The sequence below is a fragment of the Nicotiana tomentosiformis genome, chromosome 7 (assembly GCF_000390325.3).
Source record: "Nicotiana tomentosiformis chromosome 7, ASM39032v3, whole genome shotgun sequence".
Taxonomy (NCBI): Eukaryota; Viridiplantae; Streptophyta; class Magnoliopsida; order Solanales; family Solanaceae; genus Nicotiana; species Nicotiana tomentosiformis.
In genome coordinates this window covers 113,673,757-113,817,935 of record NC_090818.1, presented here as the reverse complement: position 1 = coordinate 113,817,935, position 144,179 = coordinate 113,673,757, and the positions used below count along the sequence as shown (strand labels likewise).

The 144,179-nt window shown below is 35.5% G+C and overlaps 5 protein-coding genes, 1 long non-coding RNA gene and 1 pseudogene across 9 annotated transcripts; 3 read left to right on the top strand and 4 right to left on the bottom strand.

Annotated features, from left to right (window-relative positions):
- Positions 1 to 3,262: 3,262 nt before the first annotated feature.
- Positions 3,263 to 20,508, bottom strand: LOC104094694 (serine/threonine-protein kinase AFC1). Of its 2 annotated transcripts, none has more exons than XM_070181852.1 (13): positions 20,375 to 20,508; positions 20,101 to 20,243; positions 18,607 to 18,778; positions 17,416 to 17,442; positions 16,636 to 16,789; positions 16,504 to 16,552; positions 16,276 to 16,390; positions 15,969 to 16,060; positions 7,877 to 8,033; positions 7,734 to 7,798; positions 5,030 to 5,127; positions 4,838 to 4,943; positions 3,263 to 3,944 (listed from the first exon to the last, which is right to left on the bottom strand). In XM_070181852.1, the coding sequence occupies exons 2-13, from the start codon at positions 20,221 to 20,223 to the stop codon at positions 3,786 to 3,788; spliced, it is 1,317 nt and encodes a 438-aa protein (XP_070037953.1). In that variant the 5' UTR covers positions 20,224 to 20,243; positions 20,375 to 20,508; the 3' UTR covers positions 3,263 to 3,785. The 2 variants fall into 2 exon arrangements, with proteins under 2 accessions (XP_070037953.1, XP_070037952.1); XM_070181851.1 differs by having other exon boundaries at positions 20,433 to 20,451.
- Positions 20,509 to 36,368: 15,860 nt separating this feature from the next.
- On the top strand, positions 36,369 to 38,600 carry LOC104094693 (large ribosomal subunit protein uL23). The gene is made up of 4 exons (XM_009600667.4): positions 36,369 to 36,459; positions 36,553 to 36,614; positions 37,761 to 38,124; positions 38,361 to 38,600. The coding sequence occupies exons 2-4, from the start codon at positions 36,599 to 36,601 to the stop codon at positions 38,443 to 38,445; spliced, it is 465 nt and encodes a 154-aa protein (XP_009598962.1). The 5' UTR covers positions 36,369 to 36,459; positions 36,553 to 36,598; the 3' UTR covers positions 38,446 to 38,600.
- A 2,335-nt stretch (positions 38,601 to 40,935) lies between these two features.
- Positions 40,936 to 43,806, bottom strand: LOC104094692 (pentatricopeptide repeat-containing protein At5g42450, mitochondrial). Its single transcript, XM_033655731.1, has 2 exons — positions 41,660 to 43,806; positions 40,936 to 41,318 (listed from the first exon to the last, which is right to left on the bottom strand). The coding sequence occupies exon 1, from the start codon at positions 43,726 to 43,728 to the stop codon at positions 42,097 to 42,099; it is 1,632 nt and encodes a 543-aa protein (XP_033511622.1). The 5' UTR covers positions 43,729 to 43,806; the 3' UTR covers positions 40,936 to 41,318; positions 41,660 to 42,096.
- A 2,680-nt stretch (positions 43,807 to 46,486) lies between these two features.
- On the bottom strand, positions 46,487 to 53,620 carry LOC138896565 (uncharacterized). 2 transcript variants are annotated; one of them, XR_011409926.1, is made up of 3 exons: positions 53,462 to 53,620; positions 47,144 to 47,314; positions 46,487 to 47,010 (listed from the first exon to the last, which is right to left on the bottom strand). It is a non-coding gene; the product is annotated as an uncharacterized lncRNA (long non-coding RNA). The 2 variants fall into 2 exon arrangements; XR_011409927.1 differs by having other exon boundaries at positions 46,618 to 47,010; positions 47,105 to 47,314.
- A 219-nt stretch (positions 53,621 to 53,839) lies between these two features.
- Positions 53,840 to 67,618, top strand: LOC104094691 (diaminopimelate epimerase, chloroplastic). Its single transcript, XM_009600664.4, has 9 exons — positions 53,840 to 54,199; positions 55,058 to 55,225; positions 57,683 to 57,753; positions 65,141 to 65,198; positions 65,467 to 65,646; positions 66,150 to 66,234; positions 66,979 to 67,038; positions 67,148 to 67,221; positions 67,362 to 67,618. Exons 1-9 carry the CDS (start codon positions 53,909 to 53,911, stop codon positions 67,476 to 67,478), a joined length of 1,104 nt encoding a protein of 367 aa, XP_009598959.1. The 5' UTR covers positions 53,840 to 53,908; the 3' UTR covers positions 67,479 to 67,618.
- A 41,253-nt stretch (positions 67,619 to 108,871) lies between these two features.
- LOC104108304 (type I inositol polyphosphate 5-phosphatase 8-like) lies at positions 108,872 to 116,943 on the top strand. 2 transcript variants are annotated; one of them, XM_009617304.4, is made up of 11 exons: positions 108,872 to 109,104; positions 109,987 to 110,033; positions 110,191 to 110,275; positions 110,531 to 110,608; positions 111,571 to 111,658; positions 112,727 to 112,831; positions 113,492 to 113,990; positions 114,081 to 114,274; positions 114,441 to 114,549; positions 114,686 to 114,834; positions 116,142 to 116,943. In XM_009617304.4, the coding sequence occupies exons 2-11, from the start codon at positions 110,007 to 110,009 to the stop codon at positions 116,299 to 116,301; spliced, it is 1,494 nt and encodes a 497-aa protein (XP_009615599.1). In that variant the 5' UTR covers positions 108,872 to 109,104; positions 109,987 to 110,006; the 3' UTR covers positions 116,302 to 116,943. The 2 variants fall into 2 exon arrangements, with proteins under 2 accessions (XP_009615599.1, XP_009615598.1); XM_009617303.4 differs by having other exon boundaries at positions 108,872 to 109,108.
- A 260-nt stretch (positions 116,944 to 117,203) lies between these two features.
- LOC117279639 (photosystem II protein D1-like) lies at positions 117,204 to 125,595 on the bottom strand (annotated as a pseudogene).
- Positions 125,596 to 144,179: the final 18,584 nt, after the last annotated feature.

Here is a 144,179-nt window from a genome sequence, read left to right as displayed (position 1 = left end):
CATAATCATTTTGAGGAACTTGCACTTTTATTTTGTAATTTAAACACAACTTTTAAATAAATTCATAGTCGATAAGACAAAGTACACGCGCAACGCGCGTAGCTTGAGACTAGTTACTTATAAATATTTAAATGCTCAAGCAAATCTGGTGAATAGAAATTATTTTGCATATGAGGTTAACAAGGAAGAAGGCCCCAACTTAGCCAACTAGAAAGACAGCTAAAATTTGAATTTGTAAACTTTAATTTCAATTGTTGCCTCTTGACCACAAGATTGTACCATTTCTTTTTCCTTTTTATTTCTTGATCTCCTCTTAAGTTGATATTTTTTTAAGACAAAAGATCAAGTAATAATTGCTTTTCCATTCTCATGTTTAGCTGAAATACAAATAATGGGTATATGTCATTGCTTGATCTTAGCCACTTCATGAGCTATGTCTATCAGTTTGCTTCTTTTTGTCCAGGGATTGTCATTTTATTTTATTATTTTTATTAAAATACTTGTCATTATTTATTAATAGTACTCCAATACATTTGCCCAACACACAAATAGGGTAGTGTTTGGCTGCTTTGGAAATTGGAATCATCACCTCTTTATTTATATGAAACTGTATGATTTATTTTTTAGTTCAAAATGGACCAGATTTACACGTCGTTCCATTTTGAACAGTAAAGTAATTTTATTTGCAGAACAGTAAACTTGGAATTCAATGCATCTTTACATCAGAAAGAGATCAGTAGAAAGAAAAAGAAAATGATTCCACAAAACAAATCAGGTTAAGACTTTTTAAGATTTGGAAGGCTAAAAATTTGGCAGAAATTAGAAGTGAAAAAACTATAAATTTAGTATAATGGTTAGAGAGAGATAAATAAACTAAAAGGGATCAAAACTTATTAGGCCAAGATTCGAGATAGAAGGCGTATACCTAACCTTTACGTACTAGAAAGTAGATTAGTATTCAAAAATAGTAAGATCATTATGTCAAGAGACCTTCATATTCTTGACGTTAACATGTGCACTTTTTAATTAAATAGATAAATGGACCACTGTTACTTCCCTATCCAATAGAGTAATCATGTCCCAATCAATATTCCACTTTAATCTAACATAATGTTCCTTCAAAAACGTGAAGAAGCTAAATTTGAGAACAAGTCAAAATCTTCCTCCAAACCTTCTAACCAATATAAACCACAAAGTCCACAGCAATCTATTCAAAAAATTATTTAGACCAAGCAATTTCATTTGCAGTTTATTTACACCAAACAATTTCATTGAACGTGTCATTTTATCGCTGTCTCGTGGCATGATCTAATTATCAGCTTTAACTTCAATCTACTGTACAAAATCACTTTAAACCCACTTGTAACGACTTGCCCAAGTTTAGATTGATGACCAAAAATTGCATGCACTTAAGTATCCCTAGTTTAAACTCAGTACAAATAGAAATGAATTAATCGTTCCCATAGCTTTTGCCTCATGACTTCGAGACAGCAATAGAAACAAGACATGGAACCAGATCCAACAACAACAACAACCTAGTATAATACCACTAGTGGGGTCTGGGGAGGGTAGTGTGTACGCAGACCTTACCCCTACCTTGGGTAGAGATGTTGTTTCCGATAGACCCCCGGCTCCCTTCCTCCAAGAACTCCCCACCTTGCTCTTGGGGTGACTAAAACTCACAACCTCTTGATTGGAAAAGGTTCTGAATCACAGATTGAGAAAGCTAACATAACACGAAGTAGAGATACAAACCTTTTAAGCGAGGCGTTCAAACCAGCTTATGCGCATCTCTGCATATCCACTGGTTATTTGCTGCCTCTCACTACCACAAACGAGGTAATCAGCCCATCAAAACTTAAGCAAATGGATAAACACCGGTACGATTTGAGCCTTGGTAAGTAGAAAGCGGCTATACGAAAATACAGTAGAAAATGGTGCTTGCTGTAAAAGAGGTTTCCATGGCGAGACAAAACAAGCCAATTATTAGGCTTTTACAGAGAACAATATTTTTAAGTTTATCCAAACATTGCACTTACAAAAGATTTGCTCAATTGCTAAAATGAAAGACAACTAAAGAACCAGCCATTCAGAAACTTGCCTCTATATGCATTGAATAGGGATAACATTTCTTCCCAGGAAAATTAGTTTCAAGCCAGTTGGGTTGAGGCCAAAATGTGAAATGCTAACTAAAAGTGAGTAAAAAATAGAATATGGACCCATAACAGTAGATAAGTATTTAGTTCAGAGGTGAAAACCTTGAGAGTGGAGGCTAACCACATGGTAGATCTGGGTTTGAGTCTCATAAGCCACATCCGTTTATATAGTTTTTGGTAGCTCCAACCTTTAGTAGAATCCACGGTGTTCAGATCCAAGGATCCGCCACCATTTATAAGGCTCGACCAACCTCTATCAGTTAACAAACACGGTATTGACTTTAGTAGAACCCGTGGTGTTCAAATCCTGGATCCATTAGCGTCAATAAGGCTTGACCACATTTTAATAGAACCCACGGTCTTCAAATCATGGATCCATCACCATCGATAAGGCTTGACCAACCCCTATCAGTCAACAATATGTAGAGGCCACCCACTCTCTCCCACACCTGACACCATCTCCAGAAACAGGATTCCCCAACCATTTTGCTCCAAAAGAAAAAAACAAAAGAGAAGATTCCCAGATAGTAAAAGAGTATTTAACGGTACAGTGGCAAGGGACAAGTGCTTTTTCTTAAAAAATAAGTATAAGGAATAGGTCAGAAACGGATGCAATGTATCGGCACCGTGTTCAATTGAACCAAGTACTTTGGCGTGGAGCATAAATTTATGTATAAAAATTCATTAATATTGCAATATATAGCAATATGAACCAATAACTTTAAAATACAATGGGTTCAATGCTAAAAATCTTAAAGGTTGAACCCATAAAACTTAAGTCCTAGATCCGCCTCTGGAATAGGTGATTTACTCTTACCAATAGAGCGCACAGCCGTAGACACTGTTCATTTTAAAAGCTAAAGGAAGGAAGAAGAGAATAAGAGATACGCAATTAGAGGAAGAAAGCAACTGAACAAGCTAACAGATTAGCACATGAAACACTCCAAGTGTATTAATTTCGTTAAAGTGAACTTGCTTAAAGCTGCCAAAAGAAATGCAAATTTTAACCTTCCTAGTGGGGTACATATAACCCAAGAAAATCTCCACCTTCTTTTGCACTTTCAATCACTTTAGGGTCCAACATCTACAGAATTTATAGTGCACTGTTGGTCCAAAAACTCACAAGTATTTAACAATAAAGAGTACTACATAAATCTGGAAATGAAATTCTTGTCCCCTTTAAATCACTCACTTTTGCAAATTCAACATCTACTAAATTCATAACAGCACACTCGTCCCCCTACTCCCGACTCACGAGTATTGAGCAATACTTTACCACTTATTTAAATAATCCACCAACATTAGTTTCATATTATCACACCATGAAAGAACCAAAAAGACGTGCCAAAGAACAGAGCAACAGATGAGAGATCGGGATGATTAGTGCAACAAGGGCCAAAAAAAAAAACAGAGCTGACAAGAGAAGCAACACTATACAAGGACAGGCGTACTGGAAATATGATGCGTCCATCCCTACCTTGATCTTCCATCTTCTTCCTTGGGATTTGCTTTTTATTTAATTTTCTTCTTTTTATTCTTTTTTCCGTGCAGAAGGGGGGAGATTTCAATATAAGGACTCATTCACACATCTTTTCAACTGAAACACAGATTAAAATAAGAGGTTGTCAATTACATTGGATAACCACACCTTCTCAGGTCTCTAGTGAAGAAGGGGTGCCGTAATGCTTCTCTAGCTTTCAGCCGTTCTGTTGGGTCATAACAAAGCAGCCCTTGCAAAAGATCAATGAGATCTCCAGCAGAGTGGTCCACATGCTGCATTATTAGGTTCTGGAATATGAAAGAAAGAAAAAACAACTCAATAAATGGAAAGCAATTTAAAGAAAAAGTAGAATATTAAAGCTTCAAAACACTCAGAGATCCATTATCAATGAAGCAACTCTCAACGATATAAACCAATGGATCAGTACAGCAAACAAACGACAATATCCAATCATGCAGTTTCATTTAATCAAACTACTCAACAATGTACAGGCAGTAGGGAAACTTCTCGTTATCAAGATATATTAATACTACCCCAAAATGCATCATTTCTCACAGAGAAAAAGTAGAATATTAAAGCTTCAATAAATGGAAAGCAATTTAAAGAAAAAGTAGAATATTAAAGCTTCAAAACACTCATAGATCCATTATCAATGAAGCAACTCTCCACAATATAAACCAATGGATCAGTACAGCAAACAAACTACAATATCCAATCATGCAGTTTCATTTAGTCAAACTACTCAACAATGTACAGGCAGTAGGGAAACTTCTCGTTATCAAGATATATTAATACTACCCCAAAATGCATCATTTCCCTCGGAGAAAAGGAGAAACCTAATTAAACAACTATACAAGCGGCTGAGGGTGAGAAAGAGAACACCAGAAAACATGAAAGAGGTATTGTTCACAGCGCTTACTATAGCTTTTCAAACTTCCAACTCAAACTATAGGCAATTACATTTGTGAAAGCAGTTTCTAGAAGCTAGGGAAGACCAAAATGAAAGAAGAAAAGATAAAGGATTAAGATAAATCCTACACACTAAAAGCAAAATTCACACAACTGCACTTGTGCTCCTTGAGAAGCTTAACACTCGCAACAAGGCCTCATGAAATTATCTCACCAGATTAAAAACAAAAAGATTTTGCACCTCCGGATAGAGCTTAGATTCAGGAATTACCTGGAGACGAGGCAATTTCCAGACAGCCCTCATACTTTCACTTGAAGTTGCACGCTCTGGCCAATCCAACCTTGCACCCCTTCTAAAATATTTCTCAGCACGGCGGCTACAAAAAGTGAGGCAAATAAAACTTGTGCTATTTGATGAAATAACATAAACTATCAATAAAATCAAAAGAAAGCAAAATCTTACTCAGCTCTCACAGACATGTGCTGAGGAAGAGGCCCTAGCACCTTTTCCATCATTGCGAGATGTTCTAAGTTCTCATGTGTTTGAAAAAGAGCCTCACCCTATATGTCCATCGGGGTATTTTTTTTTAAACGAAATTTTATAAAATAATCATATCAGATGTGCAAACTTTTGACAACAAAATCAGAAAGAAATATAAGTAGCTTATAGAGCAACAAACATAAGAATGTTTGGCAAAGAAAAAGATATCTAAACCTAGATTAAACCTGAGATCACAGGAATAAAGTAATCCCAAGGAGGGAATTTAACTAGACAGCACACAAGGGATGCTGGCATGAGAAACAAGAATCTTTTTTTTCGATAATGAGAAACAAGAATCCATTTCAAGCATTGGGAGGGCAATAGCAACACTCATAAGTACCACCTAATAAAGTGGGGCAAAGTCACACAGCCAAAACTAAATGGAGGTCTGGGAGTCAGAGATCTAGCTGTCTACAACAAATGTCTGCTAATGAAATGGCTTTGGAGGTATGGGACAGGAGAGTCAAGCCTTTGGAAGCACGTGATCAATGCCAAGCATGGGAAAAGAGACAACTGGAGTTCTAATAGTTCTAATGCACCGTATGGAGTGGGTCCTTGGAAGTACATTAGTAAACTGGGGGATGAATTCTTTCAAAATATCTCTTTCAAACCAGGTAATGGGGCTCACATCAGATTCTGGAAAGACAAATGGCTAAACTATACAGCACTCATGGATGAGTATCCTAGCTTATACGAGATTGCTCTAGACAAAAATTCCTCCATATCACAGAACAGAAATGGTAGTAATTGGGATGTTCATCTTAGAAGGCCAGTGCAGGACTGGGAAGTGGATAGCCTGATGGATATGCTAGCAAAAGTGGAGGGGTTCAATATGGATGTAAGCCAACCCGACACCATATGTTGGGGGAGAATGGGCACCTTCACAGTGAAAGAATGTTACAGACAGTTTGGTACTCAGAATCAAGTGCTAGATGCATGGCCCTGGAAGTTAATATGGAAGACTAAGCTACCTATTAAAGTCGTGTCATAACTGGATTGCGCTCAATGAGGCATGTTTAACACAAAACAACATAAACAGAAGAGGTTTTCAGTTGGTCAACAGATGCTACCTCTGTATGGAGAATGAGGAAACTGTCAACCACCTATTTTTGCACTGCCCAGTGGCCACCGACCTCCGGAACATGTTCTACTGTCTTTCTGGTTTGAAGTGGGTCATGCCACAGAATTTGAGAGATGCACACATGAGCTGGAGTTTATGGAGAGTTGATAAGACCATCAAAAAGATCTGGTTGATGATCCCTGGTGCCATTTTTTGGTGTTTATGGAATGAGAGGAATAGCAGATGTTTTGATGGAATCTCAACTCCAAATCACTCTCTCAAAGCTAAATACTTACTCAAATCTTTTTTACTGGACTAAGTTAGCTACTGTAATCAGTACTGACCAATTAATGGATTTTGTTAGCTCCTTTGTCTTAGAATGACAAGATGTAGAGGGACTAACATTCAGTAGTATTTATGCCTTTCAATTTCCTTGTAACGTTGCATCTTCTAGATGCCTTTTGTTAATGAAACAACTTACTTCATCAAAAAAAAAAGAATCTATTTCAAGCATTATGTAGTCGCCCCTAATTTTTTTAATAACTTACCCACATTTTCAAATAAGGGTTGCTTATTATATTCATGGAGTTGCCCTAAAATCTTGTCAGACATTAATAGGAAAAGGAAGATAACTAATCCATTTAAATGAAAGAACCATGTGACAGATAAAGAACATTTCTTTCATTTTCTAACCGAACGGTTAAAATCATTTTCAGAAAGCACCCGTGCATCATTGAATTATGACCGCCTTTTCAAGGGAAACAAGCTGAGCCTATTGATTATCATGGAGCACATGTGTTACAGGTGAAAGTATGATTTGTCCATGGACTTTTGTTGAGTATAGCCACTGTATTCAATAGGTCAAGGGTGATTCACAGGAATCATCGTGAAACTTCAGCATAACAGCTTTTCTCCAGTCTCACCTCATAGGGTACTCACTAATGGTAAATAATCACTTCAAAGCCCTCGGTCTGGGGGTTTTATGGTTACCATGGACAAAATAGCATCAAGAGCTAATGTTGCATATTGAGTTGCCATTTACACGATTAGGCCAGATCAGAGGGCATAATAGTCCTCTAGCCTCTTCCTTCACATTACAAAGTTTGATGGGCGTGCAGAATTGTAGCATAACAATTTTTCTCCAGTATCACCTCATTGGGTACTCATTAATGGCATTTTAAAGCCCTCTGTCTGGGGGTTTTATGTGTATTATGGACAAAATAGCATCAGGAGCAAATGTTGTATATCGTGTTGCCATTTAGACAATTAGGCCAGATCCGAGGGCATAATAGTCCTCTAGCCTCTTACTTCAGGAAACTAAGTTTGATGGTAGTATAGTAACTGAAGAAGATGATCATAAAGAACCTAGCAGCCCAAAAATCATTATCTCATGACAATACGAGCAAAAAGAAAGAAACAACAACTACGCCTCAATCCCAAGCTAGTTGAGATCAGTTATAAGAATCCTCAATATCTTAAATGCTCTGTTTGGGAGGGAAAAAACAAATAAAAAAGTAACAAACAAACACGAATGTAAAATCATACACATAATTAACTCTCACTTACAGAGCAAAGCTCAACAAGTATGCAACCTATACTCCACATATCACAGGGATAGTTCCATCCAAGACCTATAAAAACAGCATAAAACAAACTAAAAGACTGGCAAGCAACTAAAAGATGCAAATCTGAAATGAGATAGTGGCTACCTAAAATAACCTCTGGAGCACGGTAATGACGTGTAGACACCACATAAGTATGATCCTGATGTTCAAACGTAGTACTGCCGAAGTCAATGAGCTTAATAGCACTTGACTTTGGTACATTCTTGAAGTAGGAACCATCTTTTGCAGGTCGCAGCAGGAACTTCATAGCAAGAGCGGGAAAGTGACATCAGTAGTAAAGACTTTTCACGTTGCAGAAAGGGGAGAAATAAGAAAACAATCACGATCTAGACGATATGCCATTTCAAAAACAAAAAACATGCTATGTTATACGTTCTCTGTGCTAGATTCTTGTTTCTACTTCCTAACCAACCAACTAGATGGAACCATTGGTAAGTTTTACAAAACATACAAATGCAGCTCATATGAAAATATTGAGAAGAAGAAAGTAGAACAAAAATGAACTTGCTCGATCTCCTGTTTCAGAGTTAAAACAAGAAAAACAGACAAAGCAGAGAATATGTTACTTCAAAATACATAAAAATAAAGTTCCACAAACATTAGTTTAGTTTCACAAACATTTTTTATACTAGGGAAATCCCTTCCCCAAAAGGATTGACAACCCCCCACCCCCGCAAATAAAGTATTTCTACTTTCTTTTGCGGGTTATCCCAAAAGAATAACACACTCTTAAAAGATCAACATTTTTTCCATACTCTTTAATACTTTTCAATGTCTCAAAAAAGGTTAAAGGCACCCACTTCTATGGCACTCACTGATTGGAATGTAATAAACCTCAAATCTTACATTAACGAGGGTGCTTATAGTAAAAATATGAAAATTGGAACGAATACTAAGTGAATGATGTCAATTTACCTCCCCACTTCATATTTAATACTATGCTTTACTTTGACAAACTGGATCGATCAAGCTGGTGCATAAAATATGTATCATTTATTCATGTCATGAAATTGGGCGACAAGGGAGAGCAATAGATTACTATTTAATCTATTTTAGACAGTGATGAGAGCAGAAAAGTCAGCGAGGCTTGATTAATTTTTCACCATTTGTTCTTTTATTTTTGATGAAGTAATATGTTTTATTAAGAAGGCATCAAGAAGATGCAAAGTTACAAGAGGCATATGAGCTAAATAAGCAAAAGATTACATGAGAATATTGTTTGCCCCAAAACAAAGTCTCAATCTAGGACAAGAGAGCTAATAAAGTCCAAAAGGTGCCCTGTACTATTTACGGGGGACAACTTTGTCCAGCAAAAAAGGTTGAGCAGGCATTTAGTTTTGAGTAAATGGTTCGGGGTTGAGGTGTCATCAAAGCATCTTCTATTCCTCTCGTTCCATAAACACCAAAAAATAGTTGCAGGGATCATAAGCCAGATCTTCTTGATGACCTTATCAACCTCCCAAAGACTCCAGCTCATGTGCCTTTCTCAGGGTCTGTGGCATTACCCAGCTTAGACCAAAAATACAAAAGAATATGTTCCATAGGTCTGTTGCTACTGGGCAGTGTAGAAGTAGGAGATTAATTGTTTCCAGGTGTCTCCTATCAGCTGAAATCCCCTTCTGCATAGGTTATCTTGTGTTAAGCAGGCTTCATGAAGGGCAATCCAGTTGAAGCATGTCACCTTCACAGGTAATTTTGTCCTCCATATCAGTTTCCAAGGCCAAGAGTGCAATACCTGACTCTGATTGTTAAGTTGCCTGTAACAATCTTTAACAGTATAAAGACCTTTACATCCCCATCTCATGCTGTCTGGAACATTCTCATCAATGTTGTAGGCCTCTAATTTTGCTAGCATTTCCATCAAGTCTTCTATCTCCCAGTCTTGAACAGATCTTCTGAGTTGCACATCCCAGTTATCATTTGCTTTGTTATAAGCAATAGAAGAATTTTTGTCCAAGGCAATGTTGAATAAGCTAGGATAGTCCTCCATGAGAGCAGTGTTGTTTAGCCATTTATCCTTCCAAAACTTAATATGACATCCACTGCCTGGTTTGAAATGAATATTCCGAAAAAATGCATTCCCCAGTTTACTAATATGCTTCCAGGGCCCTACTCCATGGGATGCACTAACAGTTTTGGTGCTCCAATTGTCTTTAATCCCATGTTTTGCATTGATCACTTCTTTCCATAGAGTTGGTTTACATGTGCCATATCTCCAGAGCCATTTCATTAGCAAACCTTTATTGTGCTTGTCTAGATCTCTGACCCCCAATCCACCTTTGCATTTAGGTTGTAAGACCTTATCCCATTTAATCAAGTGATACTTGTGAGAACTGTTGTTTCCTTCCCATAGAAAGTCCCTCCTGATCTTGTCCAGCCTTTTAAGAACCTTTTTAGGGATGGGAAACAGTGACATGACAAAAGTGGGTACACTGTCAAGCACACTACTGATGAGAGTGAGTCTTCCTCCCAAGAAAGGTATTGTTGTTGCCATGAAGCCAGTTTTTTCTCAAAATTCTTCACTACACCATTCCAGATATCACAACATTTGAATTTAGCTCCCAGTGGAAACCCCAAATAGGTGGTAGGCAATAACCCTATACTGCAACCGATGATCCCTGCCAACTCCTCAATGTTGCTCACCCGATTGACTGGATATATAATACTTTTCTGCTTGTTGATGTGAAGTCCAGATAATGCTTCGAATAGCTGGAGTGTAAGATTTAGGTACAGGATTTGGACTTTATCTGCCTCACAGAAGATCACTGTGTCATCAGCATATAATAAATGGGAGATAGTGACTGAGTTTCCAGTGTTTGTGCCTACACTGAATCCTTGGATCCATTGCATCTGTCTTGCTTTTTCCATCATTTTACTTAAACCCTCCATGGTTAGTATGAATAGGAAGGGGGGAAGAGGATCCCCTTGCCTAATTCCTTTCTGAGGTGAAAAGAAACCAACAGGACCTCTATTGATTAAGACTGAGTACTTGACCGTAGAGATATTGTATCTGATCCACTTTAACCATTTGTCTCCAAACCCCATTCTCCTCAAAATAGATAGCAAGTAAGACCAGTTTAATTGATCAAATGCCTTTTCTATATCCAGTTTACACATAACACCAGGTGTGTCAGTTTTAAGCCTCCAATCCAACACTTCATTAGCTATGAGAGCTGCATCAGTAATCTGTCTGTTTTTAATGAAAGCATTTTGATGAGAAGAGACCAGCTTCCCAATAACCTTTTTCAGTCTTTCTGCTAACACCTTGGCCACAATCTTATAAACACTACCAATAAGGCTTATTGGTCTGTAATCTCTAAGCTCAATGGCTCCCTTCTTCTTAGGTATCAAGGCAATGAATGAGGCATTGCATGATTTCTCCGTGTAACAGTGCTGGTGGAAATGATTTAGTGCTTCCATAATCTCTGGTTTGATGAAATCCCATGGCTTCTGAAAGAAGGCCATGGTAAAGCCATCTGGACCTGGGGCTTTATCTGGGGCACATAATAGAATGACAGCATAAACTTCATCTTCCTCAAAACCTTTTTCAAGCAGCTCACTTTCCTCCTCTGATATTCTGGCAACATCTTCAAAGTTGGAAGATGGTCTCCACTCTTCCTTCTCTGTGTAAAGAGCTTGGTAATAGTTTAATATCTCCCCCTTGATCAATTCTTTATCTTCTGTAATCTCATTGTTTATCTTGAGCTTGTCAATTGAGTTGCATCTCCTAAAAGAGTTGGCCAAAGTCTGAAAGTATTTAGTGTTCCTGTCCCCTTCTTTTAACCATAAGCATCTAGATTTTTGCCTCCAAGAAATTTCTTCAGCTTTAGCAATTTCTTCCAACTCCATTCTTAGAGTCAGAAACCTTTGTTTTTCTACTTGAGTTGGAGCTCTGCTTTCAGTTGCTTGTTCTAAGGCTAAGAGTTCATCAAGAGCCCTGCTTCTCTTAGTGTCTAAGATGTCGTAAACTTCTTTGTTCCATTTGGAGATGTCCTTCTTCAAGCTCCTCAACTTTTGAATTAGCACAAAGTCTGGGTTGCCACTTATTGTGTAATTTTGCCACCACCCTTTCACCATATCAATGAATCCGTCTCTTAGAAGCCACATGTTTTCAAATTTAAAGTAAAATGTTGTTGAGTCTCATTCTCCACTTTCTAGCAATAAAGGTTTGTGATCTGAGATGACTCTTGGGAGTGCTAGTTGCTTGATGGCTCTAAAACTTTCATTCCATTCTGTGGAGACCAAGAACCTGTCAATTCTTGAGGCTTGGAAAATATCCTCCCCTCTTGACCAGGTGTATTGGGCTCCATGTAATGGCAAATCCATTAGCTGCAGGTCCTCTATTGCTTCAGAGAAGCATCTCATAGCTTTGGTCCTTCTATAACAGTTCAATCTTTCAGATTCATACATACATACATTGAAATCCCCTCCAACAACCCATTGTTCCTCCCAAATACCTCTGACTGATCCCAATTCCTGCCAAAAAACTTCCGTTTCAACATTGGAGTGAGGACCATAAACACTTGTAAACCCCCATCCGAAGTCCTCTTGGAGGCTTTTAAGAAAGCAAGTATTAGTAAAGCACCCTTGGTGAGAGTCAATACACCTCCACAATCTCTTATCCCATAGAATAAGAATGTCACCCCTAGTACCACTAGCCTTCAACTCTGCCCATTCAGCCCAACTATTCCCCCAAATTTGATAAAGCATATTGGTTGAGATGTTCTCCATTTTGGTTTCGTGGAGACACAAAATGCCAGCTTTCCACTTTCTAACTAGTGATGCGATAGTGCTCCTTTTATCCCTGTCATTGAGGCCGCTAATATTCCAGCTTAGAATTTTAACCTTCATCTGGAAAGAGACTTGCCTTGCCTGCCCCTTTCCTTTTTATTCCTTCCTTCATAGTTGATGCCACAGATTAAGTTCTGAACCTCAGTTTCCCCTTTTTTCCTCCCTTTCCCCTTCTTACTAGTTGAAGAGGTTGATCCTCTTTGCTGTAATTGAACCTGTCTTTTCTGGTCCATTCTCATGATTTAGTCAAAAATTTCGTGCTCAAATCCCGCTCCATTGATCCCGAAAGCCTTGCATACTTTACCCAACACCAATTTGGTCCATTTGGAGGTTTCTACTGATATAGGTTGTTGAATTCCTTGTTGGAATCCCTGTAATTCCAGTTGTTCATCATCGTGCCATGGTAGAGAAAGTGAATCTGTTTCTGAGCGCACTAATGCAGTAGAGGCAACATCGGACCAGCCCATTTGTTGAGGTAGACCCCTTAGATTATAAAGAAAATTTTCCGATTCATCATCAGCTTCTGAGTGTGTTACAGGGGTTGCATGTGCGACTGCTTCAGAGAATGGCACTGTGGATTGGGTCTGCTGACAGATGGTTGAAGAAGAAGAAGGAATAGTAATGTTGGGATTAAGCCGTAGATCCTGTAAAGGCCCTTTAGCACGCCATACCTGATTAATAGTGTGTTTAGTTGCCTTCATCATTTGTTGGGCCTTCTTTTTTGGGGCTTTGTAATAATTAAAAGATTGGCCCACCATCTTCTCTTTAACGACTCCTGAGGTGCTCCCTTTTATTGGGCCTACTTTGGCTAATACTATTATTATTAGCCCGTGTATGGAGAAGGGATGGAAGAGGGCCCAAAAGGTTTGAATTAAAGTGACCCTTTGGCAGTTGTCCCCCCACGTGCTTTGAACTGACAGAAAACCCTTCATGTTCCCCCAAGTCCATCGCCTTAGTTTTGGCCTCTATTTTTGCATCGGCTGGCCGGAGAGGTTTTAGCGACGCTGCTACCTCCTTTAGAATTGATATTTCGAAACTCCAACACTCCACATCGAGCTCTATCTTATCTGGACATTCATTATTACCATTGTTAACACAGATTCTTTCCCAGAGATAGTGATTCTGATGCCTCGTATCTTCGTCAATGTCTATGAAGCCACCACACATGTCGCCAATGATTCTATATGTCTCGAGTTTCCAAGCATTAATGGGAATTCCGAAAGCCTTAATCCATTTTTGACCAGATCTATGCGATGCTAACTCAGTGCCCGCCACCGGCGACCACCACTCCAATGAAAGGCGTCGACCATTCCAGAACCAATCTCCAGCATGGACTCTTACTGCTTCTTTTTTTTTGATGGAAATTCAAAGAGAAATTGATTGTGGGACATTGGAGTTACTTTCAGACCCTCGCAAACTTTCCACCTATTCAAAAACCATTTTTGTATCACCTCATGGTTGGGGCCGTAGTTGAAGGGATCGTTGAAAGTGCCGACTAAGCACCTTGAGAGAAAATAGTGATTCCCGTCTTCTGCGCGTTAGTTAACTGCATTTACAGTGTTAATCATCCTGGCTGGAAGCTTCGTCACCGGCGACCGAGAAATTTTTGCTGTGTCTGCATAGGTCTGATGAGTAGGAGGAAGTCTAGATCTGCTTGTACTTTGTTTCCCCAGAAAGTGTAAAATTTTGTCGCCTATATCTTCCCATCTCAAAGTTATAATCTGCCTCAAGAATAATCACTGCTTTCTTCCTGCTCCCCAACCATGCTTCAATACGTATGAATCTACCATAACAATTGAAATTTACAAAAGCTCTGTAATAGTATGACTGTGAACTCCACCTCCAACGTCTGTAGTAATTCCCTTCCCTTTTGGTTGCTTGTCTGAGTGTTGTGCAAACTCGCCTGAGACTTTCCTCATCTATGTTAATATTACACAAAAATCTTCTTCCCCTTTCAACTATATTAAACCACCCCTCACCGGAATCGATGATCTCAAAAGATTTCTCACCTGAAATAAAAAATATCTTAGCTTCCATAAAAAGAAGGTGATTTGTTGTTATCTAGAAAGTAGTGGTATTTTAGAACTTCTATGATAAGCTCAAAAAAGCCATGTCACATATTCTAAAGAAAAGCAATCTGGTTTGTTATCTTCCGGCTTCTCCATAGCTTCTTGCTTTTCCTCACTGGCACCCTTTTTCGTCTTTTAGTAAACTATTTTTCACCCTTTGTTCTTATTCCCTCATCCTAAATGGATGACTTTTTTTAAATATGATATCTAAATGGATGACTTAGCTTACTTATGCCGTAGAAGCTGACATCAGACTGTTGGCCTTTTATCTGCATCTTCCCCCCTAATGCTATGACGTTGACACAATCTGGTTGGCGGCATTTTCTAATTCAAAACAGCTAGGCTAAGAGTAAAAGCTTTCAGTTTAGTAGACTAGATAAGAGTCAGGCCTGTAAAAAGCAAAGTGACAAAATGTAACATCAAAATCAAGACAATAGGTTGTAAAGAACTCCAAATGGGAAGGCATAGCATGCTCAAATATTCAGGATAGTGTATGCAGAGACTGTGCAGGCTATTTGGTTGGAAAGAAATCAAAGAATTTTTGAGAAGGTGAGCAGAGAGGTGGATAGCATTGCTAGAAGTGTTGCATGTATTTGCAATGTCAGAACTACTGCTGGATTCAGGACTTTGCTACAGTCATATTCTTTCTAGTTTCTTGTTTTTGAGTTTTGAGTTTATTTGTTTTCTAGTAAGACCTATGCCTTGTTACAGAAATAGGAGAAACCCTCCTTAGGCGGTGTGCTCCATAGTATCTAGACAAGGACATAGAGATTTGGTTTGCTGTTAATTCCTTTCTTTTTGAAAGTTGTCTGTGTTTGGCTAAGCTTTGCTTTGTAATTCTATACTTTGGTGATTAACGAAATTGTTTAATTACCCAAAAAAAAAAAAAAATCAAGACAATAGGATTTGAAATCTTTTTACACGAGGTGGAGTTCTTTGAGAAGGAAAAATCTCGTATTAAAGGAAATGCTCTATTCACCGAAAACAGGAGGAGTTAGAAAAATAACTTGAGATCATAGAGACGCAGTAAAATTGGTATTGCATCTTAGGAGTTTTAGCATAATTACAAAATAAAAATCATGATATCCAGTCTGAAATGGAGAAAATCATTGCTAAAATCTCTCCCTCCCTCCGTCCCTCCCTCCCTCCATTACATATGCCAATTGCATTGAGAGATAGACTAATAGAGCCAGAGAGATCAGAAGAAATGTTCCAAGAAAACTTTAGTTTGCATTCTCTATACTAGTTGACTCTAATAATCACAATGCTATTGAAAAGCAATTTCACTAAGACAGACAAACTAAATGATGCGTTACCTTGTAATCTGGAACTTTAAGATACTCTGACGAAACAAGGAGAATATTCTCTGGCTTCAGATCAGTGTGAATCAGTCGCAGATCATGCATAACTGTAACAAGAAATAGGAATGAGCAAACTGCTAGAGTTAATGGACATCAATATTCCTAGAATAAATATTTGCAAGCATATAAGTAGAGAAGCTCCCTTGCTCCAATAGTAATCATATGTGCAACATAAAATCCAACTTTAAATGGTAACACGATCTGAGCCTCACAAAACTTCTGAAAATTAAAAGAGAAGTGTGGTAAAGATTAGTTCACACACATGCTACAGACTCCAAAAGTTGTCTGCCAAACTCCCGGACAAGATCAATGGGAAATGAACGATAGCTGTTTTTGCGAAGAAAATCGTATAAGCTTGGACCAAGCTTCTCAAAAACCTGTTAAGACCAATTAAATCGATCCTCAAGTTTTTACTCCCAGAATATCATATAAGAAGGAGTTAGCTGCCCCTCCAAATCCAATCAAATCATAAGCACCAATAAGTACTTACAATACATATATGATTACGATAGTCAAACCAATTCCTTATTTGCACACAACTGCAAGGATAAAAGCAGTGGTACTAGAATCACTTCAATTTCGGCTGTCAGTAAAGGAACACAAAAAGAAAGATGATTCTTACCGTTTGCCACCAAGATCATGCCTGGCAAGTTTCTGTAGGACATCTATTTCAATCATTGCCGCTTCTCGGTATTTATGTATTGAACGAACAACTTTAATTGCCACAAGTTCCTTTGTTTCATTGTCTAGGCATTCAAGGACTTGTCCAAAAGTCCCTGCAATTAGGTATCAAATATATACAGCTAAATAAATGAACTAAAATATCTCATGGGAAGAACAAGTACAATATTAGGAAACTTCTCTAGAAGTATTTTAATATTCCTATATAATTGGGGATCCTGTCAATAGATACTACCAAAAGTACCAACCTTGATAACTGAAGAACTATTCATTTTTCTGTCAATACTCAGTGAAACTAAATTGAAAAAATACTGAGTAACATACTTCATAGGCCATTTCTTTTTTCAGCCAAAGGTTTACAACAACAACAACAACAAAAAACCAGTGTAATCCCACAAGGGAGGGTAGGATGTACGCAGCCTTACCCCTACCCTGGAAGGGCAGAGAGACAAAAGTTTATCTCAGACAAAATGGAAAATTGCAGGAATAAATCAACAAAAACATGTGAATGTTTTCAAGAAAAAAAGACTATCAAAAAAATGATTTTAAGCAGGCCTTTGAAAAAAAAAATAGCTATTCAAACATCAATAAAGATTGCTTCAATAAAAAAAAAGGTACGACATTATACTCATATAAAACCCAATAAACACCCCCTCTCAAAAAAATAACAAGCAAAGGGGGCAAAGACTCAGGAAAAGAAAAGAGAGAGGGAGTAACTAACCTTCCCCCATTTTGCTGAGTATCCTATCTGCAAATACAGAAATGAGTGGATTAGAAAAGAGAAACATATTTTACGGACATAATAATTCACAGGATAATCATGTTGGTGCATGTGATCATCACGCTAACCGTAGATGTCCGTACGCCAAATTTAGGTTAAGGTGATAATTGGGAAGAGAAATTGTGCCACCCTATTTACTCTGATAGAAGAGCATTGTTGACATGACGGTAGTTGAACAGAATATCCAAAACACGAGGATTAATATTCATCGAGCGGATAGTCAATTATTTATGGGACTATGACCAGCTCCTGAATGCACTCAGTATCACAGATGTGGAAAAGGCGCATCATGCAACTAATGGAGAGATCGATGACCTTAATCCTTTCGATAAAGATGACCAGGGAACAAAACTAGGTCCTACATGCATACCTAGAAAGCCAAGAATCTCCCTCTGCCAGAACAGAAATTGGAGATGACTTTTTTTAATCAGTAAAAATGAGAAGCAAAAAAAAGTTAACTAGTTGGTACCCTTATATCCTTGACCAAGGCTAATTCAACAATTGCCAGCTCAAATCAGAGTTTGCAGCATTATAACTCACATATAGGTGCAAATCTCCTTTCCTAAAACACTTACAGATGCACATCTAGAATGCTTAGTACTACTTGAAATACTGCTGGCTTGTGCAATTTGTCAAATACTAGATTCAAGTTGAGCACCCTCCACTTCCAACCAAGAGGTTGTGAGTTCGAGTCACCCCAAGAGCAAGGTGGGGAGTTCTTGGAGGGAGGGAGCCGAAGGTCTATCGGAAACAGCCTCTCCACCCCAGGGTAGGGGTAAGGTCTGCGTACACACTACCCTCCCCAGATCCCACTACTGGGATTTACTGGGTTGTGGTTGTTGATTAGATTCAAGTTGAAGAAACCAATGTGAAAAACATTTAGATGCTAAGGTTCTAAATCATTGGATAGAAGGGAAAGTAAGAATGTAGATCTTACGTACGAATAGTCGAAATTTAAAAGTGCAACTTTTAATATATACAAGTGAAAAAAAAAAGATAATGGAAAGGCCTTTGCCGACTAGAAGAAAGACAGAATCACCTTTTCGGACATATTGAAAATCCTGGTAGACTTATAATGTGGAGTTACCTAGAAATTAATTAATTTTAAGGGAAGAAACGGCAACAACTTACAGCGAAGAGTTAAGTTCTCCCCAATCGCAAAAACATAGTGGCCATCTTTATCATCTGGTCTCCGAGGAGGAGATCCATTATGAGGGATCCCCTTGTAATATATTGAAGAATTAGCATAGTTCAGCAATGCTCCGTTCCCAAACTCTTGCCCACAGTATATTGTTGGAAGAACCTAGATTGAATATAAATATGTTAGTACATTTTGCCTCAATGCCTTTTCCCCTGAATGACATAATTCATATAGCATATCAAAGGCTATGACATATTTATTTACTGATATGGACTACATCATGTTTTGAAATAGTACATGTAATCATATTCTGCAACAGTAGTATGCCTATAGCATATCAACACCTTACTCCTATGTGTGATAGAGGAAGTGATGTGAGTATGATACTTTGTGACAGTATGTCTAGATCATGTTTTGCAATAGTTTCCACTAACCTATGCAGCATAGACATGGATAAGAGCAGTGCTAAAAGGACTAGGACATGGTGACATTTATTTTCTCTAAACATAGGAGGTTGCATGATAAAGATTCCAGAAGCATACATTTATTCTACTGCAACTATATCGACTTATATATCCTTTCTCACCCGTTTGTGTTGACTTTATCTTCTTTCTTTCTTTCTTTTAAATGAAGTGTTTGAACTAAATAAATTAAGCTTTTCTGAATTTCAACATTCTTTCACAAAATTTGCATTGCTCAATTTAAAAGGTCACTAAGAGACACATATGAATGTCCAGCGGTCGACAATGAAATTATTCTCGAACACTGTTTAATGTGTGTCCTGTATGCTAACATGTACGTAGTGATCGTTTTGAAATTTGAACACATTTTCTTCACTCTGATTTCTTAAACAAAGTCTAAGATACACATTTGGAAATGCATACTTACCTTCGGGAAATGGAGAATCCTTTCATAACAAATAACCCTTTCAAGCAACTTTGCCTCAAAACTTAAAACTTTATGCCCGCTACTATATTATGAAGAAAAAAGAACTTTCTTTTCCCCATACAACTCCGTATTGAGTTTTTATCCTTATTCCCATTAATATTTTGACTTCGAAAACAATCTTAGTCTAAAATCTAAGTCACTCAAGAACTGTAAGTTTATATTCTTTTTAGGAGTAAGCTACTCAAGACCCATAATTTAGCACCCTTTTAATGGCGAGAAATGAAAGGCCTTACCGAAACCACCTACATCTTATCACAAGCAACCAACCACTAACCAACTTTATGCTTCTAGGCCTTACAGACTTTTATCAACATTCTTGATGTTCGCATCTAAATCGAATTTCACAAGTACCCCTACAACTTCTCTATGATTGTCACATTACAAATTTCATATTTTGCAACTAACAAAAGAACTCTTAATTCACATATTATAGCAATTTTCTTGTCATAAACAAACTTCAAATTCCACCAAATAAAGCAGAATGAAAACACAATAAAATATCAGTCAAAATTAATAATATATATTTGAATTCAAACCTTGGGAATTGGTGGAATTGGAGGCTGAATTGGAGGCCCTATGTCCCATGCCAAACGAGGCCGTTTTCGAGGTCGCTTATCTATATTTCTCCGAGGAAATTCCATTAATGGTTGGGTTTCCATATACCGATCTATAAAGTAATCTGCACGAAGAAATAAATTGAAAATTCAAGTGATTTGATGACAAAAATCAATAATTTCGCGGTTCGAAACCCTAGGGATTGAGCTGATCTGAGAATGAGAGAAAATGAGAGCTAATTGCGAAGAGAGTAACCGTGGTTAGTTCACCCTTGGTTTGTTTGTAACCTTAGTTGGAGGTTGGGTGGGCTTACGCATTTGCTTAGTTGTCTGGCACGAATAGGGCGATTTGCAGTTTTGCACCCATAGTCACTTCTTATGTTTGTTATTTTAGAACACAGTGACAATTTAAAAATTAGTGCAATTTTAGTCTTTTTTTTAGTCCGCTCACATTCTTCACTTTTTTCCATTTGTACCATAAATCAAATGTCGGATATAAATTATTTATGTAATTTTAATATAGAAAAATAGGAGTTTAAAATAAAATATGAATAATAATATTCTTTTTGATTAACATGATCATTAATCTTAAATATAATGTTCAATTAATTTCAGACTCAATCAAAAGATGTTTGGTCAAATTAGGTACCACACAAGATGATGAATTCGATGAAGCTAAAAGATTGGAAAATTTTTGAGGATGAGGAGATGCGATGTGAAGAAGTTCAACAAAAAGTTAAAACTTGAAGTCCTCCCTTCTCATTTAGAATATGTTTATCTTGATCGAATATTATTTTCAATAATAATTTCATATTCTCTAACTACATAGAAAAAAAAATAGAGCTTTCGAGCTTAGTGAAGCAGTTCAAATTTCAGACTAGTAGCTGCTGGAGTAAAGTTGGGTACAATAATTATAACTTTAGATAATGGGCTTGAAGTTGAGTTGCGTCAAAAATCGAACTACTATAAAGCAAATGGTTTTAAGTTCAAACTTACACAACTCGAATTTCAGACAAATGGTTTGAAGGAAGTCATAAGGAATGAACTTGCATAACCACGATCAAAGTTATTACAACTTGCGGCAAGTTTTTATACAGTAAAATTAACCATATGTCTATATCTATAACATGTTAGACTTTAGTTAACAAACTTTACATGACTTTTTATGCACTTTAGTTAGTTTTGATTAACCCCCCACCCCCACCCCCAAAAAAAAAGAAGTTATATGAAGTGACGTTCCATTCAAAATCTGTTTCTCGAGACATTTTCTTTGCTAAGAGATATAATGACTTGGTTCCTATAAAATAAGAACAAAAATTATCAAATATAAATACTCCAATAATTCTTTTTTAATTGTGACATAATTCAGACGAGCCTCTGTCGCACTAGCATAGTAAATAAGACAAAAAAAAATATTTTCTCCAACCTAAAACAACTCCAACTGTTCCAGCATTTGTAACCTCGATTTGTTATTCAAGTGATTAGCTCATACATACATGCTGACAAAGACAACATATGTGTTTCACTTGATTTGTTATTCAAGTGATTAGCTCACCCTGTGTTACCTGATTTTTTATTTATAAATTAGCAATTAACAAAGGTATTTACATACATTTGTGTATGCAGAATTTTTGGTAAGCGGTATTAACATTTGAAGAAATGAACGAATGAATAAATTATTAAAATAACAAGCGATGTTATTTTTTATATTTATACCTAAATATTTTTATTTTAAATATTATTTATCTATCTATCTCTTTAATAAATATTTGGATGAATTGGTATCACATGATACCGCTTGGCGTAAGATGTATCCTATGTTTACATAGTTTACAGACCTGATGAATTAAACTGTATGAGTAATAAGAAAAGAATAAAGGATGATAGCCTTATTTGTTTTTAACTTTGTAAAGAGTAGCACATTCGACTAGGTGAAGTAATGATTATAGTTATGTTACATACTTTAAAAATAATTTATATAAATAAAACTTTAATCGATTTTAAATAAATAAAGATTTAATAATTAAAGTATTACTCTCTCAGTTTCAAAAAGATTATATTAGTTTGACTTGGCACACAATCTAATAAAAAAAAATTTAAACTTTGGTCTTACATATGCTATAACATTTGTGTGCCTATAAAGCTTTTGAAACTTGTAGTTATAAATGCTTTTTACTAAAAAATATTGGAATGTGCCAATCTTTTTGGAACAGACTAATAAGAAAATATCATCAATCTTTTTGAAACGGATGGATAATTAATTTTAAGGTTCTAAATATTAGAGAAAATAATAAAATTATAATTTTATTCAATATAAGTTTATATTTAAAGGGTAGAAGGTCGATCGACATTTCGACTATAATGCTTCTTTGACAAATCTTTGAAAAACGTGATAAAAAAATTTTTGTTTTGTTTTCAGTATTATGGCACAAAAATAACAATAATTTTTATAAAATATTTTCACATAAGTCCTTATGAATCACACTAAGAGCTCGTTTGGATTAGCTGATTTGAAGTAGCTGATAAGCATTATGTGCTGAAAAATACTTTTTTAAGTGTTGAAACTGATTTAGTAAATAAGCAGTTACATGTTTGGGTACAAATGCTTAAATTGATAATAAGATGCTGCAATATTTGATAAAAAAAGTGTTGATAAGCTCTTTTTCTGTTAAAATAACTTAAATAACCTTAGAACCGTTTACACTTATAAGGGCGTAATTTCTTCAAAATTTTAGATTCCATATCGATTCAAATACAAAATACTCTATTTGTCATTTTATTTTAAATACAACTGTGCTTAGATAAGATAATTTTTATGATAAATATAATTTATTTTATGATAAGCATATAATCATAAGTTATAATAATTAATAAAATGACAAAAGTTTCTCAGTAAAAATAAACCTAAATAGGACAAAATATTTGAAGAGAAACAAACACTGTCTTATTCACCACAACACTTAGAAAGCAATACACCAATAATTTTATATGTCCTCATTTATTACATAGAGTTCAAAGATTAATACACAATCATATAGGTACAAATATGCAAAAGGAATAGAGAATTTGCTTGTCTTAAATAGTCAATGAAAATTGCAGCTTATGGCTTTTCGCTTATTTTTGACTTATAAGCACTTGGCTTACAAGCACTTTTAACTTTACTAAACGCGTAGATAAGCCGAAAAGTGCTTATAAGCTAGTTTGATCAGCTTATAAGCTTAGCCAGACACCCTCTAAGCCATCTAAAAACTTATGTGGGATAAAATTTCTTATTATTGATCTACCTAAATAAAATCAATAATTATCATTTTTTATAAAGTTATTTAATTTTTATTTTATAGTTTTATATAACTCAAACATATTGTCTAATAATATTCACATAATTTTTTTTAAATTATATACTCATTTCTATAGTTATACGTGCTTTGCACGTGTACCCTGAGACTAGTATTTTCTTAATAGTGCCAAAAGCTCTTATATAATCACCCGAAAAATCGAACTTAAGGTATAGATTCGTTGCTTTCATTTTTTATGACTATTATACATCCTTTCTTTACTTGAACATAACTTACCTAAGTGATACGAGAAATGTAGTAAATATAACGACCCGGCTGATCGTTTTGAAAATTTGCATTTCGTTCGGTGGCTTAAGGTCTCGAGTAGCTCCGTATTGAGTATTATGGCTTGCGTGTATGGTTGAGTTCGATTTTCGGATGTTCCGGGATTGGTTATGTCACGACCCAAATTCAACCGTCGTGATGGCGCCTATCGTGGAACTAGGCAAGCCAACTATTCAACCTGTTCAACCAAATAAAAGCTTTGAAAATTTTTATGGAAGCAGTTAATATTTAAGAAAAATCTTTTAAAAAAACAGAAATAAATCCACAACGTAGTACAAATCTTTCCCAAAACTGGGGTGTCACCGAGTACATGAGCATGAACGGTCTACTACAATATCTAAGGAATAAGAACTGAAATGCAAATAAAGATAATGAAGGAGAGTTAAGGCCTGCGAATGCCATGCAGCTACCTCGATAGTCTCCGGGATCAGCTGCTCAAATATCAATACCCACTATGACAGGGAACACCTGGATCTGCACACGAAGTGCAGGGTGTAGCATGAGTACAACAAACTCAATAAGTAACAATAATAAATAAGGAACTGAAAGATAGTGACGAGCTACACATTTATAGTTCGTTTTCTGTAATCTCAGTAAGAAAGTAGACATGCTTTCAAATCCATCAATTTAAGTCAAATCACTTTATACATTACCAAGTTCAAGTAAAACCTGATACAATATCTTTCAGGAGTTTCAAAACAGTAACGTATAGCAGCTAGGTGCAATAACAAATAAAAGCAAGTACAACCTCCCAGGGCAACAGTCACTCAGCCTTTATCAATAGCTCAATCACTCGACTCTCATCTCTCAATACTCACACACAATAGGTACATACGCTCACTGGAGGTGTACAGATACCGGAGGGGCTCCTTCAGCCCAAGCACTATGTTGCTGCGGTGTACAGCCTGATCCCATATAAAGAACTATAAGGCTCGTTGCGGCATGCAACCCGATCTCTCTATATATATATATCCCTTCGTTACGGCGTGCTACCCGATCCATATATACAGCCCGTTGTGGCGTGCAACCCGATCTATATATACAGCCCTAAGGCTCGTTGCGGCATACAACCCGATCCATATATACATCCCTAACTCAGTTACCAACCTCTCCAGTCTCTCGGACTCTCAGAAATCATAAATAAAATCAGCCCAAACAAATATAATATAATGTATCAGCAAGAAACAAGAAGAGACTAAGATATGATACACAAGTGAACCGTGACTGAGTACAAAACAACAATCAGCAATCAATTTAATGAGTACAGGATCTCTGCATGTCCCAACAGTGTAATCATATAGCCTAAGCATGACTCCTAACATAATTTACAGTCAAATTTCTATAACACGGGGAGAGCATATAGCTAACGACAAGTTATTCAACTTTACAGTTCCACGGAATGGACCAAGTCACAATTCCCACAGTGCACGCCAACACGCCCGTCACCTAGCATATGCGTCACCACCAGACAATTATAACAACAAAATCTAGGGCTTCATACCCTCAGGACCAGATTTAAAACTGTTACTTACCTCAATACGAGCCAAAACTCTACTCTAAAATGCCATTGCCTCGCGAATCGGCCTCTAAACATCCCGAATCTAGCCACAAGCAATACAATACAATCAATACGGCTAAAGGAATTAATTCTATAAGAAAAATACGAATTTTTTAAGCCAAAAACCAAAATTGGTCCAAACCCGCGTCTAGAAATCCGATAAAAAATATAAAACCCGAAAGCTCATTCACTCACGAGTCTAATCATACCAAACTTATCAAAATCCGACATCCAATGGCCATCCAATTCCCCAAAATTAACTCTCCAAATCCCTAACCTCAAACCCCCCAAATTTCACCTTAAAAACTCACCAACTAGGTATAAAATCAGTGGGGAAACAAGATTATTGACCAAAAAACGAGTACAAGAAGCTTACCTCAAGAATCCCCTCGAAAATCCTCTCCAAAATCGCCTAAGACCGAGTTCAAAATGTTGAAATGAAGCCAAAATAGTGAACTCTCATTTTTAAATATTCTGCCCAGGCCTTTCGCACCTGCGGTCACTTATCCGCACCTGTGGAACCGCTTCTGTGATTAAATCTCTGCTTCTGTGGAGTCCACTTAACCAGCTGCCTCCGCTTCTGCGTACTTCGCAGGTACGAAAAATGCCATCGCACTTGCAGAACCAGCCGCATATGTGCCCTTATGCGTTCTGCGACCACGTAGGTGCGGGAGAATCTTCGCACCTGCGATCTCTGCTACCTCTCCCTTGGCCGCTTCTACGACTCTTGTCCCGCTTTTGCGGACTCTCACCTACAATTCCCACTCCGCAGGTGAGATTACACCAGCAACAATAATATTTCAGTTGTTTCTCAAATCAAACTCCAAGTCCGTTAACCACCCGAAATCAACCCGAGGCCCCCAGGACCTCAACCAAACATACCAACAAGTCTTATAACCCAATACAAACTTAGTCGAACTCTCAAATCACCTCAACCAACATCAAAAACACGAATTGCACAAGGATTCAAGCCTAATGAACTTTGAAATTTCCAAATTCTACAAATAATGTCAAAACCTATCAAATCACATCCGATTGACCTCAAATTTTGCACACAAATCATAAATGACACCACGAACCTGCTACAACTTCCGAAAATCAAATCCGACCCCGGTATCAAAAAGTTCACCCCCGGTCAACTTTCTAAAATTTCAAGTTTCGCCATTTCAAGCCTAATTCTACTCCCGACCTACAAATCTCAATCCGGACACACTCTTAAGTCCAGAATCACCCAACGGATCTAAAGGAGCCATCAAAATTCCAGCCCGAGGTCATTTACACATAAGTAGACGTCCGATCGATTTTTCCAATTTAAGCTTTTAATTAAGAGACTAAGTGTCTCAATTCACTCTGAATTCTCCCTGGAACCGAACCAACTAACCCGATAAGTCATAAAACAACAGTGAAGCACAAAAATGAGCAGAAAAGGGGAACGTGGCTACATATCTCGAAATGACTGGCCGGGTTGTTATAGGTTATAAGGATGATTCTTATTTTAGAAGCTTAAGCGGTAAGAGTTGACCGAAGTTTGACTTTTATATAGACGACTCCGGAATGGTGGTTTGATGATTCCAATATCTTTGTATGGTAATTTTGGACTTAGCCGTGCGTCTGATCTTGGAGTTGGAGGTCCGTAAATTGATTTGATGCATTTTGGCAAAAAATAGAAAGTTGGAGGTTTGGAAGGTTGAGAGGTTTGACCAGGAGTTGACTTTGTTGATATCGGGTTCGGATTTTGATTTTAGGAGTTGGTATAGCTCCCTTTGACGTCATTTCGGGTTGATTTGATATATTTCAGCGCAAGTTGTAGAATTTGAAAGTGCATAAGTTCGATTTGAGGCACGATTCATAGTTTTGATATTGTTTGAAGTGATTTGAGGCCTCGAGCAGGTCCGCGTTATGTTGTGGAACTTGTTGGTATGTTTTGATGGGGTCCTAGGAGCCTCGAGTGTGTTTCGGATGGGCTACAAGCCATTTTTTCATGCTTTAGAATTGTTGGTTTCTGGTGTGACTGTTGCTCTTCGCGATCACGAAGATGAAACTGCGATCGCGAAGTGATTCTGGGAACTCAATGCTTTTGTTCATCGCGGTCGTGACTGTGTGCATGCAATCACGAAGGTCCAGTTGGTTGTGGTCCGCGTTCGCGACGTGTCTTCTGCATTCACGTAGAGATAGAGCTGGAAGGAGCATCGTGAATTGTTCTTCGCATTCGCACAAATGGGTTCGCGATCACGTAAGCGGAGGTCGTTGTGGTTTGCGTCACGTCTGTGTTTTCGCGTTTGCGTAAGGTTATTTTTGGCAGCCTTCATTTTGTTCTTCGCGATCGCGAGGAATGTTCCGCGATCGTGATGTGTTATTGATGTCTTTTCCGTAATTGTTTATCCTTAATTGAAGTTATTGGTGTCTTTTTCATAAATGCTTAACCTTAATTGAAGTTATTATTATTATCTATTCCGGAATTGCTTAACCTTAACTGAAGTTTTGTTATCCCTTTCATTGTTGACATATCCTTATTGAGAATCTTTGATTCATGTTATCTCTCTTATCATCGAGTTGTACTTAAGTGGAATCATTGTTACACATTATCTCTCCCCTTGTCGAGTTATTCTTGTTGAGACCATTATTACCTGTGGTGTATTCCATTGCGAGCTCGTTCTTCCGTTTCTTTGTGTTCTGTAGTTCCTGTGTTGATTTACTTGCCGTACTCTCGTGTTATTGTTGTTGTTGTTGATGATGTATTCAGTGTTGTTGAGCTGAGGGCTATGCGTGGTTGTGGTATTAAAATTGTTTGAGGAAAAGTGGTGGCATTTGGGCACATGTGGTGAAAGACCTTATATTGTGTTGTTATGTTTTTGGCACATATGGTATTGTTGAGAGAATTATCGTGGTGTTCGCACGTGAGTTGTTCGTGCTATTATTATTATTATTATTATTATTATTATTATTATTATTATTATTATTATTATTATTATTATTATTATTATTATTATTATTATTATTATTATTATTATTATTATTATTATTATTATTATTATTGATATTTGCACATGCGGCGTGACAAGGCGGGCTATATATGTGAGTTTGAGCATGTGGCGAGATAAGGTGAAAATATTATTATGCGCGTGTGGCGAGACAAGGTGGACATTTACTTTATTGTTGCGCACGTGGAGATGCAAGGTGGGCTATGTCCGAGATGATTTATGATGACTTGTGATGGCATGGGGCATTGCTATTGATGATATTTGGGTAGTGGTGTGCCTACCTAGCGTGAGTTATGCATTTTACGTTTTGTATGTTGTTTTCTATGTGCCATTCGTTGTCTTTACTCTTATATGTTGACTCGAGTTGTGATAGAACACTTGCACAAGCATACACATAATTAATCACTCATATCAGTTTGAGAAGATAAACCCTGATGTCTATTGATCATTTACATATATTCTCGTATACTTGCCTTCTGTGTGAAAGTTATTCTTCTAGCACATGAGTTATCCGTGCGGTCAAGGTCATTATTATTGTTGGCACGTGAGTTGTCCGTGCGGGTATGAGATATTATCAGTCCCTTGGCACGTGAATCGTCCGTGCGATTATGAATTGTAATGTGGGCACAAGATGCCAAGTGATTAGGGTTCACGAGTTGGGACCCGTGAAATGTGACTATGAGATGAAATACCTCGGGAAAGTACTTGAACAAATCTTGTGTGAAAGTGATTGCTCTTATTGAGTGTTACTTATTTTTTCTTACTTGGTTTCATCAGACTTAAACTGTATTCAACTTACTCCACGATGTTATTACCTGTTGTGTCTCGTTGCTAATTGTTGCTTTTAGCTTTCTATTACCAACACTGTTTCATTATTGTTGTCATGCTTAGCTTTATATTGATATTATTCCATATTAGTTTCACATTCATACTTGTTCAGGTTATTAAGTCTAGTAGGTGTCTTGACCGTCCCTCGTCACTAGGGGTGCTTATTGGGCAGATAAATTACGCTTGATGGTTCAACTTAACGATTATCGGATTATAAATATTGTAATCCGCTAGCCATTCAATAAGACAACGGGCGAATTGGTATCAGATTAATAATTATTATGCGGTTATCGGGCGGCTTATCGGCTAAACTAAATAGAAATTTTTTGAACAATCATTCAATCAATACCAAACAGTTTCAAATCAATACCAAATTTTTAATACGATTTAAGATCTAACCAAACAATATTTTTTAATTAAAGAGTTTTCACTCATACTGTTATACACGTATTAACTAAATTTTTAGTACCATCAAGACTACTCATACGAACATACACGTATTAATCATTGAGATTTCGATTTTTCGACTTCTCACTTTTCAGTTCAAGAGAGAGACGATACTGACGACTTCTCTGCCTCTAGTGGCTGCAGACAATTGAGAATTAGAAAATATAATTGAGGGATTTAGCCATTTAGGGTTTCAATAGTATTTTATATACATAGGGGTAAAAGTATAAATATAATAATTCTTAATGGGTTAACGATTTACCCGATAAGAAAATTGAGTAATCCGCCTCCAAACCGTTAAGCCGTTAATTATAAAATCTCAATCCGTTTACCATCCATTACCCCGATAATCCGATACCAATAAGCCAATGAGCTATTGGTTTGACTCGGTTCGGTTAATGATTTCGGTTGGGTTTTGAATAGTCCTACCCGTTACTACTCTACCGAGGTTAGTCTTGATACGTACTGGGTACTGTCGTGGTGTACTCATGCTATGCTTTCTGCATATTTTTATGCAGATCCGGGTACTTAGGAGTATGTTGATCATTAGCTAGCTGATCAGGTATTGCTGTGGAGACTCAATGTATACTTGATGTCGCGTTCGCAGGCCTCGGAGTCACCTTCTGAAATTTTACTTTGTATTGTTCATTTCTATTCTGGAACAGTTGTACTTAGTAAACTCAGTAGAGCTTATGACTTGTACTACCGGCTTTGGGATTGTAAGCTTTGTATAGAAATTTTTATTTCATTTAATAGTTGTTGGTTGAATTTTGCTATTAATCCAGTAAGTGTTAGGCTTACCTAGTCTTAAGGACTATGGGCCATCACGACATCCTACAGAGGGAAATTGGGATCGTGACAGTAAATAATATATGCTGCCAAACTTTTTAGGGAAAAGTTTCAAACATACCCCTTACTTTGGTATATTGTTCACAGGTACCCTCCGTTATACTATATGGCCACATTCACCCTCATTGTTACCCAACTTTATAAAAATACCCTTCATCAAATGGAAAGCTATCAAATTTTATAAAAGATTCGTTTTTTATATATATAAAAAATTGAACCATCGACCCATAACTAGTTTAACCAAAAAAAACTAGGGATCCCTTGTATTTACTGCACTTATTAGATATCTCCTCCGTGTGTGCTCTACTAGAGAAGAAAAAATCCATCGCTCATCCTCAAAATCAATTGATAGCTCAATAAATTTCCTTTCCCTTTCATCTTCTCTTTGGTGTGCTTCCTAAGTCGAGTGCGATTTAGTTCATCAACTAAACACAATGATTTAGGTCATCAACTATTACACATAGGTATTAGCTTCCACTCTGTTTGGATCATTGTTACCCATCGTTTTATAATGTATCATATTGTACTGTATTGTATTGTATTGTATCGTTTTATGAATACAATGTCTAGATAGATTGTATTGTTTGGTATTGTTAAATAACATTTTGCTGTTTGGTTTGACTGTATCGCATTGTACTGTAATTGATAAGTTTACTAAAATACCCTCAATTATTTTAAATATTTAATTTATCAAGAATTACACATAAAAATAATTTAAGAAAATCTTTTTCTATTAATTTATCACCAATTATGTATTATATAAAAATCAAGCAATTAAATTCATACAAATTCTATCGAAATTAGTAGAACAAGTTGATAATATTAAAAATAATAACAATACACTATATTCATAATTAGATAATACTAATGATAAAATAAAAATAAAATGTTAAGTAGACTCCATTCAGAATTTTGATCATAAGTAATATTTTCTAACAACATGACATATAATCCATAACTTAAAGTATAAAACATAAAAGTTTTCTAATGGTGTGACATATAATCCATAATGAAATACTCATATCCGATAAAATCATGAATGATTATACCATAAATAATATTACTCTAACTCAACTGTCAGATGACGACATTATGGTCAATAAAAGAAATTTACGATCTTCCAATGAACATTCAATCAGTGAGCGACACAAGTCTACGCGTTGAAAAAGAAATATATAAGCTTTTAGGTTCATAATAGGCTCCAAATCAAGCTCCTGTACCATTTGCCATATCTCACTCTCAGGAATGGGTGGCATAGTTGAGAGGCAATTAATAGCATTAGCCAAACCCTCAACATACCAGCCATGCCTTCAAGATGATCTTTTTTAGACTTTTTATTATTGTTAGAAGATGGTGCCTCTGAATAAGTATTCGAGTTAGGTGCTTCTGAAGTTGATATGTGCTCATGTTGTTCACGTTCCTCAGTATTTTCTAAGGAATTAGCATCCATAGAAACCAGTTCATCTACCTCATAAATAGTCGATGAACTATCACTTAGCTTATCATAATTTCTAATCGGTTTGTTCCTCAATTCAACAGCTTCAGGTTTAGCCTACACAAAAAGTATAATATAGTAATAAATAAAATGAGATAAATATTATAATATAAACAAATAAGAAGAAAATTACTAAAAATAAATGTCCATTTATTAATTGATCCCATACTTCAGATTCAGCATTCCACATATTTGTGATGGGATCCCATGCAAATCCATTCATCCCATTTTGAAAGGTGTCACAACACTTGCTCAATTTTGTTTTAATATTTCTCATTCGGTTGTCAACTCTCTCCTTCGTAAAAAAATTATCTGAAAGTTTTGACTGCAACTCCTTCATTATATTATCTATTGCGTGAACAGTAAAAATTCCACCAACCATGTATGCTCACGCTGGAATGCCTCAATTAAGGCATCATCCATAACATTTGACCAAATGCAAATATAAGTATTATCCATAAAATTTATATCCCTTGCGGTTGCCTTTGGCCTTTCCGGCATGTTGACAACTACATAATTAAGATATATTCATAAGACTTAGATAAAGAAAACTTCATCAGACATAAATATTTATAAGATGTGTAAAATAAAATAAATGAATTGCACATAATGTTTATAACTCAATAATAGCTGCAAAATTACTTGCAAACAATATCAAATAAATAGCCACAAAAATATTTATTGAGTTTTTATCTCTGAGAAGATTAAGTTTGATAATTAGTCCACATGTCAGCTGCTATGCCATCTCCAATCAACTCTCCCCTTCTAAACTCCTCATTACTTTCTATAGGATTTGGTAGTTCTTCATGCACATTATTATCATTCATAAGCTCCGCATTAACTTGTGCAAGTAACTCATCATTTGGATCTGCACCTCTTAAGTAGTTGTGCAAAACACAACATGCAAAAATAATAAGCTTTTGGGTTTCAATACCATATGATGGTTCACTTGAACTAGAAATGATAGGAAATCTCTTTTTAAGAATTCCAAATGCTCGTTCAATAGCAGTACGCAAAGATGCGTGTCGCGAGAATTTTGAGGTGGATTTCTTGAATACTCTTTCAAGTGATATCGTTCTCCCCTATAAGGCGTAATAAGTCCACTTCTCAACATCAGTCCATCGGGTAGTATATTCCTAAATATTAAAAAGAAAAGTTTCAATTATTTGTTCATCACATTTACCTAGATAAATATATGTAACATTTACCTTATGGAAGTTTTAGAGGGTCTTGTCTATTTAAAGTTTCTTTCATGATTCTTGTGTCACATGTTGTCCCTTCCCATCCAGCTAGCACATATGTGAATTTTAAATCAAATGTGCATGCAGACAATACATTTTGTGCTGGATAATTTTTCCTTCCACGATATCTAGGTGATTCACTTATAGAAACTTTAACACGTATATGAGTACCATAAATTGCACCAATATAATCATGACATTATAGTCGTGAATTAAAATGCAAACAATCTTAATTTACTAAAATTTAATAAAAATTATAATTGTGTTCACCTTAAAATATGGGTAGACTCTTTGGATGTTGGCAATTTTAATAGGAATTTGGGAGCCATCAGGTTGTTTAATAATTTTTTCATATAACCCCAAGATCACTCGCAGGATAATATGGAATGACGACTGTTCGACTCCCCAGATCGTCGAAAGATAAAAGCTAACTCGCGATTTATCATATTATGTGCTAACAGGTAAAGTGTTTTGGCAACTTACTCTTCAACTGTAGCTTGAAGTGTTGGTCTAAGATCACCCTCTCTAACTAACATCTTACGTATACCGGTAAAAGCCGAAGGAGTCATTCTTATAATACTACAACAAAGTTCAGTTGAAAATAAATGATTCAATAATTCATCTCTGACTTGTTCACTTTCAAGTCTTATGTCATATGTGATAGTACGTCGATAAACTACATCGTGTTGTTGTAGCAAGAGAGCTGACTATAAGTTTTAGTTTACCTATCTAGTCTTTCTTAGGGAAAAATGTTAAAACCGCCAAACTGAGAGCAGCATATGTTGGCAAATGAGACTAAAATAGTTAAGTAAAGATTTTGAGTTCGAATCATTAGTCGTTTCTCTTTAGGTACACCTGAACCTTCTTATCTTAAAATTATAAAGAAGTTTAAGAATCTGTTTTATTGCTTTTGTCCTTCTTTTATATTCTAAATCACATTTTTTTTGGAATTTTGGGATTATATTTTTTGTTAACTAATTAACAGGGAATCCAATTTTAAGGATTTTTGTTTGTAAATTTTAATAATTTGTAACTTTTCTCACAGTAGTGTTTAACAATATTGTATCCTATGAAAGAGTAATTAAATTACTTAGTTATATATATTTGGGTATATATTACTTGGTGAATCACGTTAGCAAACCATACTGATCATCAAGTACTTATGCTATACAAATAAAAATCGCCAAAATAATCATACATAATTTCAGCATAATAGGAGGTTAACTACTCAAACTACTAGATTTAGTTGCAATGCAATAGGAGAACTAGATTTACTGTTAGCAACATTAAAGGAATATAAAAAAAATTAAGTTTAATAAGAGTAAAAAAAATCAGTACAATTAACAAGTGAAAAAAATATCAACTTTATAAATGAAGTGACATACATTTGCCCTAGGACATTTATAAAATCTCCTCCCGGGTTAGAAGGAGTGCTGGAAGTAAAGTGGCCAGCAACCAAACCACAACGGCACCTTCTCTGTGACGAACAACTATTTTGCGACATTTGACAACCTAATCACACTCAACTTAGGAAGCAAACTAGAGAGAAGATGAGAGGGAAGGGAAATTTATTGAGCTATCAATTGATTTCAAGGAACCCACTCGATGAGCAATGGATTTTTTCTTCTCTAGTAGAGCACGCACGGAGGAGATATCTAATAAGTGCAGTAAATACAAGGGATCCCTAGGTTTTTTTGGTTAAAAGAGTTATGGGTCGATAGTTTTTTTTATTTAAAAAATGGTGTCTTTTATAAAATGTGATAGATTTCCATCCGGTGAAGGGTATTTTTATAAAGTTGGGTAACAATAAAGGTGGATGTGGCCCTATAGTATAACGGAAGGTTCATGTGAACAATATACCAAAGTAGATGGGTATTTTTTGATCTTTTTCCAATTTTTTTTATAATTTCAATTTTATCATTTTCTGCATTAACAGATTCAATCTTCTTCAATTGGCTTGTAACTACCATCAATGAGGATTTTGTGCATGCAAATAGCTGGACTAATCTGTTTGATATTTGCTACAATCCACCCTAAGGCTCCTTCATGTGCTCTTTATGTGTACTTGTATATTCTTGTTTTATTTATAGGAAGCCGAATTTTGGCTTGATAATGAGGAAAATAATTCTCATACAGAAATTCTTTTGATGCAAATTCACCACAAGTACGAAGAAACTAATATTCAATATAGAGTTTGAGCGGTACTCCATGCTTATGGAATAATTGATACTAACTAGCTTGAATAACTTTTATATATGGTATAATATTATTATATTATGCGTTTATCTGATGATTCTACCATATTATTAGATCGTCCCATGCTCATACTTTTTTGTTGTGTAATTTGTCTTTCTTTTATGCAATATATCAAATATTGATCACAATTATCTACTTATGATTCTCGTAAAAGCAATATTTATGCTTTTTTGTAAAAATCTCTCATTGATCCATTCATCGATACTTTTTTTTGGGACCAATACACTAATAAGAGTATCACATGTTAATAGATGTGTCTGCAAAACTTTACATACTTCAAAAAGTTTTCTACAAAGTCGAGAATAAGAAAAGAAGAAGAAGAAGAAGAAGAGGAGGAGGAGGAGGAGGAGGAGGAGGAGGAGGAGAGCAATAGTAGCAACATGGAGCATAAGAAGAAGTACCAACTTTAAGGAGTATAAAAGATGTCGCGTGTGTATAATTATCACTAAAGAAGAAAGATATTCTTTTTAATAGTAAATTTTGGTCACGTGGATCTTTTATTTCGCCAGAATTCATTGATTGCTCTGTATGAATTTGCAATTGGTCTGTGCGATATCGAGTATGCTAATGCGAATCTCAAATTGTTGTAATCAAATCTCTTAATCGTTTTCTTATTTTCCTTTTATCCTTTCATTAACGATAGAAAGACTTGCAAGGCTCTCAAATGGTCTATCTGTCGAATTTTTCATAATCAATCCAACCGATCAGTTCAGTCTGGCTTAGATTTGCAACATTTTTTTACATACTGACTTGCAGTAATATTATTTTTCAATTGAGTATAACATGTCTTTGCAAGGAAAAGAGGAACAAGAACAAGAACAAGAACCAGAACAAGAGGTCTAAAGTTTGTTCCGATATGGCTAAACTTTAAATACTTGTAAAATTGGGCATCGAGTATTTGGCTTTCTCCTACCACTATGGTATGGTTAAAAGTTAAAACCACGAGACTGGGCCTCGAGTATTTGCTTAAATTGGGCTTCAACATTTACGATAGCTGAGCCCTACTATAAATAAAGGATACTGCTTCTCTTTGCAAAACCCTAATCGGCAGAGCAGCTTCTCTCAGGTACTCACTCATCTGTATGCGTCAATGAAACCCTAATATCTATCTTCATCAAACCCTTAATCTTACACTCGTTTTCAATTCATCTCTTTGTAGGTAAGCTGGTAGATTTCTCGTAGGGTTTCAGACTGTACCTAACCAAATGGCTCCAGCTAAAGGTACACTTCTGAGTCTCTTTTCGGCCATTTGATTTCTTTTTTCGGGGATTAATTTTGTTGTAATTTGAGTTTATTTTAATAAAATGATGTGCAGGATATGTTTGTTGTGTTGTTGGAAATGTGAACAGTTGTTGCCTTTTTTTGTGCTAAAATATAACTAATTATTGGGCTTTGCTACAAATTTTTCTATTCTTTGTGATATTATTAGTGTTGGTTAGATTTTCGAAGAAGGTTTTCAGTATGTTTATTATTATTTCTGGTAAGGATATGGGTATACTGAAGATTCATTTATCTGAACCCAACTTGTTACTCGTTTGTTATTGTGTAGTAGTAAGTAGATTCGGTTGTGCGGTTAATAATAAGGTAATAACACGATGCTGGGTTGAAGTTTGTTAGAACCGCTGCAGTTGTGCTGTTGTAAAAAGGAGTTCAGTTATTTTGTTGAGTAGTCTTATTTCATCTGGTTTTGCTCCTTTTTATTGAAATCATTAAAATACCAGTCACGAGTCATTAGTTTTAGACAACTGGAGGATTATTAGTTGCAAAAAGCTTGATTAAACGGGGACAGGTTAATAGGCGGGAAGTATGGCGCCTGTATAAATTTTGGCATTTCATGAATTTCCTGAAGCTAATAGAATAAGTGCCTTTATTGTTGTCTTTGGCAACTGGAGCATTAACACGCTTCAGAGTCTTGAAAAATGGGAGAGCAGTTGCGATGTAGATAGTTTTGCAATTTTGAGAATTTCTTTTTTCTCTTGAGAGAAAAACACTTTTATTGGACATAATTATTATTTTTTGTCCTGTATAATACAATCAATTATAAAGCATTAAAATATTCTAATCAATTATATAGCGTTCACATATTCTAATTTGGAAGATCATCTAACATCCTGCTACCTAAAGGCTTGAAAATGCAGGAGGTAGATGTTAGTCTAGGATAAAGAATTGAGCATTAGAGAGGGAGTGTGGATAATTGTATGGGTTATTAAATACTTTTACCATGAGGTAAAAGAGATTGTTGTTAGTATCTTTGAAAGTGGATGCTGCTTTTGTTTCTCGCCTTACAAATAAACTTATGATATTAAAGCAGCATATTTTATGCTAGTTGAAGCTGTTGCTAACTCGAATTTCAAACTGCACTTGCAGCTGATCCGTCCAAAAAATCTGACCCCAAGGCACAGGCAGCTAAGGTTGCCAAGGCTGTCAAGTCAGGATCAACCTTGAAGAAAAAGTCACAAAAGATAAGGACAAAAGTTACATTCCACCGACCTAAGACTTTGAAGAAGGATAGAAACCCCAAGTACCCTCGTATTAGTGCACCTGGAAGGAACAAACTTGATCAGTATGGGATTCTAAAGTATCCCCTCACCACAGAGTCTGCAATGAAGAAGATTGAGGACAACAACACCCTTGTTTTCATTGTGGACATCAAGGCTGATAAAAAGAAGATTAAGGATGCCGTGAAGAAGATGTATGACATTCAGACAAAGAAAGTCAATACCTTAATTAGGTGAGTTTCCTGCCGTGCTTCTCTTCTTTCCATAGCAAGCCTAAAAAGATAAATTGCAAAGGTATATGTAAGTATGATTTCATATGAAAACTGGTTGTCCTCGTGTCAATTGATGGCGGAATGTCAGAACTGCACAAGGACATTATATTTCTTTCAGCTGTACGTTTCTGCTTTTATTCCATATGTATTGCCATGGCGATTCCTTGCTAAGGTGCTTCCTTGTGTTCCTTTTTCAGGCCTGATGGGACGAAGAAAGCATATGTGAGGTTGACTCCTGACTATGATGCTTTGGACGTTGCCAACAAAATTGGAATCATCTAAACTAGTTACCTGTCTAGAATTTTACAAGAATTTAAAATCTTGGATTTGAGTTACTAGATACACTTGAATGGAAGTGCCTTGTGTTTTTCATTCTGAATTTTGTGTTTCAGAGACAAGTTTTGTTCCGTGTAAAAGATTTCACTTTTATTCTCGCATTATTTATTTCCTGAGATTCTCTGAATCCTAAAGCTGTGTTCCTAAATCCTTAAGAGGCGGAGGGGTCAAGAATCCTAAGCTGGTAGATACTTTGAAACGAATGTGAGCCTTCTGTTAGTTTAAGTTATGAGTATTCATTATCATGTCAGGTGTTTAAGGATTGACCTTTTGGGTTGCACAATTGTCTCACTGTGTATAGCACTTAGGGGTGGTTTGGTAGGAGGTATTAGAAAAAATAATACAAGCATTAGCTCTATGCATTATTAATACATTGGTACATTTTTTCAACCTGTGTATATAACTAATACTTGTATTAGTTATACACCATACTTGGTATTATCCTATGTATAAGTAATGCATAGAAAATCATGGCATTAATAATAAAAGGCTACTAATGTATGTATTAGGTTGGAGATAAAATTATCCTTAAAGTTACTTAAAGCTTGAGAATATGGAATGTATTTTTGTAAACAAGTATTTTTCTTAAAAATTATGCAATGCACCGTAGTTTTAATGCGCCACACTAACTAGTAGATAAGAAATAATCTGTAACTAATGTTTACATTACTAACCCATGCATTACTAATACACCTTATTCCTACCAAACGACCCCTTAGTGTCATTTAACTATCCACTTGAGTGAACTTATTCCACGTGCTTTGAATTGAGAGCTAGATACTGGTTCAAGGCGTTTTGTTACCTTGGATATTCTCGCATCATAGCATATCGGAGAACTTCACTCTGCTCTTTAACTCTTTTGGCTGTTTTTGGACTTTTGGTATGCTTTGTAATTCCCTTTTGAGGCAGAGATTTGACCTTCGTTCATGTGCCGCAGTATATGAGTCTAACTGCATCATTTGAGTCTATTTGAACTGCTTCGTATCTTTACAGTACTAGATTAGTATCTCGCTTCAAGTAAATTTATGTGCAAGAATAATATATGCTTCATTTTTCTTATCAATTTAGCATTGATATATTTATGATAATTTCCATATATACTTACCTTAGCTTGTATTACATTTCAATTGTTGTAATTTCAAGGGGGCAAACATTTATAAAACAATCTGGAAAATTAGAGTTTTTGAATAAGAAAAATGAATTTAGTCATCACAAAAAGTTTAGGGTTATTCTCACCATTTCAATCCTATTTTATTCCCTTCTTTTGAGTCGTTTGCTTATTCTGATCTCAAAAAAGTTTATGCAACCAAAACTAGCATGAGAACAATATATAAATAAATATCAAATAAGTGAATAAAGTTACATACGAACATAAAAAAATACTAAACAACATGGAGTTTAAATCAATCAATAAAGCTTAGATCATAAATTAATAGGATTATGTCATCATGTCAATAAATTTTTTACAAGAACTATGAAATACATGGCACATTAAAAACAATCTAAAAGACTAAACGAATTTATTCGTCCTAATCTCGTCCTAAAATCATATGAATAATATATTCATCAGATAAATAAATATCAAATACAAAAATATAATAAAAGAAAATCGAACTTTTCTATAAAAACCTATCCGAAAGAGAACTAAATAACTTTCAAAAGCCTATCCAACCATTAACAACTAACCATGAAATCTTACGAACAAACAAAATATTGAAATAACAATATATGTGTAGAAATAATTGAAAGTTTTAAACTGAAAAAGCGGAAAAAGAGATTTCTAAACGTGAAATCAACAGGTACTTTGTCTTAGAGACTTCAGTTTGTAGTCCTACTGGAGTCAAATACGTACTTATTGTATTTTTTTTTTCTCCAATTTTCTGTCAAATAAATTTTACTACATTCGAATATTAGAAACAACAATTACACCAACATATTTTCGTAAGGAAATCAATTCAAATCATTAGTTCTTGATAAATAATGGATTGAATTTAAATTCAGTTTTCCTTCTTTGGCCATGAATTAGAACTTTATGTAGTTGCTATTTATGTATTTCCGATAAGAATATCTTTTAAAAAGATTTACCACTTTTTGAATTGTGAATGAATAGACTTACCACTGAATATTAAATATTTTGTGAAAGGATAGCCGTTCAAATACCTACCACAAATTGTTAAGAAGTTTATATCTAATGTATAAATCTAAACTTATTTTAAATAATTTAAATAAGAAAAGAATTTATATTAGTAAAATTTTAGTTGATTTTATTTTAATTAAATATTTAGAATTCGTATTAGTTCAAATAAGGAGATTTATAGCAAAAAATTTAGATGACTTAAAGTCCTAAATATTAGGGAAATAACTTAAATTACAGTTTTGTCTAGCGTGAACTCTATTCTTAAAAGGTAAAAAAGGTGAACGACATTTCCCTAAGGGTTTTCGTACTTTTAATATAGTATATAGATATATATAGATATAGATTGATACCTCTGTTTCGGTACATCAAGAATTACAAGGTGGACAAGAACTTTAGCTTTGTTTTCTCGGTATTTTGTTCGTGTGTCCCTGGAACATTGAAGTGTGGAGCTGTATATTCAAACTTTGAAGAATATCAGATTCTTGGCTCTTGATTGCATGCTCAAGAAAGTATTTCAGTAGTTCATAAATCTCAGGCTTGAGGGCGTGTCTCTTGTCTCCTGTACATGTATTTCACATTTGATTTCAATCAAACTACACCCAGGGACCCTCTGCAATCCTTCCCTCATTTCATACTCCTCTAGCTTTATATTCGAGCGAATCTGACAGCCTCCTAACAATGCCTTGTAAAAGATGAAAACAACTCAGTTTCATCTGTTTCCTTTTGGTTTTAAGTTACATGGTCATGGAACAGATACAAAATTAACACACTAAAGTTCCTGATAACTTCTGTGTTTATATGGTTCTTATTGAGTAGTTTCTGTATCATTGTGCTCATTTTCCTGACGAATCCTATTATTGTTCTGCAACAGTATGCGCATTTTCCCTGACAAATCATATTTATTGGTTCAACTAGCATATAAGTTTTTGTAAGACTACGATATAATCTGCCGAGTGGGATGAGGTATACCACTGTCAAGTGTCATTTAACCATCTATTTTGTAACGACGTTTCAGTGACAAACCTTGTACAGAGTTGCTTTAATGAGCATTGATCTCGATCCTCGTGCTTCGGAAGCAGCATAGCAGTGACGTTAAGAATATCTTTGCTCATCCGTGATTATGTACCCGGTTTGCTAGACACTGTTTAGAGGATTTCAGGTTGCTTGGATATCCTCATTCCTCACATAGTAGTAGTACCTGCAAAGCTTCACTCTAGCTCTTTTGGCTGGTTTTGGTATATTTTCATCGCATCAGCTGTCAGCACTTTGCGATTCCCTTTGAGGCAGAGTTTTGACCTTTGTTCAGATGCCACACTATATGAGTAAAATGAGTCTAACTGCACCATTTGAGCATATTAGATTGGCTACATCTAATAACAGTTTTCACAGGACTGGAGCATTGATACCAGTGCTGCAGTACATCACAAATTAGACAAGAACAGCAGTCTTCTCCGCCCTCTTCATATCTTTACAGTTAACTGATACCTGTGTGGCTGTGTATCAGATTCTTGAAGAAAATCAGTTTCTTGGCTCTTCATTGCATGCTTAAGAAAGTAATCCAGTAGTTCATAAATCTCAGGATTGTGGGCATGTCTCTTGTCTCCAGTAACAAATACATGAATTTTGCATTTAATTTCAATCCAACTACATCCAGGGACCGTCTTCAGTCTTTTTACCCTCATTTCATTCCTTACAATTGACACGCTCTGCCATCTTCCAGCAGCAGAATGTGCATTTGAAAGCATCACATATGATGACACATCTCCTGGCTCTAAAGCCAATACCTTTTGGGCAGCATATCCCCCTAGCTTTGTATTCGAGTGAATCTGGCAGCCTCCTAATAATGCCTTCCAAAAGCCTATACCTGGATCAAAGGGCAAATCATGAATAAATTTCTCAGCTTGTTGAAATCTCCCTGAACGCGACAATAGATCAACCATACATGCATAGTGCTCAGATTTCAGCAAACTAGCATCCTGATTTCTTGCGTACTCGAAATATGAATAAGCCTCATCAACAAGACCAACATGACTACATGCCAATAACAAACCAAGAAGAGTAACACTGTTTGGCTTAATGTCCATGTCTTTCATTCTCTGAAACAATTCAATTGCTACTTTCCCTCTCCCATTTTGAGCATGAGCACATATTAAAGCATTCCAAGTTACAACATTTCTTTCAGGAAGTCTATTGAAAACCCGAAAACTATCCTCTAAGCTCCCACATTTCGCATAAAAGCTAAGAAGGGCATTGCCTATAAACAAACCAAGTCCACCCAAGAACTTCACCGCACAAGCATGAAAACTCTTTCCCCTTCCCAATGCTGCAATATTGGCAGCTGCACTGAATAAAGAAGGGAATGTCGATTGATCAGGTACAACACCTTGTCTCAACATCTCAACGAAAATATTAACCGCTTCTTCGTTACGTCCTTTCTGGCTATACCCACTAATCATAGCATTCCAAGAAACAACATTTTTCTCAGGGATTATCCTAAAGATTTCCATAGCTTCATCAAACTTCTCTTCTTTGAGATACCCACATATTAAAGTGGTGTAAGAAACCACATTTGGTTTGTGGGTGTCCTGAAAAACAAGCTGAGCTTCCTCAATGCTGCTTAGCTTTACATAAAGATCCAAAAGTGCACTACCCACGTAAACATTTGAGTGAAGGCCAAGTTTGATTGAAATGGCATGAAGTTGCTTTCCTGATTTAATGTCTTTGAGTACAACGGATGAGTGAACTACAGTGCCTAAAGTGAACTCATTGGGTCTAATATTCAACTCAAACATTCTTGAGAAGATAGTTATTGCTTTCTTGTGTTGATTTAGTCTAGCAAATTGGCTAACCAAAGCTGTAGCAGATACTAGGTCACATTTAGGCAATTCATCGAACAATGAATCTGCATTTGTATCAGATTGAGAAGGGAGGAATTCGGGGTCAATGGTTAGAACTCCAGGGTTGTGCAAATGTCCACGAGCTTGTGCGGTTTGGCGAAGGCGTCTACAGGGTGAACTTTGGACTCTTATATAGACTGGCAGATACTGAAAAGTTAACCGAATAGAACGGAGCAAGTACAGATTATTATTCATATAACCAGTTCGAATTAATTGAGGATTGAAGGAAGCTTTGGATCGTGTCACAACTCACAACTTTGGTCATTTATATTTTATTCCAAATACAACATAAACATGAGGAGGGATAGCGGGTCACCAAAAATTAAGTAATTATTTAGAACAACTTTTGTGCATTAATATATTTGATTAATAACCTAAAAGATAGATTTAATCTAATAGATATTTATGCAATGATTCCATTTCATGTAAAACTTTTTCTTTTTTGGTCCTTAAAAAAAGAATGACCCATTTTTAAAGAAAATAATTTAACTTAAATTCTTAATTTTATTTTTAATAAATTTTTTTTATAGTCACACAAATACATAATTATGTTTAATACAATAAGTTTCAAAAGAATTTTAGCTATATAAATGTTATTACTTGTTTATGATTAGAAGTTTTAAAAGTATTTTTTTTTATGAAATAGAGTTACTACTATTATTTATTTACTAGATGAGCACGGGCCCAACACGTTAAGCATTCTGCTTGTTTTTTTCTTTTTCTAAGTGTTCGTGCCAATGGAATAGTGTTCCATCTATAGATAAGAAATTGGACTATCATAACCAGTAGGTTTTCGATACATCATACACAATGGTAGGATGGTACAATATCTGCTAAACAGGACATAAAAAGAATTTACAACGCTATTGCTATCCAATCAACCCTAAGTAGCGATTACAATCCGGTATTATTAATGCAATACCCATAAAATATAGAAAATGTGTATCTTCAAGCAATTTTGAGTATCAGCTACAATGCCCAGCTTAGTAATCTCTCTTATTATACCAGAAACAGAAGCAAGCAACAGACAACATAAGAGAGGTTTTATAGTACCTTCAAAGACAAGTAAATACCATAAAGTACTGTCAAATATACAATTATTTGTGGCAATTTAAAATTTTAAAATGTAATATTGAGTACTCGATTTTGAATACCCTAGGAGGTGGCAGATTTACTCCTTTGAGCATTACGCAGACACGATATTAATAGCATACTTGAAGTTTGTTTCACAAAGCACCTGAAGGCATATTAAAGAAAATGTATTTGGCCAGCAAAAATATTTGCCTCTTATTCTTTCTATTATAATGTCACAAACGATCATTGCTCGTACTTTCTATAAAAAATATATGCAACCTTTTTTATGGTTCCTGTAAAATGTAAATGCAATTGTGCACAATAAAAAGAAAAACAACAGATTTAGTTACAATAAATGATTGAGAATATTTGAAACTGTTTTATTGTTTTCACTAATTCTTTCCAAGTAAGGATATAACTATTGAGTGCAGCAAAAACCATGTCTCAAAGTTCCTTGTTTATTTTTCTAGCCTTACAACCATTAAGAAATGAATTTTAAGATATCATTAATCAATAACAATCAAGCAGACAAAACTTTTGTATGGTTATTTTTATTAGTGGGGGGAAACCACAAAAAGAACACATAAGAAAAAAAAGAACACATAACTTTTATATGTGGCTTTTAAGTTCACGTAACAAAGGAAAGTTAGTAAACGGTAGAATAACACGACATGAAAGTAGGGGTATTATCACTTTTAGCCCGCGTAAAAAACTATTTATATTTGATAGCCGGAAAAGTGTATAAAATTTGTATAATTTTTGTATATAACATACAAAATATATATATATATATACAAAAAAATATAAATTTTATATATTGTTTCGGCTATTATTTTTACAGCGGCTATACAATGCCATTTTTTCCATAAAAGTAGAGGTGTACATGGACCGGGTTGGTTCGATTTTTATCAAAACCAAACCAAACCAACTATATCGGTTTGGATTGGTTCAGTTTTGTAGGGTTTTTCGGGTTTTCAAGTTTTTTTGTTACTTAAATATTATTTCAATCTTACTTTGTTAAATATTTAATAAGTAAATATATATTTAGTAAAAATATAAAAAATTGACAAACATATTATCGATTAAAATATTCTTATGGGAGAATTCTATTAGTAACACATAATAGTTATTTTTTTAGTCGTCTGACAATAATTTTTCGTTGACGTATACACTTTCAGGTTAGCCGAATTTAGTAATTAAACATAAAAATCAATATGATACATAAATATTAATAATCACTTCACATTCGAAAAAAATATAAAAATTTAATAGATCTTAACATATGATATGAATATGGAAGAACAAAAAGATAGATGCATTTCAGTAACACTTGATAAGAAAGTGATCATACAACCAATTATTTAAGGTAAATAAATACGGAGCACTTCATATTCTATTAAAATTTATATCCCGCACGAGAATCCCAAATATTTCTAGATATTTTTTAAATAAAATTCTATATAAAAATTATATATTTATATGTCGGGTTGGTTCGGATTTTTTTACTCAATACTAAACCAAATCAAACCAAACCAAACCAAGTCGGATTTTTTAATCGGTTTGGTTTGACTTTTCGGTTTGATGCGATTTTTCGGTTCGATTTGTACACCCCACGTGAAACCATGTATACTATTTATATGTTACAATCTCTTTCAGCTGAATCACATTTTCATGAGGCAGCTGCTTTAAGATTTTAGTTTTACGTATACCAACGTTGAATAATCAGTGAGACAAGAGTTTGAAGGAATTAACCAAATGCAAATTATACTAAAATAAGCTCACCGTTCTCTTTCGTTGTCCATGTGTATCGTCTTCAAAGCCACAATTTCCCCTGTTCTAATTTCTTTAGCCATGTACACTTGATTGCAAGGTAAGAGTCTAAGAGATATGCAACATTAACAGTTGTATATATAATGTTCAAATTATTGAGCACCAGCTCAGGTAGTCATCCTGTTTCTACAGTTACAAGGTCAAACTAAAGAATGGATAACTAACTACTCCCTCTCATTAGATCTAACAACTACTTTGCCATTTGATTTGCAATTCATAAGAACTTGCAAAAGTACATCCAAATTTTGATTTCATTAGTGTGGAGACTGATTAAGGAGAAAAAACGAAACTCCATCCATCTCAACCGTGCATAGGCGGGGCATAGAGAAGAAAGAAATGAATAAACTCCTAGTTTCTACTCAACTGTACTGAACTGAAAATTAGCACACAAGTTCCAATCTGAGGGCTGTTTAATTCAACAGCAGCCCCCTGGCGCAGCAATGTAACAATATTCAAAAGCTTATCCTTCGCACCATTTCGACAGCTGTGCATCAACTCGTTTACACTTGAAAATATAACAAATCAATATCTTAGCCAGATCAGCCCCTGGAAAGCTTTAATCGAGCCGCTTATCTGCAAAGAATAGTTTACAGCAATTGAGTATCTTGTCATGCATCAATGATGCTCCAAAGTCGGATCATATCTACCAAAGACAATGCATAACAACCTCACAAATTCATCAAATTCAGCCATGTACTTCTTATACCTAAAGACTGCCCTTGGAAAGAGTACATGATTTTGCTGAGCCGAAACCAAATGCTGCATACTATGTTACAGAGGAGACAGTATTTGAAGAACAAAAGATCTGGGGCACCAGATTCATATCCCTGCCTCCCTGGGCATGCCATATCTACCAGGTGCGCAGCGATGCACACATCTGAAATAGGAAAAAATTATATTAAACGCATTACATCTGGAGAATCATCACTATTTGGAAATCAAAGTTTAGAACACACAAACCATATATTCAATTCAACAGTATTTCAATACTGATTAGCAGATAAACCAGTTCAACAAACACAAGTAGAGCAGATTCCATGTAAGTAAGAAGCAGAGAGGAAAGAAAGCTATATGAGTTAATGAATTTTGAAGATCCTTTAAGGCAATGACCGAGCAGTGAGCATCAATTACACTGCAATCGAAATGAAACTTGTTTAATGTTGATTTTGGAATTGGTTATGCAACGTTCGACGTACGGCAAAGTAACAAACTGAAATAACTTTATTAAGTGCTCACTTAAATACAAAAACGAACTGGAGATAAATCACAAATAGTCACATGGTCAAGAATGTTACATACAAACACACAAATCTATACAAGAATTTTAATTCTTACATCTTAATACTACTTTTCTTTAAATTTGAATAATTTTATTAGTCAAATTAATTTCTGTAATTGCACCATAGTGCCAATAAACTCAGACATCTAAATTTTAGAGACTGCACATATTTAGACTCATCTTGAGAATACCTAGGCAGGTATTTCACTAAATCTTTTTCACCTTCTTAATTCCAATAGATCCCCAACATGCTAGAACTTGATTTAAGTGATGTTCTTTTAGGAGCAACTTTCTTTCTAAATAGCTTAAGCCTGTCAGTTCCAAAAGTCACATGTTATTCCTGCAAACAGCATTGATCGAGTCAATAGCGCATATGACAAGTTTAGGTTCAATTCATCTTTTGGCTATATTTGGCTTGGAGTGATGTAATCATCGAACGAATTCATCTTTTAACAAAAAAGTGAAAGCAATTGCCCTTTAACACATCTTTCTCACAAAATAGCAACATAGAATATTCTAAAGCAGTAGCACATGTGTTTCGATGATGCCTCAAAAGGTAGAGATTTCAAATATTCAGCCATTAGATCAATATCAACAATGAGATGTAAAATCATCATGATATAGAGGATAGCTATTGATATACATCAAAAAGAATCATAATGCACCTTTCATGACCTATAGAACAAATATAGCAGAATTGAACCAATAGTGATGCCTAACTGTTTCCATGAACTTGTATTTGAGCTTTACAAATAGTTTTCAAAATTACTTCTATCATGTAATTTTTCCCCTAAAGTTCTATACTCTAAGCAGATGGTAGAGTGCTTTTAGTAATAACTATATAACAACACAATTATTAATTAAATAACCAAAAAAGAGCATATTAAAATTGTTGGTTTGAAATATCGAAAGCGAAGCAAAATCTACTTACTTGGTCCTGACATTCAATATTTTGTTGCAGATACTCACCCAGAAAGAAAGGCAAAAATAGTTATGCCTTCTAAGGGCTCTCGTTTTTCTTGTTTTTGTTTTTATTTACAGAATATGCACTTGTAAAGATACATTTTAAGAAATTTTATCACCTAGTCTCTTACAACTACAAAGTCATTGTACAACAACAACAAGAATATATCCGGTGTAATCCTATAAGTAGTATTTAGGGATGGCACTGTGTACGCAGACCTTACCTCCACTTTGTGAAGGTAGAGAGGCGGTTTTCCATAAACCTTCGGCTCAAGAAAAACATAATCACATCATTTGAAAAAGAAATACGATAGTGGACAGTCATTATAAACTATGTAATTTTATAGTTCACAAAGAAAGGCAGACATATTCTTCATATATTACATTTTACTGCAGTCAATACTCTACAGTAATCAGTTAAAACTTTTGGATTTACTTCATTAGGTAAGTTTTTTCTAATTCTATCAAAGTATAAAATTTTATAGAAAAAGTCAATAGTAAAGAGTAATGAAAATTTGAACAAACCTAAACACTACTACCAATTATCTATATAACACAACTCCAATGATGAAGTAACTCTTCTGGTTAATTTTTCTCTACAAAACGTGTTTGTTCTTAATTATAGAACATCGCATCTATGATATACTTTCCCCTAGTTAGATTATTGTTAGCTTTTAAATTTTCCAAGCATCAGTCAGATTAGTAACTAAATTTTATGAAGCTAAAATTACGACATCTAGAAAATAAGCAGCGATAACACAAAAAGCTCCAAATAATGAAGAACTCGTCTTTTTCATGTAAACTCAGGATAACAAAATGGAAATAAATCAGAATCAGATTAAAAATAGTGGCTGAAATCCAAGTCAGTCACAAGCTCATATATTCTAAGATCCTCAATTGTTAACTCTTGGTCAAACTGACCAAATCTTTAACTACAAACAAGAACGGAAAATGGTCAGATAATCAGCGAAAACCCGAATTTCTTTTCAAGGAATTTTTTGAGTTTCAAAAAATCAGGATAAAATTAGAAAGACATTTCGAACACAAAAGAAAATAAAACAATCACAGTACTGATAAAAGAAAATAAAATAGAACAGTAAAAACTAACCGTTCGACTACACGATCTTAATGGAGCAACTATGAAACTGTGAAAAGACGCCGTAGAAACCCCAATTTAAGTATCACTTTATATTTCAAGAATTGATGCTCAGTTCTAGACACAAAGAGTTTAAACGATGAAGAAGGAGAAGCCAAGGTAATTCTAGACAAGCGAAGAGCGAGAAAAGCAAATTATTAAGCGGTGGCCTTAAGAGATGGAGCGAAAATTACCTATTTAGAACTTCACCGAACAATACAAAAGAGTATACATAGGGGCACAACAGAAATTCTACCTAGCATAGAATTGTAAAAAGACCAAGCTGCCCCCTGTCGGCAAGCAGGGATGTCGACGGTCTCCTGCTTGCTTTATGGCTCTTCTATATGGTACTAGTAGGGAAGCCCGGGCCCAATATGATGAAAACTTATACTACATTGTTTTGTTATACATTATATTACATATTTATTCTAGCCATAAATAAGAGATACTGCATTTATAAATATAGTGACAAAGTCTAGAAGGATGCAAGGCAGGACCAAAACGCTTTTACAGTGTCCTTTGCTGCAAATCGAGGTAGAGGTAAATGTCAGATCAGTAAAATATAGAAGTTGCAGCTAAGGGAAAATATTTTTCTATTTGGCCAAGTTTCAATATTCCGAAAGGAAAGACACAGTAAGTGTTAGCTACCAGGTATAGCATACAAAAGATAGTGATTAACTCTAAAACAGCATGACAAAGACTAAAGGTATCCTTGATTTAGGGAAGAATCTGAAAAATAAAAGGCTTGAGATTCCTCAAGAGCCAAAAGATTCAGATTAAAAACATAATCTGCAAAGTAGAACTATAATACTTGGCTGCTAAGTGCAATTTTGTATTTTAGAAATCAGTTATACGGCAAATTTCAGAGCACCACACCCTAGTAGACAAATGGAAAAGGCACTGATTGAAGAATTGAAGACTCATATTTGCACAGAGTCAACTGAACATGACAGGCAATTAGAACACTGTCAAAATCTGAAAATATCTGCATTCTCAGTCTGCTCTGTGGGTCAAACTTTTTTTAATCCTAAATATAGAAATGGAACATGTTTTAGTAGTTACAAGTTATGTCCAGTGTAGTTAAAGATTCTCTCTAGGATGTTCTATTAAAGCTCGTAAGGCGGAAAGTTAAAATGAATGACTCGGTTACAAAAGAGCTTGGTTTATACATCAAGGTGAGATATAATTCCATCAAGAAGGAAATGTCAGATATATGCAAAGACATTGTTGCGTTCAATTTCAAGAGATGGACAAACCATTTCCCCCAATTGATTAAGTAAATCCTCTATATGCACACTAATGATATCAGGGAAGTAAGATTTAATGGAGCATGCAAGTATTTGCAATGATTATTCCGAGCTAACGGGTGTCCACAACGATCCTTCACCATCAGCAGCAGGTGTCTTTGCGGCTTTTATGAAGATAGCAAAGGCCCAAGGGCCAAGGCTAATTGGTTTGACATCATAGGGCAGTTCTCATTATCATTAAACAACAGAGAATATGGTTATACTTTGAGCAATCAAAATAATTACTCAATGACGGTAAACGATGAAGCATTCTCTAAAAGTGGCGGCAACAATATCAAAAGGCCTTTCTCTACTATATTCCCCCCTAAGTATCCAAGTTTCATAATTGAAGTTTTTCTAAAAATAATTACTTATGTTTGTATGTGCAAAACATCTCTCTTAGGAACAAAATATACCTTTTAAGGTAATTAAGTTGCATCATTTCATTTCTTCCCGGCAATTTACTTCCATTCTATCACCATATCATAAAAGATGTCATTCACAAAAGAAATCACAATATGGGATAACTAAGCAAAAGCAACTTATTTTCAGACAAATGAATTAGGGTATGTACAATTACGGACAAATCAGAAATTCCATGCCTAAGGAGAGGGTTTAAAGTTGTTATGACCTAAACGTGTTTCTTATTCACAATGATCTAAAGCAAGAAAAGTTCGAACACCTTCTGGACAGAAGCTCGATTCTTTGAAAATTTTTGTCGGGCATGTACAGGGCAAATGAAACATAAAGGAGTCCAGGAAAAGGCCAAAATCAAAGATAAACGGACGACGAAAATCAAACCAAAGGCAGCAAAGAAAAGATTCGTCACTTCCTTCTAACAATGTCAATAGAAAATTAATCTACTGTGTTGAGTATTAACTCTTTTGCTTCGCTTAGGATGAGAATAACTTCCGCTTGAGTCCAGTTCTTCCACATCAATACCATAATTATTATTAATCATTGCTTTTAATGGTTTCAGCAGTAAAATGTTTGGTCCTAGCATCCCACGGAAGATGAAAGCCATGATAGAAGATTTACAAGATGACAAAGATGAGTAATTACCAGAGCATCCGCCAAAGTTCAAAGATAAGAAGAAGATGACCACTGGCTCAATGAATCCTCACCTCTGCCACTCACTGGAAAAAGTAAAAACCCTACCCACATCTACCAAATTATATGAGAGCTATTTATTGTAGAAGCTCTAGGACCCATGGTACTATACCAATTCTATTTTTTTCCCTTACTTTCGTCTTCTTTCAATACTATACCTTTCTCTTTAAATATTTTAAACCCAGTTGCATTTGTTTTACATTTTTCAACGCTACAAAAAATATAGGATGCTTTTGAAATTTTTTCTGGAATTGAAATTAAACAAAATAAAGGTAGAACATTATACTGTGTATAATAACTATTCAAAACTGAGATGACTTCTTTACCAATGAATTTGTTCACCTTATCCTCAGGCATCTTACACCATCGTAGTCAAGCAAGATAGGCCTTATTGCCCTTTCTAGAATTAATTCATTTCGAGATTCCTAAGTAAGTTCAAGTGGATTAGCTTAATCCTTTCCTAGCATAATGCTAAATATTTCACACTTTGGCAGGGTCTTCCAAGTTGTTCTTCCTCTTAGAAGTCTCATTCTTTGGTTAATTTGCCCTTTCATCTGAAGCAGCTCATAACTAAATGCCTGTTACGTTACTGACAAAGCAGTCCATCCAAGGGAAGACAGGTAAACGTAATCTATAATAGTGTGAACCATTTGGAGAAGGTAGTTCAATAAGAAGATCGGAAGATAATTAAGGCTATTATCTTGGAAGAAAATAACTCTTCCCCTGGCCCTATCAGATTTGCTATTATGTTAACATGTGTCAATGTGCAATAACCAACAAAAGTGTTCATCACAGTAATCCAATTTTTTAAAGGTTTGCCCAACGCAGTGCATTACCACTAAAGTTAGAAAAAATTCTACCAAAAATTAGAGATTCAAACACACTGTTTTGATGCAAATACCAGAAAATCTTCAACACAGAGTCCTAAGAAGGTAACTAACCCCCCTCCTGGCACAAAGAATAGTAAAAACAATTTCTACATTCCAATTTTCACAATAAAATTTCCGTAAAAATCCTTAAATCCACACCAATTTTCACAATAATTCATGTAAAAGCCTAAAATTCAAAGCAAGCACCGTTGTACTTTCTTCAGTTCCAACGAAGCAGCAAAAACCCATGCATTCAGCGGTTCGGGAACTATGTAAATTCAAAATAGGGGAAGTCAAACAGATTTTTTCTCTAAATGCAAATTCCTACCAGATGAAGGCTCGTAGTACAAATCAGGGAAGTAAATTGATACTAAGTGATTACCTTGATGCGACAAAGTTAGAGCAGCGAAGAAGTCCAAACCCCAATTTATCTTGTGAAGAAGATGGTAGAGCATCCACAAATGGAAGTTGATTTAATTTAAGCTATGAATGCAAAAGTACTGCAAAAATTTCATGGAGAAACGGGTATGTAGCAGAGAATAAGTTGAAACTGAAGAGAGTGCTGGCAGTTTGTATAGTTATAAAATGACTATGTAACCCTCGCTAATTTAAGAGCGTGCGTTAACAATATAAGGACATAATAGAGAATTCAACACAAAATTAGACTGAAATGACCAAAATAGCCCTTAGTCGGCAAGCAAGGATCTCGACGGACAGACTGCTTGCTTTAGGGCTCTTCTATATAGTAGGAAAGGAATAGAATTTACATGCGTTTCCCACTCATTTTCCCACAAAACTCATTTTTCACTCTCCTCCCTCAGTAACTCTAATGGCCATCGCCGCCGCAATTACGGTGCCTCTCACAACCCCAAGCCGTCGTTTTCTTGCTTCTGCTTCCGCTAATCCCATTCGATTTTCTTCTCCTTTAACTGCACAACCAAAATATCTCAAAATCGCTGCCGGTAGAGGAACACAGTGCCCTAATTTCCGCATTTGTGCGGCATCTGCAATGAGAATCGAAGCTCCGGAGAAAGCTTCTCCAGATTCTTTCCTTGACCGTAAGGAAAGCGGCATTCTTCACTTCGTCAAGTACCACGGCCTCGGCAACGACTTCATATTGGTACTACAAAACACAATACATACAGATATATATGCAATGCTCAATTCGAATAATGCTTTTTCTAGTTTCCTAGGAATTTGGAAAAATGATGTGAATTTAAGAGATATTACTTGCTGCATTTTTTCCTCGTTATCTTGGTCAACTGCTTCTATTTTGTGATGCAAAGTTACAGTTTTTCACTGGTTTGTAGTTTTGTCCTTCCTCTGTAACTAATGTTTCAAATAATGGTCATATCACTATTTATCCTTCTTCAAATATCCGACCCAACTAATCTGGGATTGAGGCGTTGTTGGTTGCTGATTTTATGTTTTTCCTGTTGCCAAGACTGAACAGGGTGAGGTTATCTTATTCTCATTTAATATATCTCAAAGTTCTTAGTTTTCTTGTTTGTAATATCTCAAGGTGTTGATTGATTGGTCTTGGTGTTTGTTGGAAAGATGCAAAATTGCAGAAAATGACTGAGCTAGTTTCAAAACTCTCGATACAGTTGGGATTTGTAAATCCTAAATACTGGTTTGGGACTCAAAAGTTTGAGTCTTTTTGCTAGAGTTTAAATAAAAGTTGTCAGTTTAAAATGTTGAAATTTTGGTATATTACTTATTTGAATGAGCTTACATTTTAAGGTTTGGAGAAAAAAAAAGTCCTATGCTTGTGATACTTACACTTTATAAAAGGAATCCCATGTTTGTGAATCATGATTAACTGTCCATGACTGTGATGGTTTAGTGTTTGGAGAAGCACGCGTAGAAGCATGAACTTAGAGGAAAATAGTCATGATTTTGTTTAGTTCTTTGGTCTTTAATCTTTTATTTTCGGTGTTTGATTAGATGCTCTTCTTATCCATGCTTGTTTGAGCAGGTTGACAATAGAGATACAACAGAACCTAAGGTCAGTCCTGATCAAGCTGTGCAACTATGTGACAGAAACTTCGGAATTGGTGCTGATGGCGTGATATTTGCAATGCCGGGTGTCAATGGCACTGATTATACCATGAGGATCTTCAATTCAGATGGAAGCGAGCCAGAGGTAATATTGCATGTTCCTGAAATTTAAAATTGATTGCATCTCTGTCTCTGGAAGGATTAATTTGGCTTATCTTTTACCTCTAAAAGTTGCATGTTTGTGTACATTTATGCCAATCTATGATAGATATAAGGAGAGAATTGTGGTTGAAACTATCTTGCTTTTCATCCAGTCTCTATCTATCTTCTATGTTTCTTATTTTCTTTTCTTTTTTGTCCAACTTTCTGTCAGCAGTACCTTGGTTGTTGGATCTTGTTTTCTACGTAGCTACTGCGTAAAAGCTAGGAAAGTATTATGCCTCAGGTATAGTATTAGAATGCTGTGACATGTAATCAGATGACCAGTATAATTGGCTGTAAAGTTTGCATATATCTAGTAGTCCTCAAATTTATTTGTATGTTTCATACCAACTTCTGTTTCTTTCTGATTGTTCATTTCCATAGTTGAGTCCACTGGAAGATTTAAAGAATTCCTTTCTGACACCCTATATGCAATAGATTCTTGCCTGAGCTACAAATTGCTTTATCGTTTATTCCCAGTTTGCTACAGGTGCTTTTGGGGCATACTTATTTTACTTTGTTCTGTATGTGTGTGTTGTGTGCAAATGTTATATGCTTCCTGGACTCTTTAGTATGGCTGGAGTGACTGGGTGTTGACGCAACATTACACTAGAAGACTAGTGAAGTCTTCATTTTCTAGGACCCTATGCAATACATTCTTGCCCGGGCCTGCACCACATGTATAGAATTACTTTATTGTGTATGCCTAGTTTAATACTGGTGCTTTCTAGGTAAACTTATTTTATTTTGTTGTGTATACGTATGTTGTGGGTAGGAATTGTTTATGCTACCTGAACTCTTCAATGTGGCTGGAGTAACTGGGTCAATAGTAGGTACCTACTAAGGTTCACGACCCATCTTTAACCTGTTATTACACCAGTGCGGGTAATTCAACATACTTTTCCAAGGAAGCAAACAGCTAAGTCGTCTCCTCCCCATTTGTGCGAACTTTTCACTTCCTCTAAGTGAGCTGTCCCGATGAACTAGTTAAATAAATGGAAGCCAGAAAAGTAATTGCAAATCTAAACGAATATACTTGGTCAACATTCAAGCAAGGTAAGATCATTTAAATAGGACGTCTTTACACCCAGGAAGATGATTATACACCTATTTAATCACTTTCTAGTACTAATGTGTTGTCCCCGAAGAGGGACACATACCTTTTCAAGATCTAAGTCAGAGATAGGTGGTGAATGAGTACACAACTTTTTTTGTTTTATTTATTTATTTAATTTTGTTAGTGACTAGGGAGGTATAGTATTGTGGAAAGGACCCTCCACCTCCAAGGCTCCAACCATGAGATTGGGGGTTTGAGTCGCCAAAGAAAGCAAAGGACTTGAGGTATTGAAATTTTTTAAATACAAAGTAAAGGACTTGAGGTTACGATCCTCAAGTCAGAGAGAAGACATCAAATGTTCCACTTTTGGCAAAAAAGAAAAGAAAAATGAACACAGTGTGAACTTGAGCTGAAAATATTTATAGGATTGGGGATTGTCTTGAGCGAGGTCTAAACCAGTTATTTTCACATCACAATCTCCCTTTGGGACTTACTGTGAAAATTCATATTCTGAAAAAGAAAAGAGAACATAGTAAGGACATAGTTTTTTAGGGGGGAAAACACTAATGGATTATATGCTAAGGTCAATCTGGACTGACCTCTAATACCTTATGGAACTTATATATTGGGAATATAAGAGAAGCAAAACTGCAAAACACCATATATTTCACCTGTGTGAAAATATTATCCTTGATCAGATCCGAATTTCAAGGTGTAGTCATGTCTTACTTACAATTTTCTCAAAGAAAAGGTCTGCGCAAGTCTTACACCTTCCGCTCTTGCACCTGGAAACTGCTCATTTTGGAAGACAAACTTGCAATAGTGCCTTGTATGAATGCTATTGTTCAATTTTACTTTGGTTTATTCCTCAATTCTTGCCATGATTTCTAAGACATAATATAGAGATCTGTTGAATCTAGTCTTCTGTCCATTTCATTTTTCATCTTACGAGTTGGATGCAGCCTATGTTTCTTTTCCAGTGTTACTTTTCTTGTTTGGCAAGGAAAAGAAAAAGATTTTAAAAGATCAGAAGAATTGTGCTTCCAGCTAAATATGACCCTTTTCTGATGGAATAAAAAAACAGAATTGAATGACACTATTTTCATGAAACAGAAAATCACTTGAATATGTTGTTAGGCCATTCCTTCTTTGTCCATGTTTTTTCCTTTCCCTTCTCTGATATAGAATGAAAGGAAGCCTGATAGACCATTCGTATCTTCATCTATACAGCGATGAAAAGCGCCCTTTTTGTTAGAACTTTTTTTTTTTTTTTAAATTTCAACTTTCAATCTATTTGAGCTGAAATTTGTGGTTGTTAACAATATTTCCTTTGTGTAAATACAGATGTGTGGTAATGGAATTCGATGCCTTGCCAAATTTATAGCGGAGCTTGAGAACTCCCGTGGAAAGCGAAGGTCTCTACATTCTTTTTGTTTATATTTTAGAATTTACTTTCTTTTATTTGTTTCTTTGTATTGAAAACTCCTGGGAAAATTGAAGCTTCTTTAAACTTGCTTATTTGGTTCTAGAAACTGGTGTATGCCTAGCAATGTTAGCTAGACCATGAGAACTAGAAAACCAGGACCTGATAACCTCATCTACAATAATCTTGATTTTGGTGTAGATGACTCCAGGATAGCAATTGTGGGGCCTAATGGAGCTGGAAATAGCATACTACTTAAGTTGATGATATGGGATTTAATTCTCAGTGATGGCATGGTTAATCACCTTAAAATTGCTCAGTACCACCAGCACTAGGCTGAGAAGCTAGACATGGAAATGTCAGCTCTTTAGTACATGATGACGGGATGAGGGCAGCAATTGGGAAGTTTGGCCTCACAGGTAAAGCTCAAGTAATGCCCATGAAGAACTTGTCAGATGGTCAACGTTGTCCGGTGATATTTGCTTGGTTGGCTTATAGGCAACCTCACATGCTTCTGTTAGAATGAGCCAACCTACCATCTGGTTATTGAGACAATTGACTCACTTGCTGAGGCATTGAATGGAGGGTGGAGTGGTTCTAGTTTTAGTCATGGTTTTAGGCTCATTTTTTTTTTGATAAGGTAAATTGTATTAATCAAAAGGGAGAGAACTCCCGTGTACACGAAGTATACCAAAGACGTAGAGAATTTACATCAGAACATGATTCTCTATAAAAGACGCCCAATCTTCTATACAAGTAGGGGCTAAACGAGTGCACCAAAAAGCGATCAAAGATAAAAGACTATTCTTAAGATGTGAAAAATGAGACTCAATCTCCTCAAAAGCTCTCCTATTTCTCTCCCCCATGCTACCCACATGAGAGCTAACGGGGCGAACTTCCACGCCTTTTGCTTTCTTCTTCTACAGAAACTGCCCCAGCTATATAACATTTCTTTTACAGTGCTTGGCATCACCCATTGAACACCAAAAAGATTCAGGATTGACCTCCACAATGCAGAGGACACAGGGCAATGCAACATAAGGTGATCAATTTCTTCCCCAGAGCTTTTACACATGTAGCACCAACTAACAAGTGTAATTCCCCTCTTTCGGAGATTTTCAGCAGTCAAGATCACTCCCTTTGCCGCTAGCCATGCAAAAAAGCACACCTTCGTGGGCGCCCTAGGAATCCAGATCGAGGAGTATGGAAAAGTGGTCTCCTCTCTCACCAACATACTCTGGTAAAAGGACTTTACGGTGAACAAACCATCGCCACGCAAGCCCCATCTCCAAGAGTCGCAGGATGGCTGGAGCATGTCTTGCTCGTATAGCAGTGCTAACAAGACTTGAAGCTCCGCAATCTCCCAATCTTGCACGTTCCTCCTGAATGAGAGGTCCCATACTAACCCCCCCTTCATGCTCCTTGCGAATTTGTTGAAACTCTGAAGACGTGGGGGAAGGAGACCCTCAGAGTATCCTCTCCACACCACCTATGATTCCAAAAGCTGATTCTCCTTCCATCTCCCACCCTGTAAGTGATGTTGCCACTGAATACTTCCCAATTCTTCGTGATACTCCTCCACATGCCACACCCGAAAGGTGTTGTGATCGCCTTGGTCCTCCAACCCCCTCCCGTTGAATCGTACTTTTCTACTATGACCTCCCTCCATAGAGCATGCGCGTCTACCCCGAATCTCCACAGCTACTTTCCCATTAAAGCTCTATTAAATACCCTAAGATCTTTCACTCCAAGTCCACCCCACTTCTTTGGGGAAGTGACTGTCTGCCAATTCACTAGATGAAACTTTCTAGTTCCATCCGCCGCATCCCACAGAAAGTTCCTTTGAAGTCGCTTCAGTTTTTTTGTGATGCTCACCGGTGCTTGTAACAGGGATAAGTAATAGGTGGGCATACTCGATAAAGTACTTTTGATAAGCACTTCCTTACCTCCTTTTGACAAATACCGTTTCTGCCACCCTGCTAATCTTTTTTCAACCCGCTCGATCACTGGATTCCAAACCGTAGTATCCTTATATGAAGCGCCCAAAGGGAGGCCCAGGTAAGTAGTGGGAAGGGAGCCCACCTTGCATCTGAGAACACCAGACAAGGCATCAATATTAGTAAACTCACCTACCGGGAAAATCTCACACTTGCCGATGTTGATTTTGGGTCCTGATACTAACTGAAACCACTGCAGGAACTGCTTCAGGTAGGTTAACTGATCCATATCGGCATCACAGAAAACCAGTGTGTCATCCGCAAAAAGCAAATGTGAGACTCTTCGGGCACTGAGCACCCCAATCGGAGCTGAGAATCCTCTCAAGAAACCTCCGCCCGCCGCACGATCCATCATTTTGCTCAGAGCATCCATCACTAGAATGAATAACATGGGGAATAGGGGGTCACCTTGCCTAAGACCCCTGGAGCTGCCAAAGAAACCACACGGGCTACCATTAACCAAAATCTGACTGAGGAAATGCAGAACTTTATCCATCCCCTCCATCTTTCCCCAAACCCCATCCGCATCATAATGAAGTCCAGGAACTTCCAATTGACATGGTCGAAAGCCTTCTCAAGATCTAACTTGCATAGTAAGCCGGGTTCTCTATTTTTCCTTCTGGAGTCTACAAGTTCATTTGCCACCAAGGTAGCATCCAGGATCTGCCTACCTTCCACAAACGCATTCTGGGAGGACGAAACAGTCATGTCAAGAACCTTTTTAAGTCTGTTGGAAAGCACTTTAGAAATAATCTTGTAAATGCTCCCCACTAGACTAATAGGCCTGTAGTCTGTGATACAAGATGCACCTTCTTTCTTAGGCACAATAGTAATAAAGGAAGCATTGATACTTCTCTCGAAAACACCATTCGCATGGAAGTATTCAATGGCTTCCATTAACTCCCCCTTGATGGTGTCCCAAAAGAGCTGAAAGAAAGCCAAGGAGAAACCCACTCGTTGTCTCCCTCCCCTATATGGTTGAACTCTATTCCCCCCAAAGTCGGCCTCCAACTAACTTCCTCTTTAAATAAGTTCTCATAAAACCCCGCTATCGCCCCTTTTACCTCCTCCTCTCCTTCAATCCTCACCCCGTCCACAACTAAGGACTCTAAGCAACAATTCCCCTTTTATCTGAGCTATTGCTAACTCGACTATTTCCCTCTTAACCTCCCCCAATCTCTCTTTCTCAGATTCGTCTAGCTCCCTCGCCCCTTCCCCTCTTTCTAAATCCCCCAATTCATGCATAAGCTCCCTCATTTTAACCTCTACCCTCCCAAAAACCTCCTTATTCCACCTAATAATATCTCCCTTGAGCAATTTGAGTTTCTTCGAAAGACGGTATGAAGGTGTCCTTGATACCCCATAGCTTGTCCACCATTCTTTTACCTTGTCACAGAATCCTGGCACTTTCAACCACATGTTTTCGAATCGGAAGGGAGCACGCCCCCCTTCCTCTGCATCCATCTAGCAAAATAGGCAAATGATCTGAAGTCAACCTAGGTAAAGGAATCTGCAGCACATTCGGCACCAGCTCATCCCATGAGGGAGATGTCAGGAATCTATCAATTCTAGACCTTGAGTTGGAATCCTCCGCCCTGGCCCAAGTAAACCTTTCCCCTGACAGAGGAAGGTCAATGAGAAAGTGATCATTGATGAAGTCAGAAAACTCCTCCATGGCCCTCGAAATCACACTACCCCCTAATCTCTCCTCCGGGAATCTAATAGTGTTAAAGTCTCCCCCTAGAACCCATGGAATATCCCATTCCCCCATAATATTGGCCAGTTCCTCCCAGAAAGACACCTTGGACCCTTCCCCTACCGGCCCATACACTCCCCCAAATCCCCACTCCACCCCACTCACTCTATCTTTGACGAGAGCTGCCAAAGAGAAAACTCCCTTCCTAATCTCCTTTACCTCCAAGCTTCTATCATCCCACATAAGTAGATGCCCCCGGCACTTCCCACTGCTGGGACCCAGTCATATTTCACCCAGCTACCTCCCCAGACACTTCTCACGATCGCATCCGACAAAACTTCCATTTTGGTCTCCTGAAAACAAACTAGGTTGGCACCCCTCCCTAACTCCCACTTTGATGATGACCCTTTTGTTTGGGTCATTCATCCCCCTCACATTCCATGAAAGGATCTTAATTTCTATAAGCAACAATAGCCCCCATTTCCCCACCCCCCTTAGCCGAGGTCCCTTTCTCTTTGTCACACACTCGCCCCCTTCTCTGATACACCACTACATCCCCTAAGTTATTTTGCTTAACACCTTTACCCAACTCCCTCCCTGCACCATCGTAAAGAGATTGTTGCTCAATCTCCCTCAACAGTTCTAACACCCTATCTTCTTTCCCTTCAACAGAAACACCTAGAAACTTCCCAAAATTTAATAGTTTATCCTCCCTCCAAAAAGACATATCCCCTCCTTCGATCCTTGACGAAATTGGGCAGGCTTCTTCTATATGTGCCCTTTCCTTGCTACTACCAGAGGAATACAAGACCATAGCATTGCTAGCACTAGGAGTTTTAACCTCCGAAAGGGTCTCACCGTTTCCTTGGGGGTCAGCAACCTCTGAAATTAACACCCCGTTGCTATAGGAATGTCCAGAACCATCAGTAGGGTAGCATGGAGGAAGAGAGCACGCAACCCTTGGCGGCATATTAACTGAAAATATTGGTCCGACACTAACATCAATTGGGGCATGCTCAACAATCTCCCTAGAAGAAGAAGAAGCTTTAAGTGTGGCCTCAGCACAACTAAGCCCAGGAGCAGGTGAGGGGTTGATGGAATCGGGTCCATCAGAGGCGGGGGGCCGTGAATTAACAGCACCATCCTTAGCCGGTTCTGCTCCTGCAGCAGCGGCCATCGTAGAGGGGAACACGTCACTAGAGCTCGGTGAAGGAGTGCCACTGTGTGAAGCACCTTGGCCAGAGGAAGAGGAACGACTGTTCCCATATGCTTAGGAGCCTTATCATGCGCAGCTTGAAATAAATTGGGCCCCTTAGGATCAATTCTAATGGATTTGGAGAAAGTTGCTGGGCCCATGTGAGGAGGCCTAGGCCTATACTTGCTGAAAACATGCCCGGCCCTATGATAAGTAGAAGAGGACCGTCCCATTCTGCCTTTCCAGCCCGCCTCACTGACCCATTCACGTCTTCTCCTCCTTTTAAAATTTTGTCTTCCTCCCCCAATTTCAAACCTCCCGTCTCTTCTCGATCTAACGTTTGATTTCGGCTTAATCCAGTGATCCGGTGAACCCTCCCCTCCCCTCAGAGGCTGATTTTCCCTCCCCTCCCTTCTATCTGACCTTCCCTTTTCTTCCGTCGCTATCACAGGCATAAAGATAGGGCGAAATTCAGGGCTCAACCAAACCCTATAACTCAAGTAGCCATCTTCCACCACAGTGGAGACAGGGATTCTGCCCCTTTTCCTCACCACAATCCTCACTCGCGAGAGATCGTGTAAACTGCAAGTGACATCAATAAAACGATGCACCGGGAGACCCACCATGTTGACCACCAATGTTTCGCCAGTGAAGCGAGGGTCAAGACACCCATCATGCTCCACCCATCTGTCTAGATTTAAAAAGTTCCCATCGAACCACCTGTTTCCTCTGACAAGAATTTCCGAAGCTTGAGACTTGTCAACAAAACGAAAGAGATATTGAGTGTCCCCCAATTGCGATATTTTCAACCCGTCCTTGACGTTTCATGCCTCTGCTGCCCTGTTCCTAACAGCCTCCGGAGAACCAACCCATTTGGAGAAAGACCCAATGAGACTAGATTCCAAGAAACCCTTGCGCCTTAGAGTGTGCTCCTCGGACAGCGTGAAGTGCGGCTCCTGTCCTACGTCGAGCTTTCGATGGCATCTTCCCCCAAGTTCTAGGGCTGGCCAAGAGACAGCTTTCATAAAAGACATGTTTTCCAGTTTTCTAGATTCTAGAGAGAAAAGAGCTTCTCTCTGTACAATCCATCATATTCTAAATGCGGCTGTCTCGGAAAAACTGGCCGGAAAAAGCCTCAATAGTCGGAATAACAGTATTCACAGTGGGTAAAAACAGTATATATGAAGGGATGAAGGTTTTCTCGTACTGAACAAAGAAAACAATCGTCAGAAACTGGGGTTTAAAGGCCGGAAAAAGAAAAAGTCGTCGGAATTTGGTGAAACTGGCACGGGATGGCTCGGAAATGCCTCGAGAAGAGGCTGTCTGAAGAAAAATATTTGAAAAGTCGCGGGAAAAGGCCACACGCGCCGGCGCGTGGCTGAAATCTCGCCGGAAAGACAGGCGAGTTGGCGGCGCGTGAGAGCTCAGTTGCCGGAGAAATTTGCTGGGGTTTGGATGCGGGGAGCTTGGCTCTTGATGGGTGTGGTGGAAAATTAGGAAGAAGAAGAGATGGAAGAGGCTCGGCCATAGGAAGCACTGTTGCGAAGGCACTGTTGCGATGGCACTGTTATAGGAGTCTCTGAAACCTTCTTTGAAAGACTTTAGAGCTACTTCAGGGCACTCCTCCACAAGAGCCACAAAGATGAGAATAGATATACATCTCAGAGGAGAATTTCTTCTACAGCCAACAAATCCAAAATCGATAGTATTCAACAGTATTGTCAGCACGAGCACGAACGCTGAGCAAGTTCCTGGTTTAGGCTCATAAACCCGGTTGCCGATGAGATGGGTATGTGACAATCAGGCTGTGACTCGCTGGGAGGGTGACATCATGGACTTTAAGAAGCACTTCAAAACAAGAGCCAGATTGGGTGATTGAAGCAGATATTCTTTATGGGCAATAGTTATATTAGAAAGTGATGGTGTCACTTTTCTTCTTGTTTGTTGTTCACTGCCAAGGGTAACTGTGAAATATTATCAGGCCCGTTAAGTAAGCTGAAAGGGGAGAAAGTAAAGGTTTGTTGATCACCCGTAAGACCCAGTCATGTTAGCTAGACCACCAGGCCTAGAGCTGATGCTAGAGAGAGGTAGTGATTGCACCATGGTCATCATATGGATCTCTGGTTGTTGCTTAGTTCACAATTTCTACTGTCCGCTCTACTGTCTTTACATATTCTCTTCGGTTTTGGTGAGGATACATGGCAGCGTATTTCTTATGTTAACATCATATTTGTTATATATCACCATATTAAAATCATTGTTGCACCTTGTTTTTCAGTGCGCTTAATTAGATTTTGATAATTGATAGGTTTGATTAACTGTCAATATGATTGTTATGTCCCACCTATCCTGTTATATGCCTAAATTTGATAATAGCATTTGATTGCATCTGATGAAAATGGTTTCGGTAAATAGTGGATACTGATTGGCTGTCATGTCTTTTTAATCTTGTAGTTTTCTGATTGGCTGTCATGTCTTTTTAATCTTGTAGTTTCACCATACATACAGGGGCTGGACTTATTGTTCCTGAGATTCAAGAAGATGGAAAGGTAAATCCATTTTTCTCATCCATTTAAGTAGATTAAAGCGCTATTGCATTGATTGAGCAGATTGGATGTGTAATATCAAATAGCCAACCCAACTAGTTTGGATATAGTTGATTGGCTGATTGTAGGAACTATTGCACGCTATAAGCATTCAGTATTGATGTTTTATTCCTCCTTTTAAGATTTATGTCAGGTTACTTTGCATTAAATAGTAAAGCAATCACACGTGTTTGCCTTTTTGTTGAGATTTAATATTTGCTTCTAATTTCAGGTTAGGGTTGACATGGGTGAACCCATTCTGAAGGCATCAGATGTACCCACGAAACTACCCCCTAATAAAGATCAATCTGTTGTTAAAGCAAGACTAGATGTAGATGGAAGTGAATGGAATGTGACCTGTGTCAGCATGGGAAATCCTCATTGTGTCACTTTTGGTACATCACAAAGCCAGGTATCCTTCTTTGGATTAATTCTATTTGGTATCATTTATGTGGAACCAAAGGCTGATAGTGCTACATCACAAAGCCAGGTATCCTTCTTTGGATGACTTGTTATAAGTAAAATTTTATGTTATCCTTAAAGGATTCAATAAGCTATTCTATGAAATGAACAACTGAAGATTGTTGCGCTAAACATTGTACCAAGCTTTTCACTCTGTAAATCAGCTTCTTAAAAATCTCATATTTTATCTAAGAAATCAAGTCAGTTCTGTTATTTTCTTGCTGAACTGGAGTAAAATATTCTTTGGATATTAATTTCGTTTTTTCCCATGAAAACTAGTCATTTCATTTTCCTATTCTAAGAATTTAGTGGTTATCTGATATATTCTTTCGTTAATTGACAGTATGCTTCTGCTTGTACAGAAATAGAAAACAGAAACATTTGACAGTCTTGTGTCTCCCTCTCAATTTCTGGGCTTGATTGCTTTTCCTTTTTCTGCTTATCATGCAACAGGATTTGCATGTAGATGAATTGAATTTAGCAGACATTGGCCCAAAGTTTGAACATCATGTGATGTTCCCTGCTCGCACTAACACAGGTCAGTTTAAATCTATCAATTTGGGAACTTTAATCTCTTTAATGATGCACGAGTATGATCTTCACGACAGCATTATTATTTTCTCGTTATAAAAAGATTTTGAACCTCACAACAAGAATTTTTGGTATCTCTATCTCATCTCTGTCTCGATTGAATTAGCATGATTTTTCATTTGGAATCTCCTAAATCTAGGGGTTATGGTCCCTGGTTCTTTAACATTATTGTTCTTTCCTTTGGGATTTTAAAACTAAACATAGCAGAATTAGTTTCTATTATATAATGTGGCATTGTGGCTTTGGAAAGAAATGAAGATTGAATGCAAGCAAAAATACCCGAGATTCTGTTTTTGGTTAATCAGTTTGGTTCTCTGTACTCTACTTTGGCAAGCCATTCATGGTTATTGAACTCGATTATCATTTACGATCTAAAGTGACTGAGTAGTTGTCATTCAGCATGCATCATCCGTTTCTGTTAGCACTTTCTTGGGTGGGATCTGCACTTTAGGTGCACTTCCGACATCATTTTAGCTATAAGGGGAATGAACTCAAGTAATTTTCAATTTTGTCATTTATGTTCAAGATGTAGCTCCCTGATTGGGAATGCACTCGATTTCTGTAGCTTCATGCACTTTCCTGCCATGGATATAGATAGAGAAAGATTAAACTTACGTGCATGGTATGACCATTTGATCAGAATTTTTCCCTACAATTTTATTTAAATATGACATATTTGTTTGATTTGCAGAATTTGTACAAGTCTTCTCCCCAACACACCTTAAAATGCGTGTCTGGGAGCGTGGTGCAGGTTTGTTTTCTGAACACAAAAATAGACCTTTAACCAACAAATATTTGATGTGTTAGATAGACCAAGTTTCTACTAAATATAACTGTGTATTTAACCTTGACGAGTATAGGCGCGACACTAGCCTGTGGGACAGGAGCTTGTGCCGTAGTTGTTGCAGCAGTGCTCGAGGGTCGTGCTGCAAGGGTAAGAAGTTGATAAATTTTATAGGTTAATGTTGTAAAAACAATAATCATGTCAAGTATGTCTGTCTGCGTGTCCCATATATTTATTTTTGTTATTGATTACTCCTTTTTGATCATTTCCCTTTCCCATTCTGGAAACAGCGGTGTACTGTTGATTTGCCTGGTGGGCCTCTGGACATTGAGTGGAGTGAGAAAGACAACCATATATACATGACGGGGCCAGCAGAGGTAGTTTTCTATGGGTCAGTTCCTCTTTAAGCCCTTGAATGTAAGTTTATTTTAACTTCATACATTCTGTAAGCTATTTAAATCTTTTAGAATTCATAAGTAAGCTCCAAATGTTTGCCAAATTTGTTGGACAATGAAAGAAATGCAGAAGAATGGATCTTGGGTAACCAGATTACTTTGATTGTTGCCTCAATTGAGCTTTTTCTTCTTTCGATATCCTTTTGCGGTGATTTCTCAGAGATGTAAACTTTTACCCTCTCCCATTTAGTCATTTCGAGGAGGCGGAGAAAGTGCGTTAGTTTCATATTGGCTCCTTGAAATTGTATAAGTATCATTATTGATGGAGCAGGCTGTTCTTTCTCATTAGGACACTCACACTATTGTTCATAGAACTAATCGGTTGTGTGGAGCTTAGAGAAATTGCTAGGCATAGACCTGTACATACCATGTACAAGATCTACCCCGAGCCATTGACATACCTTGTTTACGCCATCAAGTGCTAACGTGTAAAGTAATTCGTCGAAATTAAAAGGTTTTTTATATGATGTAATTACTCGGGGATCGTTTGGTACGCAGACTAAATTATCCCGAGATTATAATCCCGCTAGACTAATTTATCCCACCTCCCAAGTTTGATTGGATAAGGTGTGATATCCAGTATTAAGTCTCCCAAAATAGATTTGTATCATCAACCAAACATGATATAAATTTAATCCTTTACCTTATCCCACCTTATTCCGCGTACCAAACGACCCCTCAGTGTTCCACAGAGCACAGAGATTACATGTTATATATATACGTAAGGGCTATGTGTAGATATTGAATATCTTCCTGTAATGTTTAGTTTGTGACTCTGTTGATATAATGTTCACCTTCCTAATAATGAAAATTCAGACACATTACATATGTTCTTCCCCGTACAATTTTTTCATTCTATTAGTATAAAGTGTAACTTGTGTAACCCCATAGCAGACTTGTTAAAAGTACCGATAATGAGCATATGTTCAGGGATTAAATAAGAGCTTGTAAAATTTTGGTTGTGGGTGGTTTTCATTTTTTGAGGGAAGCAATTTCATCCGTATGTCTTTTTGGAAAGTGCATTTTGCTATATCCTAAAGGCTTTGTCATCCATGATTCTTTAGAAAGGGCACTTTGCCATAGTCACTTACATTCTCCGCTTTTCAAATATTCGGCCAGACTTCTTCTGGGTGAAGAAACTCTTATTGCAACTGGTTAAGCTCCTTAAAGTTTCTTTAGTGCTGCCAGTGATCATAACTCCAATCAACTGAAAAACGAATGTAAAAGTGAAGAGAGTGAAGGTATATGTCAAATTCAAGAAGTAGCCATCATATTAACATTCTAGTAACTTACAAAGTTGTCTAAGATGTGCATCTCAAATATATAATCGGTGGAAGGACAGTAATTTAGATGATGGGTAACTTCAGAGTCGCATTCGCATTTAATCTCGACTGAACCAGTCATCAAATTTATACCAGAGCATTATTAGCCTATGACGGAAATCGAAATGGTTCAATGATCTCTTTGTTTGGAGTTTTATCTCATTCTCAAATCTCAAAGTCTTGAAGTTGAGTTCTTCAATTTTCTGTAGTGTAAGTTAAAATGTGGCTTTCTGTAAGACTTACTTGATTGTGCTACAATTGACTAAGGTTTCAATTTTGGATTGGTTGTTTAGAGCAACACCATATTGAATCTGATAAAGTTCTTATTTTGCTCATTAAAAACAAAGAACAAGAGAAAATTATTGAACCAGATTCAAGATTCCTTTCTCATCTTGTCAAATCAATTGAGAAGGCTTTTCTGGGTCCTGGATTTTTTTAGTCAAACTCTAGACTTCATTTAATTTGGAGTGTAACAAATTATCTTTGTAGGCATTTCGGTGGATGATGACAAAAAAGAGTTGTTGAAAAGAAGTTTGTGGAACTTGTTTCTAGTAGTTTGTTAAAACTGAGTTAGAGGAAACAAAATAGCCACTACATTTAACAAATGAATCACTTCCATTAAACAAGAAAATTCTAGCTTGATCATATGAAACATATTATTTTCATACTACAGTGGGGAATATAAAGGAAGTAATGAGCTCTGATCTGTGTCATTGTTTAGCTAGTTCTTTCAGTTTTCTGTTTAGAACTGTGAAGTTGACAGATCAAACAACACGAAAAGGAGAAGGAACTTTTCATGCTTATGATTTCAATTTGTAGTGGCTAAGACATACATGAAGCATTTAAATTTTGTTCTCTCTATCTCCCTCATTCTGATTATTAATGGGCAACTCAGATTAAGATGAGAATACGACTTTTATTCATAAGTAAAGACAACTCTGCCTGTTGAGCTTTGCTTATATTACCGGTTTCAATTCGAATAAAGGAAGAATGTCGTGCTAAGCTATCAATCTACATAAAACTTGTTAAATCCCCAACTTGTGAAGACAGATTTTTAAGGCCAAGATCTCTTTTCGCTGAAATATTTATGTAAAAAAAAAAAAACTCTGTAAGCCAAATAAGTACTGCAAAATTTAGTCGATAGATAAAGAGTTTAAAAGATTGAATTAGCAGTTCTGAACTCTAATATAAAATACTATAATCAGGGCATGTACGTTAATCATATTCCTTCCTTTTATATGGGGCCTAACTGTATTAAACTTGCAACACTCTTATTCACATGATTAAGGCACGTTATTCAATCATTAACGCCAATATGGCAATATATAGTTCTAATGATTTATGGACATGCAGCTACTTAAACGAGTTCTTAAGCAAACATTTATTTAAAATAGATAAATTAATGCACTTCGTGAGTGTGTGGCTGTGTGCATCCAAATGCTTGGAAGGTGGCCAACTCGAAGCATAATGACTTCTCCACACACACACACACACACACACACATATATATATATATATATATATATATATATATATATATATATATATATATATATATTTGCGTCTATCTAACCTAATGAATATAATAATATCGCATAACTAATCTCGGCTTTAAATCTCTCTAGTTCCTTTTTGGCAAAAAAACAGATAACAATATAAATAAAAAATAAAGTAAAAAAATGTCAAGCTCTTAGGGAGCTTAACTTAAGCCCCAATATTTTTATTAAAACTAAGACTTCTGAGATCTTTATAAACATATGATTATTAAATATACTGCATATAGATACGAACACGAATAACTAATAAGTACTTCCTCCGGTCCATGATCTTTTGGTTCTTTTTACAACATATTAAGAAATTCACCCATTTAGCATTAATTAATAATAAAATTGACAATATTAACCTTAATTTGCTTATTGAAAATATATAACAAACTACTCCTAACTCTTTACTCCAAGGGCAACTTTGAAAAGAACAATTTAATTCCTTCTTGGAGTATAGTATTTGTTCTTTCCACATTGGAATGTGGATATAATCTATTAATCTTTTCTTGACTTTTACTTGGAAAATGGCAGAATTATTTGATCTGCTAGGACATGCAAATGATCAAAATTAATTTCCTCATTATAAATTAAAGTCAAACGTCTCTGACTTAATGCGTTAAATCAAGATTGCCACAGTGACTCTCTCCAATAGAGGAAAGGTCAACTATTTAGAATGATCTAAGCCACATGTTTCTGTCTTTTGACTCAAACCAAAATTCATTTTAGGTAACGTTTATTAGGAATTCATAAAATGTCAGCCCATTAAAAAAGAAAGAAAAAGAAATATTAGTTGTCAGATCATTAGGAACAAGCCATTTGCTAATCTTATCCATAACTTGAAGTAACTAAAGTCTACTATTTACGACCTATATAAGCCAATTTCATTTTTATTTTCTTTTTTAAGTTACACAAGAAATCGCTAAAGAAAATATGACTTACTAGAGCGAGAGAGAGGAAACTAAAGGGATTAAGAATCAAAATCCGGAAGAATTGATTTTGTAATCCTTTACAAATTTATTTTAGTTTTATGTCTAAGAGATATGAAGTTTTACACATAAAAAATATGAAAATAACACACAAGAGATCTAAAAAGATCATTTTCTTCTATTCAAATTGTGAGCGGCCACAAGAGACCATTTCCCCCCCCATAATTTGACATATTCAACCATATATATGTGGTCTCTTCGCCATGACAATTTAGTGGTAAAGACATCACTATTTGAATAACAATATTATGAGTTCAAATACAACTACACATATAGTCAAAATTACTCCAAAAATAAGTCATTTTGTGTTGTCACACTCCTCTTCTTTTTTGATATATAAATTGCTTATTTTGTGCTTGGAGTATGAGACATGACATAAGTGTATCCTTTAAGGAACCAAGAGATAGTAAACTGAAACAAATATACACTTCCACCAAAACAATTCAAAATCTAACATGGATAATTAGTTTGTGAAATCATTTTTCTACCTAAGAATGAAAAAAAAAAGTATTAAACAAAAACAATGTCTTGACAGTTGGCACTTGCCACATCGAATGTAGAAAATAGTTGCACGTTACTAATTTTATTAAGTGTAAGCTGAAGATTAACAATGTAGTTGTCATTAGCTTAATCACTGCTAGCTCTTTTAATAGTTAAATTTATCCTGATTAAAGTTCAAGGGTGTATTAGTTCTATATATATGCCACGTTCAATTAGATGGTCAATTGGACAAGCTCGAAAGTGTCTTTTAATTTTAATTACTACTAGCATATATATGTTTAAGTTGATTACTGCAAGGGTTTCACTATCATTCTAAAGTGATAGCACTTTTTAAAATTAAATTAACGTTTAAAATCAGTAACCTTAACAAGTGTCTTCCGGTTAATTAAATGACACAACACAGCTAATCCCCATCACGTTTTCTCATGAATCCGTAAATATGCATTCTTGCTCTTTTTCTCCACCTCACTTATTTTAAAAAAATAATATTCTTCTCGGTAATTATTAATCTTTTTTTTGTTTGTTTAATCATATGATATTTTTAGAAGAAGAATTCACCTAAATAGTTGCCCACCTAATGACTTTAAAAAAATAGGTAATAAATATATAATATATGTATGGTCTATATACATATTAATATGTGGATAACTGTGTTTAATCAATTTATAATTTAACTGTGTATAATCAATTTGGAAGGGAGCTTTGACGTAACTGGTAAAATTGCTGCTAGGGCTATACGTAGGTCGGTTTGGTTCGGGTTTTTCAATTACCAAACCAAACCAATTGTGCCGGGTTATTAAATCTAAAGACTAAACCAACAAAAGTTGATTTTTTTAATCTCGGTTTTTCTCGATTTTTTCAGGTTTTCGGATTTTTCCAATTTTTTTTTCATATCCAAATATTTCTTTAATTAATAAGACAGAACTATATAAGGTATTTTTTAAATAAAATAACATGCATAAATATGAGATGAGTCATGGCATTATACTAAAATATTCAACAATAAGATAATAAAATTGCATAATATACATATTATTAATATGGCATAACAAAAACAAACATAATTTAAAATTATTAAGTTGCTAAAATAAGTGCGACTAATAAGTACTATTATTTACCTGACTAAATACTAAAAGAAAAATAAGATGCATTTTATCTAAACCATGGAAAAACTAAAAAATAGATATCCTATTTTCATTTATAGTACAATTGAATTGAATGTCTTTTATCAGCATTAGTATTGATTTGATTTTGGTTTAAGATTTATTTGAGTTACTAACATTTATGGACTATAAAACTTATTGGAGCATCCAAAAATTATAAATCCAAGATGAAATAATACGTTAAAAAATAAAACTATGAAAAAACTTAAGAAATATTTATAAACTATACTACAATAAATATTTTTATGTATTAAATATATTTAAAATTTTTATACTTATAATGTCGGGTTGATTTGGTTTCGGTGTGACTTTTTTTTAGTTAAAACCATACCAAATCAATTATGGTCGAGTTTTTTTTTTCCAACACCAAACCAAATCATAGTTGAGTTTTTTTTTTTTCTCGATTTGATTCGAATTTTCGGATTGGTGCGGTTTGTCGGTTTTATTTGTACACTCCTAGTTGCTGCCATGTGACCAGAAGGTCACGGGTTCGAACCGTGGAAAAGCTTCTTGTAGAAATGGAGGGTAAGGCTGCGCACAATAGACCCTTGTGGTCCGACCCTTTCCCGAATCTCGCGCATAGCAAGAGTTTAGTGAATCAGATAATCTTTTTTATTTATTTTTATTTTTTATAAAATTATATCGATTAAGAAAAATAAACAGTAAATTCAATTGGCTATTTGCTCAGAGATCCCTGTTTGGAACCCACAAGGGAGAAGCGATCCTACGAGGGGTTTCTCCATTCATGGGGCTTAAACGAGAAGTGAATCTAATCCATCTAATATTCCTCGATTAGATAACCTGAACCAAAAAGAGCATTCATCTTCCATTCTTAATCTAAAACTTAAAAAAAGAGTTCTTAAAGTTGCGTGAAAATCTTTCGAAAGTTAAAATTGTATTTGATCATGTATTTTATTTTGAAAATAAATTAAAGTTTTGTGAGTAGAAGAAAAGTTTTCACCACGAACAAGGGTTGTGGTGGAGTGGTAAGTACTCCTTCATCCTTAACCAAATGTCTCGGGTTCGAGTCCCTGGGTATGAAGTCGCCTTTGTTAGGAAGCGCTTTACCCCCAATGTGGGACTTCTCGGCGCGAATCCGGATTTAGTCGGCCCCCGATGTGGGTACCGGATACCGGGTGGAAAACCAAAAAAAGAAAAGTTTTCATCCAAAAACTGCCCTAAACAAGTTTTTGGGAACTTGATTTTTTTTTTTTTTTTTCAAAAACTGATTCCATAAACAAACAATGTTTTCAAAATATTTTAAAAAAAAGTTGCCAAGATGTATGGCTAAATGGGAGCTTAATGGGTTGTTACTGAAATCAGCTAAAGTTTCGATTTAATAACTTTCCAAGAACTGCTAAGATGCATTTTATTTAGTTTCGATTTAATAACTGAAACCAGCTATCTGTATTTCGTGTGTTAATTTGTCGTAGAAGCGGAGTCAAGGTTTGAATCTTATGGGTTCGGAATTGTAATCATTTTAAGTTACTTGTTCTAAATTAATAAGTTGTACGTATTCAATGAATTTTTTAAGACAAATACATTGTTTGAACAAAAGCTATTGAGTTCGGCCGAATCCACGTCCGAACTCTACCTCCGCCCCTGATTAGTCGTCCGAAAATGGATAAATGTGAACTATCATATTCTACGTCACAAATCAATACTTTTTAATTAGAGTTATATCAATTACCTTTTAACTAACCTAATTGTGTAAATATTTAATAATACAGAACTTAAATTCATGGAAAAAAAGGTGAACTTAATTAATGGAAAATGCCTAATATCAACTTCCACTCTCAGCGTCTACTCTTCTATATTGCTTCAATTTTTTTTTCTCCTTCTTTTCCTTTTATAAGGTATTTGTAAATTAAAGAAATTAAAATAATTATTTGTGTTCCATAATAGTGAACGTTGAATATTATGACATGCAAAAGATCAACGTTGCTCATGATATAATTACCAAAAACAATTCATATTTCTGACTTTATGTATTAGTACGATGGCCACAATATTGATCGTCTCTAATTATTTGCCAAAAGGGGAAAGGTCAACTATTTGGAATGATCTAAACCACATGTTTTCTGTCTTTGACTAAGAACTAAATTCCGTTTTAGGTGAGAGTTTATTGGAAATTCCAAACTATATATATATATATATATATATATTGTCAACTCGTTGGAGACAGACCATTTGCTTACTATATATTCCTGTCGATGTCTCTCAATCTTGTCTTGCTTCCGAGTTTCAAGTAATAGGCTTTTGGACAATATTTTGTTATATTGGAAAAAAACATTCAAAGTTGAAATAGAAAAAGAATATTTGGATATGAATCCCATTTATAAAAAGAAGTTACAATTTGTAAATAGAATATTATTTTATTTAAAATACTCTACAAATAAGTTTTTTCAATATTTAATCAGTATTTCAAATGTTGAAGTTCAGTATTTACCGCAAAACTAGTAAGAATTTCAACTTCAAATACTTTTTTTCAACTTAACTTCAAATACTGTTTTTTTTGTTGAAAATTCCCAAGGAAACCTTCGGTAGCTTACGAGTTTACATCCATCCCTGGTCGGGTACAATTTCCTTTCGATTTTTCCCTTATAGTCGTTACCCGAATTCGCGCAAGTGTGTCCGCACCCCCTAACTGACTTGACGAGGAATCCTTTCTCGCGAACAAACACAACCCCCGCATCCGTCACACTTCGGGTGCATATTGGGTAACCTACTCACTATGCAATGGCTCGTGAACCACACATGAGATGTAAACCGTATTAGACAAGCCAAGTGCGACGAGCTCTGATTGAGGGTGGTTGAGTTGATTGAGTGAGTGATGATTTCCCACATGAGAGATGTAGGACCGATTCCTTGATTATAGAATTATTAATGTCGAATCAGTATCACAAACTGAAAGCTGATGTTGTAATCAGAGGAAACAGGAGCGTGTGTTATGCGACTAATTAACAATCGGATAAGGTTAATCTTATATAAATCTATAATTAACAATATCTCAATTATCAATTATAGGCAAAGTTCACCGGCCTATAGTCTTATAGGTGAACAATAAAAATATATGGTGATTATTTCTTTAACGTACATTTGTCACGAAAGCTAAGAATTTCAAGACAACTCATGTTACCTTTGTCACATATAAGTTTTTCAAAGAGTATATAACTTAAGATTTCGGTTGCAGTGTTAGTTTCCTAATTAGTCCAAATTAATCTATAGTATTATATTACGGCTGCTGATTTATCAGTTGTCATGGATTTTAATCGTTGCAAAGGCTAATTGGTCAATTACCAACCATATGCCTCTCGGGTTAGGTTCCAAAATAAGCTTCAAAAAATAAAAAATAAATTTAAACTGAAGTATTTTGCGAGTAATTATAAAATATAGTCAAAATTATTAGAGGGGTATATTTAAACAATTACTTTTTTAAGTATTCTAACACGTGGGATCTATTATCAAGATTCTAACCTAGTTCATAGCCCATTCCTCTACACTGAAGCTTGAGTCAAATGCAAATACGAGATAATTTTCTAACGTCAATTATTTCAGTATCACTCTATCAATGATCAAAAAATATAATGAAGGGCAATGCAAGACATATATATATATATATATATATATATATATATATATATATATATATAGTAAATTTAACATTTTCCCCTTCTTTAATTAGCAGTCGTGTTAGTTAGTTGAGCCACTCACGTAGTCAATTGAAAGACTAGTTGATTGATACTTAGTCATTTATATTTACATATGGAAGATGAAAATTTGTTCCTTCAAGATTGGAGGTCAGGCATTTGTCTGCCCTAAACTCCCTTTTTAATGCTATAATTAATACTTAATACACTTTCTTTCGTGTCTCTTACTTTTTTCTAATTAAAGTGGAAAAAACATGGAAAATCCTACGTACAAGTGGGTACAGAGAGAGAGGGAAAAACGTAAATCAATGCCTTTTTATATATTTTATTGGTTATAAATTTAGTGAGTATTGCAACTTGTCTTTGACTTGAAGCCTACAGCAAAGCCACACCATTGACATATAAAGAACTGAAGTTCATGCATGCTTTAGTTGGCAAATTTACTTTCCTCTTTAGCCAGATCAACAAATAGAAAAATAAAACAAGTTTACTTGGGATAGAAAGATTTTTTAAAAATGTTGATTTTAATTTTCTTTTTACTAATATCATGCTAATAATTACAATATATACTACTATAGTTGGAAAATTCGTTTGGCAAATTAAATTGTCCGACCAATATAGTCGAAAATTTTCGACTATAGTAGTGGGAACTTTTTTTCCGACGTACTTGTTTCCGACTACACCAAAACGGTCTGAGTGTAGCCGTAAAATTGGATTTTTCGACTATTATGATAGTTGAAAAACTGTGATTTTCTGACAGTGTTTTCATTTTAATGATATCATACTAATATTTGCAATATATACGATTTAGGTATTCATAAACAGGAAAACGGTTTAAAAAAAGATTAAGATGTCTAGCAGCTAGCACAATGTTTTCATATATTTCAGTAATTTCTTTTCTTCTCTTTCTGTACAAAGTGCAAACTAATATTTTCAGGAAAGAAAAAAATTGATACAACCATATTCTAAAAGGACTTATATAGTTTTGGGGACAAATATAGTGGCAGTCTCATTATTGGTTCGAAATCAAGTTGAGATTAAGCTACAAAAGAAGGACATATATTGTACTTGAGCCTTCATTTTCTATACTTTTTTGCTATGCGAGAAATGATTATGGATCTTCCATCTAATCATTCTGAGAACAATGATTGTAATATACAGAACTTATGACCAATGGAATAGTTTGTTATGCTTTTTGCAATTTGAAGTAGTTGGACTGGTTATTAAAAGTTGCATAGCCGTAAATTTTATTAAAATGTGTCAAAATATAAAAAATAAACACACGAAGAAATTAAAAGGAGCCAAAATATAGTAATAATATGTCATTAAATATTTTTATCTAGTTACACAATGTAATTTTTTGGACGAAAGGAATACGGTAGCTCCGCCATTGACTCCCTCTATTTTAATTCATGTGATGTCGTATGACTTGTATGAAGTTTGAGAAAACAAAAAGAAAACTTTTAAAATTTGTGATCAAAATATGGTGGGTATAAAATTTTTCATTAAATTAAATGTAAAATGAGTAAAATAAAAAATTTAAAATTAAATTATTTCGAAATACAGAATAATATATTCTTTTTTTTAAACGAAATAATAAAATATTATAGAGTATATGGATGAAAGTGGATGCCATAATTGCACTTCTATCCAGACTATTCCAACCTTTTAATTTGCCGCTAAACGTAGTATGTTTTGTATATAATACTTCTCCATTCTTCATGAAGAGAATAATTAAATGGTGCCTTTTTTATTTTATTTTATCTGTCAAATTAAGAAAAACATTTACCCAACTCTGTTTTTAAATTATTTTTACATTGAAAAATTAGAAATATCTGTTCTTTTACTCACTTTGTATTTAAAACTTTGTTGTATTTTTCATATGGTGAATATAATCTCAAGTCTAGTCTCACTCCAAAACTTAGTTAAAAGTTTAAACAGAGTGTATTAAAGCTGAAGAATTTAGCTAGAATCGACTTGATCGATCCTTATCAGATAATTGAGGTAAAGTTTTATGTCCCTCTCACCACCAGGAGAAGTGAAAGTGAATGCTTTAATTATAAAAATTATGATAGTTTCTAATTAAGTCTTTGGTAGTATCCTGAAAGCTTTGTTAGAGCCAAAGCATAACAAAATAAATCACTTGCTCTGAATTTTAGTTGTGCATTCTGTAATTACATCATAAAAATACTTGTTTGATCACATGAAACATGTTTTCATACCCCACTACAAATAAAAGGAATTTAGCAAATTAAATGTGCTATGAGTGTCATGGCTTAGCTAATTCTTTCATTTTTCTGCTTCAAAGTCAACCGTAAAAGTTTTTTAAAAATTTAAAATCGAAGACACATCATATTGAACAAAAGGAGAGGAAATTTTTCATGTTGATGCTTCCAATTTATAGTTGCAAAGACATGCATGTGAATTTAATCTATTAATATAAAACTAGTTCCTCTATTAAGTAAAATATGCTATGGCACGTGGCCACCCAAGAAGGGGACACGTGGATTCTAAGCCGGGAGAACGAAAAACTGGACGCAGATATCCCGTGTGTCACCGGAAAAGATAACGTTCGTGAAGGCATTGAATACTCTGCGCCCGATAGCATTCAATGAGGAATATTCCATAACATTAAAGAGCAACGACCCGTTATAGAGAATTTGGCATTTATGTTCACCGTTACGTCTTCATCAATGCTCCTCACTCCCGTTACAAGATATTAGATAAAATATGTTTTGGCACGTGGCCATCCAAGAAGGGGACATGTGGAACCTAAGCCGGGAGGACAAAAAATCGGGCGCAGATATCCCGCGTGTCACCGTAAAAGATAACGTTCGTGAAGGCATTGAATACTCTGCGCCCGGTAGCATTTAATGAGGAATATTCCACAGCATTAAAGAACAATGGCCCGTTACAGAGAATTTGACATTTATGTTCACCGTTACGTCTTCATCAATGCTCCTCATAATTGACATTAAAGAAGGGCACAACCCTAGTACCTTCTTCATGACTATAAATAATAAGCTCAATGATCATTGTAAGGGACACGGATTTTTTGGCTTACTTACACTACATTCTATACAGCATTTTAATACAATTTTATTTTCTCGTTTTTAATCTCATCATTGTTGTGCCCGGAAACCCTATTCCCTGACTCATTAGCTCTGTCGTTCCATCTCCATTCTAAGGCTAAGTATTTTATATTTCATAAGTTATTTCATTATCTTTTAGATCAAATTAATTCACTTGTCTAGAAATCACGAACAAATTCAATTGTACCGTTTTACGGGTAAACAATTCTCTCTCTCTCTCAGATTAGTCATTTTTGTATTGGTTGTTTTATTTTTAATTACTTTTTTAAATTAAGAAAACGAAAGAGAGTAAATAAAATTTTCTTAGCTTTATATAAATGGAAAAATAAAATAAAATTTAATTATGAATGTGCAACTCATAGATTAAGAGATGAAAGTATGGCTTTTAAGGTGGAGATTATTCCAATTGAAAGATCAGTCGATAGTACTCGCCTTTTCTCATTATGAATATTCCTTTTCATTGGGGCCTAAATTAGTACTTAATTTCGTAGTAATAACTCATTTTTTCAAATGATTAGGTCACATGTACTTCAGCATTAAATCCAGTACACCTCTAATAATCGATGGACATGCACAACTTAAATGAATTCTTGAATAATTTCGCATCCTGCCAAGTAATATAAATTAATGCACTTTGACACTATCAAAATGCTAGGAGACTGGCCAACTTGAAGTATTATATATATTACTAACACGAAATTAATAATAGGCCATGGATTGATGAGTAAATAAACTGTTCTTCTGTTTAATGGGACTACGGGAACCATGTTTAAAGATTTTAATTTTCAAGTGAAACAACACTAATAATAATGTAATTAGCGTTGACCTTGTATATCTAATATAATTTTGGAAAAATGACACTGTATAGCCACTGTAAAAATAATAGCCGAAAAATGTATTTATATATAACATACAGAATATATATATATATATATATATATTCTGTATGTTATATATAAATTTTATACATTTTTTCGGTTAGCAGATATAAATAGTTTCTGGCGCGGACTAAATGTGATAATACCCCTATAAGTTTTCAGTAAAAGGGGTATGCCCCTACACTTAGCCAAATTATGAAAAGTGATCTTGACTTCGAGTCCGTTTGGTCAAGTTGTCAAAATTACTTAGTTTAAAAAGTGCTTTTCTAAAAAGTAATTTTAGAAAGTCGTATTTTGTGTTTGGCCAATTCAATCGAGATGTGCTTTTTGCAGTATTTGTTAAGCAAATTATACTTTTGAGATGTGTTCGGCCAATTTTTTTAACAAGTATTTTTGAATGTCAATAGACAATATACGTTTAATTTATAATTAGTATTATTTAAATAGTAAAAATAAATTCAATATTTATTATGAATATTTTAATTACTTTTTAAAAATTTAAATAAAATATAAAGTAAAAACATATTAAATATTTCATTTAATATAAAATATAGTTATGTCAATGCAATTATATTGTATATCTGGTATAATTACTTAACATTTACATGATAATTTGCATCATGTATTTTAATTAACATTTGCATCAACGTCCACATCCCCCACGGCTATGTTTCCGAGCTTGTTGTTTGCCATGATTGCACCTACAATACTCACACGTTAGTAACAAGGAAGGAAAAGAAGATATTCTAAAAATACACCTAAATATATAGCTAACACTGTTTTTTAGCTCCCCGACAATGGCGCCAAAAATTGATCTCGTCCAATTTCACTCCTCTATTTGAGGATATGAAAACGGTCGATGCAATAGTAATACCCAACAAGGAGTCGGGGTCGATTTTTCATAGGGAGCTATGAATGGGTCTTAGGAATATATATAATAGTATATGAGCTTGAATTATCTCAAATTGCACTTCACAAATTTGGGTTGTTTCTAGGTCTAATTTAAACGAAGACTACAAACTAAGAATTTAAACTTTGAAAATGTTTTTGGTTGTTTTTCAAATGTTATGAAAGGCCTAGGGGTATGACCTACACCTAGGTGTTCACCTAGTGAGTTGTAAATATTAAAGCTTGTTTTATTGGTCGGGGTGTATTATAACTATCAACACCCAAGTACCCACTCAATACCTCTCGGTCACAGAGTAATTTTTCCCAATTTGGCTTTCTCAAGTCCAAATGGGTATTGAACAAAACAATTGATGATAAGCTCAAGTCGGGTTTTACTATCTCTAGGTTCAACCCTTTAATTGGGCTTATAAATCTCTCGATTGACCCAATTTCTTGCTAGCCAAGTTTTCCTAGACTAAGTCTCTCTTTCTCAAGTAGAGACCTAGTCAAATAGGCATGAAATAATATTTGCAGCCATTAATTCTTCACATAAAAGTAAGAACTAGGCTAGATAATCAACATCCAACCAATAATAAATCAAACACCCATTAAGTTTACACACTAGGGTTGGGTCACAACCCTAGTGAAAATCTAGCTACTCATGCTTAAATTAGGAGAAAAAGAAGAAGTGATAATTAAACTCATATTGATAATTAAATTGATGAAATCAATATTCAAAAAGTTCAAAATAGCAAAAACTACTAAAAAGAGTAAAAAGAAAACGTCTACTGTAGCTGCTGATGTCAAAAATTGACCTTAAAAAGTGAAACTCTTCTATTTATACAGTGCTAGAATTTTCGGACAAAAATGCCCTTTCGGAGGTTCTGCGGCCGCACATTTCCATGTGCGATCCGCACTTTGCTTCAGCCTAATAGGAATGGAAACCTGTGGCCGCATAATTCTGAACTGCGACCGCACTTCTCTCTTTTTGCGGTCCGCATATTTCTGAGTGCGGCTGCACATTGCTCTTCTGCGGACCACACAAATGTGATTGCGGCCGCATAGTTGTTCACCTGCGACCGCATAATAATTTTGCGGTCCGCACTTCTGTTGAACTTGAGATACAAGTTCTCTGAACGTTTGCTCTTGCCCAGGTTCTGCGGCCGCGCATGTCATGTGCAGACCACATTTTGCACTTGTCTCTAATAGGAGTTTCTTCACAATTTGCGGCCGCAGAGGAAAATTTGCGGTCCACACTTTGAACTTCTATGCCTGTTTGTGTTCTTGAGTTCAGATCACTCCTTCTTGAGTTGTATTTCATCTTGGGGGCTCATTTTCCACTATTTCTGCAGTTAAGCATATTTCATCAGTTTTCGGGAACATAATTAAACACTTTTGGACTAAATCGAAAGCAAAAAAGTACTAATAAGTAGTCAAAATCTCCACTTATCAACTCCCCCAAACTTAAGTTTTTGCTTGTCCTCAAGCAAATAAGGCAATTCCCACCTCCACAAGTTAAAAGCTATTCCTGCTAATCAATGATGCGACGCATCAATTGGGAACAACAATTACCCACAACACTTATGAATTATTAATAAGGCAATAGGTTTTACCTTTAAGCACAAATAGTTCTAATATGACACTTGAGCATCAAGAGTTGACTTCATTCATCAAGAAAGCTCGCTCTTTCATGTAGATCATTGTGGATCCCAAACTCCTCCTCTCTACTCTCCGTTTGCATAACTCACTTAAGAATGTAGCACTCAATTCAAAGTTTTGTGAAAAGTTCGCTCATCTCTCTCAAAAGAAAGTCATAAGTATGGTTTTAAGTACCATAGGCTTGCCCCTCATATAAATCACCACTAATGTAAGCTCACTCGGCTTGAAATCACGTATGGCTTTTTTTTGAAATACAATGAAGGATTTTGGACTACGGTTGGATATGCTATGATAGAGCGGGTATCTTTCCTTAAGCACTCTATTTTCTCTTATCGGCTCATGCTTTGCCAACTCTTTGAGGCATTTTTTTCTTTTCCACTGGGGATTAAAGAGACTTATCATCACTCTTTCTTGGTCATGATATTCATTTTCTCCTTCTTTGCTTTCTCCATGCTTTGCATCATTATTTTTCATTGAATCCCTTCAACTCTTCAACTTATTCACTTTCTTTTTTCATTTTTCTTTCTTTTTCTTGCCTTTCCTTCTCTTCATTTCTTTTCTCTTTTTGTGCCTTGATACCTTTTTCAAATACGTCGTTTCTCCCCCAATCTTACGTTTTTACCCATTTAATTATTTCACAAGAGTGTTAAGGTAAGCTCGGGTACCAAGAAAGGGTCACGACAGAATTGTAACATGGTTATCAAATGAAAAAGATTTTAGGCTCAAATGGATTGACTAGGGATAACAACATTGGTGGGCCATGGAAAATTTCAAACGGGTCAAGAAGAGCTTACAATCACTTCTCAATCCAAGCAAAACTTAAAATTTTACCTAGAGATACATTCAGGGCAAGTTATAGACCATTCGCACGAGTACTTAGACTTAAATAAAAAATATCTCACCTCTCACGCAACGGGATTGTTAATAAGGATAGATTCAAGGGCCCACAATGACCATATTCAAGATTGAAAATCACTATGGTTCGACTAAACCACTCGATGATTGCCTAAGTCAACATAAGAGTCACAAGTTCACTAACTAGAGCTATATCTTTCCCTAAAAAAAACTTATTTTTAACCATAAGCACGTAGTTAAGTATGTTGGTACCATGTGAAGCATGTTTTACTCTTCGAGCCTGACTCAATAAGGTCTTTTTATTCATTATTACTACTATTCTTACCTAAACATAAAAAACTGACTCAATCCCTTAAGAAGGTTGTCACGCCATCCATCGTTGGAAAGAGTCACCCGGTTCACACAAAAATGACCTTTGGAAAGAACCATGACATTAAAAAAACCAAAGGCTTATTGTTCACTAAAACATAAAAAGAAGCTACAAAATTAAAAAAAAGCTATTAGATTAAACATAGACTAATAAGAAAACAAAATAAATAAGCTAAAAAAAATGAACTACTGAAAGCATAACGAATAAACATAATGAGAGAGAAAAAGAGAGAATATATACATCAAGAGAGAACATAGAGAATATATATATATACAGAATAAAGAGAAAGAAGAAAATATTGTGAGTTATTACAAACCAAATGTCTAAAAGTCATCCAAATAGCAAATCAAATAACTCCACCCCCTCCCCTTCCCCCACTCCCAAATAAAAATAAGCATTGTCCCCAATACTTAATCAAAACCAGAATAAAGAAGGGTAAGAGTGAAAAAGACTCCCTATGTGGCCTTGGATATCTCCGTGTCTATAGCAGCATCACCACCCTCAGTCTCTTCTAACAGAATCTCATCATCGACTCTGGGAGTAACTGGGTTGGTGAACATCTGGCGCACTGCCTCAGCAGTGTCGGCAGCCAGGTCTGGCTCCTCAGACTGGCCAGCTGGTGCAACTGGAGCTGATGGTGTTGCTGGATCTGCTGGTGCTGGTGGGTCTGACTCCATGAGCATATAAAATGAAAGATCACCAGCTGCTGCTATCTTGGTCACCTCTCTCCTCAGCTTGTCAACTGATTTCTTGGATGCCTGGGATTTCTTCATTTTCTTTACTTGTTTCCCCAGCTCCTCAATCACTGCTCTATGTTCTACCAAGGTGTTCATGATGGTGCTCTGGTTCTCCAAGATCTTCTTCAATGTATCCTCTACTATCAGAGGAATCTAGGATACCGGAGTAGAGGACTGTGCTGCAACAGTACTGGATATGTCAGACAACTTTGTAGTGGTTGTCTGCATCCAGTTGTTGAGGCTCGCTACTATTTAGGAGACTCACAGCGCTGATAGTGGATGAGCGGGCATGGGCACCAAATTCAAAGCCGATGTGGGAGGTACTGATGCTAAGGGACCTGAAGAAGGAGGTGGAGGCATAGGCTCTGCTAAAGTAGATGGCATGCCAACTGTCTCAGCAGCTACCCCGACGGGCTCATCTGACTGGCGTGCAACATTGTTCGGGATCTCCTCTTCTTTTACCACTTGCTCATCATCAACAAGTTGCCTTTGACTTGAGGTAGGTGCATTCCCACCTCTTCCACTTCTTGTAGTAACAGCCATGGCATGCCCCGTAGTGTTCCGGATTGATGTGTCGCTCGCTCGGCTCGGCTTCGGCTACGGCTATGGCTACGACTACGGCTACAGCTACGGCTTCGGCTTCGGATTGTAATATCACTTGGTAGTGCCTCCTTAAGACGAGAATTTAAAGCTTAAGAGATTTGACCCATTTACACTTCTAAGTTACGGATTGATGTATTGTGTGAAGCAAGTTGGGTATCAGAATCAGCATTCTTCTCCATTATTTGCTTGAACATGTTCTCAATACGACTCATTTTATTGTTGGAGGAACTAGGACCATTAGAAGGATAAGGAGGTGGATTGCTTGGTTGTTGATACATCGGGGGCCTTTGAAAACCCGACCCCCGATTTTCTTGGTTGTTGTTCCACCCCCCTTGGTTGTTGCCTCTCCAATTGCCTTGGTTATTATTATTTTTCCAATTCCCTTGGTTATTGATTCCACTCCAATTACCTTGATTGTTGTTGTTCCAATTACCTTGGTTGCTAGAATTTCAATTGCCTTGATTATTCGAAGGTCTCCATTGTTGTTGACTAGGGCCTTGGTAGTTGCTTTTTTGCCCTTGAAAGTTGTTCACATATTGGACCTCTTTTTCTTGATCATTGTAAGAATATCCTTGATCAAAACCACTATCATCTTGCATAAAATTGTCCACTCTTTGTTGCACTTGTGGACTTTTTGTTCTTCTCTTATTTACCATCATTTTGACTCCCTCCATAGCATTGACTTCACTCGGGTTTTGCACTTATTGAAGTTGAGTCTTTGCCAATTGGTTCATGGTGGTTGTCAACTCGGCTATGGCTTGCCCATGGTCATGTAACTCTTTATGAAGAATAATCACATTTGGATCACCTTGTGGAACATTGGCTCTAGATTACCACGCCGATGAAGTATCCGCCATCTCATCCAAAATATCACACTCCTCCGCATAAGGCGTAGTCATGAAGTTCCCACTGGCAAGTTGATTCACTACACATTGGTTGGTGGTATTGATCCCCCGATAGAAAGTTTGTTGAGTCATGTTCTCCGGCATATCATTGTTGGGGAACTCTTTCACCATTGTTCTATATCTTTCCCATATCTCGTGTAGTGGTTTATTAGGCTCTTACTTGAATGATTGAATTTCATCTCGAAGAATGGCCTTGTGCCCGGGAGAGAAGTACTTTGAAATAAATTTCTCCGGCTAGTTCATCCCAAGTATGAATGGAATGATTTGGCAAACGTTCCAACCAATCTAAAGCTTTCCCCCGTAGAGAGAAGGGAAAAAGCCTTAGCGTCAAAGCATCCTCAGAAACATTTGTTTGTTTGCTCCCCCAACATGTATCAACGAACCCCTTCTTGAGCTTATATGTGTTTTGACCCGGTGCACCGGTGAAGAACCCTCGTTGCTCGAGCAAAGTGAGTATTACGTTGGTTATTTGAAAGTTTCCCGCCCTAATATGGGGTGGGACTATAGAACTCACATACCATTCATTCGGCAACACCCGGTGTGGAGCCGCTCGTGGTGGAGGTGGGGGTGGAACGGGTACATTGTCTGGAGGCAGTCGGCCTCGTCTATTGGCTTGAGGTTCAAGAGGGACCTCATCTATTGCATCATCATCAACGTCCACATCCCCCACAGCTATGTTTTTGAGCTTGTTGTTTGCCATGATTGCACCTACAATATACACACATTAGTAACAAGGAAGAAAAAGAAGATATTCCAAAAACACACCTAAATATATAGCTAACACTGTTTCTTAGCTCCCCGACAATGGCGCCAAAAATTGATCTCGTCCAATTTCACTCCTCTATTTGAGGATATGAATACGGCCGATGCAATAGTAATATCCAATAAGGAGTCGGGGTCGATTTTCCACAAGGAGTTATGAATGGGTCTTAGGAATATATATTATAGTGTATGAGCTTGAATTATCTCAAATTGCAAATTCACAAATTTGGGTTGTTTCTAGGTCTAATTTAAACGAAGACTACAAACTAAGAATTTAAACTTTGAAAGTGTTTTTGCTTGTTTTTCAAATGTTATGAAAGGCCTGGGGCTATGACCTTCACCTAGGTGTTCACCTAATGGGTTGTAAACTTTAAAGCTTGTTTTATTGGTCGGGGTATATTATAGCTATCAACACCCAAGTATCCACTCAATACCTCTCGGTCATAGAGAGATTTTGCCCATTTTGGCCTTTTCAATTCCAAATGGGTATTGAACAAAACAGTTGATGATAAGCTCAAGTCGGGTTTTACTATCTCTAGGTTCAACCCTTTAATTGGGCTTATCAATCTCTCGATTGACCCAATTTCTTGCTAGCCAAGTTTTCCTAGACTAAGTCTCTCTTTCTCAAGTAGAGACCTAGTCAAATAAGCATGAAATAATATTTGCAACCATTAATTCTTCACATAAAAGCAAGAACTAGGCTAGATAATTAACACCCAACCATAAACAAGCAATAAATCAAACACCCATTAAGTTTACACACTAGGGTTGGGTCACAACCCTAGTAAAATTCTAGCTACTCATGCTTAAATTGGGAGAAAAAGAAGACGTGATAATTAAACCCATATTAATAATTAAATTGATGAAATCAATATTCAAAATAGCAAAAACTACTAAAAAGAGTAAAAAGAAAACGTCTACTGTAGCTGATGATGTCAAAACTTGACCTTAAAAAGTGAAACTCTTCTATTTATACAGTGCTAAAATTTTCGGACAAAAATGCCCTTTTAGAGATTCTGCGGCCGCACATTTTCATGTGCGGTCTGCACTTTGCTTCAGCCTGACAGGAATAGAAACATGCGGCCGCATAATTCTGAATTGCGGCCGCACTTCTCTATTTTTGCGGTTCGCACATTTCTGAGTACGGCTGCACATTGCTCTTCTGCAGACCACACAAATGTGACTGCGACGGCATAGGTGTTTTTCTATGACCGCACAATAATTGTGCGGTCCGCTCTTCTGTTGAACTTGAGATGCAAGTTCTCTGAACTTTTTCTCTTCCCTAGGTTTTACGGCCGCACATGTCATATGCGCACCACACTTTGCACTTGTCTCTAATAGGAGTTTCTTCACAATCTGCGGCCGCAGAGAAAACTCTGCGGTCTGCATTTTGAGCTTTTGTGCTTGTTTGTCCTTAAGTTCAGATCACTCCTCCTTGAGTTGAATTTCATCTTGGGGGCTCATTTTCCACTATTCCTAAAGTTAAGCATATTTCATCAGTTTTCGAGAACACAATTAAACGGTTTTGGACTAAAACGAAAGCAAAATGGTGCTAATAAGTAGTCAAAATCCCCACTTATCAGGAGCCACGCCCACCTTCATCCGGATTTCTTCATTCCTAATCTTATCCAACCTAGTATTCCCGCACATCCATCTCAACATTCTCATTTTTGCTACTCTCATCTTCTGGATATGTGAAATCTTGACAGGCCAATACTCAGCCCCTTATAATATGGTCGGTCTAACCACTGTTGTATAGAACTTACCATTAAGTTTCGGTGGCACATTCTTGTCACAAAGGACTCCAGACGCTAACCTCCATTTTATCTACCCCACCCCGATAAGATGCGTGACATCCCCGTCGAACTCCCCATCTCCCTGGATAATAGGCCCTAGGTACATGAAACTCTCTCTTAGGGATGACTTGTGAGTCAAGCCTCACTTCCACATCTGCTTCTCCCGACACGACGCTGAACTTACACTCCAAATATTCCGTCTTGGTCCTACTCAACTTGAAACCTTTAGACTCCAGGGCCTGCCTCCATACCTCCAGTCTTTCGTTAATGCCACCTCGCGTCTCATCAATCAGAACAATATCATCAGTGAATAGCATACGCCATGGCACCTCCCCTTGAATATGGTGTGTCAGTGCGTCCATCGCCAGGGCAAATAAGAACGGGTTGAGCGCAGATCTTTGGTGTAACCCCATAACCGCCGGAAAAGGGCTATAAGTCACCTCCCACAGTCCTAACCTGAGTGTTAGCTCCATCATACATATCTTTTATCGCCCTAATATAAGCTACCGGTACACCTTTCACCTCCAGGCATCTCCAAAGAACGTCCTTAGAGACCTTGTCATATGCCTTCTCTAGGTCAATAAACACCATGTGCAAATTCCTATTCCTATCTCTGTACTGTTCCACCAACTTCCTAATAAGGTGGATAGTTTCCGTAGTAGAATGACCCGGCATGAACCCGAACTGGTTTTCTGATATATACACTGCCCTCCTTACCCTCCCTTCCACCACCTTCTCCCAAACTTTCATGGTATGACTCAGTAACTTGATACCCTTATAGTTGTTACAATTCTGGATATCACCTTTTTTCTTGTACATCGAAATTATCGTACTCTACCTCTACTTATCTGGCATCTGCTTCGTCCTGAAAATGACATTAAACAGTTCAGTCAGCCACTCCAAGCCTGCTCTACCCACATACCTCCGAAATTCTACTGGGATCTCGTCTGGTCTGGTCGCTTTGCCCCGACTCATCTTACACATCTCTCCCTTGACCTCCTCAACCTTAATATGCCTACAGGACCCTAAAGTTTTGGTGACTCTCGGAGTGCCCCAATTCCCCTAACACGATGTTTCCGTCCCACTTTTTGTTCAGCAGTTTATGAAAGTACGACTGCCATCTTTCCTTAATATGGGCCTCTTCCATCAATACACGACCTTATTCGTCTTTGATGTACCTAACTTGATCCAAGTCACGAGCCTTCGCCTCTCTTGCTCTGGCCAGCCGAAATAACTTCTTGTACCTAGTTCCTCATACAGCCGACCAAACGCAACAGTCTTAGCCTCCGTGACCTCGAATTTCATCTCCCTCCTAGCTTCCTTATATCTTTATCTGTTCGCTCTCCTCTGCTCCTCGTCGGTGCTCTCCACTAACTTAAGGTATGCCGCTTTATTTGCTTTCACTTTACCCTGGATCACGTCATTCCACCACTTTACCAGTCGCCTCGGTGCCCGCCAGAGTAGCCCTTCAAGACCCCTAACACCTCCCTCACCACCTCCCTTATACAGTCCGCCGTCACCGCCAACATAATGCTAGCACCCTCACCTCTCTTCTAGGCTCCCATATACGTTAACTGCCTCTCCGGAAAAAAAATTTATACATGTTTAATCAATTTTATAATAGTGTGGACTCGTATCTAATATTGTAGCTCCGACCCTATAGATAAAAGAACTTATTTTATCCTATTTAAACAATATTAATTTTTTAATGAAGAGATTTCAATTAAATTCTTTCCTTAATTGTGGTCCCGCCACCGTATACAGTCTTCATGCTCTTCCTCTCACTCTTAGGGCTCGTTTGATGCGAGTGATAAGGGATAATTAATCGCGAGATTAAATTTTGAGACGAGTTGATTTCATATTTGGTTGGGAAAAAATCACGGTATAACTAATTCCAGAATTTTCGGAAACAATCTCTCTACTTCTTCGGGGTTGGGGTAAGGTCTGCGTACAGACTACCCTCTCCAGACCCTACTTGTGGGATTTTACTGGGTCGTTGTTATTGTTGTTGTTATCCCGAGATTGTAGTGTTATTTTTATTCTATGAAAAAGTGAGATAACAATCCTAGAATAAGTTATCCCAGAATAATTAATCCCGAGATAACTTATTTTTCAACCAAACCATCTCTTAGGATAGCATTTGGGAATCAATACAACCCTAAAAGGAGCATATTAATAAGCGCAATAAGATTAACATGCCAAATTCTTGGCTCCTTCATGTTTTAGGTACAGTTTATATATTTCAATATATAAGGAAATATTCTTTATATCATACTTAGCAAATGTTTGTATATTGAGAGCAAGAAACTTCTTCTTGAATAACCAATAATATTTTAAACCTTTTATTGGGCCTTTTCATTAGTACAATTTGGGGAAAGAGAAACAGAAAATTGAAAATTTGACGTCACTAGGGTTCGTATTTGCTGAAGATTAGGGTTGCTTAACGGGCAGATCGAGCAGTTATTTACTCTTAACGGTTTGACTTATCGTTTATCGGTTTTTAAATGTATTAATGCGCTAGCCACTCGATAAGATCGGGCAAATTGGTATCATTTTAGCTATTATCGGGCGGTTATCGGTTTAGTTTCAATTGATTGAAACTTAACATACTTCAACACAATGTTGGGGAGTACATATTGCTGGAAATTAAATGAGCCATTTCAAACCAACTATACTGTCTTCACATTCTTGTGCATTGATCTAATTTCAGTTGTAACTTGTTTAATCTAATCTTCACTCGAACAAGATGAAAGGAGCACTTTTGTTGTTCCACCATCTGGATAGCAACCTTCATCGATCATTTTCTCAAATATTTCTAAGCATCTTTGGTACTGTTTCTTTTTAGAGTATGCTCCAAGTCTGGAAGTCCAAGTAACCACATCTGGCTTCAAGTTCTTAGCAGGAAGTGATTGGAAAATCTCTTCCATTTTTTTGATAAATCCTGATCGTCCATATGCATTGATCAGGATATTGTAGGTGTTGATATCGGCTACATAAGGTCCAGCTTCGATAACAGTTAAGAGTTCTTCCATTTTTGAAAACTGACTAAGACGACCATACAAGTTGAGCATGTTGTTAAGAAGAAAAGTATCTAGTTTCACCCCTTCTTTCTGCATCTGCTAAATTACACCATGAGGCCATATTACTAGAATCAAATACTGGATATCAAAAGAGAAGTAATCTATAGAGATCCATCACTGTACCCATGATGAAAGATTACTTTGGGCGAAATACCTTATTGGAAAATAAACAGCAGATACTTCTTTTATCTTCTCATGCTACATTCCAGTGGATGGTAAGGGATTGAGAAGTACACAATAGAATACATCAACAATATCATTTGAACAGATTTCTTACTATTTAAGAAGATGATAAACTGTTAAAAAACAAAAACATAATGGCGAGAGGGAGAGGGAGAGGCGAAAGGGTTGGCTGCTGGGTTTAAATGCTAGGATTTCTAAAGTGTAAATGTTATTAGTTTAATACTGATTATTGGTCTCCACTCTCTAGTGGGGAAAAGACTCAATGGCCAATTAGATACTTCTAAGCAATCAGTACAATTCACTTTGCACTTTGTACGATTGTCCAGAGCAGAAATATGGATATATATATATATATATATATATATATATATATATATATATATATATATATATATATATATATATATATATATATATATTCTTAACGGGTTAACGGATTATGCGTTAAAAAAATTGAATAATCCGCCCCCAAACCCATAAGCCGTTAATAAAACAATTTCAATCCGTTAAACCGTTAACTCGATACCAATAAGCCATTAAGTTTCGATTTTGGTTCGGTTTTGAACACCCCTAGTGAAGATTATCCATAAATTAGAAGCTTCTTTTAATAATTAAAAGTACTAGAATAATAATAATAATAATTATTATTATTATTATTATTATTATGATAATAATGCAGCATTCCACTTTGCCTCCAACTACGAAATGTAGCATCGGAAATCAGTTATGAAATTAATTTGGACGGAAGTTATCTTCGCAATTATATTTTACTAATATGAGGATTAATCAATGTGTTAATTAACGAAATCTGCTCTTATCCCTCTAATTTCTGTTAATAAAGAATTTTGTGCCATGATAAAGTGGAGCACCAACTAAGGCATTATAATTTCTCTTGTCACATGGAAGTAACTCAAGTTAATTAGCTAACATTATTTTTATTTTTAATTATTTTTTTATTGAGTTGGTAAGTAGTTTAACATATGATTGCTTGTTAATTAATAATAATTCCATATAATGTAAGACAAGAAAAGTATGATTATGGGTTAGTTTAGTCTAAGCATGACTACTAAAATTAACTCAAACCAATCAAAGCGGGCCATGAATTGATCTCCACAAAGCAATGGTTCATTCCTTCTGACTAATAAGTTTAAACTCATGGACTTAACTATATATTAGACTGCAACTTTAGATCATATATTGGTGGCCCCCCTTTGTTTTTAGCTAATTTCTAGTTTATGTTTATAATTATCCATTAACCGTTCATTTTTCGACGGTTGGCGTCCTCTCTATGTATCACACAGAAATTATTTGATTGTTGAGGATTTCATTCTCATTGTATTTCATTTTTGTGTAGTTGGGTGTACGAACTAAGTCTCACATCTATAGTTGAAAAGATTGGAAGCATACATATAAGATGTAGAGATCTCTTAATAGTGTGAGACCTTTTTGGAAAAAACGTTGCGTGTTTGACCCAAAACGAGTAATAGCTAAGTGATGGTGTGGGGCTCGGTTTGCTTACCCTTACGAGTTGTTCGAAGGGGAGATTGTTAAGTGTGCGAAAAACGTCCCATAACGGTAGCTGAAAAAATTGAAAGTCTACATACAAGATGTAGGGATCTCTTAATTAATGGTGTAAGGCCTTTAGGAGAAAACTATGCAGGTTTGACTCAAAACGAACAATATTACACCATGTTAAAAATATTTGTGAGTCATTTTAGCCCAACGCGTGTGAAAGGCATTCATGAACTTCAACGTAACCTAGAGCTTTACTAATAAAAAGAATCTTCTCACTTCTCATGTTGAGGTGAATTAAGTTCTAATGCATCCCCTTAATTTATAGAACAAGTTATTTGTGTCAAAAAAATATTTGATGCATCTCAAAGGAAATGACAAATTGCGAAAACGAAGATAAAAGCATCTAAATTTTAGTGTGAATTAGGATGTTGATTTCTTAACTTTATTTAAAAAAAAAAGAAAAAGATTTAGACACAAAATACTAAAATCACAATTTTTACTATTAAAAGATAAAATGTTTTGAAAAATTCATAGTAAATAAACATTTGACCACTAACCAATAATTGTGCCATATATAAAGGCTTAATATTGTCTACTTCTATTTTCTTCGATTAGTTTAGGTTTGTATTCGGAAAAATTAAAGCCATAGCCCATATGTCATATAAGAGCCTAATCTGCTGCTTTTAACAAAGAATTCAAATGTTAATTAATCTTTTGATAGGTGCAAAAGCCAGTGCAATTCCAGAAGGTAATAAATTTCAACTTCAGGTGTATCACTTTATTTGTGTACACGTTTTCAGGTAAAAAGGACTAATTAAAGTAAACTAACAAAGATCAAGATAAAAAGTGCCAGCATCATCGTTAGTAAAAAGCCAAAGTTTGGTATGTTTTAACCTAATCGGCTTACTGGTAAGCATAAATTTTAGATTCTTATAATATATATTTTTATGAGATATCTGAAAAATATTCCTGTCATCCACCATAGTATATTTTGGTAGAAGATACCAACACCTTGACTATAGAAGTATAATTTATATGACCAGGCCTTTCTGTTTTTAATTAGAGTTAATTAACTTCTACAAACGGGTGCAATTTTTTTACACTATCAGGTTATCAAAGATTACTACAGTTTTAACAAGTTAAATTGCATGTAATAAGTAATTTATTTTTTTACACTTGATATATATAAGTTGAATCCTTCTAATCTATTTATGAGTCACTGTGAGTTCTTTAAATGATGCATATATTGATATAGAATCACATTATTAACGTCAAAGTCAGTACCTTAAACTGAAATTCGATTTTCATAATTAATTTGAGGAACCAGGCTGCAGTTAATCTTAAAATTCTATAATTAACAATAGAATATTCCAATCTATGAGGTAAAGAGACCGGCCTATTGTGTTAGGTGAAATAATGAAAATATCTCTTGATTTTTTCTCTAACTTACACCTGGCAAAGGACCTAATAATTTCAAGAAAATCAATTACCTCTGCCACATTAAATTTGTAATTAAGAGATAGGGTGCAACTTGGGATTTTTTTGTGGCGGTCCAAGATAATTAACTATATAATATCCTACCATTATATTGTTAAGTACTTGACAGTTATCATGAGTTTTAATCGTTACAAAGGATAATTGGTTATATATATGTATATGATTGCCTGTTGATTTGCAGATTGACTTCTGCATTAATGAAGGGATGCAAAAAAAATATATTTATAAGCCAAAAAAAAGATCAAGATTTGTTTTATCAACGGCCAAATATGTTAAAAGCCCAAAAAGATAAATATAAAAGATTTGGGGCAAAGATCACTTTTAACCCGTGGCCGAAATTATTTATATTCGGTAGCCGTAAAAGTTTATAAAATTTGTATATTTTTGACATATAATATATAAAAATATATATTTATACAAAAACAGATATATTTTTCAGCTATTATTTTAAAAACGGTTGTACAATATCATTTTTCCAAAGATCTTCAACGGGGTGATCCACGTCCTTTGTCTCTTTAACATTCTTACTTGATTTTTTGTCATGGTTAAAGTAACTTAAGATCATTGTTAACTTTATATATATTGATGTAAGACATGAGACGGCGAGGATCTATTAAAAATAATATTTTCATCTTCTCGAGGTTTATCCCTACCTGTGAGATTACATTGTAGGTGGTGATATTACATGCACTCTAACTTATCTCAATGAACTTTGACTTTTTTATTATTATTTGCTAGACTTTAATTTACTCATGAGATTGTAATACTAAGTCATTGATTTTAATGTTTTAATTTATCTGCCCTATTCTATGTTTGCCACTGACTGTTTTTTACAATTAGTTCTCTAGCAATCTCAGTTAGTTGAGCCACCCATTTAGTGATTTGATGGTACTAGGTGATTATTAGTTATTTAAGGGAATTTATTATATATAGGACAGATTTGTCTACCCTATACTCCTTGATTTAATGCTACCAAGTCTTATCATGAAGTTTGATTATTATCATTTCCCACTTTTTGAAGCAAAACATTCGACGTTCCTTAAGTTGAAGGTTGTGCTTGAGAGTCAAAGCATGAAAGTGACTGTAGAAATTAAGCTAAAACTACATTAATATAATTAGTAGCAGATCCAAAAACATAATTAGGGATTCTAAAAACACTATACTAAAAGTTTTTTGTATATGAAATTCAACAAGCTAAGTTTATATATATAATACTATAATTTATGAGCGATGCAATTGAGGTTCGTCCACCGTGCATTGCTCCGCCACTGAACGTAGTTGTTAATGCCTTGAAATTTGAATATTTTTAATGAGCCAAGTTATGACCCGACCCGAGAAGACCGTAGTACGGCTTCCGGTCCACTTTAAGTAGTTTTTTGGTATTTTTTTGTGGTCCATAATATTTAATTTTTTCAAATATAAAAAAGGAATTAATTTCTATTTTTCAAAGTTGCCCTTGGAGTAAAGAGCCTAAGAGTATTTGTTGTATTTTCAATGAACAAATTAAGATTAATATGATCAATTATATTGTTAATTAATGCTAAAATATAAATTCCTTGATATGTGTGAAAACAACCAAAAAAATCACATTAAAGTATACCGGAGGAGTACTTTATTATTTTACGAGCATTGTATTGGTGGCGGCATTGTACTTTCACTTTTTTTATTTGTATTTTTGTCAAAAAATTATAGAACAAGAATAATGCACTTTGGCGCTGGAGGGAATATTGTAGTAATTGGAATTTCAACAGCAAAGACACACAGTAGACAGCTTGTAATTAAAAGCAACAAGGGAATATATGGATGGGAAGTTCATGCAAGAAAGTAGCCAACTTGAAACATAATTGGCGTTTGGCACATTCGCTTTTCCTCTTTAATTAAAACATTAGATTTCTATGTTAATTAAAAAAGATTATGAACAACTTTAATCAGGATGATATATTAGTGTATATCGAAACACTAACAAGCATATATGTTATAAATAAGAATAAGACAATATTAGAAAATTAATTTCTCTCTAGACTGTAGAGCAATTTTTTCAAATATATCAGTAATTTTTTCTTCTCTTTTTTGTAGAAAATAAATATAATTTCTCCTTTCACGTGCACACCCTTAGCTCTCAATTACCACTTTTGTGTTTTTGGACTATTTTTTATTTTTTTATTTTTATGAATTAGTAACCAAAAGAAAAACTTCCTAGTTTGGGAAAAGAAAAAGAACAATAGAGATTAAAAGGAGGAGGAGGAGACAGAAATTAAATCAACAAAAGAAATTAAAAATATTCATTAACGGTCCATATAGTTGTGTGACAGTTATGGTTTTGCAGATTCCGCGTAACGATTCCAAATCTAGTTAGGATTAAGCTATAAATAAAATTAAGCTATAAATAATGTTGTACTTAAACCTTTATTTTTAATTGTAATGTGAGAACAATTAACTTAATATGTACATAACTAATGAGTAATGATTAATAGGAACATATGAATATGGGAATTAAGTTGTCTATGCACGCATTCATAATAAATGCTTTCTTTTTTGTTCTAAAAGATTATTAATTTAACCCTTTTTTTAAAATATTGAGTAGCCACACAAAAGCATCCTCCCAAGTCCCAACTCTGCTTTTCATATGAAAAATCATAAACGTTTTTTTTTTCTTTTCTGGTTAATGTTTTTGTTTAACTATTCAGTATCTAAAGCGTACTGGCTCAATTAATTCGGATTCACACTAGATAGACCTACTAAATATTATAAAATATTCGGTACTTTTTATATTTGCAATATATAATCGTAAATATTCTTTTTTCCGGAAGGTGATATGTTAATCTTCTTCTAGTCTCGATCGCCAAAAAAAAATTTGTTAAAACTATTAGTCTTCTTAAGTTGACTTATATCGAAAGAACGTTCTAATTGCAATTTCAAGTAAAGGTTTAAAATTAAAGTAGGGAGGGGTGGGAGCAATGCTTTAGTTGTAAAGCATACCTCAAATTTTGGATAATACATATTTGTACAGTTGAAAATTAAAATACACTTTTGAGTCAATATTGATAAGTTCAAAACAATGGTTCTTTTATTTCTTTTGAGGAAATTAAAAAGGATCATGAAGTTGGTAAGGAATGGAACACTCAAAAAATTCAGGTGTATGGTTCACTAAATATATAAAATAATTAATATATGTGAGTGCTTTAATGAAATGTAATCCAAGTCAATCCAAAGAAATAAGTATATCTTTTACGCTAATATCTTTTCTTTTTAGATTTCTCTGGTCAACAGGTCAAGTGTCAACACTAATAATGGGTTAGGTTAATTTTGGCATGATTTTGTAGAATCCCTTTAACCAACCAAAACTGGCCACATCCTTTAATAGTAGTTGATAATGACTTATATTATTTCTTAATTAAGCATTGGTGCATTAATCTTTTCAAAGTTTGACAACTCCTCTTGAACAAAATATTTGGTTTTGAGGGTTAGGGGTTCACTTTATTGCTGTTAATTATCTAATAAAGTGTGAGATTTACACCTATAGAAAATTAACCAATTGTCTTTTCCTTCGCTTTGGCTTATATATTCATCACATTCCATATTTTATGTTTTGTCTTATACCTAAGTAGGTCAAAAAGTTAATTCTTTCGAAGTGATTAATGTAGAAAATTTGTGTCGAGTTCAATTCTTATCCAATTGTAAAAGGTGGCCTTTTTTTTTTTTTTTTTTTAAATTTTGGAGTTTATAAATTTGTAAACTTCGTTTTTATTTTATTTTTCCGGGGAATGTCTTTTTTCCTTACTTAAATCTCTTAATTAAAACCAAAATTACATAAAAGTTCTCGCAACTAGCAAGAAGTTGGATACGACTGAGGAAAGCACTGTAATGTCTTTTTAAAGTAATTAAGACGATGTTCGTATCGAACTTTTGCCCAATTATAGCAATAATTTGTTTTCATGTTTAGCCAAATTTGGCAGTAGAGAGAATAAGGCAGAGGTTGCTCACCCAAAAGAGTGAGGAGCCAAGGCAAAATCCATGCATTACAGTTTATTAATGGAGCAGAGGTTGAATACTCAAAAGAGAAAGAATCTTATTGGCAAAATCCATGCATTATAATTCTGAGATACAGTGTTTAATAAACTTAAATATACAGAGATACCGTAAAAAAATATATACATAATCAGGGGTGGAGGTAGAGATTCTACTACAGGTTCGGTCGAATCCAGTAACTTTAGTTTAAATGCTAAACTTAATTATCTTAAGAAATTTGTTTAATATGTATGAATTATCAATTTAAAACATAATACTCAAAGCTAAAATTCCAAACGAGCTCGTACACTTCAAATTCTACATGTGACTCTATACACAGGGACGGAAGGGGGTTCACTGAACCTTTCAAAATTATTACAAGGTCAAATATATTATTTAACTTATCCGTGAGTTTATTTTTTTATATTTTGAATTTTTTTAGTAAATATTATGGCTCCACTAGGGTTTGTATACAATCATTTAATTTAAAACTTACAACATATAAGTGTCTACGTTAAGAAAATACGTAACTTACTGAATCAACATTGAGCACGTACAAATATTTTACACAACTAGTGAAAGTAAAACTTAAATTTGTGATTAATTATTCTAAATCCCCGCAAAATTCCAATTTCATGGAATGAGATACAGTGCAGTCATCTCAAAGTGTACGAGGAGGAAAAGTCCAAAACCATACATGATTTTTGACTTTAGATTCAAAGTCATACATATTCTTTCATATGGAGTACTAATAGTACATTTACTTTAACAAAGTGGTGCACTTTTAGTCAAAACACTGAAAAAAGCTCAAAAACATACATTATCTTTGGCTTTAGACTCAAAGTCATACATATTCTTCCACATACAGTACTAATAGTCCATTTACTTTAACAAAGTGGCGCACTTTTAGTCATAACACTAAACACATTTTAATTTTTAACAGAAATCTAAGATCTGACAAAATATCTGTTCCCTTTATTTTCTTGTTTACCGAAAGAAATAAAGATGACAGATTTATCTAGATAACAAATAGTAAATATACATAGAATTTATTTACTATTTATCTATTTACTATACGTAAAATATACATTTTACTAAGAAATTTTAAACATCGTTAATTTTTATTTGCAATGATTTTTATCTAGATAACCTCAAATGTTATCTAGATTTTTTATTATATACATAATATTTACTATACGTTGACATAAAATAAATATACGTAAAATCATTGCTGAGAGTAAAATAAATTTTATTACTAAAATAAATATACGTAATATATATTTATTAGATTTTTTTATTTTATGGGAGTCAGCGTATAGTAAACATAATATTTATTTTTTATTACTAAAGTAAATATACATAAAATAAAAATAAATATTATATTTACGATACGCTGACTCCCATAAAATAAAAAAATCTAATAAATATATATATTACGTATATTTATTTTAGTAATAAAATTTATTTTACTCTCAGCAATGATTTTACGTATATTTATTTTATGTCAACGTATAGTAGATATTATGTATATAATAAAAAATCTAGATACCATTTGAGGTTATCTAGATAAAAATCATTGCAAATAACTATTAACGGTGTTTAACATTTCTTAGTAAAATATATATTTTACGTATAGTAAATAGATAAATAGTAAATAAATTCTATGTAAATTTATTATTTGCTATCTAGATAAATATATCATCTTTATTTCTTTCGGTAAATAAGAAAATAAAGAGAACAGATATTTTGTCAGATCTTAGATTTTTATTAAAAAATAAAATGTGTTTAGTATTATGACTAAAAGTGCACCACTTTGTTAAAGTAAATGGACTATTAGTACTCCATGTGGAAGAATATGTATGAATTTGAGTCTAAAGCCAAAGATAATGTATGTTTTTGGGTTTTTTTTGAGTGTTATGACTAAAAGTGCACCACTTTGTTAAAGTAAATGTACTATTAGTACTCCATATGAAAGAATATGTATGACTTTGAATCTAAAGTCAAAAATCATGTATTGTTTTGGTCTTTTCCTCGTGTAATGAGTATAAACTTATCATCGGCCGGTAAGAGCATTAAATTTGTTAAATAAAGGAAAAGATGAATATTTGAACAAAAGAAATAATGTTTTCATACAGTCACAATATTAATTTTTACCCTCAGTATGATCTTACCGCCTGCCACATATTACTCATCTTATTTTCTTTAACTACTGACACATTTTTAAAGTAGACATTATTTATGGTCGACTTTTATAAAGCTTTATCGTATAAATATATATCTTTTACATCTTCAGTGGATAAGCATAAACTATATCATAATGTATTCAATCAAATAAAACTTTGCACTAGACTATAGTATGGACGAAACGGGAGCTGCATTGTAGTTATTTTTTAAAATTAAAAGCATATTCGCCGATATTTATTACTCACAGAAGCACCTTTAAAATGATTTGGTCAAATACAAATTACTACAATCACTTAAGTTTTTCTTGCAAATTTTATTTGGTAAAAGTATTTCTTAAAGATAGCAATTTTCCCGTACTAATATTGTGTATTCACAATGTTTCATTTTATGTGACGTTTTTTTTTCTTATTATCTATTTAAAAGAATAATTTTTTTTGTATTTAAAAATAATTTTAGTTTAGATATCTTTCGATTTATCCTTAAGGTCATGCTTTTTTATATTTAAATTTACAAGTTTCAAATCTATTTTTTCTCTTTTTTAGATTTCGTACTCGGCCAACAAACACTGTTGTATATATTTTAAAATCGGATGGAGTACAGGTCTTAACCCGACCTTGTGAGGGTAGTGATACTGTTTCCGATAAACCCTCGGCTGAAGGTATAGATATTGTTTCCGATAGACCCTTGGTTGAAGGTAAAGATACTGTTTTCGATAGATCCTCAGCTCTGTTAGGTGTTTGTCCTGATTTTCTTACTATATTTGATTTTCCTATCTCTTGAAGGAAGGACAACATATTTACTATAAGTGATTTTTCCTTTTATGAAAAGGAAAATATAATTCTTCCATATTTGGCTAGTCCATTTTCTTGGAGAAAAAGGTTTGGACTTCCATAAAGAGGATTCTTCCTTCACATTCAGCAGCATCGACAATGTAGTCATATGGGGTTTGAGAGTCTTGTTTAGGGGAAGAACTTTACGGGATAAGTGTTAGTGTATCACTTGTGTTTGCCTTTATGTGAGGTTGTTCTCTCGATATTTTTGTACTCTCTTTAATATAGTGGATTGCTTATCTCCATCGTGGACGTATGTCAATTGACTGACCCACGTTAAATATTTGTGTCTTTTTTGTTGTCTGATGTATCGTCGTTCAAGTATTGCTTTATTAGCTTACGCATGACACCTGATTATTCCGATCCTAATTGGCCGAAGGAACGCATAATCAGAGCTACAGTATACTTAGTCCATGGACATGTATATATGGGGGCTGCAGTGCAGTTACAGTTGTACTTTGCCAATAATATGGAATCACATTGGGAGTATTTTAAATCTTGGGTTTTGTTTTGCTGTAAAACTGAATCCCTATCGCTTTGTAACATCAGAGTTTAATGTCTCCTCAGCTACTATCTACCACCTAATTAGTAGCACTGAGGACTCAGTATATAACAATTCAATGGTTTTCACTGTCCTATCGATCGGTTTATTAAATCTTGGAATATATCTCATTATGAGTGAGTTCGTGTGAGCATTTAAAACCCTATTTCATACTTATTACTCACATAACTACCTAGATTTTATGTTTTATATTAACTTTTTAGTAAATATTTTTTGACCTTTCAAGTTCTCTAGTAGTGTTATATAGGTACTTGAACTAGTTTTAAATGGACTCTCACTCGAATAATTGTCTTTCTTTAGCTCAACTTGTTGATCATGACCCTTCAACCATTTGTTGAGATCTATTAATTGGCGGTAGAAAATGAAATTAGTTGCTTCTGACTTAAAATTCTAATACGTAGAAGTTTTGATATAGATATATAAATGTTTGTTTTTCCTGAAAATAGCACGGGCTAGCCAGTTTTTGTACTGGTAATCGAAAAATAGCCGCGTTTGTAAAGTCATTAAAAAATAGTCATTGTTTTTAATATTGTTCCAACATAATATGCTGGATTATGGAGCTCATGCATATAAAATTCTAGCATATTATGTTGGAACTCTAGCATACGGAAAGTTCCAGCATAATATGCTGGATTATGGAGCTCATGCGTTTAAACTTTCAGCATATTATGTTGGAACTCCATCACATTATGCTAGAATCTCATATGTAAAAAATTCGAACTCCAGTATATTATGCTAGAATTTTTTCGGATTTTTAAGAGTGTTTTTATTCATATTTTATCTTTACTTGAAAAAGTGACGAAAATTTCATTACTTTTGAAGTTGTGCTATTTTTTAATTACCGGTTGTAAAATCGGGCTATTTGTAAAACAATTTCCCTGTTTTTTCGCGATTACTGATTAGTACTGTTTATATGCTATTTTTGTCGTTTGGATTTTCTCGTATTCTTAAGGCTTAAAAATGAGCTATGCAAATCCATTTAACTTATGTACATGTAAAATTATCAGTATCAGCTAACAATATTAACTAGTTACATGTTTTATAATCGAATAATTATTTTCATTTATTATGAGCAAGCGATATTATAACTAGCTTCTGCTCTGCCATTAATATTTATGCGTTATAAACTTATACACGTGAAAAGCAAACGATAACATTAATTATTTTCTTTCTTTATTTATTATTTTTCCTTGAACGTGAAAACGTACATAGAAAAGGAGAAGCGAATGTGCGGCACGAAACCAGTGAAGAAAACGCATTGCTATCTGCCCAATTGACTTCATTTACTTTCACTTTTTTTTGTAAATGAAAATGACTTTTGATCGTTTTGTTTTCTTTTTCAAAAATGTTTTTGTCTCTTCTTAATAAGAGGCCATTTCTCTAGCGTCTAATACTCTAATAAATTAATTTCTTCTTTTTTTCCTCGAAATGTCATCAAATACTATTTTTTACTTTTTCCAATTTTTGGTCTTCTATTATGATTATTCCTAGACTAATCTTTGAATATCCCTTTTTCCAAGTTATGTTCAAGTTTACAAGTTTGTCCTACTTATAGAACTTTTTACAAGATTGAAGTCTTACTTATCCTAGTGGGGAGTCTCTTCCAAAAATTTCTACTTTTCCATGCAACAACGTATATAGGATTTTTTATAAGTGATATTAATATTTAAATAAATAAATATCACTATAATAACAAGCAATGCTATTTTTATATTATTTTTTATATTCTTCATGTTTCCAAGTATTTGTTAGGAAATATCCCTATTTCATTTGAACTCTCAATTTATTATTATTTTTTTATTTATAATTTAGCAATTCACGAGTTTGAAGTTTGTGCAGACAAAACTCCTATATTTAATTGGAGAAAGAACAAATTCACTGGTCCATTATTTGTTTCAAATCATATGGGTGAAAAACATTTACACCCTTAAATTTGCGTTAAAAATTTAAAACAATTCCCTCAACTTTGAATAATGGTATGGCTTATATATCAATTTAAAGCAAATTTGAGTGGTGTAAATAATTTTCACCCGAGTCTAATGCCACTAATTTTCGCAGATTTCTCGATCATATATCAAAAGGAAGTTTAGCAATTCATTCAATAAACATGTAAAACTCTACTTATATCCGGGCCACCTTCTACAGTTCTACGTAATATAATGTGATTTCAATTGTACATAGTAATCAATAATTCACAATTCGAACAGGAGAATTGAGTTTGAATTCATTGATCAAGTCTAGTTAGATGTTCTTATCCCATTAGCTCTTAATTAGAAGAAAAAAAAACAAAGTCAAAATTAAACTTATCTTTCTTTATCTCTTTCCATTTTTTTATTTTTATTTAACTAAAATATTGCATGTCTTCTGCTAGGAGTACGAGACATGTCGTAAGTGTATCCCCCTTTAAGAAGCAAATAGGTAATTAAATAAAAAACTGAAAAGAAATCTACTCAAAATCCAGCAACCCATTTCAAAATCAAGCACTTGTACAAAGTGATATCATAAGTAAATTGTTAATTTCCCAGGTGTTTAGCTTTTCGGAAAGCCAGAAAAGAACGAAATTTACCTCATCAGGCAAATACATTAAAAAATCCAATATATATAATAATGTTAAAAAATTTACACTGTATTGATCATTAGCTTAGTCACTGATTCATGTTACTTATTAAATTTTTTTCCAAACAAATTTGAAGGGTGGATTAGTTCTATGTTTGACACGTTTAATTAGTCAGTCAATTAAACAAACTAGAAAGTAAACGACTGAAATGGTCTTAAATTTAATTAATGTTTAACTGGATTACTACTGATTCACTTTCACTATAAATTCATAGGATTTAGCACTTTTTCAACTTTAATTAACGTTTTAAATGAGTAACCCTGACAAGTGTCTGATCTGTTTAATTAATTAAACATAACACAATCTAATCCTCGTCACATTTTGTTGGCTGAAGGAAAACAGTTGATTTTCTCATTTTATTAATCATGAATCTACATCCATACAGTTTTATTTCTTTCTAATTTCCCTTCGTTTTATTTTGATCGATGACTTCGATGCCAATTTTATTTGCTAATTTTCAATGAGACCATCTAAAGTGGGACGAAGGGGGTCTTATTCGAAAAGTTTAATAGTTAATTTTAAATTTATTATTAGACCATTTAAAGTGAGACGAAGGGAATGCTTATTTGAAAAGTTTAGTTGCAAATTATGTTGTTAATTTAACACGGATAAAGCCATACCATTGTGATAATGGAATGGAATGATATAAAAGATGATTAGAGGCAATGGTGCAATAATAATAACACATGTCAAATGTTTTTAATGCTTGTAATAAGTATATAATGTCCAACAATATGTTTGCCAAATGACCGAAACAACATATAAAAGGGGAAGTGCACAATTAGCCACTAATTAGAGATGTCTTTGCTCTTTAATCACTATTTAAAATGTATTTACTCTTTAGCCCGTGCTTATTAAATTTTTATCTACCCGAATAAAAATACCCCTGTGCTAGACATGAGTGTTGTGTAAATATTAAGGACATGGTATCCTTAACTCAATGAATGCTGTGTAAATATTAAGGACAAAGTATCATGTATTTGCACCTTCCGTTGTTAAACTTTAGGACATCATGTCCTTAACTTCATATGTGCAGTGTAAATGTTAAGGACATGACGTCCTTAACTTCATGCGCGCAGTGTAAATGTTAAGGACATAATGTCCTTAACTTGTATTTGCACCTTCTGTTGTTAAACTTTAGGACCTCATGTCCTTAACTTCATATGTGCAGTTTAAATATTAAGGACATGATGTCATTAACTTCATGTGTGCAGTGTAAATATCAAGACATAGTATCCTTAACTTTATAAGTGTTGTGTAAATATTAAGGACATGTTGTCTTTAACTTCATGAATGTTGTGTAAATATTAAGGACAAAGTGTCCTGTATTTGCACATTCCGTTGTTAAACTTTAGGACATCATGTCCTTAACTTCATATGTGCAATGTAAATGTTAAGGACACAACATCCTTAACTTCAAATGTTAAGTACACCATGTCCTTAATATTTACACATCACTCATGAATAAAGGGTAACAACGTCTTTTCGTATTAATTTTAATAGAATAATGGCTATTTTTGCTCATCATTAAAAATACTAGATAAAAAATAAATACCATGTTAAAAAGTGATTATCCCACGCCATTTCTACCATATAATATGTTCCTCATTTGGTAATCTCATTACCTGGAAACTAGTTAGACCATATTCCTTTCTACTTTATACTTATTGAATTCAAAGTATGCACCGATAATATATATATTTTTTGTAACAATTAAATTATTTTAATTTATTATAACAACATATTTACCATTTTTATCATTTAATTTGTTATTACTTTCATGATTTGATTATGCAAATAAATTTTACTTGAGCACGTAGTCTTTTATATTTATAATATCCCGTGAGAAAACAGAAATGAGAAAGGAAAGTAAATATCTCCGAAAAATTATAGTTTTGTGTTAGAATTAATATTTATCATAGAATCTTTTTTAATTATCATACAAGTAACCTAATTATATAATATTTTTTTGTTTCATTTTTGCATAGAACTTCACCTTGTTTATTTTTAATAAAATTGACAATAAATATGAGAAACGTTTCACTATAGTTGAGAGACTAACATAACTTGAGACAAATTTCTTAAGAATTCCTTCAAAATCTTTCCAAACCGTAATTAGTAGTACTAACAATCCAATGATTCTCTTTTATTTAAGCCAACCAGTTTCAAATTTATGGCAGTACAATCACGCAAATATTTTAAAATTAAGGAAAAAGACAGAGTTCCTATACATACAACTCCATTCTATGGTTATAAAACAACCAATGAAACAATTAACACGTAAGAAAATCATATGTCTCTGTCTATTTGAAATTACCTTTCTAGCCTTTGCAATCAATTTCTGGACTTCAATGTCCTTTCTTCTCTCTCTCTCTCTCTCTCTTTTTTTTTTTTTTTGGAATTTAAGTTATACTATATATTAACCAAGTAAGAAATTTTCATAATGAATTTTAATATAGATAAGTTATTATTTTTACTAAATTACTAATTAATACATATTAATAAATTACCTATAATCTTTTTACATATTTACGAGAGAGAAATACTTGGGGGTCGTTTGGTTGGATATATTAAAAAAAAATATATGTATTAACTTTGATATTACTAATTTCTTGTTTGGTATACCTTATTCAATACTATTCTTATATATAGTAAACCATAGCATTAGCAATTGTGTTTATAAAGACAAAATTGACCTTTCAAAAGCAAATGAAATAATTAATAAAAAATAATCCTAACATAATGAATCATAGTGTTACTAATGCATCTCATTCAATACTCTCTCTGATCGATAATAAGTGACATTTTGACCTTTGTCACACCCCTTAATAAAATATTAATTCATAATTTTTTTTAAAAATATTTTGACTAAATTATCCATAATTAAAATTTGCATGTTGTTAGTTTGACGCATTTGAATATGTAAATAAAGGTAAATTTTAGAAAAAGAAAGTTAATTTTCTCTTAATTATATAATTTTTTTATTATTTTGTACCAAAATAAAAAAAAGAAAAAATTATTTATTATGGATAGGAGAGAGTACCAAACTATCCCTAAAAGTGATCAAAAATCAAAATACAATTTCTTTTGCAAATCTCAATGTCTATCTCTCTCTTTCTCCATCATTGTATAAATTGAGAACCAGTTAAAGCTTTTTGCTTTTACGAGGTAAGCTACCAGAACTACTTCCTTCCTCTTTATTCACAAACCAACCAATAAGGCTAAACTAACCAAAACTTTCTTCTCTTTCTTCGTGCAAAAACGTAGCAGAAACAACCAACAGAAATGAAAAGGAAAGATCGATAAATATGGTTTTGTAAAAATCTCTCTTTCTTTTTCTCAAGAAACTGCAGAAAGTTCAAAAACCAAGATATTCTATCAATCCTTACTTGTAAGTAAGTGCCCCTTGTGTTGTCATGTTTTTCTGAGTTCTTTTTACTTATTTTCTTGGGGAAAAAATTTGAATTCATAGTTTCAATATGGTAAAGTTTTTGCCTTGTTTTCAACTGATTTCAGCAATGCCATTGACTGTGTTTTCTTCAAAAACACTCTGTTTTTGTACTATTTTTACATCATTTACTTTCTTGGAACTTTACTTTAGTATGGGTCAATCTCATAGTAATTAAAACTCTCACTGATTTTCTCACTTTAATTGATCTTTTCAGTTCAGAATCTTCATACTATTGCACATGGTTTTTCAGAGATCAATATGATTTTAATCAAAATTTTATAGTTTGTACCAAGTGGAATGAACTCAAAAAAGTTTTTACTATTAATATGGGGTTGAAGATTTGATCTTCATCTTTTGTAATATATTTTCCTTTTGTGTTTTTCTTTATTTGCTCAACATCTCCACTTTGTCTTTCCATTCTGTAAAGTCCCCTAAAAAACGAATAAACATAATCTTCAACCAAAAGTAACTCTCTGGCTTCTCTTATATTCTATGTTTATTTAACAATATTTATTTATTAATTATTATTGGGTTTGGTTTCTTTTCGTTTACGATCCCTTCTCAGAAACTGTCTCCAAATCTCCTACAAATTGTTCTTTTTTATAATTTAAATTCCACCGTTGAAAACGCCATTAATGACTTGTTTATAGCAACCCTCGCACTAAACTATATGTATTATTTACATTTTTCAAACTTTCTTTCGCCTTCTTTTCTGCTCTTATGTTGACATAAATACATATCTTATAATCTGAATCTCAATATAAATACCATCTTCTATATTTCTTTTTTTTCTAACAAAAAACTAGCTTCATCTTTTTCCAGCTTCATTGCAATTTGCAGCCATGAAAACAGAGCGAAAAATACCAAAGGTAACAATTTTTTATGTTATTAATGTTTTTTCCCTTTGTTGGGTTTCAGTTGAATATATGTATTATATGTATGTATATTTTTATACACACAATAGTGGTGTAACTGTGTGTTCTTGAATGAATACTGATGAGTTGATTTTGACTTTTTTTCTTGCAGTCTTCGTGGACTAAAGTGGTTGTTAGGAAATGGTTGAATATGAAAAACAAATCGGAGGAATTTTATTCAGATCATATAGTAGACGGTAAGATTTTCAACTCTTTTTATTTAATGTTTTCCTGATTTATGGAAAAATAATAGGGCAAAGATCACTAACGTCCCATAGCCGCAAGTGTATAAAATTTATAAATTTTCTTATATATAACATATGCGCGCATATATATGTATATATATAATTTTTTTTTTGATTATTATTTTTAGAGTATTTATACAGTGTTATTTTTTTAAAATAATATTGATTTTATTTTTGTGATTTTTTTAATTTCTATGAAATAAATAGGGATGGGTAGAGGAGAAAGAAGAAGAAAAAGTTGCTCAGACGATGGTTCTTGCGTTGTGGTGCCGGAGGAATTATCAGGTAAAGATTTCCGGTGATCGGAGGGATTTTTCCCGGTGAAGTACAGCTTTTACTTGGATTTTCCGTTGATTTGATACAATTTCATAAATGGACTGCAAATCTCTGCCGTTGATTTGATGGATTTTCATTATGTGATTTGACGTACTATAATCACAATTTAGTTGAGAGCGTTTTTTGGTTAGTATCTAATCATTGCCTCTCCTTATGCCACGTGTACCAGGACCTACCTAGTCCCTAGTTCTAGTGTGATCATTCCTTTTTTAGTTTTCACTAATTTCCATAGAAAGTCATAATTTGAACTATAGTTAAATATTTTCTTACTCCTTAAAAATCAATCGAAACTTTTATCATTTACACATCTATTCCACTTTATTCATATCTGTTACTTTTCAATATTAAATAATTTATTTTTATTTTTAATTTATTGATTTAAGTTCTTAACTTTTCAAATTAAGTTCAATTTTAATTTTATATCATTGTTAAAATTATTTAGCATTAGACAAGAGTGAGTTGCTCTAGTGGTAAACACCCTCCACTTTCAACCAAGAGGTTGTGAGTTCGAGTCACCCCAAGAGCAAGGTGGAGAGTTCTTGGAGGGAAGGAACTGATGGTCTATCGGAAACAGACTCTCTACCCCAGGGTATACCCCACTAGTAGGATTATATAGGGTTGTTAGGGTTGTTGTTGTTGTTAAAATTATTTAGCATAATATTATAAGAACATTATGCCTTTTTTAGTTATATATGACTATTTTTGAATGATCGGTAAGGAATAACACTGAAGATAAATAAATAAATCACTGGTGGTATATAAATAAAAGACATGAAGTTTTAGAAGTGTAATTTTTTTATTTAAATTGTAACTTGTTATAGGAGATCATTTTTATCAAATTATGATGCGGAAATTATTATTTTGATAAATTAGAAATTAAACTATGAGTAATTTCATTATTTGACAAGCAGAAAGTTGGTTGATGGAAACAAATGATGGAATTCAACGGCCAATATTGGAGAAAGAGGCATTCACTGTCACTGATCATCAAAACCTTAGGTAAGGCAAGAACGATCTCCTAATTTTGAATCTTTGATTTTAATAAGTATAAATTTACGTTTCCCTTTTTGGTATTTGCCAAAAGGAATTCTACAATTTAATGCATACCCATGTTAAGGTTCATAATTAGATCATAGTACTTGAATTAATTAATGTAAGATAGACTAAATTTAGAATTTAATAACCAAAAGCATAGATCTAGAAGCCGCATACTGAGCCAAGTCAATAGGCTTAAGTACCTCTTGGCCATGTGCAAATTCACTTTTGGTTTTTCGACCGGGTTTGTATCCACATTAAAGTTTAACTAAATTTGAATTTGCGTTGAAAAATCTCATATTATAAGATAAAGTGCTAAGCAAATAAAGATAATTTTATACTCGATGCTCCAACCTGATTTTTTTTTTTATTAAAGATGAAAGAATAGTGTGCAAATTGAGATCTCTATAGTGCCTAATAAGTCATTGGTTTAAGTACTTTTTGGCCATGTGAAACTACAGTTAGCTGGTTTCATAGGCTTTCTGAATAGATACTACACTTTTTAGTTAACTTGGAAAATTATTGTCCTTAATACCTAGTCTAGTGCAGCTACTTTGTCTTTGTCAACTAATGGATTCAACTTGTCTTTGTATGGTTTATTTTCGTAAAGTTGGAAGCTTCTAATTATCCCCTATGATATTTTATTTTGTGCTGGTTTTGTTAAAAAATACCACCTTTGATCCATATTATTCTGATGTGCATGTGGTCCAACAATAAATATACTTGTGTAATGCATATGCCATCTAAATATTCAAAAGAACGATAATAATGAAATCGAAGGTCTATTAGAAACATCATCTTTGTTCACATAAAGTAGAGGTGGAGTCTGTTAGCACCCCATCTTTCCCAGACCCCCTTGTGTGATAACACTAGGTATATGTTGTTATTGTTGTGCTGTTAGCAGTGAAAATTAAACTCATACGCAAAAACCGTTTAACCTTTTTTTTTTATGATTTTTGATATTTATCTTTTATTTTGGGTGTCTGAAAAATTCTTATGTTCTTCTTTGTGTATGATTTGAACAATAAATAGGATGTTCGTGGGAACATGGAATGTAGGAGGCAAGTCACCACACGATGGGTTGAACTTAGAGGACTGGTTGAATTCCACTGCACCAGCTGACATCTATGTGCTTGGGTAATTTCCTTATCTGTCTTTCACTTTTTATTAAAACTTTGTAACTAGTCAAACTACGACAAATAAATTAAAAAGAAGAAAGTATTAGTCTCCATGGTTTTTTAAATCAATCGAAGAATGATATGAAATTATAAAGTAGAGTTAATATTAAATATAATAAAATATACATGTGAAATTACTTAGGAGATGTATTAATAGGAGAGGTCAGGTTCGAAATAGTTAAGGTGAGCGAAAAATGATCTGGATGGTCCATGTCCCTTTGGTTAAAAGAGTGTTATCTGGTCCAATATTTTGGTCTATATGATGTGAGAGTGGCTTACATCAAGTGGCACGCTAGAAAAGACCTTGTCCTATAATTTTGAACTTTCAGTTATTATTATAGATGAGCCGAGGATCTTTCGAAAATAACCTTCTCTGCCTTATTAAAAGTAGGGGTAAGGTCTGCGTACACACTTTCCTTTTCAGACCTACCCGACTTGTGAGATTATATTAAATTTGTTATTATTATTGTTGTTGCATTTATTACTATAGATGTGGTCTTTAATCCGTATATACTTGTTGAATTCAATTGACTGGTAAACTTGTGTGCTTTTACTAATGCATTGGGTAAATTTAGTTTCACCTACATTATAAAGTTTTTAACTCCTCTGCTATGAACAGGTTCCAGGAAATTGTCCCTCTAAATGCAGGCAATGTACTAGGTCCAGAGGACAGTGGTCCAGCTGCCAAGTGGCTTTCCTTGATTCGTCAAGCTTTGAACAACAACACAAACACCCCAGATCTTTCTCCTAATTACAATAACACCCCAAATTCCGAGCGAAAAAGTTCATCCCCGTCCTTCCATGACTTGCACCAACAACAATCTAACCTTAAACCAAGAATCAGCTTTTCAGATTTGATCAAATTGGAAAATGAACTCGAGCGAGAAGATTGGGAGAGACTCTTGAGTATGAATGACAATGGATCGCCCAGTCCAAATTGCATGTCAAATAGATATAACTCTTCTAGTCTTGAGCAAAATAGCTATTGCTTAGCAGCAAGCAAACAAATGGTTGGTTTGTTTCTATGCATATGGACTCGTACCGATTTGTATCGACACATTAGCAACTTGAAGGTTTCTTGTGTTGGAAGAGGCATCATGGGCTATCTTGGAAATAAGGTATAAATTAACTCGAAGAAATTGAATTTATCGCATGTTTAATTATGAACATTTAATTTCTTAATTTTGACCGTCTTTTCTTGATAATAGGGTTCGATATCGATCAGTATGACGTTGCATCACAAGACATTTTGTTTCGTTTGTACTCATTTGGCATCTGGAGAGAAAGAAGGTGATGAGATCAAAAGAAATTCAGATGTCATGGAAATTTTAAAGAAAACAAGGTTTTCACATAGTAGGATTATTGGAAAACCTCTTCCTCCTGATAACATTTTGGATCACGAGTATGTATTTTCCTTCTTTTTTGTTTTATTTTTTCAATTTTTTTCACAATAATGCAAAAATAATGTTTGTTCTTTCGGAGGACATCTAATAAAACTGGAACGATACTGATATAAATACATTGTTAAACGATGACTAACAATGTACTCTTGTTTTTGGTTTATGTAGCAAGATAATTTGGCTTGGAGATTTGAATTACCGGCTTGCATCCGGTTTTCAGGATACATACGAGTTGGTAAACAACAGTAACTGGGAAGCACTTCTAAAAAAAGATCAGGTAAGACATCTTTATTATACTATGTGCACCCTCAAACACCTTCACATATAATGAAGCGGGAGTAGTAGAAAAATTTGAACACAAAAAAAATTATAAAATTTAATTTTTTTAATTTTTCTTTTAATTGTTATGGCAGCTAAGGATAGAGCAAAAAGCAGGACGTGTATTCAAAGGTTGGAAAGAAGGAAATATTTACTTTGCTCCAACATACAAATACCTCTACAATTCTGACCATTATGTTGTTCAAACTTGCACATCAAAGGAAAAGCGAAGGACTCCTGCCTGGTAATTTTCCGAAATTAATTACTCTTTTTCTGTAATTTAATTTTTAAGCCTAATGGAATGTTGCCATTTTAATAAAATATTTATCAGATGCACGCATTTGAAATACTCATGAATGCATGCATTTATCAACCCACATTTTAGATTTCTATCTAGGGACATACTATAATAACATAATGCAATAACTTAATAAGTTATTTTATTTCATTTCCTGTTTTTTTTTTTTTTTTTTTGGGGGGGGGAGGGGGGTTGGAGATGCACCGACCATATGAGGATTTACTTAATCTACTGTGAGATTAAGTTAAAAAAATTGATTGGCTTTCTACCTTTCATATATAATATTGCACAATTAACGACAATCTTATGCTACAAGATAAGTCATTATAGTCAACTTTATTGCTTAAACTTGTTAAAGATTCCGAAAATCTGATAATTTAATCTGAAAGATTAATAAATCTCGCTAATCTTGATGGTTTCCCACACTAGAAGTCTACCTTGTAGGCCTAAACATTAGTCTACATTATCTCTTTTTCTGTTACACCAAATTCTGAAGATAGTTAATCCTCCAACAATATCTTAAAGCATATTCTAATCCATATATTTGAATTATAGCAGACACAAACCTTCATGATAAATTGATCTTTCTTTTTTTTTCTTTTTCTAATTTTTATTTTTATTTTTCGGGGTTAGGTAGTAGAAAAACTATTCACATTATTTGAGCATAAGATTTGAAAACTACTATTCACTTGTTCAAACTACCAACTATTTTAATAATCAATTATGGTAATCTCAATATTTGATAAACTGCACTCTAAAAGGAGCCTCAGAGCAATAGTAAAGTTGTATATGTATGACTTATAAATTACGGGTTCGAGCCGTCGATACTGTCACTAATACTTGTATTAGGTTAGGTTGTCTACATCACACCCCTTGGCGTGCAGCCCTTTCCTGAACCCCGCATGAACACGGGATACCTTGTGCACCGGGCACAATGAAAGTACTGTTTTCTTGTTAATTTGTCATGAGAAAGCCACACATTGGCAACAAACTCAATAAGACATGTTAGATTTTGTTCCACATATGAATGAGCATTTCTGATTGACCATCTTAAAATGTCCTCACTTTTTCATAGTACTACGAAAAATCTTGCATTTTTAGCCTTCTGCACTGAATAACCTATTTCCCAGGAATCTTGGACTTAAAATGCTTTTATGTAGTTGAATTCTTGCATCAAAGTACCATAAGTTACTGCTTTTCTGCATAAAACAAACTGTACTAAAACATAGTCTCTCCAAATCTATAAATTACAGGTGTGACAGGATTTTATGGAAAGGTGAAGGACTAAAGCAAATATGTTATGTTAGAGGAGAATCAAAGTTCTCAGATCACAGACCAGTCTACTCACTTTTCTCAGTAAATAATTTAACAGAAAGGTACCAAAGTGAAAAAGAATATTTCACTACCCTTTAGTCCAAAAGCCAAAAATTCTTCAACAAATACAGCAGCAGGGGAAGGCCACAAAGTTTGTGTACAGCACTATAACGTTTCTCAGTCACAACTGATAATAGGACAGACCAATAGGGGAAGCCCGGCTGTAGATTTCTGACCAATGACAGTCTGACACCTCGCCCGGCCAATTTTGACGGTTTTGGACATTGTGCATAGGATTACAAATCACAGGCGGGTCACGGCACACTTGGTGACAGGCGTACTGGGTTGTTGACACGTGGTTAATTGGTTCTTGGCATTGGTTGAAAAAGATTTGAGTCTTAGATTTTGATTTGGTTTTCTAGATATGAAGCTCAGCGTTTGCAGGAAATTTTCCCCTTCTCTATATTTCTTATGTTTGTCTTTATGGTCCTTACGCCTGTGGCAATGTAAAGAGGAGTTCCATAGAATGGTTGAGGAACCTGAGGGAAGATGTGTATCTAGCCTCGTCAATTTTGTTAGCTCAATATTTTTTTGTTCGTTAAATGGAAATCTCGTCACTTTTTTTGTTACTCCTTTTTTTTTTTTTTTTTGTAAAGCTTTTGTAAAAACGAAGAATTTAATTCGATTTTCTCTCCTATTTACTACGGCGACGAAGAATCAAATTATCACTATATTTATTCCGTTTTCTACTTCTTTTTCCAAGTACAGGATAACCCCAAGGGGTTGTGGGTTTTTTTCTACCAATTGAGGCTCTCCCTTCACCACCCCCATGGGGATGGTCTACAGGGTTCATAACTACTCCTCTTACTACAGGACGCTTACCTAGCCAACGCTTAGATCCAGCTCTACCCAAACTTTTCTGGTCCACCCCAACATTTCCCACTTGTCCAATTGTTGTTGAGCAGTTTTTGGATATCAAACGGACCTCCCAGAAGGTAATTTTAATGTGGCCGATTTTTCCTCTTTTCTGTGGTTTCCCTGATCAAACTAGAAGTTACCAAGGAACCATGCATAACACTGAATAGGGAGCCACCGAATACACCAGCTACGCCTAACATGTGAAATGGGTGCATAAGGATGTTGTGCTCAGCCTGGAATACAAAAAGTACCAGAGATTCCTAGAGGCATACCATCAGAAAAACTTCCTTGACCGATTGGGTAGATCAAGAAAACCGCAGTAGCAGCTGCAACAGGAGCTGAATATGCAACAGCAATCCAAGGTCGCATACCCAGATGGAAACTAAGCTCCCACTCACGACCCATGTAACAATCTATGCCAAGTAAGAAGTGTAGAACAATTAATTCATAAGGACTACCGTTGTATAACCATTCATCAACGGATGCCGCTTCCTAGATTGGGTAAAAATGTAAATCTATAGATGCAGAAGTAGGAATAATGGCACCAGAAATAATATTGTTTCCGTAAAGTAGAGACCCTGAAACAGGTTCACGAATACCATCAATGTCTGTTGGAGGAGCATCAATGAAGGCAATAATAAATACAGAAGTTGCCGTCAATAAGGTAGGGATCATCAAAACACCAAACCATCCAATGTAAAGACGATTTTCAGTGCTGGTTATCCAGTTACAGAAGTGACCCCATAGGCTTTCGCTTTCGCGTTTCTCTAAAATTGCAGTCGTGGTACAATCTTGGTTTATTTAATCATCAGGGACTACCAAGCACACGAGTTTTCTACAAATAAAAATAGAAAATGGAAGGCTTGTTATTCAACAGTATAACATGACTTATATACTCGTATCAACCAAGGTGTATGCAGATCTATTCAAATTTTTAATGAAGTTGATTGGAAAAATACGGACTTCTCTACAGAGAATTAGAATTTCAATATGCTAGTGGGTTACCCGGAATTCAAACCCGGAACTAGCCGGATGGAGTAGATAAGTTTCTTGTTAAATAAAATAAATATTAATCTTAAATTAAATAAACAAGTAAAGATCCCTCCCCTAGCCGTGCTTGCATTTTTCATTGCACACGACTTTCCCTATGTATACATCAACTCCTTTCTTATAGAAATTAGAAAGACTTTAAAAAGTTGAATACTCAGTTGATTTACCCCTTAATTACTATTACAATCAACATTTCAGAATAGTTAATTTTTTTTAGCTCTTCATCATTTAGAAACAAATTTCTATTTAGAAAATCTTAGAAAATCTAAGAATAAATCATTGATAATTCGCTAGATCATTGATACAAAAAAATCCAAATATCAAATCCGACTTCTATATACTCCCCACAAACTAGAAGAAGCTCGTGGAAAGGTCAAAGAAAGAACTTGTTCTTCTGATGTTAAGAATTTTTTCAATAATTTCGAGCCCGGTCTTTTCAAAAAAGTGTGTATAGTACTTTTGTGTTTTCGATCTAAAGTTCTAGCACAAGAAAGTCGAAGTATATACTTTATTCGATATAAAGTCTTTTTTTTTGGAAGATCTGCTATAGTAATGAAAAAGATTTCTGCATATACGCCTAAATCGGTCAATAATATCAGAATCTGATAAATCGGACCAAACCAGTTTACTAATAGGATGCCCTAATACGGTACAAAAGTTTGCTTTAGCTAATGATCCAATCAAAGAAATAATTTGAATATGGGTATCGAACTTCTTAATTGCATTATTGATTAGAAATAAATTTTCTAACATTTGACTACATACCATTGAAGGATTTAATCGCACACTTAAAAGATAGCCCATAAAGTCACGGGAATGATTGGATAATTGGTTTATATGGATCCTTCATGTGTGAAAGTACAGAGAAAAATGACATTGCCAAAAATTGACAAGGTAAAATTTCCATTTATTCATCAAAAGAAACGTCCCTTTTGAAGCCAGAATTGATTTTTATTAATACCTAACATAATGCATGAAAGGATCCTTGAATAACCATAGGGTAACCTAAAAATCCTTAGCAAAGACTTCTGCAAGACATTATATTTTTCCATAGAAATATATTCATTCAAGAAGGGCTCCAAAAGATGTTGATCGTAAATGAGAAGATTGGTTCCGTAGAAAGACGAAAGTGGATTCGCATTCATATACATAAGAATTATATAAGAAGAAGAAGAATCTTTGATTTTTTTTGAAAAAGAGTAACCAGGCTTCTTTGAAGTAATAAGACTATTCAAATTCCAATATTCATAGAGAAAGAATCGTAATAAATGTAAAGAAGAGGCATCTTTTACCCAATAGCGAAGAGTTTGAACCAAGATTTTCAGATAAATGGGGTAGGGTATTAGTATATCTAATATATAATTTAGATGTGAAAAATTGTCCTCTAAAAAAGGAAATGTTGAATGAATTGATCGTAAATTATGAGATTTTGGTTCTGTCCATGCATTTCCGCATCTGCGGACCACCGGTCGCACCTGCGATGCCGCACCTGCGATGTCGCACCTGCAAAATTTTTATCGCAAGTGCAAAAATGACTTAAGGTGTCTGGGACCGCTTCTGCGATCAGGTGGTCGCACCTGCAGACGATGTTCCGCTTCTACGGTCTCACTTCGCACCTATGCTCCTTTGGCTCATCTGTGGGCATCGCAGATATGGAAAATTGCCTCGTACCTGCGACCCCTAAGCACCTACCCCGCTCCGCTTCTGCGATAGACCTTGCGCACGCGTGATCCCGCACCTGCAGCCTCCCTACCTCATGTGAGAAACACCAAAAACCAGAAAACTTCAGCCTTTTGCCTAAGTCCAATTTCAATCCGTTAAGCATTCGAAACACACCCGAGGTCCCCAGGACCTCAATCAAACATACCAACAAGTCCTACAACACCAAACGAACTTAGTCGAGCCCTCAAATCACATCAAATAATGCTAAAAACACGAATCGCCCTCCGATTCAAACTTAATGGACTTGAAACTTTAAATTTCTACAACCGATGCCAAAACGTGGGCCCGGGTCGACTTTTTGGGGCAATTTTCTAATTTCTTGCTTTATATTTGATTTCATTAATTAGATTAGTTTCTTATAGTTGTATTTATGATATGTAATTGATTTTGGCTAGATTTGGGCCAATCAGAGTCGGATATTTGTGGAAAAGGCATCGTTACCGATTGATTGAGCTTGGTTCGAGGTAAGTGGCTTGCCTAACCTTGTGTGGGGGAAATTCTCTTAGGATTTGGTACTGTTATGATATATGAGCGCCGTGTACGTGAGGTGACGAGTACGTACACAGGCTATTTGTTGTAAAACCCGATTTATGTTTACTGAGTAGCAACCTGTTTTCCTTTAATTTGAGTTATACCGTTTAAATCAGTATTAGTCTGTTTTCATTCTTAATTGAGCTATTCTAATATGTGTAGTTATCTTGTTTAGTCTAATGCCGCATGTCTATGTTATTTAACTACTTATTTGAACTCTGTGAAGCATGCCTAGTTGATTTCCTGCTTTTCCTTGTTCTTTATCAGTATAATTGTAGAAATCTTGCTGTTAACTATTGTATTTGTCGGTTTGAGCTGTGTGATTACTTTTGAGACTACGAGGCGGTACCTCGGGAGTTCTCCCTGTATATTTATTTTTGAGACTACGAGGCGATTCCTCGGGAGTTCTCCCTGCACATTTACTTTTGAGACTACGAGGCGGTTCCTCGAGAGTTCTCCCTGTATATTTTCTTTTGAGACTACGAGGCGGTTCCTCGGAAGTTTTCCCTGCACATTTACTTTTAAGACTACGAGGCAGTACCTCAGGAGTTCTCCTTGCATATTTACTTTTGAGACTACGAGGCGGTACCTAGGGAGTTCTCCCTGTATATTTATTTTGGGACTACGAGACGGTATCTCGAGAGATCCCTTGCTGTTTACCCATGTGTGTTGTACTGTTGCCTTGATGTGTTTCCTTTTGTTAAATTCTAGTCTCTTATTATACTGTATATTCTCCTGCTTTATTTATTATATACCAGTGGGCCTGACCTGACCTCGTCACTACTTGACCGAGGTTAGGCTTGGCACTTACTGGGTACCGTTGTGGTGTACTTATGCTACTCTTCTGCACATATTTTTGTGTATAGATCCAAGTACTTCTTATCAACCCCTCTACTAATTGAGAGTACTTGATGTTGTACGGAGACTTCAAGGTACATCTGCCATGTCCGCAGACCTCGGAGTCCCCCTCTATTCTCTCATATGTCATTTATCTTCCGTACTTCTTTTGTTAGACTCTGGTGTATAGAGATACTAGTTTCCTCCTATACCTTGTGATTTATGATGTTTCGGATTTTGGGAAGACTGTGTTTTTATAGAGTAATGATTATTTTACATGCCGAGCAGCATTGTTACTAGTTATTTAGTTCTCCACTGCTGTTAGTTGCCAAGTTTTACTTTCGTTTTGTTATTTTTCGCAATTTGTTAGGCTTACCTAGTCGTAGAGACTAGGTGTCGTCACGACGTTATATGGAGGGAGTTTGGGTCGTGACAAGTTGGTATCATTAGAAACTTATTTACCCTCACTGTTTAGGTTTTAACTTAATTACAAGTTGATATACAATTTACCAATTATATATAAATTAGTATTAATAAGTATCTAATTATATTAGGTATTGAATAAGGAATTCCCTCTTTACTCTCTCTTTTCGATCTCTCTCTTTATCTCTCTCTCCCTCTCCCTCTCTCTCATTCTCTATCATTATTCTTATATTAATATCTTCATGTGGATTAACTAAAGAAAGGATACTAATGTTAAGTTAAAAAAAGAGAGAAGATTAGTACCTCGCAAAGTTCTTGCTTCAGATCCTATGAAAACGAGGAAGTAAATAAGAAAGAAATTAGCTCTCATGAAGAGAATCATTTTAGTTATCATTCTTTTAGCTTTTTGGAATCAATAAACAAAATAGTATTAATTAGAAGTGAGTAGATTGAATTGAAAACTATGTTAATCCATTAAAAACTCCATTGACAACCATTAAAAAGTTTCAAAGTTTTGAATTCAAAAATAGAATTTCATGAAATTATTTTTTTGTTTAGTGTTATTGCAAATGATTGAGAATATCCGTTGGAGTTTATATCTCAAATTTGAGACAATTTGGGGAAGATTCGAGGTGGTTTTGATTGAAATTTCAGATTGAAACTCGAAAAAGAAGACATGAACAAATTGTATATATTTTATATGTCGAATGTAGAAACGATATACAAAATATCTACAACATACATAATTGTATATAAGCTGTATATAAATTATAATTTTTGACCGGATTCTGTACAAAAAATATATATTTATGTTGTAGATAAATTGTAGATTTTGACCGAATTTGTATATATTTCGTAAAAAACTTTTGTTACTTCCTGTAAATATGAAAACTTAGACAAAACCAGGTAAATAAGTTTAAAATCTTGTATATATACGAAAAAGTCCCTAAAAATATCAGAAATAGTCTAATTTACATTTGATAGTTGGAAATTAGTCATACTTTCAAAATTAATTAAAACTACTTAGTCATAATGTGTTGGAATCTATAATATGCGGCGTTCCAATATCATATGCTGAAAGTTTATAGGCAGGAGTTTCATAGTCTAGTATATTATGCTGGAACTTTCTATATTTAAGTTAGGCTACTTTTGTCCAAACCTTATCTCCGAATTAAATAGTGGCCACATTTCACTAACTTTACAAATAGTGATTATTTTTCAATAACGACCCGTAAAAATTGGTATGCCATGCCATTTTGAACTTAATATTTCCAAATTTTATTGATACATATCAGTGGTGCAATCACTTTATCAAAATATCATAAGTCAAAACACATTTAATTAGTCAGAAGATTTCAGATTAGAGACTAAGTTTAATTGGTAAAAGACGTTTGTTCAAGATGTAGCAAGCTTTGAATCACATCAAGTCATAAACAATATGATCAAAATCATATACCAAATCTTGCTACTTTCTTCTTCATCTTTCTCACGTAGTCTGTGGCGAAGCTAGAAATTTTCTTAAGGGTGTTCAAATTTGAAAGAAGTGAAAAACAATCTGACAAATGGTGTTCAATATGTGTTATATACCCATAAAATATATATATATATATATATATATATACAGTATAATTTTTCGACGAAGGATGGTCGATTGATCACCCTTATGACCATGTGGCTTCGCCCCTGCATGTAGCACACTGCAACAGCTGCTTAGCATAATAGGCATCCTTCTGATGATAACATCCTACTGTTGGGAGGGAAGAGAACTTATTAGACGCCAGCAATATATAGTGGTGAAAGCACGATTTTCACCCAGGAGATCTAAAAAATAAAAATAAAAGAAAACACGTGAAAGAACTAAGAAATTTCAGTATCTAATATATATACATGAAAAAAAAATTTGACCGAGTTCCGCTGAACCCCATTCAGTCCACCAAGCTAGCCACTGATGATTGACATGAATGGAAAATAAATATGATCAAATTATTTCTTCATTCCCTTATTGTTGCATATATCATTCTCCACTAAGTAATTCTCTTTAAAATATGGCAGCATAAGAAATGATCAAAGATAGAGAAGGAGACAACTAAAATAACACTTTTAATTGATTGACACTCGCGCAAGGTCAGATACAAGGCATTTCTGTATAGTTTCTCAGCTACACAATCAGAAATAGTTGATGTTTTACCAACACAGCCATCCTTGTACCTATATCCAGAGCAAATGATGAATTTACAAAAGCTACCTTAGTACGTAATCAGTAGCAGATCCACGAGTCCAGAACCAAAATACCGTATTTTTGGACTCAAAGAACCAAAATATGTGGGGAAAAAATTCGGGCACCACAATATATATAGCTCGGTATTTCACCGCGCTATACCTTAACAGCCGTTTGTCCGTACTATACTTGAACTCAAATGGGCGGGAAGGTATAATGCACATATTTACTGTGCTATAATATAGCGCTGTAAATATGCGCGCTATACCTACACAGTACACAAATAAGTCGTCTCCTTCCCCAACAAGACAAAACGCCCCCCCCCCCCCCCCCCAATTTTTAAGCAAAAAAACTCGCTTGGAGCCCACCGATACCACAAAAAGTGTAGATTCTCGGTCCCACATCCTAGCTAAGGCGTTGTCTCGTAGTGGGTTGCTCATTTCGGCTCCAAATCACCAAATCTTCAAGATTTCAGAAATTAAAATCGAGGTATTCCGACTTAGTTTTTGTTAAAACTCATGTATAAAAAATGCCTATTAGTTATTTTTTTACTGTGCTTTATGTTATTTCGTGATTATTTTGCGATTTAATTAATTTATTATTTTTTATCCGGATTATATTATTAGTGTGCTAAAACAATGAGTAAAATAGAGAAATTGTTATTAGTTGTTAGAAAAAATGTTAATTAGTTAATTTTTACTGTGGTATATGATTTTTCGTGATTGTTTTGTGATTAAATTAATTTATTATTTTTATCCGGTTTAGATTATTTATTTGCTAAAAGACTAGTAAAATAGATAAATTATTATTTTAGGAATAATTAATCTTATTTAGATGTTATTGTTGTACATATATGAATATGTGACTTTAGTTCCCTATAGTGGTATCTTGTGCCCTGATGTAGTGCTCGCATTTGTAATGTAGTGCCCTTTTAGCGAAGTAAAATGTAGTGCCCTTTAGCGTATTATCTTTGTAGTTATTGAAATTAATCATTTAATTATCTGTTAAACCCAAAAATATCTGAAAAAAGCTGATAGTTCAAACACAAACTCTCTCGAATTCTAGTCAACAAACGTAAGAAAATGATATTAGAAAATAACAATATTTGTCAAACTAAGTATTGTTATATGAATATTTAATAGTTAAATCATGTATAGTTATGAAAATTAATTATTTAATTTTATTATAGTAAAAAATAGGTGAGTAACAAACAAATATATAAAATAATAAACTAACAGACCTGTTGAGTGATAAATTGGGAAAATTTTCTCATCATGAACACAAGAATATTAGATACCTTGGTGCAACTGGGCCTCAAATATCGAGTCCGGAATCAAAATGTGGTTCATTTGGACTCAAACTAAGTATTGTTATATGAATATTTAATAATTAAATCCTATATAGTTATGAAAACTAATTATTTAATTTTATTATAGTCAAAAATAGGTGAGTAACAAACAAACATATAAAATAATAAACTAGCATATAAAATAATAAACTAACATATAACCATCATACGTTCCATAGACATGGGTGCCGTCTATGGATATTACCGGCCGACAATGCACAAAACCATCAATGGCTGGTTTAAATGCCCAGAACATATATCTGAATATGTGTTCTGGTATTCCCGATCTCCGCTCAAGCTTCCATTCAACAACAGTCCCGGGGTTAAAGTATTGCAATGCGGCCATGTACCTAGGTAGAGATGCAAAAGGGTTATCCCAGTTACCATAAATAATTTCAAACGCACGTTTGCGCCCGAAAAATGCCTTTCTTTTGGTAATGGTACACCCATATACCTGGTGGACAGATGCTATACACTCTTTGATCTTGCACCTTATGGACGCTTCAATGTGTGGAATCAAGACAAGAGAAATCAAGTCAACATTCAAGTTAAAATGATTCCCACTGAATGTGTTCAATTCACAATTGTGTGTGCCAATGTATTTACCCATAACCCACATATTTATTTTTAGCTTCCTCGCACGCAACATCCAATTACAACCCGTAAGCCATCTACGACAAATAACCTTGTATACATCCGGAGATGACTCATGAACCACGATCTCACGACACTCTTTTATATTGTACATTCACACCGCCCTGCTTAGGCGCACTTTATCAGCAAAAAATATGCCCTTTGACAGCACCGTTTCTCTAGATTTATCCCACATTACTGTCCGAATTTCATCAAGATCCCTCGTGAGGGCATCCACATCCGGAATACTTGACAAATGATCAAGGTAGGGAATCTCTCTTGAATGAAACGGCACGTGGGACTCGTTTACTCTTGGTCTAACGGGAGGTGGAGCATGCTTCCTCGTCAAATCAGTTTCAACATTCTCTTCCTCCTCATCATCACACTCATCAGGGAAGGGTGTATCATCTCCAGACTCATCAGTATTGTTGTTATAATCACTATTCTCTTCCTGACTCTGCGCATCTGTCGGATCCCGATTTAATATGTCATCTTCGGGCAATTGAGTAAGGACATGACCTTCAAGTTGCTCGTTTTCACTGCACAACCAATAAAATAATGAGTTTCTCAATCTGATCCAAACTTTACATATAACTTTATCACCTCACTTACAAATCATAACGTGTTGTTATCCCATGATGGACATTATCCTGTTGATGATGACTCCAGATGGACCACCATGATCCAACACACCAAAACTAGGCATATTCTAACTGGGCGTTGGTTCATAACTTATAAAATTCATATCTGGACGGTACCCCCTGTGGAATATATGAGTGTTAATACAAATTCATTACATAAAAATAAATATCGTAACATAAAGAAAAATTGAAGTTTACCACTCGGCTTGTGGATTATGTAAACTAGGGGAGAAATTATTTTTTCTCGCTCCTCATTCGCCCGTGGAGATAAGTTTAGATCAGGCCAAACTCTTTCACCGGAACCTGTTCGGCTAAAACTGCTCCAAAATAATCACCCGATGATTGAGGGATATCCCTACTTTGCGCAACCTCATTATTGCGAACGTCTTCAACCTTGACGTACATTTCCAACATTTTTATCACAAGAAATTCTCGGTATTCATCCGGAATCCTCAAAAAATCTCTCAGAGTTTCATCGTCTTTGATGTTAAACTCAGTATAACAAGCAACCCCTTGTGGAGTGACAGAATGCGAATATATTCTGGTTACTTTAATATTCACCGAACGTTTGCTCACACTCATTTTTTTAAATAATAACGATACCAATGTATCGTTCTCCATTGTAAGTGGCAACTTAACATAACACTGTGGAGAATAACTATAGTGTACTGAGTTATTCTCCATCACAACCTCACCCCCCCCCCCCAATATAATGAAATCATAATTCTTCGCTCTTCAGACATTATGACAAAATGCAAAATAACTTAACGAACAAATATTTCGGAAGACTTGAAGGATTCTGAATGGATTTTTACAAAATCCTACTGAAACTCTTTAAATAAGGAAAAAATTGATGTATAGCGCCTTAACTTTGCGCGTTATACTCAATTGAATTATTGGCCTGCCAATTAAGTTCAGAAGATTGGCAGTGGGCCGAACGTTTACGTAAAGCGCGGTATTTCACCGCATTATACCCTGTTGAATTATTGGCGTGTCAGTTAATTCCAGAAGAATTATTAATGGGCCCAGAGTTTAAGTATAGCGCGGTATTTCACCGCGCTATACCTTAACAGATAAACGTGTCGTTAAGGTATAGCGCGGTGAAATACCGCGCTATATATATTATGGTCCCCAAGTTTTTCCTCCACGTATTTTGATTTTTTGAGTCTAAAAGAACCACATTTTGGTTCCGGACCCACAGATCCACCCCATTATTTTAGGAAATCACCATTTATATTTGAGAAATCAAAGTTATTTAGTTACTTCTCTACTTTTGAGAATTGTAAAATTTTTTGAATTTCGTTATACTTGTAGACAATAAATCTGCGTCGAGTAAATAAAATCAAGACCGAAAATATTGCAACAATCATAGTATTTTATTTCAAATATTTGAGTGTTACAATATCTATGAATTCTCTGATTCTTCTTTTCAACAGTAAATAAAAGAGCCTTCGAGCTTAATCTTAATTTTTTTTTATTTTAATCCAAGTGCTTGAAGCTTGATCTTGATCTTGACGTACTTTTAATCCAAGGGCTTGCAGCTTGTTCTTGAATCTTCGTCTTGATCTTTTAATCCTTAGAAGAATGCTTGTAGCTTTTAGAGAAATCCGTAACGTTTGATCCACGAGCTCCCTTTTGCTTCTTGTCGTAACTTCTAGTCCCCTTTCTGAGTTATGAAGACCCCTATTTATAGTTGTGGGAGGGAAGAGTTACGATAAGAACAAACTCTTTCCGACCAATCAAATTGAAGTGTGACAAGGCCGCATTTGATTGGCCAGAACATGTCACTTGCACACATGGCGCGATTTCATTGGCCTTTAATGTGATTTGGCATGCCTTGTCATTTTGACACATGACATGATCCTATTGGCTCTTCTGTTTGATTTGGCGCGCCACGTCATTTGACACGTGGCACCAAACTGGGCCTCCAGGAGGATGATATTTTGGGCTTAATTTGGGCTCATCACTTTAGCCCAATTAAATGGGTTAGCCCAATGGATTAAGACATATTTATTTAATCCATTTATATTGGACCTATACAATTAATTCAATTATATTAGCCCATATATTTATTTGTACCAATATATCTTGAATTTAAAATATAATCCAAATTATTTCATAAATTTAATTTTAATAAAATTTATATGCCTACAAATGCCCCTACTTCAAGACCTATTGAGGCGTAGACTTTTAAAACCCGAACCTGGCATTGAAGTACAGATTAATCTAGACATATTCCTTTGGATGATAACTTAGATAAGAAGCAACTTTTTACACTTGAATTATCTCAAAGCAGAACCACACTAGACTATGTAATACGTCCAATATTGCTTTTAAAGTAGTCTTCTAGCTTATCAATTTAAATAATGGCATCACTTATATACTAAAGTTAACATCATGTTCTTTCAAGATTACTTATTCTTGCAATTGAAGCCTTGTAGTTAATTGTACCAACTTGATCCAGTCAACACACATGTTATTAACTAAACAAATATGAAACCATCATAACATCGGACAACATCTCATTTACTAATTCCTTAGAAAAGCCACGCATACATTTCTCTGACACAAACGAACACGCCGCTATTAATAGGTGGCCTTGTCCATATGGAATTAATTTTGTTAGAGTCCAACAGAGAATGGAGTTTCTTAACCAATTCCAACTTGGGCACGAAAGATTTAATCACTGTCGCTTCAATGATCCTGTAATAATCTAACCGGTCATTTTAATTTTTAAAATCCCGTTCCTTAAAATAAAATTTCTCGTATGTGCTTTTAATGATTTATGACTTGCGGGGATGGTTGGTTCGTGATTTGGAAGTCTTTGGATTGAAATCGGAATACTTGGTTCCTTAAGTTAGCCTTAAAAGGCCAAGTTTGACCTCGGTCAATATTTTGAGAAAACGACCCCGGAATCGGGATTTGCAGTTCCAATAGGTTCGTATGATGATTTCGGACTTGGGATGTTAGGATCGGGTTTTGGATAACCCGGCAGCGTTTTGGTGCTTAATAGTGAAAAGTTAACTATTTGAAGGTTTAAAGTTCTTTAAATTTGGTTTGGAGTAGATTTTTGAGTAATTGAAATCCGTTTGGAATTCCGAAATTGGGAATAGTTCCATATAGTGATTTAGGACTTGCACGCAAAATTTTGTGTCATTGCGAGTAGTCTAAGTATTATTCGGCGCATTCGGAGAATTTGAAAAACTTGAAGTTCAAAATTTGATCCCTTTTTGATTTTGGGGTATGATTCTTGGATTTGTTGTTGTTTTACTCGTTTTGAGAGTTCGCTTAGGTCCGTATTATGATTACAGACTTGTTGGTGCCTTTGGACGGGGTCTCGAGGGGCTCGAGTGTATTTCGAACCGCCCAGAGCTAAATCTGAGAAACCAGATTATCCAGTTCTGGTTTTCTTCTTCGCGTTCGCGAGAGAGGTCTCGCGTTCGCGAAGGGAAAACTAGAGCAGGCGAGATTTTTTCTTCGCATTTACGAAGAATGGACCGCGTTCGCGAAGGGTGATGGCAGTGTGCATCGCGAACGCGTGAAGCCTTTCGCGTTCGCGTATAAGGGCGAAGTCAGGAGAGGTATTGGACACTAAAGCTTCGCATTCGTGAAGTAGGTATCACGTTCGCGAAGGCCAAGATTGGCAGTGCATCACATTCGCGTGAAGAGCCTCGCGTTCACGAAGAGTAAAGTTAGGCAGCACATTTTTGTGCTTCGCGAACGCGAGACAAAGGTTGCGTTCGCGAAGAAGAGAGGGTCTGGGCAGAATATTAAGTTCAGAAAATGGGACTTCGCCCCATTTTCCATTTTTAACGATTTGGAGCTCGGAGTTAGGCGATGTTTGAGAGTTTTTCAGAGAAAACAACGGGGTAAGTTTTCTTAACTCTATATTGGTTAATTTATCTGAATCCAACACTGTTTTTAATCATGTAATCGGTGAATTAAGTTGGAAACGTTTGAAAACCTTCTTGGATAGATTTGACAATTTGAGGGCCGAATTACTGTCGGAATTTAGTAATTTTGGTATGGTTAGACTCATGGTTGAATGAGCGTTCATATTTCGTAACTTTCGCCGGATTCCGAGACGCAGGCCTCACAGACAATTTTTGAGTTAATTTCGGATTTCATTGAAAAATGTAGTATTTTCTTATGAAATTGATCCCTATAATTTTTAGTGATTGTATCGAATTTATTTTGGCTAGATTCGAGCAGACAGAGTTGGATAATCGTGGAAAAGATATTCTAGTGGATTAAATTGGAGCAAATAGAGGTAAGTCTCTTGTCTAATCTTATGAGGGGAAAATTACCACATAGGTAATTAAAGTAATAATTATTCCCAATTGTGGGGGCTACGTACGCACGAGGTGACAAGAGTCCGTGCGTAGCTACTATTAATGCTAAAGTCTGGGTAGTTTAGGACTCAAAGCATGAATTACTTGTGTAACTTGTATTCCTTGTTATATATATATATATATATATATATATATATATATATATATATATATATATATTGTGAATTGTTAGATAAAACTATTAAAGGATGGAAATCTCATATGTTTAAATTTTCTGTTTAAATTATTAATTGTTAAAAGAAATTGTTCATCTTCCCGAAATTTATCTTATAATGAATATACTCTCCTTCCGGAGGTACATGAGAAAATGTCCTCATTTCTTGTGGAGGGGGCCGAACGCCTCGGCAGGATAGATGCATCTGTGGATCGTGTCGTACATCACTCGGCAGTGTACACGACACTCTGGATCGGGCCGTACGACCTTGGCAGAAATTGTGCTTAATAATAATAATAATTACACGATACTTGGACAGTTTATTGCAGCTTGTAAACTATTTGATAAGTTGGAAATTTATTGGATTTGAAGAATTTAATTAATAGATTGGAAATTGTTGCATTGGAAGGATTTTTATTATTTTTGCTAATTGAATAAAATTATTGTTAACTATGTGAATCATGCTGATTTAAATAATTATAATTTATTCTATTTATTATTATTGACCCTTAGTGAGTGTCAAAGTCGGCCATCTCGTCTCTATCACTTCGAGATTAGGCTTGATACTTACTGGGTACACGTTGTTTACGTACTCATGCTACACTTGCTGCACTTTTTGTGCAGGATCTGAGACAGATACTAGTGGAGGACCTATCATCGCACATCCTCGTTATCCAGGGGCGTAGTGGTGAGCTACCTTTCTGAGCCGACCTGTAGCTACCAGTGCCTTTTCTTGTATTTTTCATTCTGTTTATTTTCATTTCAGACAATATTTGGAGTTTTGTATAATCTACTAGATGCTCATACACTTGTGACACCATGTCTTGGCACACACATTGGTAGAATTTGGTATCTTATTATTTTTCTTGGATTTAAATTTATTAGATTTTGGTGTCTTATTATTTTTCTTGGATTTAAATTTATCGATATATGTTTAATTTATTAGTTGTTTTGCCTAGCTGTAGTGTCGGGCGCCATCACGACCTATAGGTTAAATTGGGTCGTGACAACATGGTATCAGAGCACTAGGTTCACGTAGGTCAAGTTATGAGCAGACCTAATAGAGTCTTGTGGATCGGTACGGAGACGTCTGTACTTATCTTCGAGATGCTATAGGGTGTTTGGAAACTACATTTCTTCATATTCCATTGTGCAATTGATGTAGTACTAAATATCCTTCTCTTATTCTCTCACAGATGGTGAGAACGCGCTCTAATGAGGTTCTAGACTAGGGAAGAGCTACTCCCCCAGCTGCTAAAGGCCGAGGCATAGGCTGAGGGAGGGCTCCAGCCCGTGGTAGAGGGTGAGGACGTCCCAGGACTGTTCCAGTTATGCCACCAGTGGGTCCAACAAAGGATCCCATTATTGAGGAGCAGGGTGAGGTGCCTGTGGCAGAGCCAGCTCCGGTGGATTTAACATCTGTACCGAATTTCCAGGATGTTATGGGTCGTATGCTACGGTTCAAGGATAATATGACTCATGCCAATTTATTTCCGGCAGACCCAGCCACATCCCAAGCGGGCGGGGGAGCACAGACCCCTACCGCACAAGCTCATGGACATGCAACTGCTGTATATTAGACCCAGGGTGCACTACCCGTGGGTGGAGCCCAGCTAGTGGCAGCAGTTACACCTGAGCCCAGGCCAGCTGTAACCGCTGATCCTCAGAAACTATTTGACAAATGGACTAGACTACATCCTCCTGTCTTTGGGGGTGAGCGACATGAGGATCCCCAGGATTTCATTGATCGGTGCAATAGACTGTACAACATAAGGATATTAGAGTCTCATGGGGTAGACTTTGCTACTTTTCAGTTGGAGGGCAGAGCCCGTAGATGGTGGCAGTCTTATGTTCTTGGCAGACCAGCAGATTCTCCTCCCATGACTTGGGACATGTTCACCCATATCTTCCTGGACAAGTATATTCCACCGTCCTAGAGGGAAGAGTTGAGGTTTCGGTTTGAGCAGCTCCAGCAAGGTCAGATGTCAGTGATCGATTATGAGGCGAGGTTTTCTGAATTATCTCGCCATGCACTTATGATACTCCCTGCTGAGGCGAAGAGAGTGCGGAGAGTTGTTGTGGGTTTACATACTGGCATTCAGGCCACTATGGCTCGAGAGATTGAGATGGGTACTTCTTGTGAGCTAGTCGTGGAGATAGCCCGCAAAATTCAGGGTGTATGCCAGCAGAGCCAAGAGCAGGTTATGAGAGATAAGTGGTTCAGGTATTCTGGAGAGTTTAGAAGTGCTCTGTCTGGGGGCAGAGGTCAGTTCATTAGAGGGAAGTCCAACAGGCCCCCATATCCAGCACCATCGCCTCCTCGAGATGCTCCAGTGCGACCCTATCTTAGTGAAATACCAGAGAGTTCCTATCGCCCACGAGCTATTCAGGGTCCTCCCATTGGGTATTCAGTTCCCCAAGGCCAGACTCTTAGTCAGCAGCCCATCGCACCGAAGAGTTGTTACGAGTGCGGGGCCTCAGATGTCATGATTACAAGTATTATTTCTATTTGCGGAAAAGATGCCTCAGTATTATTTGATCCAAGATCTACGTATTCATATGTGTCATCTCTATTTGCTCCATTCCTGAGTGTTTCTCGTGAGTCCTTGAGTACTCCTGTTTATGTATCCACTCCTGTGGGCGATTTCTGTTGTTGTGAACCTGATCTACCGGTCCTGTATTATTACATTCTATGGTTATGAAACTAGAGTAGATCTCCTATTGCTTGAGATGACCGATTTTGAAATTATTCTGGGCATGGACTGGTTATCTCCATATCATGCTATTCTAGATTGTAATGCCAAGACTGTTACCTTGGCTATTCCAGCATTGCCTAAGCTGGAGTGGAAGGATTCGTCTGTTAGTTCATTTAATTGAGTTATTTCTTTTATAAAGGCTCAACACCTGGTTGAGAAGGGTTGTTTGGCTTATCTAGCCTATGTTCGGGATACTACTGTAGAGACTCTGGCTATTGATTCAGCGCCTGTAGTTCGGGAGTTCTCCAATGTATTTCCTTACAATCTTCCAGGTATGCCACCTGATCGTGATATTGATTTCTGTATTAACTTGGCTCTAGATACCCAGCCTATATCTATCCCACAGTATCGCATGGCTTCGAAAGAATTGAAAGAACGACTTGAGGAGTTAATAGCCAAAGGGTTCGTCAGACCGAGTGTATCGCCTTGGGGTGCACCGGTATTATTTGTGAAGAAGAAGGGTGGAAAAATGCGAATGTGTATTGATTATCGCCAATTGAACAAAGTCACTATTAAGAACAAGTACACATTGCCGCGTATTGATGATCTATTTGACCAGTTGCAGGGTGCTAGGGTATTCTCTAAGATCGACTTGAGGTCGAGGTACCATCAGTTGAAGATTCGAGATTCGGATGTTCCGAAGACTGCTTTCCGATCTAGATATGGTCATTATGAGTTTCTGGTGATGTCCTTCGGTTTAACTAATGCCCCGGCAACGCTTATGGATCTGATGAACAGAGTATTCAGGCCATATATTGATTCGTTTGTCATTGTCTTCATTGATGACATTTTGATCTCCTTGCGCAGTAATGAGGAACACGAGCAGTATATGAGAGTGGTGCTTCAAACATTGCGGGAACAAAAGCTATATGCTATGTTCTCTAAATGTGAGTTCTGGATAGAGTCTGTAGCATTTTTGGGGCATATTGTATCGGGCGAAGGTATTAAGGTTGATCCCAAAAATGATTGAGGCAGTTCAGAATTGGCATCGTCCCTCTTCGGCGACCGAGATCAGGAGTTTTTTGGGTTTAGCAGGTTATTATCGTCGGTTCGTGGAAGATTCTTCGTCTATTGCAGTACCTTTGACCAAATTGACCCAGAAGGGTATTCCGTTTCGATGGTCCGATGATTGTGAGGTGAGCTTTCAGAAGCTCAAGACAACATTGACTACAACACCAGTGTTAGTGTTTCCTTCCGGTTCGGGAATGTATACAGTGTATTGCGATGCTTCACACGTTGTCTTGGGTTGTGCATTAATGTAGGAAGGGCGAGTCATTACATATGTTTCACATCAGCTAAAGCCCCACAAGAAGAATTATTCGGTACATGATTTGGAATTAGCTGCGATTGTTCACGCTCTTAAGATTTGGAGGCATTATCTTTATGGGGTGTCTTGTGAAGTTTACACTGATTATCGCAGTTTGCAGCATTTTTTCAAGTAGAGGGATCTAAATTTGAGGCAGAGCAGATGGCTGGAATTACTGAAAGATTATGATATTACTATCCTATATCATCCGGGTAAAGCAAATGTGGTTGCAGACGCCTTGAGTAGAAAGGTGGAGAGTATGGGTAGTTTGGTGAGGAGAGGTCATTAGCTTTGCATATTCAATCCTTGGCTAACCATTTCAGAGCCCAACCGAGTTCTTGCATGTGTTGTAGCTCAGTCTTCGCTATTTGAGCATTTCAAGGCTCGCCAGTATGATGATCCACACTTAATGGTTCTTCGAGAAACGGTACTACGGGGTGGTTCCAAGGAAGTTATTATTGGAGAGGATGGTGTTCTGCGACTCCAGGATCGTCTCTGTGTTCCTAATGTGGATGAACTGAGGAAGAAGATCCTAGAGGAAGCACACAGTTCTCGGTATTCTATTCATCCAGGTGCTACGAAGATGTATTGTGACCTGAGGCAGCATTTTTGGTGGCGACGAATGAAAAATGACATAGTTGAGTATGTAGCCAGGTGTCTAAATTGCCAGCAAGTTAAATATGAGCACCAGAGGTCAGGTGGCCTACTTCAGCAGATGACTATACCGGAGTGTAAATGGGAACGCATTACTATGGACTTTGTAGTTGGGTTACCGTGGACCTTGCGGAAGTTTGATGTAGTTTGGGTGATTGTTGACATGTTGACCGAGTCGGCACACTTTATTCCTGCTGTAACTACGTATACTTCAGAGAGGTTGGCACATATTTAAATTCAGGAGATAGTTCGGTTGCACGGTGTGCCAATTTTCATCATATCAAATAGAGGTTCTCAGTTTACTTCATATTTTTGGAGAGCAGTACAGAGTGAGTTGGGGACCCGTGTAGAACTCAACACAGACTTTCATCCGAAGACCGACGGACTGTTATAGCGGACAATTCAGATTTTGGAGGATATACTCAAGGCATGTGTGATTGACTTTGGAGGTCAGTGGGATTGTTTCTTGCCTTTGGCCGAGTTTGCTTATACAGTTACCAATCTAGCATCGAGATGGCTCCATTTGAGGCTTTGTATGGTCGGCGATGTCGTTCGCCCATCGGACGGTTTGAGCCCGGTGAGGCTAAATTATATGGTACTGATTTGGTGAAAGATGCCTTGGTAAAGGTAAAGTTGATTCAGGAGCGACATCATACAACACAGTCCGGACAGAAGAGTTACGCAGAGCAAGAAGCGCGTGATTTATCATTTATGGTAGGTGAAAAAGTTATTTTGAAGGTCTTGCCGATGAAGGGAATCATGAGATTCGGGAAGAAGGAAAAGTTGAGCCCAAGGTTTATAGGCCCATTTGAGGTGTTGAGACGAGTTGGGGAGGTTGCTTATGAGCTTGCATTGCCTCCTAGTCTATCGGGAGTTCATCCGTTTTTCCATGTATCTATGCTCCGAAAGTATCATGCCGACCTGTCACATGTGTTAGACTTCAGCACAATTCAGCTAGATAATAGCTTGGGTTATGAAGAGTAGCCAGTTGCCATTGTTGATAGACAGGTTCGCCAATTGAGGTCCAAGAGGATTTTTGCAGTAAAAGTCCAGTGGAGGGGCCAACCAGTTGAGGAAGCGACTTGGGAGGCCGAGGAGGACATGCAAAGCAAATATCCACACTTATTTATCACTCCAGGTATTATTCTAAACCCGTTCGAGGACGAACGTTTGCTTAAGAGGTGGAGAATGTAATGACCCACCTGGTCATTTTAACCTTTAGACCCCGTTCCCTAAAATAAAACTCCCCGTATGTGCTTTTAATTATTTATGACTTGCGGGGATGGTTGGTTCGGGATTTGGAAGTGTTTGGGTTGAAATCAGAACACTTGGTTCCTTAAGTTAGCCTTAAAAGGCCAAGTTTGACTTCGGTCAATATTTTGAGAAAACGACCCCGGAATCGGGATTTGACGGTTCCAATAGGTTCGTATGATGATTTTGGACTTGGGAGCATATTAGGATCGGGTTTTGGATAACCCGAGAGAGTTTTGGCACTTAATAGTGAAAGATTAACTATTTGAAGGTTTAATTTGGAAATAGTTCCATATATTGATTTAGGACTTGCACGCAAAATTTCGTGTCATTCCGAGTAGTCTAAGTATGATTCGGCGCATTCGGAGAATTTGGAAAACTTGAAGTTTAAAGTTTGATCCCATTTTGGTTTTAGGGTGTGATTCTTGGATTTGTTGTTGTTTTACTCATTTTGAGAGTTCGAGTAGGTCCGTATTATGATTACAGACTTGTTGGTGCCTTTGGACGGGGTCCCGAGGGGCTCAGGTGTGTTTCGGACCGCCCGGAGCTAAATCTGAAAAACCAGATTTTCCAGTTCTGGTTTCCTTCTTCGCGTTCGCGAGAGAGGTCTCGCATTCGCGAAGGGAAAACTGGAGCAAGCGAGATTTTCTCTTCGCGTTCGCGAAGAATGGACCGCGTTCAAGAAGGGTGATGGCAGTGTGCATTGCAAACACGTGAAGCCTTTCGTGTTCGCGTAGAAGGGCGAAGTCAGGCAGGGTATTGGACACTAAAGCTTCACGTTCGCGAAGGAGGCATCGCGTTCGCAAAGGCCAAGTTAGGCAGTGCATCGCGTTCGTGAAGAGTAAAGTTGGGCAGCATATATTTGTGCTTCGCGAACGTGAGACAAGGGTCGCGTTCGCGAAGAAGAGAGGGTCTGGGCAGAATGTAAAGTTCAGAATAACGATTTGGAGCTCGGATTTAGGCGATTTTTGAGAGTTTTTCAGAGAAAATAACGGGATAAGTGTTCTTAAATCTATATTGATTAATTTACCCGAGTCCAACACTGTTTTTATCATGTAATCGGTGAATTAAGTTGGAAAAGTTTCAAAACCTTCTTGGACAAATTTGACGATTTGACGGCCGAATTACTATCGGAATTTAGTAATTTTGGTATGGGTAGACTCATGGTTGAATGGGCGTTCATATTTCGTAACTTTCGTCGGATTCCGAGACGCGGGCCCTCCGAGAAGATTTTTGAGTTAATTTCGAATTTGATTGAAAAATGTAATATTTTCTTATGAAATTTATCCCTATAATTTTTAATGATTGTATCGAATTTATTTTGGTTATATTCGAGCGAGACAGAGTTGGATAATCGTGGAAAAGGCATTCTAATGGATTAAATTGGAGCAAATTGAGGTAAGTCTCTTGTCTAATCTTGTGAGGGGAAAATTACCTCATAGGTAATTAAATTAATAATTGTTGCCAATTGTGGGGCGGGGTAATTGTGGAGGGGGGAGGCTACGTACGCACGAGGTGACGAGAGTCCATGCGTAGCTACTATAAATGCTAAAGTCTGGGTAGTTTAGGACTTAAAGCATGAATTACTTGTGTAACTTGTATCCCTTGTTTAATTAATATTATTTGATATATATATATATATATATATATATATATATATATATATATATATATATATATATATATATATATATATATATATAATATATATATATATATATAAATATTAGATAAAAATATTAAAGGATGAAAATCTCATATGCTTAAATTTTCTTTTTATATTATTAATTGTAAAAAAAAATTGTTCATCCTTCCGAAATTTATCTTATAATGAATATACTCTCCTTCCGGAGGTACATAAGAAAATGTCCTCCTTTCTTGTGGAGCGGGCCGAACACCTCGACTGGATAGATGCATCTATGGATTGGGCCGCACGTCCCTCGGCAGTGTACACGACACTCTAGATTGGGACAGTTTATTGTAGCTTGTAAAACTATTTGATAAATTGAAAATTTAATAGAATTGAAGAATTTAATTAATAGATTGGAAATTGTTGCATTGGAAGGACTTTTATTATTTCTGCTAATTGAATAAAATTATTGTTAACTCTGTGAATCATGCTGATTTAAATAATTATAATTTATTCTATTTATTATTGTTGACCCTTAGTGAGTGTCAAAGTCGGCCATCTCGTCTCTACACTTCGAGATTAGGCTTGATACTTACTGGGTACACGTTGTTTACGTACTCATGCTACACTTGCTGCACTTTTTGTGTAGGATCTGAGACAGATACTAGTGGAGGACCTATTATCGCACATCCTCGTTATCCAGGGGCGTTGTGGTGAGCTACCTTTCTGAGCCGACCTGTAGTTACCAGTGCCTTTTCTTGTATTTTTTATTCTGTCTATTTTTATTTCAGACAGTATTTGGAGTTTTGTATAATCTACTAGATGCTCATACACTTATGACACCATGTCTTGGCACACACATTGGTAGAATTTGGTGTCTTATTATTTTTCTTGGATTCAAATTTATTAGAATTTGGTGTCTTATTATTTTTCTTGGATTTAAATTTATCGATATATATTTAATTTATTAGTTGGCTTGCCTAGCTGTAGTGTTGGGCGCCATCACGACCTATAGGTTAAATTGGGTCGTGACATATCCCACACCGAACATGGATTGTTATTGCCTCCTATCCTAAATCTATATAAAGCATTGCGCTCATATTTGTTGAGCATCAATTCGTAGTATTTGCAAGCCATATTGAGTCTAGTTTTGTAAAGCATTGATGCAAAGGTAATATCTTCTTCTTTTCTTGTGCTTTTCTTTTTTGTTTTATTTTGTTGTCTTTTTTTTTTTTAATTTTTAGAAGTAACTTCGTCAAACTACAAAGTCTTTTTAAAATTCGCGATGAAGACCTTTAAAATTTGTGGCTAAAAAATATAAAAGTTCGAGATGAAGACCTTTAAAATTTGTGGAGAAGACCCATAATAGTTCGCATAAAGATCCTTAAAAACTCGTGGTCAAGATCTTTAAAAGTTTACAGTGATAGGTCTTTAAAAGTCCGTTGTGAAGACCTTTCAAATTTGTGACGAAGACACATAAAAGTTCAAAGATCCTTAAAAATTGCAGCGAAGACCCTTAAAAGCTCGCGATGAAGACCTTTAAAATTTGCGGCGAAGACCATAAAAGTCCGCAGAAAGATCCTTAAAATTTGCAGCGAAGACCCTTAAATGCTCGCAATGAAGACCTTTAAAATTTGCGGCGAAGACCCATAAAAGTTCGCGCAAAGATCCTTAAAAGCTCGTGGTCAAGATCTTTAAAAGTTCATAGTGAAGACCTTTAAAAGTTCGCGGTGAAGACTATTAAAAGCACACGATGAAGACCTTTAAAAGTTCGTGGTGAAGACTTTTAAAAGCACACGATGAAGACCTTTAAAAGTTCGTGGCGAATACCCTTTAAAACTTGCCACGGGCACCTATAAAAGTTCGAAACATACGCCTTTTAAAAGTTCGGAATGAAAACCTTAAAAAACTTCGAATGCCTTTAAAAGTTCGAGATGAACACCTTTAAAGATTCGCAATAAACCTTAAAAATTCGATGCCTTTAAAAGTTCGAGACGGACACATATAAAAATTTGCAACGCGAACCTTTAAAGAAAAAACCTTCAGAATTGTCCCGGACAATAATTTAAAACCAACTTTATATTGCACTACGCTGGCAATTTCAGATTTGCGCAGTCTCATCAAAATATTCGTATCTTGGTGTAAAGACGTCGAAATTATGAACCGTTTAATTTCTTCGAAACTAGAGTTCAAAATCTAAAATATGTCCAAAATATGGGATTTAATACTTTAGGGATAGTTTCAGATAATATTTCGAAGTCAACTTAAAATTCTGACACGCTGACGATTTCAAACTTGCGCGACTTCACCAAAACTCTTATATCTTGATGTAGGAGCGTTGAAATCATGAACCGTTTGATTTCTTGAAAACAAGAGTTCAAAATATAAAACATGTCCAAAATGTAGGATTTAATACCTTAAGGACAGTTTTTGATAATATTTCGATGTCAACATCAGATTTTAATATACAGATAGTTTCGAATCGGCGTGACTTCGCCAAAACTTTTATGTTTTGGTATGGAAGCCTCGGGATCACGAGACGTTTTTATTGCTATCAATCAAAATTTAAGGGCTCCATTCTCACAAATATCTTGGTTTTAAGTGTCACTGAATTTAAAACGTTGTGCTCAGGAATCTTTCTTCTTATATTTGTGTTCCCTTTTGATGCCTCTCTTCTCTTTCCTTTTTTCTTAGGGCAGAGAGGGGATATGAAGACCAAAAAACTTGAAAGTCATATAAACATGAAGACATAGCGAATCCCCAGACTTCAATGCAAATACTTTGTAGCCTCCTAAAAGAGTAAAATCATTTTCATTGAAGATACCAATTTACCACAGAGGCTTGCCCCCTTTAAATCAAATGGGATCCAAAGTTTAATAGAAGAATGGTATCTCAGTTCGATTTTCAAGTGATGATTGAATGGATTACATTCAATCGTACTTCATTTGGACAACGATTGGGGGATTATGTATCTTTTGAACTTATGCGACTGAACTCAGAATGAAACTCTAAGCTGTCTACGTACCTCTGTGAAGAGGATCAAGCTATACCGTAGTTTAGAATGGGTGAATTTTTTTTTAATTTATTTTTATTATTTTATGTCCTAAGTTTTGCCTAGGCCGCCTCTTTCGAGGTTTTCAACCTAGTGGATTTTGTTTTTTTATGTCCTAACTTTTGCCCTGGCCGCCCCTTTCGAGGTTTTCAACCTAGCGGACTTGTTTTTTTTTTTTTTTTTTTTATGTCCTAACTTTTTCCTAGGCCACCCCTTTCGAGGTTTTCAACCTAGCGGACCTTTTCTTTTTGAGGTGGGCCGTACACAGTTTAGACTCATGCGGGCTAGGAGTGTAGGAACATGCAGTTTAGGCTCATGCGTCAAGGAGTGTTGCAACTTCAAGGATTATACTTCTTCAAAAACTTGCCATTGATAGGGCCGATTCTCATGCCATCTGCATCAACTAGCTTGTAAGACCCACTTGAATAAGCTTCTTGTACGACATATGGCCCATCCCATTTTGAAGTGAACTTCCCTACAGGTTTATGGGTGTTTGTACAGTAAGGACTTGATCCCCTACTTGAAAGGATCTCGGGCGAACTTTTTTACTGAAGGCGCGAGACAATCGAGCTTGATAACATTCAAAACTCTGTTGGGCTTCCAACCTCTTCTCATCAAGAGCCTCCAACTCTGCTAATCGAAGCTGAGCATTTTCTTCATCTATGATCCCTTCTTAAATAGCCAGTCATAATGAAGGTATTTGACGCTCGAGTGGCAAGACGACTTCGACTCCATAAACGAGTGCATAAGGTGTTGCTTTTGTTGGCGTGCAGTGAGTTGTCCTATATGCCCACAGAGCTTCCTCCATACGGTCATGCCAATCCCGTTTGGATTTGGAGATGATTTTCTTTAACAAGTTGCACAGAGTCTTGTTGAATGCCTCGGCTAGACCATTGGCGGCAGCGTTGTACATAGAAGTGTTATGTTTCTTGAAGCCAAAGAGTTCACAAATCTTGTTCATCAACCTATTGTCGAACGGCTTGTCATTATCCATTATTATGTAACGAGGAATGCCAAAGCGATAGATAATGTATACTCGGATGAAACTTGCAATATTTTCCTTCTTTACTTCCTTAAGAGCAACTGCTTCATCCCATTTTGAGAAGTAGTCATTGCAGCCAAGATGTATAGGTGCCCACCAGAGGACTTTGGCAGTGGTCCAACAACATCCATGTCACGACCCAAACCGATGGGCCGCGACGGGCACCCGGTGCCTTACTCAACCGAATACCAACTTAACATATCTTTCTTATTACATCATCATATACACGTGACATACGGGCCTAATATGCCAACATGATCATTAATAAACTCAAAACATAGGCCGACAAGGCCGTACAATCTTTTATATACATGACATCTGTCTACAAGCCTCTAAGAATATATAATTGTCATAAAGGTCGGGACAGAGCCCCGCCATACCAAATAATACACATCTAAATCATACTGACCAAACAAGCAATCGGAGCAAATGGAGTGTACCAACATATTCCGCTGAGCTAATCGCCTACTTGGAGGACTCTCGACCTTTCTATCGATACCTGCGGGCATTAAACGTAGCGTCCCCTGGCAAAAGGGACGTCAGTACAAATAATGTACCGTGTATGTAAGGAATAAAAATCCGTAAATAATAGACATGAGAGAAACATGGAGTAAACGACTCGACATGTACGTCTGCATAGCTCTATGAATCATTTCATTTTTTATAATGTCACGCATATGCATATAAATGTCATACCATGCATAGGTATATGCGTTCATAATATCAGCAAGCCTATGAGGGCATCCCATCATATCATTTCGGCCACCGTGGGCAAATTATCAACGTATACCAGCTGATCAGGTGGTGGTACGTATATAACGCCGTAACCTTTTTCCATATCCCATATACATATAATATACATATATACGCATATATAACGCCATCTGGTCATGGGTCAATGTACATGTATAAATGCATGAAATGCATAAGAAATACGTTAATAAGATTTCTCGTAATATCATAAAAATCAATATGCCTTTCGGATAAATTTTATTAAATATGTATTTTTCTGAGACCCATGAATAAAAGATATAATAATAATTCACATGGGGAATCAAGAATATAGACACCCCTAGTATTTCTATGAATAGAGTCATTTATGAAAGTTGCGTATTTTGCTCGTTTCATTTGTATTATTTGGATCATGCCAAAAAAGAAGGGATAGCCTTAACATACCTGAACCGATTCTCTTGACAATCCCTCCAATACACGTTGATTGCGATAAAATATGTAATGGCGGATCGAAGTAAGGGAAATACGTATGATATTCCTGAGAAAGATTGTACCGTGCTCTCTCCGAATTGTGTCTCACACTGCTGTAGCGTTATGAAATTCATATGAATTCATTTGAGAATTCTTCCGTTTTGGTCTTTGCAAGCCGTATTAAATAAGAGACCCTTAGTTGGAAGTCTCTTAAGATTGTATGCGTTTCTTTTTTATTCAAATCACTTCCTTTATG

What these genes read in the sequence shown, in the direction of transcription:
- LOC104094691 (XM_009600664.4), top strand. Translation starts at nt 53,909, where the DNA reads ATGGCCATCGCCGCCGCAATTACGGTGCCTCTCACAACCCCAAGCCGT. An exon ending in AGATTCAAGAAGATGGAAAG is followed by an intron (nt 65,199 to 65,466) that starts GTAAATCCATTT and finishes TTCTAATTTCAG; the next exon opens with GTTAGGGTTGACATGGGTGA. An exon ending in CCCTGCTCGCACTAACACAG is followed by an intron (nt 66,235 to 66,978) that starts GTCAGTTTAAAT and finishes TTTGATTTGCAG; the next exon opens with AATTTGTACAAGTCTTCTCC.
- LOC104108304 (XM_009617304.4), top strand. Translation starts at nt 110,007, where the DNA reads ATGAAAACAGAGCGAAAAATACCAAAG. An exon ending in ACTGATCATCAAAACCTTAG is followed by an intron (nt 111,659 to 112,726) that starts GTAAGGCAAGAA and finishes AACAATAAATAG; the next exon opens with GATGTTCGTGGGAACATGGA. An exon ending in CACTTCTAAAAAAAGATCAG is followed by an intron (nt 114,550 to 114,685) that starts GTAAGACATCTT and finishes TTGTTATGGCAG; the next exon opens with CTAAGGATAGAGCAAAAAGC.
- LOC104094692 (XM_033655731.1), bottom strand. Translation starts at nt 43,728, where the DNA reads ATGAATAATAATCTGTACTTGCTCCGTTCTATTCGGTTAACTTTTCAG.
- LOC104094694 (XM_070181851.1), bottom strand. An exon ending in CAATTCCACCAATTCCCAAG is followed by an intron (nt 18,779 to 20,100) that starts GTTTGAATTCAA and finishes TATTCAATCTAG; the next exon opens with GTTCTTCCAACAATATACTG. An exon ending in GGAAATTGCCTCGTCTCCAG is followed by an intron (nt 3,945 to 4,837) that starts GTAATTCCTGAA and finishes TTCATATTCCAG; the next exon opens with AACCTAATAATGCAGCATGT.
- LOC104094693 (XM_009600667.4), top strand. An exon ending in AAAGTCAATACCTTAATTAG is followed by an intron (nt 38,125 to 38,360) that starts GTGAGTTTCCTG and finishes TTCCTTTTTCAG; the next exon opens with GCCTGATGGGACGAAGAAAG.